Consider the following 144,179-nt stretch of genomic DNA (forward strand, 5'->3'; position numbering starts at 1 on the left):
CTATGTGGGTGTACATTTCTCCACATGGAAACGTAGTAAAGGTTCATATGGTGCTACCAACCGGTTTGGTTAGACATATATTTTCAAATCTCCACAAGGGGGCGGCAAGCGAGAGAAACCAGTTATAACTTGGGTGCACACAACCCAACCAAAAAGTTATATAATAATAAATTACGAAATTTATAGAAGCTCTCCCATATTAGTATTATCCACCAGAGGCTAAATTGCCCAAATACATCTAATAATGAAAGTTTAAAAAATTATTGTTTGTCATATAGGGACTAGTCGTCCTTTATTGTTTGACGAGCGAAGTATTTAAAATCAGAGGAATGTGAGAAGAAAAGAAATTGTGAATAAAGATTTAAAAACAATTAGCAGATGTGTCCATTTATTTGATCGTTATATGTGCTATTTTATCCACACAGTCATGAACCCAAAATTGGGGCTAAGGGGGTCATTCTGACCCGATCGTACGCTGCAGTTTATCGCAGTGATCGGATCAGAACTGCGCATGCACCGGCGCCGCAGTGCGCCTGCGCATGGCCGCCCCGTCACTGTGCTGTGCTACGAGGCGGCCGATGGGCGGGGGGACGGAACGGCGGCGTTTGGCCACCGTTTCGTGGGCGTGGTCCAGCCAATGCAGGCGTGGCTGGACCAAGCAGGGGGTAGGCTGCAGCGGCTGCGTGACGTCACACGCAGCTGCTGCAGGCCGGGTAGCGACGAGTAGCTCCCGGCCAACACGCTAAAGCTGCGCTGGCCGGGAGCTACTCCTGAAGTGCAAAAGCATCGCCGCTGTGCTGGGCGTCCCCCCGCATGTCTCTGTTCCTGATCGTAGCCCTGCAAAATTTTGCAGGGCTGCGATCAACTCGGAATGACCCACTAAATACGGTGCTCTATCAGCATAAATTCCATAGATCAAATTTATGATCACCCCTTGATCAGATAATTTGTGAAGTACAAGAGCTGGTCTTTCACAGTAAAAGAATGCTGCAATCCACTATATAAGATGATGGTACACAGTGTTTGTAACATGTGTATCCAAATTTTGCAATATTAGTTCAGTGCCTCTGACAGTCCGTTCAGCCACATTAAAGTGCTACAATGTAGAGACATAGCCACTATTTAGCAACCGCAGATGAATAGGCATGTATTTACTGTAATAGAGACAGTATGATTCCAACAACGGTGCACTGTTTTATATATATATATATATATATATATATATATATATAGTTTAAATGGTGGATTGCATATCAGCAAAAAATTATAAATATTAGTGATTAATGTGAATGTTTTGTGTAATCACAAGCGTTGGTATAGCTATAATAATATAGGAGAATGTGAATCACACAGCAGTACATAAGATTGGGACATTTTAATGCATCCACATAGTTGAAAGTAATGCACCTTGGTTACTAAGTCACCTTTATCGGGATTCGGTCAAGATCCCGCTGGACGGGATCCCGGCGGTCGAAATACCGACACCGGAATCCCGACCGCCACAATTCCGACATATTCTCCCTCCGTGGGTGTTCACGACACCCATAGAGGGAGAATAAAATAGTGTGCCGAGCGTGGCGAGCGAAGCGAGCCCGCAAGGGGCTGCGGTCCGCTTGCCACCCCTGTCGGGATTTTGTGGTCGGGATTCCGGCGTCGGTATTTCCAGCGGGATTTAGTACTGATCCCCCTTTATCACTTATATTAGTATAGTGGTGATATGGATCTTAAGAAGTTAAGTGTGTAATGATGCTATAGATGTTCCCTTAATATCTAAGAAACATCAATGCATGCCGTGCATCAGTAAGGTTCAACTGTATAAGAGTACTGTCATGCCGTGTACTGCGCAGTATCTTCAGTGGTGTCCAATTATCAGTGTAAGGTCACCACGAGCTGTCAGCATTGTAGACGTACTGACACATATTGTATAATGTCATACTGCATGTTATGAACATTTTATTGGGATTGCGCAATACCCACATTAATTGTATCACTGACCGCACACATGGAATCCTCTGTGTGCTTACTGATGAATGTGGTGTGCATGCAATAGTCCAGTGATCTGTGTGTGATCTTATATCTGCACTCATATGGTTATTACATGAATCACTGCTCCTTTCTGAGTATGGGCAGCTTATTGACCATGGTGGCAGATGGAACTGGACACAGTGAACAGGATGGCATTGGGCATGCACAGGCTAACCTGTGGTGGCTATCTTAGTAAAGGAGAATGCTTCAAGTTGTGAATCAAAATGGAGGAAGTACAATAGCACATTCCATATACCTACTGTACATTAATGAGGTAGTTGCTTTAATACATAAGTACCAAATTGAATACAGAAGACCAGAAGAAGTGATGTTTCTAAAGTCTCCCACAGTCCTTTCCAGGGAATTGCAGACATATTGTAGTTCTTTCAGTGGCAATGAAGAGACTGGTGTGAATTGCAGTCAGACAATGTGACAGTGATCCATATAATGAAAATAAGTGAGATCTACACTTCTACTGAATATGGAAATAGGGCCGGTGCTAGGGTGTTCGGCACCCCCCGGCAAACTTTAAAATTGCGCCCTCCCATATCCCACAAAGGGTCAGCATGCTCCAAAGGGATAGGGCATGGCCACACAATAGTACCCCCATTTAAAATTACTCCACACAGTACCACAATCTTATTCAACTTATACGTAATGCCCCACCCATAGTAGTAGCATCCTTCTAAATAATGCACCCACAGTAGTAGTAGCGTCCTTATAAATAATGCACCCACAGTAGTAGTAGCGTCCTTATAAATAATGCACCCACAGTAGTAGTAGCATCCTTATACGTAGTGCACCCCCCAGCAGTAGTAGCATCCTTATACGTAATGCCCCCCCAGTAGTAGACACGTCCTTATACGTAATGCCCCCCTAGTAGTAGTAGTGTCCTTATACGCAATGCCCCCCCAGTAGTAGTAGCATCTTTACATGTAATGCCCCCCCAGTAGTAGCGTCGTTATACGTAATGCCCTCCCCAGTAATAGTAGCATCCTTATATGTAATGCCCCCCCAGTAGTAGTAGCATCCTTACATGTAATGCCCCCCCAGTAGTAGCGTTATTATACGTAATGCCCTCCCCAGTATTAGTAGCATCCATAAATGTAATGCCACCCTAGTAGTAGCATCATTATACGCAATGCCCCTGCCAGTAGTAGCGTCATTAAACGTAATGCCCCCGCCAGTAGTAGCATCCATAATGCGCGCGCACACAGACACACCTCACACACACATACCCACCATACACAGACACACACACTCCAACCATACACACTCCCACCATACACACACATACATACATACATACATTTCTCTCTCACCCTCCACTTACCTAAGTCTGGCTGGTCAAAACTGTAATCTCCCTCTGTACAGCATCCTGGTCTATGTGGCTCCGCCCCCTTTCGGACCGTGTAGCTCCGCCCCATTTCTGTTCATGTAGCTCCGCCCCTTCCACCCCCTCCCCTGATCCGTACACAGCCACAGCGTTGTCACATAGGGGAGGGGTGGAGGCTTTGCATGTAGCCAGCGCCGCTGTCAGTGCCTGTCATACAGTGACAGGCACAGCAGCCGGCAGCAGCAGGGGGGACAGGACGGCGCAGCAGCACAGAAGGGATGCAGAGCAGGGACAGCGCCTCTCCGTCCCAGCGCCTCCCTGCACTGCATCCCTCCGCTGAGCGGGTAGCGCCGGGCCTGTATGGAATATAGGGGTAGATGTACTAAGCAGTGAAAAGAGTGGAGAAGTGAGCCAGTGGAGAAGTTGCCCATGGCAACCAATCAGCATTGAAGTAACATTTATAATTTGCATTCTATAAAATTACACAGATCAGCTGATTGGTTGCCATGGGCAACTTCTCCACTGGCTCACTTCTCCAGTCTTTTCACTGCTAAGTACATTTCCCCAATTGTGTAGTACCAGCTGGCCCTTAACCAAGACACACTATATACTGAATAAAATATTTTGAATAAAACTTTTTTAAGATAACAATATAATCACATAAAATATTGTGCACAAATTATTCAATGTATCCACATTTAAATATAATTATCTTTCTGTATTCCTGTGGGCCAGTCTGACCCTGCTCACTGCTTTATTAATGTATATGCTGGTTGAACAGTGGAGACACTCAGTTGTCACAGTCTATGTACACGCTGTGTCAGTCAAGTTTACAACAAGGTATCCTTATCCCGTTTATGGGGTATATTTACTAAAATTCGTATTTTTCCGAATGAGGTTAAAGTTCAAACACGAATGACATCGAAAGTGTAAAATTGCAACTTTTAGAATTTTTTATGACTAATTTACTATGCTGTCGTATTCTGCATGTTCGTATTTTCCGATGTCGATGTCATTCGTATTTTTTGGCAGTGTTTTACGGGAGTGAATTGTAAAACACTGCCGACATTAACACAATGAATCTCGGCCGGATCTGTGAGATCCGTGCTGGGCTTCATTGTGCACCATTCGTAAAAAACAAAACATTGTTAAAAATCCCCCCAAAAAAATGCGTGGGGTCCCCCCTCCTAAACAAAACCAGCCTCGGGCTCTTTGAGCCGGTCCTGGTTGACAAAATATAGGAAAAAAAATGACAGGGGTTCCCCAATATTTAATCAACCAGCACCGGCTCTTCACCTGGTCCTGGTTCCAAAAATACGGGGGACAAAAAGCGTAGGGGTCCCCCATATTTTTGAAACCAGCACCGGGCTCCACTAGCCAGGTACATAATGCCACAGCCGGGGGACACTTTTATATTGGTCCCTGCGGCCCTGGCATTACATACCCAACTAGTCACCCCTGGCCCGGGGTACCCTGGAGGAGTGGGAACCCCTTAAATCAAGGGGTCCCCTCCCCTCCAGTCACCCAAGGGCCAGGGGTGAAGCCCGAGGCTGTCCCCCCAATCCAAGGGCAGCGGACGGGGGGCTGATTGCCTTTTTGGCAAAATGTGAATATTGTTTTTAGTAGCAGTACTACAAGTCCCAGCAAGCCTCCCCCGCAAGCTGGTACTTGGAGAACCACAAGTACCAGCATGCGGAGGAAAACCGGGCCCGCTGGTACCTGTAGTACTACTACTAAAAAAATACCCCAATAAAAACAGGAGACACACACCTTGAAAGTAAAAGTTTATTACATACATCCACACCTCCAAACATACATACTTACCTATGTTCACACGAGGGTCGGTCCTCTTCTCCATGTAGAATCCATGGGGTACCTGTGGGAAAAATTATACTCACATAATGCAGTGTAGATCGGTCCTCTTCTGTTCTTTTTGTAATCCACGTACTTTGCAAAATAAAAAAATGGACACCCGACCATGCACTGAAAAGGGCCCCATGTTTTCACATGGGATTCCTTTCCCCGACTGCCAGGAACCCCCCCTGACTTCTGTCTAAGAGGGTTCCTTCTGCCAATCAGGGAGCGCCACGTCGTGGCACCCTCCTGATTGGCTGTGTGCTCCTGTAGTGTCTGTCAGGCAGCACACGGCACAGATACAATGTAGTGCCTATGCGCTCCATTGTAACCAATGGTGGGAACTTTGTGGTCAGCGGTGAGGTTACTTTCGGTCAACCGCTGACCGCAAAGTTCCCACTATTGGTTACAATGGAGCGCATAGGCGCTACATGTATCTGTGCCGTGTGCTGCCTGACAGACACTACAGGAGCACACAGCCAATCAGGAGGGTGCCACGACGTGGTGCTCCCTGATTGGCTGAAGGAACCCTCTTAGACAGAAGTCAGGGGGGGTTCCTGGCAGTCGGGGAAAGGGGTCCCATGTGAAAACATGGGGCCCCTTTCAGTGCATGGTCGGGTGTCCATTTTTTTATTTTGCAAAGTACGTGGATTACAAAAAGAACAGAAGAGGACCGATCTACACTGGATTATGTGAGTATAATTTTTCCCACGGGTACCCCATGGATTCTACATGGAGAAGAGGACCGACCCTCGTGTGAACATAGGTAAGTATGTATGTTTGGAGGTGTGGATGTGTGTAATAAACTTTTACTTTCAAGGTGTGTGTCTCCTGTTTTTATTGGGGTATTTTTTTAGTAGTAGTACTACAGGTACCAGCGGGCCCGGTTTTCCTCCGCATGCTGGTACTTGTGGTTCTCCAAGCACCAGCTTGCGGGGGAGGCTTGCTGGGACTTGTAGTACTGCTACTAAAAACAATATTCACATTTTGCCAAAAAGGCAATCAGCCCCCCATCCGCCGCCCTTGGATGGGGGGACAGCCTCGGGCTTCACCCCTGGCCCTTGGGTGGCTGGAGGGGAGGGGACCCCTTGATTTAAGGGGTTCCCACTCCTCCAGGGTACCCCGGCCTGGGGTGACTAGTTGGGTATGTAATGCCAGGGCCGCAGGGACCAATATAAAAGTGTCCCCCGGCTGTGGCATTATGTACCTGGCTAGTGGAGCCCGGTGCTGGTTTCAAAAATACGGGGGACCCCTACGCTTTTTGTTCCCCGTATTTTTGGAACCAGGACCAGGCGCAGAGCCCGGTGCTGGTTGATTAAATATGGGGGAACCCCTGACATTTTTTTTCCCATATTTTTTCAACCAGGACCGGCTCAAAGAGCCCGAGGCTGGTTTTGCTTAGGAGGGGGGACCCTACGCATTTTTTTTTCAACAAATTTAACACTTTCCCACCCCTTCCCACTGATAAACATGCACGGATCTCATGGATCCGTGCATGCCTATCAGAACACGGTAAAAAAAAGCAGGTCTGTTTTATTTTAGCACTTTTTTACGATTTGTATTTTTTCACGGCAGTGTTTGGCTATTGCCGGCAGTGTTTGTGATTTTCACTTTTTAGTAAATTACCGAGTTCAACCAAATTACAGGCGTAGTTGACCGATGGTGTATTCATTCGTAATTTTTGTCTTTGAGTTCCAAAAAAATACGAATGCCCTCATCACTGTCGTGATTTGAGTTTAGTAAATTCCCGAGATGACACTTTGAAGAAAAAACACCATCTCGGTCAAAATCGGGAGCTTAGTAAATTTCCCTATATGTGTGGGATGGAGTGGGCGATTTCATAAAAACAAAGGTGGTGAGGGTTGGGTGCACACCAACCACTACCAACAAGTGGAGCGTTCTGCTCTTACCAGCCACAGTGTAGCTTGTCCACGCTCCCCAGCATGGGGGGCATCCGGTTCTCAGCGGCCATAATGTGTCCCACTGCCAGTGTCGGACTGGGGCATGAAGCATTCCGCCCACCGGTGGAATGCTGTTGTAGGGGCCGATGCTTAAGGGTGTGGCCAGGCTCCAGTGGGAGCGTGGCCAGCCACCACAGAGGTTTGGCTAACCTTTACAGAGTACATGTTCTGTGCCCCTTGGTAAATGTATAATAAACCAAATTCTTGTGAAGTATCATGTAAAATATGTATAATGTGCACTAGGATAGAGTCTGGAACCTAATCTCTAGAGGAGGAGGAGGGGCCACAGACAGTGGGGCCCACCAGTGGTTTCCCCTGTTCCCTTGTGGGCCAGTCCGACCCTGCCCACTGCAGATAGACTGTGACAACTGAGTAACTCCGCTACTGAACATTGATTCTATTTAATATTTATCCAATTAATTCACGGTGATACTAAACATTATTTCTTCAGGTATAAGTACAGAAAATAGGATTTTAATTACCTACCGATAAATCCTTTTCTCGTAGTCCGTAGAGAATACTGGGAATCCATTTACTACCATGGGGTATAGACGGGTTCACTAGGAGCTATGGGCACTTTAAGAATTTGATAGTGTGTGCTGGCACCTCCCTCTATGCCCCTCCTACCAGACTCAGTCTAGGAAACTGTGCCTGAGGAGACGGACATACTTTGAGAGAAGGATATAACTGGATAGTGGTGAGATTCTGAACCAGCACACAAACAAGAGGAAAGCCATGCTAACTGTCAAAGTCAGAAAAATATCTCTATACACACTGCCATATTTGCACCTCATTCTGGTCCGCGCTGCGCATGCGTGCGCTCTCCCGTGCGTGCGCATACTCACAGTCGCGGGCACCCGCAGGCGCACGGTATGCGTATTTACAGTAGAGTTTGTGTGATCGTAGCGTGCGACTCAATCGTTACATATTTTCAGTAATAATGTATTTTGTAGATCATGGTCCCTTTGATAGATTCTGAAAGTTTAGTTAACATAGCATGTTCCTGAACAGAGAGATCCCTCTTTGTATTGTACGAAGGGTCTAACAGGGGTCATACAGTGGTGTTTGGTACCCATCGGAAGAGTATTTAAATAGCAATATTCCGGTGTTGGTTTGGAGCGGATTAATCGCTCGTGCGAATAGTTATGGACATAAGAAGTTTATGTCCATTTACTATTATTTGTTCTTATTTAGTCATGCGGCGGGAAACTCAGTATCCCACCCACCTGAACAGTTGGAAACAGTCACAACCCACCTGTATGAATCAACCTATGACCTTTTGTTATAATGCGAAGCCGAATCCCTGTGTCCAATGAACAATGAGATTGTAGGGACCATTGAATTGTATTGTGTGTGGGACATAAATAGGCAGGCCGACCATATCCAGCTCACTCTCTTCAACGGTTCTCATTGCTGATAATCGGGAGCTGGATATCGAGGCGCATGCGATCGTTTCCCCTTGTGCGTAAGTGTTTCTCCGCAATCATATTGTCTTGATGTTATTGTGAGCCATTTCTCTCTCTCTCTCTCTCTCTCTCTCTCTCTCTCTCTCTCTCTTCTATTTCTCCCGTATTTTTCCCTTAATTGTATTGTATTGTATTTCCTGTGTAGTTATCTGGTTAGTTAGTCTATGTTATATTGTAGTGTATGCTTTGTACTGTGATTCTTTTGCAAGTATAATAGTCATAATACATATAATAGGTTTTGGACCCTAAGCCCAGGTATCTGTGTATTTCTTATAGTGTTAAGTATTCCCTGAGCGTCGGTGACGCTCAAGCAGCTTTGTAGTTAATCAGGTTACACCAGGTTGCACTTACACTCTGTCACCACACTAAGGTTTACTGTATATTTCGTTGTTAAAGGTATAGATATAAAGGTTTAACGTTATAAGCGTCTGCACCGCTGGTGATCTCCTCGTGGTCCCGAGCGTCCGCTACGCTATAGCGAATCATTACGTTAGTCGGCAGCCAATAGCGTGCCTGCCTGTGATCTCTGGGCCGTAAGCGAACGTGACGCTTGAGCGTCTCGACTACGGTTGAGCGATCGTTACGCAACTTGCGTACCCTTACGGTACTTCTTACGTAGATAGCGTACAGTGTTCTTAGACCTCTTAAAGTGTTTTATATACGATAAATATTTAGCTTTATCAATTGCGGGCTCGTCCAGTCCTTCACATATCTGCACTAGGTAGATCAGCAGACATTATCCCTCAGCAAAGGGCGGGAGGTTGTATCCCTCGTAGTGCTGACGGGATAAGCGTCTGCTTCGCTTAGGTAAAGGGTGCTGAAGGAATCCGGGAACCGGAGGTAAGAGCAAAACGCTAGTGTCTTTTAAAACTGTTTATTTTTCTATCTTGCGTACACACGCACACATATATATCTGCATTCCTTTTTCATTTGTGTATTTTCGTATATCACTCTCCTGTCTGCCAGTTTTATAGTTGATAAAAATGCTAAAAGAGATTTGCTGTTATTTCATAATTTAAGAATAGAGGTAATAAAGTTAAAATATAGACAAACACACAGTTTTGCCTGGGAGATAAGGCGAAGTCAGTGTGGTGTGTGGTAGATGATCAAGGATCATCTACATTGATAAAAGTATAAATTGTGTTACGGTGGACCTTTGCTTTGCGTGCACGTGTCCCTAACAAAGACTTGCGTACGCAATCCAAAGGCCGATGCACGCAGCGTATATTACGCAACGGAGCGTCCGGTTACGCCCACGTAGCTCAAGTCACGATAAGTTGATTTTTTTTAACGCAAAGCGATAAATAACGCAAAGCGGTAAATAACGCGAGGCGAGAAATAACGCAAGTCTATTTTTGGGTGTCCGAAATTTAAATTAACAGATCCTGCTCCTAATTGGTAACACATCTGGTCTAAAGAAAAATTTCTGCGCAGAAATAGAAATAGAAACAAAAGTGTACATGTGATGAGTGAGTGTTTTTGTATTACATAAGTTTATATAACTTGGAGGTTGAACCAAAAGAAATCACCGAGTACTCGTGAGGAACATACGTGTAAGTGACATGCACGGTGGCTAGGGAGGCATCCTTAGTTAAACATACAATTTGAGCATTAGAGTATAGCGGACCAGGAGGTCGTATAAAACAAGACCAGGAGGTAAGACCAGGAGGTCGTATAGAACAAGACCAGGAGGTCATAGTAGACCAGCAGGTCCAGGTACAGTAAACAAGGAAGTCCGCTATACAGTCCACAGGCACAACACCGAAAAGGGTTGGTGCAACACCCATATAGGCCATACAAGCTCTCGCTGAAGGAATTTGCAGCCGCAATTTTCGATTCCATTGGTCTTTCCGTACATAAGCTTAGTTGCTTGTGTGCTGAACGATTGGACCGCACGTAATTGTGTACAGTAGTTAGTAATCTGACCTAGTACCATTAGAGTAAAGGGGTCACAAACGCTATTTGTACATTCTAACGTGATTTGTGTAATTTTTTATTTTTTCAAAAAGGGAAGTTCGCTGGTCACTCAGGAACTATCTGACAACCCCACCTTTACTGGAAAGGGTAGTGCTCTTCGGATCACACTCGCATTTTTCAAGTAAACAAAGGTTAATAGGTGCCCTGGGTCGAGTGCGCCAGCACCATATCGGTGTGATCAGGTCGCATTGGTCGGCGTGGGCGAGCGAGTGGGGTGCTCGGTAAACTTCACCGTCTGCCTATCGTGAATATTTTGGTTTTCTGTAAGGGTTCGCTGAAGACCCTGATATAGAGATCAGAGGTAGAGCAAGCAACACCTGCAGATTATGGGGGCCAGTTGTTCAGGAAGGGGGCGATCAACCTCGGTTCGGGTTGACTCTGTAAACCGACCAGTAGGATCGGCCAGATACGTAATGTGTGAGAAATATGGAAGTCACACAGAGGTTTTATGTGATGAATGGGAGAGAATGACGGTACATGACGGGGAGAAATTCCCAAGAATAGGTAGCTTCAGCCCAGAAGTGTTACAAAATTTAAGGAGGAGGATATGTCTCATAAAATCAGCAAAGAGACGAATCAAGCATTATGATTATTTGCAGTTGTGGCAACAGGAAGGTGAGATACAGAGAGGTTTGGCTCAGGCGGCGGGATCTGGGTCGGTCAGGAAACTGATAGCCACGGCCCCACCGCCACCATATATAGCGGGAGAGGAGTTGATTGCGGAGAAAGACGCACTAAGGTGTAACACACAATCACTTAGTAACCATGTAAATGTTAAAGATAATGTTGAACCATTAACCCATGCAAGTATTAACCCGTGCAAGTTGTACCCTGTTTTGAACTTTCCTCAGGAGTGTGATCAAGAAGACGATTCGGCAACAATTTCAGCGCTCTCTCTAGCGGCCACCATATCGGAAACCACAGTAGGAACTGCTCCACCCCCGAGATTAGTAACAAAGGCCCCTAGCGGAGGGATAGGTGAGGTCGTGTCAACGGGTAAGTACGGCACCATACATTATGCTGAAACAATTTCACCACAGGCTGTAGAATCTACACAGAATGAGGTTGTTAGAGTAAATCCTGTTAAGGTAATAGTAGTTCCCAATGGGAAAACAGACACGTCAGGAGCCACACCCGTTAGGAACATTGCCATGTATTGCCCGTTTACCCGAATGGAATTGAGGACCATAGTGTCTGAATTCCCTGACCCTAGAAAAGATTTAGTTGCTAGCCAAAAATACATCAGGGACCTAGGAAACACTTTAGAGCCCAATAATAAAGATTGGCAGATATTGCTAAGAGCTTGTTTACCCTCCAATGTCGACGCAGCTCAATTCTTAGTTGACTGTGGATTAGATCAGGATGTACCTCTTACAGATGTGTACAACAAAGATAACGTAAAAAGGATAAATTTACAGTTAAAGGAGTATTTCCCAGCCGTTGTTAAATGGAACAAAATATTCTCCATTAAACAAAAGGAGTCAGAAACGGCAGCAGAATATTTTCACCGGGCACTATTAGAAATGGCAAAGTACACTGGTATAGAGGACATTAAGACCAATGCAAACCATCAAGAAGTAGCAGTATCTGTACTAATGGATGGTTTAAAGGAAGCATTAAAGGCAAGGGTACAGACCACGCAACCATGTTGGCGAGGTCTGTCAGTGGCCACTTTGAGAGAGGCTGCTATTGATCACGACCGGAACATCACCAGACACAGGGAGTCACAAGGTGATAAGTTAATGTCAGTAAGTATACAGGCCCTGACCACAAAGCAGCCTGTGGTAATATCACCAAACCCTGTGGGTAAGTCAACTGTGGTAACATGTTATTTTTGTCACAAACAGGGACACTTTGCACGAGACTGTAGATCAAGAAATCGACAAAAGTCTTACCAACCCCCTAGACAACGACACGACACACGACATTGGGATCAGGGTCCACAGAGACGGAGTTATGAGCCACATACAGGGGAAACAAAAAGATATCCCCCGAACAGAGACTGGCATGCCTCTGGTAGTTCCCAGCTATCTCCCTCACAAGTAGTTGCTGCCAGCGGGATTCAGGGAGGTCACCATACCCAATAGGGGTGTGGCCATACCTGTAATCTGCAGCCAGTAAAATTGATTGCAAGCCTTGGAAGTGAACCCGAAATTGCAATTAATGTAGCTGGTAAATCATTAAACTTTCTTGTAGACACAGGGGCGGCCAAGTCAGTGATAAATTCGACAGTGGGCATGAGAACCACTGGTAGGACAATTCCAGCCATGGGAGTAACAGGAGTAGTCCAGCACTACCCTGTTAGCAAACCAGCCGAGATTACAATAGGGCCTTTGCATACCAAGCATTCCTTTTTGCTGGCTGCATCGGCACCAACTAATCTCCTGGGAAGAGACTTACTGTGTAAAATGGGGTGCGTCATTTATTGTACTCCTGAAGGTGTATTCTTGGACATACCTGAGAATCACGCTCAGGAAGTGCGAGACATGTTAGACTCCCCATCAAAATTAATGTCGCATACCATTATGACAAATAGGAATCCATCCCAAGTAGAAGAGATGACATCTCAGATACCAGAGTCACTTTGGACAAAAGACGGACAGGACACTGGATTAATGGCAAACGTAGCTCCAGTAGTTGTACAAGTAAAAGATGGTAGGATAGCTCCAAAAATCCCACAGTACCCTCTGAAGCCAGAGGTGGAGTTAGGAGTTTACCCAGTAATAGAGCGCTTGCTACAACAGGGCATTCTGGTAAGAACGTCCAGCACTGCCAATAGTCCCATCTTCCCTGTTAAAAAGAGTGGGGGGAGGGGTTACAGACTAGTGCAGGATCTAAGGGGGATTAACAAAATAGTTGAGAGTCAGTTCCCCGTAGTGCCAAATCCAGCTGTCATCCTAATGCAAATCCCTCCCACTGCCAAATTTTTCACTGTCATTGACCTCTGCTCCGCTTTCTTTTCGGTACCTCTGCACCCTGACAGCCAATATTTATTCGCATTCACATACAGAGGAGTCCAATACACGTGGACTCGATTACCCCAAGGTTTCATAGATAGTCCAAGTATATTTTCTCTGGCTTTGCATGATTGTTTACAGTCTTTCCAACCAGAGAGTGGATCAGTATTGATACAGTATGTGGACGATTTACTGCTGTGTTCAGATTCACTGGAAGCATCCCTGAAGGATACGAAACAGCTCCTGTTTCATCTTTCAGACACAGGACACAAGGTTTCCAAAGACAAGTTACAATTATGCCAAACTAAGGTAAAATATTTGGGACACTGTCTAACACAAGGACTGAGACACCTGACCGCTGATAGAATCCAAGCAATTAGAGACATGACTCTGCCACAAACCCAGCAACAGATCAGAACGTTTTTAGGAATGTGTGGGTATTGCCGTAATTGGATCCCAGGGTTTTCCATTTTAGCGTTACCTTTGCAGGAAATGGTCTCCTCAAACAAACCTGATAGGATTTCGCATACAGACGAGTCCGAAACAGCATTTGAGAGACTTAAACAGTGCCTAACGCAGGCACCAGCACTAGGTATGCCAGACTATGGGAAACCCTTTGAACTATACGGAACAGAAAGTGCTGGTTGCGCGGCAGGCGTACTAACCCAAAAGCACGGTGATGCCAGCAGGCCAGTAGCATATTACAGCGCAGGCCAGTAGCATATTACAGCAGGCCAGTAGCATAATATGCTCAGCTAGACACGGTAGCGCGATCCCTCCCCACATGCTTGCGAAGCGTTGCTGCGATAGCATTGCTAGTGACAAAAAGCGAAGATGTCGTGCTAGGCCACAACCTCACAATCCATACGCCACATGCAGTGTCAGCCTTATTGAATTCTGCCCAAACCAGACACGTATCATCAGCGAGGTTTACAAGATGGGAATTGGCCCTAATGGCCCCCGTAAACATCACCATAAGGAGATGCAGTGCATTAAATCCTGCAACATATCTCCCAGGTGTGCCTGGTCAGGCACAAAGGGTGGAAGGTGAGAGTGATGGGGAAGGAGGATTTAATACAAAGGAAGATACACATGATTGTATGGAATATTTGACCCAAAATTTTACCGCAAGGCCTGACATCAGTGACAACCCACTGGAAGATGCAGAACTTACGTTCTACACGGACGGTAGTTGTCATAGACAGTCAGACTCGGGAGACTTGTGTACTGGATACGCAGTCGTAGATGACCAAGGCACCATAGAAGCGGAACCGCTAGGCCCACCTCACTCAGCCCAGGTTGCTGAACTGGTCGCCCTAACCAGAGCATGTGAATTGGCTAAGGGCAAATCAGCCAATATCTACACCGATTCTAGATACGCCTTCGGGGTAGTTCATGATTTCGGAGCCCTATGGCGCCTCAGAAATTTCATGACGGCAGCTGGTACACCGGTAGCGCATGCAGCTCACATAAAAAGGCTTCTAACAGCGATACAGGAACCCGACAGAGTGGCTGTTATCAAATGTAAAGCACATACATATATAGCCAGGACCCAGTATCGCTTGGTAACAGCCGAGCAGACGAAGCAGCTAAGTTAGCAGCTGCTACCCCCAGACAGACAGACACCACACAACTGATGGTATTTAATACCATCAACACACAGAAGTTGTGTGAGATGCAAAATTTGTGTTCCACACAGGAGAAGGCAGTCTGGAAGGCAAAGGGATATGGCCAGGAGTCCTCAGGACTCTGGACGGATGGACAAGGTAAACCGGTGGCCCCCAGAACATACCTTCCATGTTTGGCTGAGGCAGCTCACGGGCTGACTCATCTAGGCAAGGAAGGGATGTGCAAGTTGGTAAGAGCATATTGGTGCGCCCCAGGATTCTCCTCTCATGCGAGTAAAAGAGCCATGTCGTGCCTTACCTGTTTGAGAAAGAATATTGGAAAGGCAATACCTACAGAACCATCCCATATCCCACCTGCCGGCGGCCCTTTCCAGGTAATACAGATTGACTTCATTCAATTACCCCCTTGTCGAAATTTGAAATATGGCCCTCATTCCGAGTTGTTCGCTCGTTCTTTTTCATCGCATCGCAGTGAAAATCCGCTTAGTACGCATGCGCAAAGTTCGCACTGCGACTGCGCCAAGTAACTTTACTATGAAGAAAGTTTTTTTACTCACGGCGTTTTCTTCGCTCCGGCGATCGTAATGTGATTGACAGGAAATGGGTGTTACTGGGCGGAAACACGGCGTTTCATGGGCGTGTGGCTGAAAACGCTACCGTTTCCGGAAAAAACGCAGGAGTGGCTGGAGAAACGGTGGGAGTGCCTGGGCGAACGCTGGGTGTGTTTGTGACGTCAACCAGGAACGACAAGCACTGAACTGATCGCACAGGCAGAGTAAGTCTGGAGCTACTCTGAAACTGCTAAGTAGTTAGTAATCGCAATATTGCGCATACATCGGTCGCAATTTTAAGAAGCTAAGATTCACTCCCAGTAGGCGGCGGCTTAGTGTGTGTAACTCTGCTAAATTCGCCTTGCGACCGATCAACTCGGAATGAGGGCCTATGTACTTGTTTGTATAGATGTTTTCTCAAATTGGGTCGAAGCATTTCCAGCGGCCACAAATACCGCTATGTTTACTGCTAAGAAAATTGTGCAGGAATTTGTATGTAGATATGGTATCCCTAGAATTATCGAAAGTGATAGGGGTACCCATTTTACAGGTGATGTCTTTCAAGGAATGTGTAAATTGATGGGAATTGATAGCAAGCTGCACACTCCGTACCGTCCACAGGCGAGTGCGAAAGTGGAAAGAGTGAACAGCACTATTAAAAATAAACTGAGTAAAGTGATGGCAGAGACAGGATTGACATGGCCAGAAGCTTTACCCATGGTACTGTACAGCATCAGAACCACTCCCAGGTCCCCTCTTAATCTGTCTCCCTTTGAAATCTTGTTTGGTCGACAACCGCATGTTATGATTAACCCTCAGGATGATTTGAAGTGTAACAATGAAGTAACTGTAAAATACTTGATTAACATGAGTAAACAGTTAAGGAATCAAAATGATAATCTGAAGTTGGTGATTCCTGACTTACCAGATAGTAATTGTCATGACATTGAACCTGGAGATTATGTGATGATACGGAATTTTCTACGCTCAGGTTGCTTTATTGACAGATGGGAAGGACCATACCAGGTCTTATTGACTAGCACTACAGCATTGAAGGTTGCTGAGAGAGAGACTTGGGTTCATTCATCCCACTGCAAGAAGGTTGCTGATCCAGAGAAGTCCCGTGATAAGGAACAGACGGTAGAGGTTGTATCACTGGAGTGTCTGTTCCAGGAGGACTGAGGCGGCACCTGAGCCGTGAAAATCTCAAGACCAAGAGCTGTTGTCGACTCCCCACTCCCTTTTATTGTTTTTCTCCACTTCCCATCCCCTCTCCCTAAAATTTATTTTTCCCCCTTTTCATTCTTCTCCGTTTCCTCCTATAAGATGGACTTGCCCCAAGAGACTGTGATCCGGATTTTCCTGTTAACCATGATGTTGACCAGAGCAGTCTGTTCCGGCGAGAGTACCATGGAGGTCGAGAGAGGTTCTGGAATGGGTTCTGATGATAAAGATGGAGGCGTAGTTTTCCAAGATCAACCTAACCAACAAGCAAAGGCGAGTATCAGAAAACGATCCGATAGCATTGACCATAGAAGAAATTGCGACGGATTGTTAGCTGAAGAAAACTGTATCTGTAGGCTCTGTAACAATGTCATTGAGGATGGGTGCATTAAGAAATGCCAATCCAGTTTTAATATTCATATGGACCGGCATCCATTGAGTGACTATCACTCCTTAGTGGGTAATGTGTTAAACAAAACAGATTGTTGGGTATGCTCTCAAGTACCTCAGGGTCATAGCAAATCAGGGCTAGTACCATTTCCTTTAACGATAGAGGAGGTACTTGAGTTAAATGGTGGGAGACCGGTGGACCGGAGGTTTAATATCTCCAGCCCTCCTAGTTTGAAGCTCCACCAATACCATGTGGATAGGTCCCTATTATGTTTCAACATCTCCAATCCCCGAAAGCCGGGAAATTGGGAGGTGTCATGGAGTAACCACACCATGACCTTTTCGCATAGAGCAGATAGAATGCCTACAGATACAGAGCTTGTACGCCACATAGCCAGTAGAGGAAAATCTTTCCGGTATAGGTATACCTTAGGAAATAGGATTACTAGAGTTGGAGAGGTATCACCAGGATACTGTGCACATATCGTACAACCTGATACGTGTACTAAGCAGATGGAAGAATTAGGGTTAGGAGATTTTACATGGAAGGTGTGTAATATGGTTATGTCCTACTCCGTCCCATATGTTCTCCCCGATGATGCTTATTTCATATGCGGGAGAAAGGCGTACAAGTGGCTTGCCCCAAACTCTGAAGGATTGTGTTATATTGGAAAAGTACTGCCTGAAGTAATGACTGTATCACATGACAAAATGAAAGACATACACCGTGGTGCCCAAGCTCCTTATACTCACACCCATTACGAGCACGTTGTTAAAAGGCACCTGATAGAGAAGACAGAGCATCCGGCCTCTGATCTGATAAGTGAATCCACCGGGATTCAATTCTTAATCGCGTTAGATTTCACCCGCACCGCTAGAGGAGTGCTGAATTATAAATACATATCGGCGCTCGCAAATTTGTTAGATAATATCACTGAAATGTATGATGACACGTTTAGGTATACTGGAAGAGAACTTCAGGCTTACAAAACAGAACTGGTACAGCATAGAATGGTTCTCAATTACCTCACAGCAGTGACAGGCGGATATTGTGTCACACTGGCAACACAATACGGCGTGAAATGTTGCACATATATTACGAATAGCACCGAGGATCCGGTCGAGGTCATAGACCAAAAGATGGACGATATTCTCCAATTGAAGTGGGAATTTCGCAGGAGACACAATCTCACTCTTGCTGCTGTAGGTATTGAGCTGACTGGTTGGGTGTCATGGTTGAACCCGCGAAATTGGTTTTCTGGTTTAGGAGACTGGGCTCAAGGAGTCATAATGGATGTTGGGAAGTTTCTCCTATGTATCTTAGGTGTTGTCATATCGATTGGGTTGATATTTAGATGCGGTCAGGCTTTAATGAAGTGCAATCATCGTACTAGGGTAATGAGTTTAAGGAGTGAGGAAACTGTAATTAACCTGGACTTGATTTATGACCCAAATGTAGAAACAATGATGTGATGAAAATGCGATTTCTACGGTCCGTTTCTTTCACCTGTTTTTCCGTTTCCTCCAAGGTAACAAGACCCACTTGGACGAGGAATTTGATGAGCCGATATACAGACAACAGAGGGATTAAAGAAGAAGTTTGACAACCTGATACACAGATTTTTGATGAACTATGCCATGGATCCCCAGTTTCCCTAGAAATTTTAAAATTACGCTAGCCCAACACTTTTGTAAATCTATGGACATTGACAGCTTTGCTCGCACCTTATGAGCAAAAGCACAAAGAAGACTGCAATCAACAGACACCAAACAAGACCTCAATCGACGAATGTTCATTTACCTGACATAGAATACCACCGCATTTACCGTAATTATGTCTTTTCCTCATTTCTACAACCCTCAGGTAATGACACACATAGTCGATAGGGAATACAGGCACAGATATCAGCAATCACATATTCCCCCATTCATGTATCATCAACTAAAATGTGCACCCCCATTTTTGTTGCAACCACAGCCGAAAAGAGCTCGGTAAAGTTTGACAGCCCATCCACAGACCCGTACCACGGGATAAGAAGGAATTCAAATGTATACTTCGCAATGCCTCGAAGCTTGATTTAAAACACGTACGGCACGATGATACATGACCCCCCAAACATGGATCCATACACATATTCTTCTGCTATCTCACTAGGTTATACCCTCTTCACACCTACTCCTCTCTCCTCCCCTACCCAACCATGGAAATATACTAACCCCTGACATATATTTTTCTCATTTTGAATGTTTTTAGGAAGTGGCAGTTATTGTTGACTGCCAAAGGGTGGACTGTCAAAGTCAGAAAAATATCTCTATACACACTGCCATATTTGCACCTCATTCTGGTCCGCGCTGCGCATGCGTGCGCTCTCCCGTGCGTGCGCATACTCACAGTCGCGGGCACCCGCAGGCGCACGGTATGCGTATTTACGGTAGAGTTTGTGTGATCGTAGCCTGCGACTCAATCGTTACATATTTTCAGTAATAATGTATTTTTTAGATCATGGTCCCTTTGATAGATTCTGAAAGTTTAGTTAACATAGCATGTTCCTGAACAGAGAGATCCCTCTTTGTATTGTACGAAGGGTCTAACAGGGGTCATACAGTGGTGTTTGGTACCCATCGGAAGAGTATTTAAATAGCAATATTCCGGTGTTGGTTTGGAGCGGATTAATCGCTCGTGCGAATAGTTATGGACATAAGAAGTTTATGTCCATTTACTATTATTTGTTCTTATTTAGTCATGCGGCGGGAAACTCAGTATCCCACCCACCTGAACAGTTGGAAACAGTCACAACCCACCTGTATGAATCAACCTATGACCTTTTGTTATAATGCGAAGCCGAATCCCTGTGTCCAATGAACAATGAGATTGTAGGGACCATTGAATTGTATTGTGTGTGGGACATAAATAGGCAGGCCGACCATATCCAGCTCACTCTCTTCAACGGTTCTCATTGCTGATAATCGGGAGCTGGATATCGAGGCGCATGCGATCGTTTCCCCTTGTGCGTAAGTGTTTCTCCGCAATCATATTGTCTTGATGTTATTGTGAGCCATTTCTCTCTCTCTCTCTCTCTCTCTCTTCTATTTCTCCCGTATTTTTCCCTTAATTGTATTGTATTGTATTTCCTGTGTAGTTATCTGGTTAGTTAGTCTATGTTATATTGTAGTGTATGCTTTGTACTGTGATTCTTTTGCAAGTATAATAGTCATAATACATATAATAGGTTTTGGACCCTAAGCCCAGGTATCTGTGTATTTCTTATAGTGTTAAGTATTCCCTGAGCGTCGGTGACGCTCAAGCAGCTTTGTAGGTAATCAGGTTACACCAGGTTGCACTTACACTCTGTCACCACACTAAGGTTTACTGTATATTTCGTTGTTAAAGGTATAGATATAAAGGTTTAACGTTATAAGCGTCTGCACCGCTGGTGATCTCCTCGTGGTCCCGAGCGTCCGCTACGCTATAGCGAATCATTACGTTAGTCGGCAGCCAATAGCGTGCCTGCCTGTGATCTCTGGGCCGTAAGCGAACGTGACGCTTGAGCGTCTCGACTACGGTTGAGCGATCGTTACGCAACTTGCGTACCCTTACGGTACTTCTTACGTAGATAGCGTACAGTGTTCTTAGACCTCTTAAAGTGTTTTATATACGATAAATATTTAGCTTTATCATAACCCAACTTGAAAACAGGAACAGCAACAGCTGAACCAACAATACTTACCCAAGTAACAGTGCAGAAAATACGAAGCACTGTGCGGGCGCCCAGTATCCTCTATGGACTACGAGAAAATTATTTACTGGTAGGTAATTAAAATCCTATTTTCTCTTACGTCCTAGAGGATACTGGGAAACCATTTAGTACCATGGGGATGTACCAAAGCTCCCAAACTGGGTGGGAGAGTGCCGAGGTTCCTGCAAAACGGATTGACCAAACTGAAGGTCCTCAGAGGCCAAAGTATTGAAGTTATAGAACTTAGCAAATGAGTTGGAACCTGACCAAGTAGCTGCTCGGCAGAGCTGTAAAGCCGAGACACCTCAGGCAGCCGCCCAGGAAGAACCCACCGACCTAGCAGAGTGGGCCTGTACAGATTTTGGAACCGGCAATCCTGCCATGGAATAAGCATGCTGGATAGTGAGCCTGATCCAGCGCACAATGGACTGCTTTGAAGCAGGACATCCAATCTTATTGAGATCATAAAGGACAAACAGTGAGTCCAGTTTTCTGTGATGAGCTGTTCGCTTAACTTACACTTTCAAAGCCCTCACAACATCCAAAGACTTTGAAGTAGCAGAGGTGTTGGTAACAATCGGAACTGCAATAGGTTGGTTGATGTGAAACGTAGACACCACCTTTGGAAGAAATTGCTGATGAGTTCTGAGTTCAGCTCTGTCTTCATGAAAAATTAAATAGGGGATCTTGTGAGACAACGCAGCCAGCTCCGACACACGTCTTGCTGAAGCCAAGGCCAACAGTGTGACGGTCTTCCACGTAAGATATTTTACGTCTACCTCCTGTAACGGTTCAAACCAGTCCGATTGGAGGAACTGCAGCACCAAATTTGAGATCCCAAGGTGCCATGGGAGGCACAAAGGGAGGTTGGATGTGCAGAACACCTTTCAAGAATGTCTGGACCTCAGATAGAGAAGCCAATTGTTTCTGAAAGAAAATGGACTCCGGAGGAGATGCACGTACCTATCAGTCAGCGTCTGTGTCCACTGCAGAGGGAAAATGGCGCTGGTGAGCTGCTGGATCCGCTCATAGTGAAGCCCCGTCCCCTCCATGGCGAGCGGGCTTCACGCTTTTTTTATACTGGCTGAGGTAAATAAGTGCTTTGAATGGAGTCAGATCCGTTTTAAGTCTGTGTTTGCCAGTGTGGGTACTGTGTACAGTGTACTGAGACTCAGTTCACCCCCTCAGAAGCGGTGCGTCTGCACTGTGTACTGAGTCTGGAGATACAGTCCGCCGCGGTTAGAAGCCGTGCATCTCCGTACCTGCATGCCACCATAATGGCTGGCGACCCGCTAACCGGGACACCGGCTTAGTACTCTCCACTCTTCACACTGGCTCTGTTAGGGTTGGCAGCATGCTGCGGGAATGTACGCTCGCCGTGGAGGGACTTGCGAATAGTTTCCCCAGGAACTAGAGTCCTGTCAGCGGGGAACGGGACCATTAACCCTTCAATAGGTTGGGCCGTCCCCCCTTCCTAAGTCCCACGAAGCAGGCAGGCTGGTGCCATCCAGTCCTGCCTGAAAATAACAAACAGATAAAATAAATGCAGAAAACTCTTGAGGAGCTTCCATAAGCGTGACCGGCTCCTCCGGGCACATTTTCTAAACTGAGGCTGGTAGGAGAGACATAGAGGGAGGAGACAGCACAAACTATCAAATTCTTAAAGTGCCCATGGCTCCTAGTGGACCTATCTATACCCCATGGTACTAAATGGATTCCCAGTATCCAATAGGATGTAAGAGAAAGATACTTATATTTAAATATGGATACATTGAATAATGTGTGCATGATATGTTATGTGATTATATTGTCATCTTAAAAAAGTTTTTAAAAAAATATTTTATTCAGTATATAGTGTGTCTCGGTTAAGCGCCAGCTGGTACTACACTATGGCCCTCATTCCGAGTTGTTCGCTCGGTAAAAATCTTCGCATCGCAGCGATTTTCCGCTTAATGCGCATGCGCAATGTCCGCACTGCGACTGCGCCAAGTAAATTTGCTATGCACTTAGTAATTTTACTCACGGCTTTTTCATCGTTCTGGCGATCGTAATGTGATTGACAGGAAATGGGTGTTACTGGGCGGAAACAGGCCGTTTTATGGGCGTGTGGGAAAAAACGCTACCGTTTCCGGAAAAAACGCAGGAGTGGCCGGAGAAACGGAGGAGTGTCTGGGCGAACGCTGGGAGTGTTTGTGACGTCAAACCTGGAACGACAAGCACTGAACTGATCGCAGATGCCGAGTAAGTCTGAAGCTACTCAGAAACTGCTACGAGGTGTGTAATCGCAATATTGCGAATACTTCGTTCGCAATTTTAAGATGCTAAGATTCACTCCCAGTAGGCGGCGGCTTAGCGTGAGCAACTCTGCTAAAATCGCCTTGCGAGCGAACAACTCGGAATGACCTCCTATATTCTTTTGGCACTAGAGACTGGCAAATTTCTCTCCAGACGGCTGCTGACTATAGACACTACCTGACACCAATCCACACAGCGCCACCGAACACTGGTTTTTGTTCTACTGACTATGGGCCTTCTTCAGTTGCAAAATTTAAAAATCACAAATCAGCCGATTATCGCACGACTGCGCAATGCGGTCACAGGCCCAGCAAAGTACGATCATATTTTGATTGACAGGAAGTGACCATTTGTGGGTGTTAACATGGCATTTGTGACGAGTGGTTGGAAAAACGCAGGTGGATCGTGCCGGTTTTTGGAGGGCATGTATCTGATGTCAGTTGCAATGGATTGTGACTAAAAACATGGCACCGCTGCGACTGCATCTCATTATTCTGAGTAGCCTTGTGTCAACCGCACCTGTCTATGGTACTCGATATCTGCGTGTGCATCGCAATTAACATCATGTTAATATTACATATATACAGTATGTGTATATTGTGTCATTATATCTTGTCAATATACAATAAAATTCAATGAATATGTTGTTAGTGATTTAGTTAAGGGCTCCCATAAAAAAGTCAGCATGTACTGGAGAGGAGGTGAAAAAGTCACAGAATTAAAAAAGACAAAGACTAAATTGATATTCGAGTCAGGCTCCCTAAGACCAAAAGGTGTGAACATAGACATTGAATTGATCGCCATCCTTAAACGCTCCAAAACATATGTATTATTTATTCATTATCTACATATTTTTATTCACATTTATTTTATACAAAATAACCCCCTTTTTATCCAACACACCTCACATAATTGAACAACAGTTAACATGTGCTTGCCGCTTCTCAGATAGAATCCGGGGAGGCACTTGCGTTTTTAAAAGGAAATTAAATAAAGGGTTTTTTTTTGCACATTCTCAATAAATATGGACTCAGTCACCTATGGAGTATCCTTGATGACGTGCATAACCAGCATGAATTGCATTGGTTACCGGGAAATCTGATACACCGCCAATCGGAAGCTGCGTCAATGCACTACCAGTTGTAGTAGAGGACGGAGAACACTGCCACTTGGGAAAGAGATAGCTGCCATTGCTCGGAGACTCAGGCATGAGTAGGGACAGGTAGTTAGTATTCTCTACTATCGTGCAGGAAACATTACTCTGCCGGCACCCGTACCATCCAACTCCGCTGTTTATTTCCCACAGATTCTACAAATCTATAAAATATTGTATCTTGAGTCAATTTTTATTTATTTTGCTTTTCAGCATAGCACACATATATGATATTTTAATATTTAATTCACAAGCACTACATGTATATTTATAATCCCATAAAAAAATTTTTTGTTTAGAGCCATTCCTGACTCAGGTTCCTTAGCAAGCACAGCAAAGTTGTAATGCCACTTATGTTTAGTAGAACAGATTACTGTGCTGTATTTTATACTCTTCCCTCTTGCCTCACTGTGATTTGTCAGTGTTAAAGTCAAATAATTATGAAGATACTTCCTTTTGTGATGATATTCAGCATATAGAATTTATTATCAAAGAGGGAACCACGCCCAATATTCTGCGCAGAGGAGCGTGGACCAAGACAGGGTTCATCAATGAGCCCCATGCCTTCAGAGCATGGAACGTACATATTTATACCTTAACATTATACAATTATTCATAACTTGTTTACAAACAAGGCGTACATAAAGATAAAATAAGAGAGATACATTGTTTGTTGGACAAAAAGGGGAAATGCCAAATAAGGTCAGATTAGCTGACTGTAGAGAGTGGTTTTATCCAGATGATGGCAGACTTGTCCATGAATCTTAAATATCCTATACATAACAAGTAGGTTCTCTAATAGGCTTTGTTGTCATAAAGGTCATTCTTGTTCATAATAACGTGTTGTCGTCCAAAGTGTAGGTCCAGCAGATATTCCATATTATGTCCTTCTTGTTCTGCCACAAAGTCTTGTACAATATCATTAAGCCCTAGTTATCTACATAAAAGCCTTGATACTAGCCACGTACACACCTAATCAAGTGATGTTCAAGGGTTGAGGGAAAAAATTACCCTGTGCATATTAACTGTATATTAAAATAAGACACTGGTTAAGGGAACATAGAATATCAAGAATCATAGCGCAATTAATGAGACAATACAGGATATTTGATTTAACTTCAACATGCCACTGTTTTGTTGACTCTTTAAACAGCAATTTTTTAATAAATCAAATATATATTTGATTTATTAAAAAATTGCTGTATATATATATATATATATATATATATATATATATATATTCATTCTCTTGATGCAATTGCTGGCTAAGCCATTGAGTATCGATGTGAAAAAGTCTCCACTCTCCCGAAAACTGTTAGACTTGGAAATAAAAGAGGTAGCGACAGAGTTTTGTTTCCTCAACCTAGAGTCAGGCTGAGGCTTTTCTTACTACGTGTCCTATTATGTGTAGTTATTTTGCAAAAGTGTGTAAGCACCTGGTAGGGTATGTTTCTGTCAGTGTGATAATGCATGGGCTACTGCAGTGTAAGTAACCGGGGTCATCATCATAAGTTTCATTTTTGGCTTCCTTTGGGGTGTTAGTATTTTGCCACAATGTTGACTAAAGGCCGGCAGACATTTGATGCTTACATAGATTATGAAAATTATAAGAATTATCATCATGACATAATGTAACATTTGATATAGACACTTAGAAATACCAGCTCCCATCCATCCAAAGGATCCCAATCAGTTGATTGGTTCATGTGTTCCTGTACATTTTGTAGTACTTTAACCTTCTGTTCAATGGGATTATAGTTGTCAGAAATATTGAAACAACACAATCCTTTAAATTGTTCACAACCACTACCTGCTCTAATGTCTCTCAATTCTTCATTAATGAGTGTGATGGCAGTGCTTGTAGTATTGATAGGTTTAGCTAGTCCATAAAAGTTAAACTTCCTAGATCTATCACAAGTCTACATAACACAATGGAATATAAGGAAGGGTATGATTTTATAGTAATTTAATTGTAAATCATTTTATTTCAGCTCTATAACCACAAGATATAAATACTGTAGATATTTTTTTTTATAAGTGTGTCTCAATTGATAGGTGATATATTTCTTCTTCTGCTCAAGTACACATTCATCAGTATCTTATGAAAAACATCATTTAGTACATATTCCTAGCATTGCTCATTATATTTTCATATGCCATGGTCTGTGCGGGGAACATCTTGAATCATTTTGGTCCATGGTAGAACAGTCAGTGATGAGGAGACACTCAGATGAAGCCAGTGCATCACCAGCGAAACGCGTTATTCAGGGAATGATCTGGAGATTGTGATCCATTGTCCAACAAAGATACCAATTACACCAAATCAGGACAACACTCATTGCTAGTTGTCTTCTCCACAATCATCTTCATCACTGTCAGATATGCAGAACAAACTGCAGCCAATTCTGTATCAATCATTTTAAACCACAGAAACACAGGGAGGTGCACAACAGGAAGGAGAAAGAAACAAGCTGGAAATATAAAAACAAAACTGTCCAAAAATATATTGTTTAAAATTTGGAAAAGTTTTTGCTTGCTGGTAAGATCCTGAGACTGCCGCTGTGCATGATACATTGGCTTCCCATGCTTTACATCAGGTGAAAGTAACTGACTCTGCAGCAGGCCAGCAGCTGCCTCCGTTATGTACATGCTGAGAGGCTGCTGGCATGTATGAGGAGCAGCTCCTCTCAGGCTGTTCACTTTTCACGTGGTAGGGCTTTACTCAGTGAGAGCATGGTAGTGCCGGCACCGTCTTGTGTTTTCACTTCACACAATAACTCCCCTGCAGCAGCGAGGAAAGTGTCTATAGCTGTATGCAGTTAGTGGGCAGGCGGATGGCATCTTGTTGGATATAATAACGTATGGGTCATGCTCTATGACCAGCATGAGTGCAGGGGGCGGGGCAGATGTGATGCATTATTGAGGCTGTGCTGTCTGTCTATGGAGGAGGGGGGTGCTGTCTGTCTGTGGGGGGAGGGGGATGCTGGGGTGGGAATGATGGTGGCTGTGCTGCCTGTCTATGGAGGGGTTGGGGTGTGGGTTGCTGGGCACTCTGCAGTCCCATGGAAAGGCTGCAGTCCCAGTGTGTGTGTCGGGGGGGGGGGGGGTTGGGGGGGTTCAGAGTGTGTGGTGTGTAGACAGTCTGCAGTCAGAGTGTGTATGTGTGTGTATACTACAGTCTGAGTATACTGTATGTGTACAAAGACAAGGTTGCAGGTGCACAATTCAAACATTACCAATTTATTAATAATAATCATTGCAATAAAATTTTGTATTTTAAGCGAGGTTCTTCGCATAGTTATGGCCATAAGTAACGGCTTGCCCACCGCGTCCAGGTGACCTCATTAGTCGGGCAAGTCCCTAACATTTTGGGGGGTACAAATCTAGGGTGCGGGACCCCCCAAAATGAAGCAGCCGAGTGACCCCAGGGCAACACAAAAGTGAAAAAATATAAAGTGAAAAAGTGAAAATAGATTAGTGAGAGAGGCTGCTGAAAACAGCAGGGGTAAATTAGTGAGAGATAATGAAGGGGAGATAAAGTAGTGAGAGGTAAAGTAGTGAAAAGTGAAGGTAGGAAATGAATTACATTGAAACAAAACACACGATAGGGATGAAAGTAAATATGAAAATAAGTGTTAATCTGTGTTGCTCCTGAGGCAAAACAGCCACAACAGTCCAGGGGGACCCACACCCCGGAAATGCACCCCCATCTGATAATCCAATATACATTTGTGCAGGACTCACCTTGCTCTGCATGCAGTCTAAGAAATGTCAGGAACCTAATTAAAACCAATATATAGGACAGGTGGGCGTGGGTGCTACCACCAGGAGAAGGGGTCTCTGGCCTTCTATTGTGTACAGTATGTAAATACACAGCATTAGGTATACAGGGGAGGGGTCCTGGGGTGCACACCGGTAATGAGAGGTGCGGCCCAGCGGAGACCTTTCAGTAGAACTGCATACAAAGAAAAAGGTTGCAGGTGCACTGCTTCATTTTGGGGGGTCCCGCACCCTAGATTTGTACCCCCCAAAATGTTAGGGACTTGCCCAACTAATGAGGTCACCTGGACGCGGTGGGCAAGCCATTACTTATGGCCATAACTATGCGAAGAACCTCGCTTAAAATGCAAAATTTTATTGCAATGATTATTATTAATAAATTGGTAGTGTTTGAATTGTGCACCTGCAGCCTTGTCTTTGTATGCAGTTCTACTGAAAGGTCTCCGCAGGGTCGCACCTCTCATTACCGGTGTGCACCCCAGGACCCCTCCCCTGTATACTGTATGTGGTAGGGAAGGGAGCAGACTGCAGTCCGTTTTGGCAATACACCTACTGTAAAATGTCTTACATTATACATTACAATAATATGTGAGAGGCATGTGGGTGGTAATCATATATATATATATATATATATATATATATTCTAAAAAACCAAATGAGAGAGGCGCCTCCTAGTGCAGTACAGACAGTATAATCAACCTCCACCAAGAGCACCCTAAAGTAGGAGGTGTACCGTATTAAATGGTCTCATAACCACCTTCAATGCAGCGTTTTTAGAAATCCAGATGTTCCCCTGCTTCTGACAGTAGGCTCCTGGATGTAATGGTCACACAGGTGTAATTACCAGGCTTCATGCAGCAGCAGCAGCATCTCGTGTAGTCTGAGGGGGCGGAGCTTGTGAGTGACAGGATAACAAACAAGAGAAAGACAAAATAACCTTGTGTGGAAGCACTCATTAATTGGATATAGAAAAGAATGTGAAAGAAGTATATGGTTGAGGAGGTGACCCCTTAGAGTCCTACCTCAAAAAGGATTAAAAATTAGCTTTTATTGATTATCTTATTAAAATTCGCTTGGGTGAACAAAAAGTGAATAATAGTATAACAATTGATTTTATCTAGATTGCCGTTGTACCAAATATGGTTCTAGATATAACAGGTGAAAATGTAGATGTAGATATAATTATGGTATAATTATTTGAAAGAAACAGTATATATGGGTCACAGACCAATCGGAATATCTAGTAAGCTTTGAGAAAACAAGAAGAGAGGATAAGATAGGATTTTCCTGATAGGAAAAAGGCCCACAGCACCTAGTATTCCCTGGAGGTCTCCCATCCACGTACTGACCAGGCCAAACCTGCTTAGCTTCCAAGATCGGACGTGATCGGGCGCATTCAGGATAGTATGGCCGTGGGCCAATTGTATCAGGAATTTAAGTATTTGTTGGGTTACTTTGAAAATTAAATAATCCACTAAGGAGTTCCAATCAATAGGACTGGTGTGATAATTGCTTAATGACTGTGGATAAATAAATAAATAAATAAATTGAAACCTGAAGGGTTGGGGGTTGCCACTTTGAGAGTGTCCACTGTAAATAGGCAATGAACTTTGATTGGGTTGCACAAACTTGATGACAAACGTTCTCTTTTCTCTAATTAGAGATAATTACAAATGATCATGCAATTCCTAATTGGTGGTAACCGTGGGTACTGGATTTGTCAAGTCCCACAACATAAAGGTATAAGTGTCCTTTTTTAATACTGACACGGTTAATAAAATTTCTAACTCCTGTGTGAGTTTTGCATCCTGTAAGCTTGCTGAAATAAATACAAAGTGGCAAACATTAAATGCGAACAGCAAAAATTGTTGCCTTTGTCCCCATGTGGGAATAATGATTGCAATGTTGGTATTGGCAACTTACAATTTAAATCCTTATGAAAAAATACGTAAAAAATGAAAAAAATGAAAAAATAATAATGAAAAAGAATTGAAAAAGATGGAAAAAATTAGAAAAATGAGAAGGTATAAATGAAAGTCTTATTTTTCCATGTGCTTACAATGTTATTCCTTAATTAGAAATTAATAGGTTCATTCCTAAATATACATGTGGAGCAGGCATTTAGAGTAATTAGACCCAAATTAAAGGTCTTTAGCGCTACTGAAGTACAGATGTAGCATATACAGTACATATGGAGCAGGCATTAGAGTAATTAGACCAAATTGAAAGTCTGTAGCGCGGTCAGCTTCGTTTAGCAGGTTACACCGATCGGCTGCCGGGACACTCACATCTCCGGAAGCGGTAACTGTATATGCTACATTTGTACTTCAGTAGCGCTACAGACTTTCAATTTGGTCTAATTACTCTAATGCCTGCTCCATATGTACTGTATATGCTACATCTGTACTTCAGTAGCGCTAAAGACCTTTAATTTGGGTCTAATTACTCTAAATGCCTGCTCCACATGTATATTTAGGAATGAACCTATTAATTTCTAATTAAGGAATAACATTGTAAGCACATGGAAAAATAAGACTTTCATTTATACCTTCTCATTTTTCTAATTTTTTCCATCTTTTTCAATTCTTTTTCATTATTATTTTTTCATTTTTTTCATTTTTTACGTATTTTTTCATAAGGATTTAAATTGTAAGTTGCCAATACCAACATTGCAATCATTATTCCCACATGGGGACAAAGGCAACAATTTTTGCTGTTCGCATTTAATGTTTGCCACTTTGTATTTATTTCAGCAAGCTTACAGGATGCAAAACTCACACAGGAGTTAGAAATTTTATTAACCGTGTCAGTATTAAAAAAGGACACTTATACCTTTATGTTGTGGGACTTGACAAATCCAGTACCCACGGTTACCACTAGAGATGAGCGCCGGAAATTTTTCGGGTTTTGTGTTTTGGTTTTGGGTTCGGTTCCGCGGCCGTGTTTTGGGTTCGACCGCGTTTTGGCAAAACCTCACCGAATTTTTTTTGTCGGATTCGGGTGTGTTTTGGATTCGGGTGTTTTTTTCAAAAAACCCTAAAAAACAGCTTAAATCATAGAATTTGGGGGTAATTTTGATCCCAAAGTATTATTAACCTCAAAAAACATAATTTACACTCATTTTCAGCCTATTCTGAACACATCACACCTCACAATATTATTTTTAGTCCTAAAATTTGCACCGAGGTCGCTGTGTGAGTAAGATAAGCGACCCTAGTGGCCGACACAAACACCGGGCCCATCTAGGAGTGGCACTGCAGTGTCACGCAGGATGTCCCTTCCAAAAAACCCTCCCCAAACAGCACATGACGCAAAGAAAAAAAGAGGCGCAATGAGGTAGCTGTGTGAGTAAGATTAGCGACCCTAGTGGCCGACACAAACACCGGGCCCATCTAGGAGTGGCACTGCAGTGTCACGCAGGATGTCCCTTCCAAAAAACCCTCCCCAAACAGCACATGACGCAAAGAAAAAAAGAGGCGCAATGAGGTAGCTGACTGTGTGAGAAAGATAAGCGACCCTAGTGGCCGACACAAACACCGGGCCCATCTAGGAGTGGCACTGCAGTGTCACGCAGGATGTCCCTTCCAAAAAACCCTCCCCAAACAGCACATGACGCAAAGAAAAAAAGAGGCGCAATGAGGTAGCTGACTGTGTGAGAAAGATAAGCGACCCTAGTGGCCGACACAAACACCGGGCCCATCTAGGAGTGGCACTGCAGTGTCACGCAGGATGTCCCTTCCAAAAAACCCTCCCCAAACAGCACATGACGCAAAGAAAAAAAGAGGCGCAATGAGGTAGCTGACTGTGTGAGAAAGATAAGCGACCCTAGTGGCCGACACAAACACCGGGCCCATCTAGGAGTGGCACTGCAGTGTCACGCAGGATGTCCCTTCCAAAAAACCCTCCCCAAACAGCACATGACGCAAAGAAAAAAAGAGGCGCAATGAGGTAGCTGTGTGAGAAAGATAAGCGACCCTAGTGGCCGACACAAACACCGGGCCCATCTAGGAGTGGCACTGCAGTGTCACGCAGGATGTCCCTTCCAAAAAACCCTCCCCAAACAGCACATGACGCAAAGAAAAAAAGAGGCGCAATGAGGTAGCTGTGTGAGTAAGATTAGCGACCCTAGTGGCCGACACAAACACCGGGCCCATCTAGGAGTGGCACTGCAGTGTCACGCAGGATGGCCCTTCCAAAAAACCCTCCCCAAACAGCACATGACGCAAAGAAAAAAAGAGGCGCAATGAGGTAGCTGACTGTGTGAGTAAGATTAGCGACCCTAGTGGCCGACACAAACACCGGGCACATCTAGGAGTGGCACTGCAGTGTCACGCAGGATGTCCCTTCCAAAAAACCCTCCCCAAACAGCACATGACGCAAAGAAAAAAAGAGGCGCAATGAGGTAGCTGTGTGAGTAAGATTAGCGACCCTAGTGGCCGACACAAACACCGGGCCCATCTAGGAGTGGCACTGCAGTGTCACGCAGGATGTCCCTTCCAAAAAACCCTCCCCAATCAGCACATGATGCAAAGAAAAAGAAAAGAAAAAAGAGGTGCAAGATGGAATTATCCTTGGGCCCTCCCACCCACCCTTATGTTGTATAAACAAAACAGGACATGCACACTTTAACCAACCCATCATTTCAGTGACATGGTCTGCCACACGACTGTGACTGATATGACGGGTTGGTTTGGACCCCCCCCAAAAAAGAAGCAATTAATCTCTCCTTGCACAAACTGGCTCTACAGAGGCAAGATGTCCACCTCATCTTCACCCTCCGATATATCACCGTGTACATCCCCCTCCTCACAGATTATCAATTCGTCCCCACTGGAATCCACCATCTCAGCTCCCTGTGTACTTTGTGGAGGCAATTGCTGCTGGTCAATGTCTCCGCGGAGGAATTGATTATAATTCATTTTAATGAACATCATCTTCTCCACATTTTCTGGATGTAACCTCGTACGCCGATTGCTGACAAGGTGAGCGGCGGCACTAAACACTCTTTCGGAGTACACACTTGTGGGAGGGCAACTTAGGTAGAATAAAGCCAGTTTGTGCAAGGGCCTCCAAATTGCCTCTTTTTCCTGCCAGTATAAGTACGGACTGTGTGACGTGCCTACTTGGATGCGGTCACTCATATAATCCTCCACCATTCTATCAATGTTGAGAGAATCATATGCAGTGACAGTAGACGACATGTCCGTAATCGTTGTCAGGTCCTTCAGTCCGGACCAGATGTCAGCATCAGCAGTCGCTCCAGACTGCCCTGCATCACCGCCAGCGGGTGGGCTCGGAATTCTGAGCCTTTTCCTCGCACCCCCAGTTGCGGGAGAATGTGAAGGAGGAGATGTTGACAGGTCGCGTTCCGCTTGACTTGACAATTTTGTCACCAGGAGGTCTTTCAACCCCAGCAGACCTGTGTCTGCCGGAAAGAGAGATCCAAGGTAGGCTTTAAATCTAGGATCGAGCACGGTGGCCAAAATGTAGTGCTCTGATTTCAACAGATTGACCACCCGTGAATCCTTGTTAAGCAAATTAAGGGCTGCATCCACAAGTCCCACATGCCTAGCGGAATCGCTCCGTGTTAGCTCCTTCTTCAATGCCTCCAGCTTCTTCTGCAAAAGCCTGATGAGGGGAATGACCTGACTCAGGCTGGCAGTGTCTGAACTGACTTCACGTGTGGCAAGTTCAAAGGGCATCAGAACCTTGCACAACGTTGAAATCATTCTCCACTGCACTTGAGACAGGTGCATTCCATCTCCTATATCGTGCTCAATTGTATAGGCTTGAATGGCCTTTTGCTGCTCCTCCAACCTCTGAAGCATATAGAGGGTTGAATTCCACCTCGTTACCACTTCTTGCTTCAGATGATGGCAGGGCAGGTTCAGTAGTTTTTGGTGGTGCTCCAGTCTTCTGTACGTGGTGCCTGTACGCCGAAAGTGTCCCGCAATTTTTCTGGCCACCGACAGCATCTCTTGCACGCCCCTGTCGTTTTTTAAAAAATTCTGCACCACCAAATTCAAGGTATGTGCAAAACATGGGACGTGCTGGAATTTGCCCATATTTAATGCACACACAATATTGCTGGCGTTGTCCGATGCCACAAATCCACAGGAGAGTCCAATTGGGGTAAGCCATTCCGCGATGATCTTCCTCAGTTGCCGTAAGAGGTTTTCAGCTGTGTGCGTATTCTGGAAAGCGGTGATACAAAGCGTAGCCTGCCTAGGAAAGAGTTGGCGTTTGCGAGATGCTGCTACTGGTGCCGCCGCTGCTGTTCTTGCGGCGGGAGTCCATACATCTACCCAGTGGGCTGTCACAGTCATATAGTCCTGACCCTGCCCTGCTCCACTTGTCCACATGTCCGTGGTTAAGTGGACATTGGGTACAACTGCATTTTTTAGGACACTGGTGAGTCTTTTTCTGACGTCCGTGTACATTCTCGGTATCGCCTGCCTAGAGAAGTGGAACCTAGATGGTATTTGGTAACGGGGGCACACTGCCTCAATAAATTGTCTAGTTCCCTGTGAACTAACGGCGGATACCGGACGCACGTCTAACACCAACATAGTTGTCAAGGACTCAGTTATCCGCTTTGCAGTAGGATGACTGCTGTGATATTTCATCTTCCTCGCAAAGGACTGTTGAACAGTCAATTGCTTACTGGAAGTAGTACAAGTGGGCTTACGACTTCCCCTCTGGGATGACCATCGACTCCCAGCGGCAACAACAGCAGCGCCAGCAGCAGTAGGCGTTACACGCAAGGATGCATCGGAGGAATCCCAGGCAGGAGAGGACTCGTCAGACTTGCCAGTGACATGGCCTGCAGGACTATTGGCATTCCTGGGGAAGGAGGAAATTGACACTGAGGGAGTTGGTGGGGTGGTTTGCGTGAGCTTGGTTACAAGAGGAAGGGATTTACTGGTCAGTGGACTGCTTCCGCTGTCACCCAAAGTTTTTGAACTTGTCACTGACTTATTATGAATGCGCTGCAGGTGACGTATAAGGGAGGATGTTCCGAGGTGGTTAACGTCCTTACCCCTACTTATTACAGCTTGACAAAGGGAACACACGGCTTGACACCTGTTGTCCGCATTTCTGGTGAAATACCTCCACACCGAAGAGCTGATTTTTTTGGTATTTTCACCTGGCATGTCAACGGCCATATTCCTCCCACGGACAACAGGTGTCTCCCCGGGTGCCTGACTTAAACAAACCACCTCACCATCAGAATCCTCCTGGTCAATTTCCTCCCCAGCGCCAGCAACACCCATATCCTCCTCATCCTGGTGTACTTCAACACTGACATCTTCAATCTGACTATCAGGAACTGGACTGCGGGTGCTCCTTCCAGCACTTGCAGGGGGCATGCAAATAGTGGAAGGCGCATGCTCTTCACGTCCAGTGTTGGGAAGGTCAGGCATCGCAAACGACACAATTGGACTCTCCTTGTGGATTTGGGATTTCAAAGAACGCACAGTTCTTTGCGGTGCTTTTGCCAGCTTGAGTCTTTTCAGTTTTCTAGCGAGAGGCTGAGTGCTTCCATCCTCATGTGAAGCTGGACCACTAGCCATGAACATAGGCCAGGGCCTCAGCCGTTCCTTGCCACTCCGTGTGGTAAATGGCATATTGGCAAGTTTACGCTTCTCCTCCGACAATTTTATTTTAGGTTTTGGAGTCCTTTTTTTTCTGATATTTGGTGTTTTGGATTTGACATGCTCTGTACTATGACATTGGGCATCGGCCTTGGCAGACGACGTTGCTGGCATTTCATCGTCTCGGCCATGACTAGTGGCAGCAGCTTCAGCACGAGGTGGAAGTGGATCTTGATCTTTCCCTAATTTTGGAACCTCAACTTTTTTGTTCTCCATATTTTATAGGCAGAACTAAAAGGCACCTCAGGTAAACAATGGAGATGGATGGATTGGATACTAGTATACAATTATGGACGGACTGCCACGGTTAGGTGGTATAAAAAAACCACGGTTAGGTGGTATATATTATAATAATAATACAATTATGGATGGACGGACTGCCTGCCGACTGCCGACACAGAGGTAGCCACAGCCGTGAACTACCGCACTGTACACTGGTTGATAAAGAGATAGTAGTATACTCGTAACAACTAGTATGACACTATGACGACGGTATAAAGAATGAAAAAAAAACCACGGTTAGGTGGTATATATTATAATAATAATACAATTATGGATGGACGGACTGCCTGCCGACTGCCGACACAGAGGTAGCCACAGCCGTGAACTACCGCACTGTACACTGGTTGATAAAGAGATAGTAGTATACTCGTAACAACTAGTATGACACTATGACGACGGTATAAAGAAAGAAAAAAAAATACCACAGTTAGGTGGTATATATTATAATAATAATACAATTATGGATGGACGGACTGCCTGCCGACTGCCGACACAGAGGTAGCCACAGCCGTGAACTACCGCACTGTACACTGGTTGATAAAGAGATAGTAGTATACTCGTAACAACTAGTATGACACTATGACGACGGTATAAAGAATGAAAAAAAAACCACGGTTAGGTGGTATATATTATAATAATAATACAATTATGGATGGACGGACTGCCTGCCGACTGCCGACACAGAGGTAGCCACAGCCGTGAACTACCGCACTGTACACTGGTTGATAAAGAGATAGTAGTATACTCGTAACAACTAGTATGACACTATGACGACGGTATAAAGAATGAAAAAAAAACCACGGTTAGGTGGTATATATTATAATAATAATACAATTATGGATGGACGGACTGCCTGCCGACTGCCGACACAGAGGTAGCCACAGCCGTGAACTACCGCACTGTACACTGGTTGATAAAGAGATAGTAGTATACTCGTAACAACTAGTATGACACTATGACGACGGTATAAAGAATGAAAAAAAAACCACGGTTAGGTGGTATATATTATAATAATAATACAATTATGGATGGACGGACTGCCTGCCGACTGCCGACACAGAGGTAGCCACAGCCGTGAACTACCGCACTGTACACTGGTTGATAAAGAGATAGTAGTATACTCGTAACAACTAGTATGACACTATGACGACGGTATAAAGAATGAAAAAAAAACCACGGTTAGGTGGTATATATTATAATAATAATACAATTATGGATGGACGGACTGCCTGCCGACTGCCGACACAGAGGTAGCCACAGCCGTGAACTACCGCACTGTACACTGGTTGATAAAGAGATAGTAGTATACTCGTAACAACTAGTATGACACTATGACGACGGTATAAAGAAAGAAAAAAAAATACCACGGTTAGGTGGTATATATTGTAATACAATTATGGATGGACGGACTGCCTGCCGAGTTCCGACTGCCGACACAGAGGTAGCCACAGCCGTGAACTACCGCACTGTACTGTGTCTGCTGCTAATATAGACTGGTTGATAAAGAGATAGTATACAATACATACAACAATATACTACTATACTGGTGGTCAGGCACTGGTCACCACTAGTCACACTGGCAGTGGCACTCCTGCAGCAAAAGTGTGCACTGTTTAATTTTAAATTAATATAATATTATGTACTCCTGGGGGCTCCTGCTATAACAACCTGCAGTGCTCCCCAGTCTCCCCCACAATTATTATAAGCTTTGCCTTTTATACATTGATGTGCAGCACACTGGGCTGAGCTGAGTGCACACAGACTGAGTCACACTGTGTGACTGGCTGCTGCTGTGTATCGTTTTTTTTCAGGCAGAGAACGGATATAGCAGAGAACGGATATATTATATTAAAATAAATAAAAGTTAACTAACAACAACTGCACTGGTCACTGTGGTAAACTCTGTCTGACTCTGCACAATCTCTCTCTCTCTTCTAATCTAATTTCTAATGGAGAGGACGCCAGCCACGTCCTCTCCCTATCAATCTCAATGCACGTGTGAAAATGGCGGCGACGCGCGGCTCCTTATATAGAATCCGAGTCTCGCGAGAATCCGACAGCGTCATGATGACGTTCGGGCGCGCTCGGGTTAACCGAGCAAGGCGGGAGGATCCGAGTCTGCTCGGACCCGTGAAAAAAACATGAAGTTCGTGCGGGTTCGGTTTCAGAGAAACCGAACCCGCTCATCTCTAGTTACCACCAATTAGGAATTGCATGATCATTTGTAATTATCTCTAATTAGAGAAAAGAGAACGTTTGTCATCAAGTTTGTGCAACCCAATCAAAGTTCATTGCCTATTTACAGTGGACACTCTCAAAGTGGCAACCCCCAACCCTTCAGGTTTCAATTTATTTATTTATTTATTTATCCACAGTCATTAAGCAATTATCACACCAGTCCTATTGATTGGAACTCCTTAGTGGATTATTTAATTTTCAAAGTAACCCAACAAATACTTAAATTCCTGATACAATTGGCCCACGGCCATACTATCCTGAATGCGCCCGATCACGTCCGATCTTGGAAGCTAAGCAGGTTTGGCCTGGTCAGTACGTGGATGGGAGACCTCCAGGGAATACTAGGTGCTGTGGGCCTTTTTCCTATCAGGAAAATCCTATCTTATCCTCTCTTCTTGTTTTCTCAAAGCTTACTAGATATTCCGATTGGTCTGTGACCCATATATACTGTTTCTTTCAAATAATTATACCATAATTATATCTACATCTACATTTTCACCTGTTATATCTAGAACCATATTTGGTACAACGGCAATCTAGATAAAATCAATTGTTATACTATTATTCACTTTTTGTTCACCCAAGCGAATTTTAATAAGATAATCAATAAAAGCTAATTTTTAATCCTTTTTGAGGTAGGACTCTAAGGGGTCACCTCCTCAACCATATACTTCTTTCACATTCTTTTCTATATCCAATTAATGAGTGCTTCCACACAAGGTTATTTTGTCTTTCTCTTGTTTGTTGTCTGTAGGTTAACTACAAAATCCATGGGAGCACCGCCAAAGTTTAGTACTATTTACAATGTAAAATAATAGTCAGTATTTTGGTACATACATTCATTTTTTCGTACAATCTCAAACACTTAATTGTAAAGCTGGTGCAGATCCACAACTTTGTTCTTTCGAGTGACAGGATAAGTCAGGACCCCGGAGAAGGAGAGACTGGGCGGTGTGGTGGCCGCATCTCTCCCCCAGTCTCTCCTTCTCCGGGGTCCTGACTGATCCTGTCACTCACAAGCTCCGCCCCCTCAGACTACACGAGGAGCTGCTGCTGCTGCATGAAGCCTGGTAATTACATCTGTGTGACCATTACATCCAGGAGCCTACTGTCAGAAGCGGGGAACATATGGATTTCTAAAAACGCTGCATTGAAGGTGGTTATGAGACCACTTAATACGGTACACCTCCTACTTTAGGGTGCTCTTGGTGGAGGTTGATTATACTGTCTGTACTGCACTAGGAGGCGCCTCTCTCATTTTGTTTTTTAGAATTTATTAAAGATCTGTCTGAACAGCGGGTCGTGTGGAGAACAGGCTGCCACCCCGGAAAACATAGGGGAAGTGCTCTGAACAAATTAAGAGCTAATATAAACTGTATGAACTTTTAGAGGAAGGTCTTTTGCACCAACTATCACCCTTCTAACTGCCCATATATATATATATATATATATAAAGGTAGGATGACGATACCTAGCGACCACTGGTGTTAGTTTAGTAAAAATATATAATAAAAAAACTTATTTCATTTTAAAATATAACATTATAGTTTTATTACAGATAAAAGTTACATAAAACGACATAAAAAAGGCTAGAAAGATAAACAGAAAGATCATCTTTGAATGAAACGTGTCGGTAACCCCTCACTGTGACCTCCAGCACCTTGAAAGATAAGATACATCTCCATTCTTATACTTGTACAATTCTTTTTTCCAGATATAGGGGGTAATTCCAAGTTGATCGCAGCATCAAATTTGTTAGCAGTTGGGTAAAACCATGTGCAGTGCAGGTGGGACAGATATAACATGTGCAGAAAGAGTAAGATTTGGGTGGGTTATAGTGTTTCTGTGCAGGGTAAATACTGGCTGCTTTATTTTTACACTGCAATTTAGATTTCAGTTTGAACACACCACACCCAAATCTAATTCTCTCTGCAAATGTTACATCTGCCTCCCCTGCAGTGCAAATGGTTTTGCCCAACTGCTAACAAATTTGATGCTGCAAATCAACTTGGAATTACCCCCATAGTGCGTTTTATGGTCTGTTTATCTTTCTAGCCTTTTTTAATGTATTTTTATGTAACTTTTATCTGTAATAAAACTATAACGAGCTGGTACATCGAGGCCGCAGATTCTGGAGGCCAATTAGTTTGATTAGGTCTATATGGAAGCGTAGACCTCGTACGGAGAGGAAGCAGAAGCGGAGGCAAAGAGCTGGCATTAGATTGAGACTGCGCCTATGCCCCTACAGACCTGCTCTCCCTAGTGTTTGCTTCGCAAATGTGAGGTCTCTTCCAAATAAGTTAGATGAGATCCGGGCAATAATGGCCAGTCAGTTTTTTATTAATTCTTGTTCTCTTATGATATTTACAGAGACTTGGCTGAATTACTTTATGTTGGACACTGCGGTACAGCTTGCGGACAGAACATTATTTAGATCAGATAGGACATTGGATTCTGGTAAATCCAAAGGGGGAGGTGTTTGTGTGTACGTGAACGATAGTTGGTGTTCCGATGCACTTCTTATTGATACCTTTTGTTCAGCTAATATAGAATATGCTATTGTTAGATGTCGTCCTTTCTACCTGCCAAGAGAATTCTCAGTAGTAATTGTGGTTGTTGTCTATATCCCTCCAGATGCTCATGTCGTATCCGCTTTAGGATGTCTGTATACTGCCATAACTAAATTAGAATCTAAATATGTCGATGGCGTAGTTTTAGTGGCAGGTGACTTTAATCAGGCTAGATTGAAGACTATCCTCCCTAAATATTACCAGTATGTGAAAACTCCTACTAAGGGGGAAAATGTATTAGATCATGTGTATTGTAACATCAAGGAGCCTTTTTCATGCTTTAGGCATGCTAATATTGGTCATTCGGATCATATTTCCTTGTATTTGGTGCCATTATACAGACCCTTAGTCCGACGTTTTAAACCTGAGAGTAAAATTGTTACAATATGGCCACAGGGCGCCATGACTAGACTCCAAGATATTTTGGAATTTACGGATTGGGGCTTGTTTGTTATAGAATCCCAGGAGGAGGAGAATGATAACTTGGTAAATGTAGACTATCTTGCCTCTATGGTATTAGGCTACATTAACTGTTGCATCGAGAGTGTAACTGTTAAAAAACATGTGAAACTCTTTGCCAACAATAAACCTTGGATTAATAGCACGGTGAGATCATTATTAGCAGCAAGGGATAGAGCTTTTAAATCCAATGATCCAGTCGCTTTTAGGGTTGCCAGATCAAACTTAAAACAAGGAATTTGTGATGCAAAAAAGGCATTCTCTATCATGCTTGAAACTAAATTCAAAAATTACAGGGATGCGAGATGTGGAAGGGAATTCAGGACATTACTGACCGTAAGGCAAATAAAAGTTATTTAAAACAACCAGTAGATCCCACGTTTGGCGAAACGTTGAATATTTTCTATTCACGTTTTGACAAGGAAGCTGACCTCCCTCGCACATGTGTGGTTAATGAAGGTAACGGAGAGCCACCGGTGCTAGATGAGTTGTCCGTTAGTAAATGTTTTGCTGCTACCAATCCCAGTAAAGCCTCTAAATGTTTTGCTGCTACCAATCCCAGTAAAGCCTCAGGTCCCGATGGAATCCCAAAGAGTGTTATTAAAAATTGCTCAGAACAATTAGCAGGTATTTTTACCATAATTTTTAATCTCTCCCTAGCACAGTGTATTGTTCCTAAAAATTTTAAATCAACAGTATTCACTCCCATCCCGAAAAATTGTAAAATTAATACCAATGAGCCAAACGATTTTAGACCAATTGCCCTTACATCATTAATAATGAAGTCATTCGAAAAACTGGTTATTAGACAGGGTCTGGGACGCAGGGTCGACAACAAAAAGGTCGACACACCTTAGGTCGACACCAATTGGTCGACACACCTTATGTCGACATTGACAAAAGGTCGACATGAACAAGGTCGACATGGAAAAAGGTCGACATGAGTTTTTTATGTTTTTTTGGTGTCGTTTTCTTCGTAGAGTGACCGGGAACCCCAATTAGTGCACCGCGTCCCCTCGCATGGCACGCTTTGCTCGCCATGCTTCAGGCATGGTGCCTTCGCTCCGCTACCGATTCGCTCGGCACACTTTACCGTTCCAATCGTAGTCTACGTAGATCATTAAGTATGAAAAGGTTCGAAAAAAGAAAAATAAATAAAAAACTCATGTCGACCTTTTTCCATGACGACCTTGTTCATGTCGACCTTTTGTCCATGTCGACCTAAGGTGTGTCGACCAATTGGCGTCGACCTAAGGTGTGTCAACCTTTTTGTTGTCGACCTGGAGTCCGGATACCATTAGACATCTAAAGGGCTTTATACCAGCTACCCTTGATCAGTTTCAATTTGCATATAGGGCAAATAGATCTACTGACGACGCAGCCCTTACCTTATTTCATCATGTGCTTACTCATCTAGAAAACAGGGATTCTTCAGTAAGAATTTTATTCGTAGATTATAGTTCGGCTTTTAACACCGTCATTCCTACTTCTTTAATTACTAAATTGACTCAACTAGGTGTGGATAGTTTTGTCTGCAGGTGGATCTTTGACTTTTTAACTAATAGGCCTCAGGCAGTTAAGGTCAATAACAAAATCACAAATGAGGTAATGATTAGTACAGGAGTGCCACAGGTATGTGTGCTGAGTCCATTTCTTTATTCCTTGTTTACCTATGACTGTGTCTCTATTTCGAACACGGTGCATATACTTAAATTTGCAGATGATATTGCTATCGTAGGCCTCATTATTGGAAATAATGACTCTGAATTTATATCCAAAGTATGTAGGCTGGAGAAATGGAGTCAAGATAATCATCTGATTCTTAACGTTACAAAGACAAAAGAGATGATCTTAGATTTTAGGACAACAAATCGGTATACTTACAGTCCTTTGGTCTTGGACAAGCAAGAGGTGGAGTTAGTTACATCTTTTAAATTTTTGGGTATGATCATATCTAATGACTTGTCATGGTATTATCATATTGACAATGTCATAAAGAGCCCAACAACGGTTATATTTTCTTAGAAAAATGCGTTTAGCAGGAATATCTGAGCCAATTTTAGTTAATTTTTATTCTTGTATTATTGAAAGCGTGCTTACATATGGTATTTCTGTCTGGTATGGAAACTGTAAGGTAGCAGAGCGTGAATCACTTGACAGAATTGTTAAAACTGCCGGAAGAATAGTTGGTTTATCATTGCCAAATATCCAATCCATTTATGAAAAGAGGCTCCTTAAGAAGGCCAGGAGTATATTGAATGACGTAACCCACCCCAATTATGGGGTATTTACCCTGCTTCCTTCTAATTTACGTTGTAGATCTTTGTTGTGTAAGACCAGTCGGTTGAGGCACAGTTTTTTCCCTAGGGCAATTAATATGCTTAATGGTTTAGGGGGTAGATAGGAGCGTAGTACCTGCTTATGTGTCTGTCTGTGTTCCTACGGCTTTTATAAATATCTTAAAAAGATTTTATGGTGTTTTACTGGTGTTGTACTTGTGAATTCTGTCTCACTCATATGGAAATCTCATTGTTTGTTCATACGTGAATATTTAATGATAATAAATTCAATTCAATTCAATAATGTTATATTTTAAAATGAAATAAGGTTTTTATTATACATTTTCACTATACTAACACCAGTGGTCGCTAGGTACCCTCATCATACCTTCCCATAGCAATTTTCTAGCTGCTTACCAATGCTATCTATTTGAGGGTTAGCTGACGCCCTATACCATAGGGGGTGTTGAACAATTTTATAAAAAAAATTAAAAAAATAATATAGTAAGGAGTGCATTACATGTGGCGCTGAAATTCACTATTTGTCACGATATATATATATATATATACATACAGTATATATATATATATATATATATATATTTAGATATATAATGTTGCACATACGCGGAAACATCCCCCCCAAATCCTGCATTTGCTGCTGCATATCTGCCGGTTTTATAGCATTATGCCTTTGATAAATCACCACCTAAAACAAACATGTACAGTACACTGATTTGGTGATATTTCCAAATAACTACTTCTGTCCATGTACTGCATGTGGTGAGATTTGATATCAGCTACATACTGTGTACCAAAATTTTTAGTTTAGTTTAGTTTAGATATTGATAATTAATATTGGGGTAGGTGGACATTCTAGTAAGCACTAGAATTACTAGAACAAAGGACTGCACATTCTCAAGAATTAAAGATAATCAACAATTTTTGTATAAAATTTTTACTATCCCGTGTGATCTTGAAAATGAATGATACAGATTGTTTCTGTAGTTACAGGGAGGGGGTAATAAGAAGCAGAATGAGCAGGAGCAGATAGCACGGGCTTTTTATAATGCTGTTAGTTGTTGTAGGTCTCTGGGATGAATCAGTTGTAGGGGGAACTGCAGCCTTTGGATTCCCATTGCAAAGACTTTCAGAGCAGTGTAAACTAGTGGCTACTGAGATTTGTAACCAGCCTGAACTAATTATAAAACCTTTACCGATGAATTTAGCACATTGTTTTGCATACAACGGAAAGGAAATGTAACCTGAAAAAAACAGAAGGAATAGAATGAATATTAGTTATTGTATGAGTGTTAAGGTACCTGTAAATGTATTTGGCTAATACTTGATTTAACCATTAAGCTTGCATTAACATTAACAAATTAACTGGCACGGGCACATGAGATGCGACTGATGAGAGAGGGGCTTTCTCTGACATGATCGCATCCCAAGCGTCTGTGCACCCCCGCTGCATCCCCTCCATTTAAAATAGGAAATCAGCTCTGCACAAGCGCAAAACTGATTTCTTTCTGCCTTTTACAGCCTCTCCAGTGCTGGATTAAAGGGTGGGCAACAGGTGCATTTGCCCCAGGGTCCCCACACTTAGGGCCCCCCCACACAGTCCCCACAAATAGTATAATAACAGAGTGCAGAACAGCATTTTGTTGCATGCATTCCAGGTCTCGTCTGTGGCGCATTCATTCCTCATCTGCTCCCCAGCAGCAGCCACGGCAGCCAGGTTGCGGAAGGTAGAGTGTCACGTGATGCCATCTCAGATATTAGTTTGCTACACAGTAGAAACGCCATAGAGGGGAGAATCCAGACATAATGGGAGGCCAACAGGACCTGGTAGGAGAACGCTGGGGGAGCATTGTGTAAATATGTCTCAGTTACAGAAGGATGGAGGTTGCAGCAAGAACAGGAGAGTGATGACTGAGAATAATTTTTCAAATCACATACAACCTGCTATTTATTTAGCACATGGTTTGAAATGTATTCGTACAAACAGGGGCGTAGCCAGAACTTTGTGGGCCCCATAGCAACATTTTGAAGGGGCCCCCATCCCAATGCTTCTAGAGAGACACTTCTCTACAGCAGTTGTTAATTGTATGCCCTATAGTTAGAGATGTGTGGCGGCACTTTTCGTGTTTTGGTTTTGGATCTGGATTCCCACTCGTGCTTTGGATCTGGATTGGTTTTGCCAAAACCACCCTTTCGGGTTTTGGATCTGGATGATTTTTGAAAAAAACATAGAAACAGCTAAACTCACAGAATTTGGGGGTAATTTTGATCCTACTGTATTATTAACCTCAATAACATTTCCACTCATTTGCAGTCTATTCTCACACCTCACCAGGCTTAGACTGGCCCCCAGGGGTACAGTTGAAATCACCGGTGGGCCCAATGCCTGGGGGCCCACCTCCTGCTATTGTGCACTTGAATTATACATTATACATATGTTACCTTATACTGGACTATGGTTTATTTTCTACAGTGCATTGCTGTTATTAATCTGTTATTAATCTGATACATTATCATGAATGCAGATTACTGTATACTGTATATTTATGAAGGGGCCCAGACATTGCAATCTCTAATGGTTAGTCAAACTAATGAGGTGGCAGACCACACCCCCTCTGCAGACTGGCCACACCCCTAAACATGGGCCCCTACCACTCCAATCCCCTGGTGGGCCCTACATGCCCCAGTCCGACACTGCACCTCACAATATTGTTTTTAGGTTAAAAGGTTGCACCGATGAAGCGGGATGACTTTGCTAAGCGACACAAATGTGCAGCACAAACACCTGGCCCATCTAGGAGTGGCACTGCAGTGTCAGACAAGATAGCAGATTTAAAAAATAGGCCCAAAAAAGCACATCATGCAAAGAAGAAAAAGAGGTGCAATGAGGTACAGATGTGTCCTCAAACATCGTTGCTCATAGCGCACTATTTAGGATCCTGAGTCGCAAGTTTTAAATAACATTATGGCATGCGTTGTGTCCCACGCTATGTAATACACAGTTTAACCGCTGGGTGGCGAATGCTCCACGTTAAGACTACAGTGCTGAATACAATGCTGTGGCAATAGGCAGTGATCTGTGAGAGGCTGGCCAATCATGTTCTTCCCTTTATAAAAATGTCCCATTCTATAAAATACTGTTCAATGGGGGTTACTCTGAGCCGTTCACACGTCGCAGTTTGTCACAGCGGTGCGAACGGGTTACAACTGCGCATGCGTGGTGAACCCATTGCCCACGCGCGTCATTGCCCGGCGACTGCGGTCACGGGCAGTGACGTGGCCAGTGGACAAAACGATAGCAGTGGCAATCGCAAGGACTGACAGGCGGGAGGTGTTCCGGGGTGTCAACTGACCATTTTCCAGGCATGGTGAGGTGAACGCAGGCGTGTCCATGCGTTTGGATGGTGGATCCGTCGCACAGGGTAAGTAAGTCTGACCTTGGTCTTGTTTTGCAGGAAACTTTTTTTAGCATTAATATGACTTCCAGATGGTCTCCATTGCTGTGCCGCCACACTGGCGGATTCAGTCCCATTTTTTTTAAACGCAAATCAGACAAAACACATCACATATACACCAGGGGTGCTTACTCTTACCATAATTGGCTGTGGTCTAATGACTACAGTGTCCACCCACAATGCGGCTTCGATACTCAGTGGGACGCACAATTATTTTTTTTATTTTTTTTTAATTCAATAAAGTTATTTGGTGTGTCGCTTCTTCCCTTTATATAAAAAGTCCCTTTCTACAAAATACAATGCCATGCTGCCGCCCTGTTCATTCAATTCATTTTGTCGTTACACTGTGTACTAAATCCTGGATTTTATTAGCATTAACAGCTTTATTATCTCGGAAAGAATCTGAGGTTTAGTTGCTATCAAACGGACAGAAATATGTAATGCACTGTGCCACTGGGTCCGTGTATTATTAATATGACTTCCAGATGGTCTCCATTACTGTGCCACCACGCTTGGCTGATTCAGTCCGACTTTTAAAAAAAAAAGCAAATCAGACAAAACTCATCACATATACACCAGGGGTGCTTACTCTTACCACGTTTGGCTGTGGCCTAATGAATACAGAGTCTGCCTATAATGTGTGTACCCCCTGGTTTGATACCCAGTGGGGCGCACCATTATTTATTTTCTTGATATATTTATTTATTATTTTTTAATTAAATAAAGTTATTTGGTGTGTTGCTATTTCCCTTTATATAAATAAAGTCCCCTTCTACAAAATACAATGTCACGCTGCCGCCCTGTTTACTCAATTCATTTTGCTGTTACATTGTGTAGTAAATCCTGGATTTTATTAGCATAAACAGCTTTATTATCTCAGAAAGAATCTGAGGTTTAGTTGCTATTAAATGGACAGAAATATGTAATGCACTGTGCCACTGGGTCCGTATCTCATTAATATGACTTCCAGATGGTATCCATTGCTGTGCCACCACGCTTGGCGGATTCAATCTGACTTTTTTTTTAAAACAGCAAATCAGACAAAACACATCACATATACACGAGAGGTGCTTACTCTAACTACCGTTGGCTGAGGCCTAATGAATACAGTGTCTGCCCGCAAACTGTGCACTCCTGGGTTCAATACCCAGCGGGGCGCACAATTATTATTATTATTTTTATGTATTTATTTATAATTCAATATTTGGTGTGTCGCTTCTTCCCTTTACATCTGAAAAAAATAAAATACTCTTCTACAGTATTCTATGCCATGGTATGATGAGGCACTATTTACACTGTATTGTTCACAGTCTTGGCAGCTCCCTACACTACAGTATGCAACTCAATGCAGGCTTCTGCGCCTCCCCCCATTTATCACTCATTAGTATTCATTCCCACTGAGGTCACTGTATGTCTGTACCAAAGCACCTCCCTCAACCATGCTGCCACCCGTTCACGCTAGCTATTCATTTTGTCGCAACATTGTGTACTAAATCCTGAATTTTATTAGCATAAACAACTTTATTATCTCAGAAAGATTTTTTGGTTTCTTTGCTATCAAATGGACAGAAATATGTAATGCACTGTACCACTGGGTCCCTATCTCATTAATATGACTTCCAGATAGTCTCCATTGCTGTGCCGCCACGCTTCTTGGAATTGTCGAAATCGGGTCTAAAAACTATCGGATTTTGTATCGGATCATTTTGTAGTTACATCATTTTGGATTTTATTAGCATAAACAGCTTTAATATCTCAGAAAGCATTCCAGGTTAACTTGCTTACAAATATGACAAAGGATGACCTTCTCTTCCAAATTATGATACCGGTGCATTTGCATTGTGGTCAACCATAGCAGGGCAGACCCACCGGCAATGCACAGAATGGCAATTAGCAGTTTTGTGTAAGGCAGGGGTGGCCAAACAGTCGATCGCGATTGACTGGTCGATCACGGACATGCAACCAGTCGATCGCAATCCGCTGCCCATCCACCCAAAGCCGCGTCTCTCCTGCCTGCTGCCCTGCCCCTCAGTCTGGTCTCCGGCAGTGACAGTGGAGTGTGTAGCTCAAATCAGGCGCTGGTTTGTTAGCCAGACAGAGCTCGCGGACCAGTGCCTGATTTGAGATATACACGCTGTCGTCACCGCCGGAGACCAGACTGAGGGGCAGGGTGGCAGGCAGGAGAGGCGCGCACTGCACTCTCCACACAGCACAGTGAGCACTACTATGGGGGCATATCTGGCACTGTGGGCACATGGCACAGTGGGGGCATATCTGGCAATGTGGGGCATATGTGGCACTGTGGGGTCATATCTGGCACTGTGGTGGCATATCTGGCACTGTGGGCACATGACACTGTGGGGGCATATCTAATCTGGCACTGTTGGGGCATATCTGGCACTGTGGGGGCATATCTGGCACTGTGGGCACATGGCACTCTGGGGGCATATCTGGCACTGTGGGGCATATCTGGCACTGTGGGCACATGGCACTGTGGGGGCATATCTGTAATCTGGCACTGTGGGGGCATATCTAGCACTGTGGGCACATGGCACTGTGGGGGCATATCTGTATCTGGCACTGTAGGGTCATATCTGGCACTGTGTGGGCATATCTGGCACTGTGGGCACATGGCACTGTAGGGGCATATCTGTATCTGGCACTGTGGAGGCATATCTGGCACTGTGGGGGCATATCTGGCACTGTGGGCACACAGCACTGTGGGGGCATATCTGTATCTGGCTCTTTGGGGGCATATCTGGCACTGTGGGCACATGGCACTGTGGGGGCATATGTGTATCTGGCACTGTGGGGGCATATGTGCTTGAGGTTTTTACCTGTGGGGGCCAATGTGTTATTTCATGCGAGACAGTCATTACACTCTGTGCGGCAAGGCTACGTCCCTTTTTTGTTATACCATTCCCACTTTTTGTTATACCACACCCACTTTTTCGGTATGCCACACCCCTTTTTTGCACACGCACCTGCGGCGTGCGCTATTATTCCTCCTGGGTAGATCACAAAAGCTTTTTAGCTTTCAAAGTAGATCGCCGACTCCAAAAGTCTGGCCACCCCTGGTGTAAGGTGTCAGCCACTAAGAGCTCACACAAATGAGTCTTCCTTTTTGAAAATGGGAATCACAGACTTGCTGGCACTGCATACAAAGCTGCCACACACTTTACAGACACACCTCATACTGTATAAAGCCACTTTGTAGACACAAGTAGCTATACATTCTGTGATTCTGCATCTAACAGTGTAGACTTGCTACTCGGATCGTCTCTTCGGCTGTATCACCCATACAAACCCTTGAGTGGTACTTCCGTATAAGTCCAGTCCAGAGGTGCAGCTGTATAAGTCCAGTGGCACTGCCGTATAAGTCCAGTCCAGTGGTGCAGCTGTATAAGTTCAGGGGTACTGCCGTATAAGTCCACCAATATTGTGCGTGCATTACATCTGGGCAAATTCCAGCACGTCCCATGTTTTGCAAATACAATTAATTTGGTGGTGCATAATTTTTAAAAAAATTACAGGGGCGTGCAGGAGATGCTGTTGGTGGCCTGAAAAATTGCAGGCCACTTTCGACATTCAGCCACTGCGTGCCACTCCTAGATGGGCCAGGTGTTTGTGCCGCACATTGAGCTACCTCATTGCACCTCTTTTTCTTCTTTGCATGATGAGCTGTTTGGGGCCTAGTTTTTAAAAGTGCCATCCTGTCTGCCACTGCAGTGTCACTCCTAGATGGGCCAGGTGTTTGTGCCGCACACTTGTGTCGCTTAGCTTAGCCATCCAGCAACCTCGGTGCACCTCTTTTCTTCTTTGCATCATGTGCTGTTTGGAGCCTAGTTTCTAGAAGTGCCATCCTGTCTGCCACTGCAGTGTCACTCCTAGATGGGCCAGGTGTTTGTGCCGCACACTTGTGTCGCTTAGCTTAGCCATCCAGCAACCTCGGTGCACCTCTTTTCTTCTTTGCATCATGTGCTGTTTGGAGCCTAGTTTCTAGAAGTGCCATCCTGTCTGCAACTGCAGTGTCACTCCTAGATGGGCCAGGTGTTTGTTCCACACACTTGTGTTACAAGTCATACAGCCACCTCGGTGCAACCGTTTAGCCTAAAAACAATATTGTGAGTAGAGATGAGCGGGTTCGGTTCCTCTGAATCCGAACCCGCCCGAACTTCATGTTTTTTTACACGGGTCCGAGCGACTCGGATCTTCCCGCCTTGCTCGGTTAACCCGAGCGCGCCCGAACGTCATCATCACGCTGTCGGATTCTCGCGAGGCTCGGATTCTATCGCGAGACTCGGATTCTATATAAGGAGCCGCGCGTCGCCGCCATTTTCACACGTGCATTGAGATTGATAGGGAGAGGACGTGGCTGGCGTCCTCTCCGTTTAGAAATAGATAGGAGAGTGAGAGTGAGACACTTCATTTACTGGAGCTTAGGAGGAGTACTCAGAGAGTGCAGAATTTTGCTGATAGTAGTTAGTTAGTTATACTAGTGACTGACCAGTGAGACCACCAGTGCAGTTTTATTATTATTTAATATAATCCATTCTCTGCCTGAAAAAAACAATACACTGTGACTCAGTCACATACCATATCTGTGCTCAGCCCAGTGTGCTGCATCATCTATGTATAATATCTGACTGTGCTCACACAGCTTAATTGTGGGGGAGACTGGGGAGCAGTTATAGGTTATAGCAGGAGCCAGGAGTACATATTAAACAGTGCACACTTTTGCTGCCAGAGTGCCACTGCCAGTGTGACTGACCAGTGACCTGACCACACTGACCACCAGTATATTGTGATTGTCTGCCTGAAAAAGTTAAACACTCGTCGTGTGACTTGTGTGGTGTTTTTTTATTCTATAAAAAACTCATTCTGCTGACAGACAGTGTCCAGCAGGTCCGTCATTATATAATATATACCTGTCCGGCTGCAGTAGTGATATATATATATTTTTTATATCATTATTTATCATCCAGTCTATACTAGCAGCAGACACAGTACGGTAGTTCACGGCTGTAGCTACCTCTGTGTCGGCACTCGGCAGTCCATCCATAATTGTATACCACCTACCCGTGGTTTTTTTTTTCTTTCTTCTTTATACATACTACATCTCATTATCATCTAGTCTATATTAGCAGCAGACACAGTACAGTACGGTAGTCCACGGCTGTAGCTATCTCTGTGTCGGCACTCGGCAGTCCATCCATAATTGTATACCACCTACCCGTGGTTTTTTTTTCTTTCTTCTTTATACATACTACATCTCATTATCAACCAGTCTATATTAGCAGCAGACACAGTACGGTAGTTCACAGCTGTAGCTACCTCTGTGTCGGCACTCGGCAGTCCATCCATAATTGTATACCACCTACCCGTGGTTTTTTTTTTCTTTCTTCTTTATACATACTACATCTCATTATCAACCAGTCTATATTAGCAGCAGACACAGTACGGTAGTTGACGGCTGTAGCTACCTCTGTGTCGGCACTCGGCAGTCCATCCATAATTGTATACCACCTACCCGTGGTTTTTTTTTCTTTCTTCTTTATACATACTACATCTCATTATCAACCAGTCTATATTAGCAGCAGACACAGTACAGTACGGTAGTCCACGGCTGTAGCTACCTCTGTGTCGGCACTCGGCAGTCCATCCATAATTGTATACCACCTACCCGTGGTTTTTTCTTTCTTTCTTCTTTATACATACTACATCTCATTATCAACCAGTCTATATTAGCAGCAGACACAGTACGGTAGTCCACGGCTGTAGCTACCTCTGTGTCGGCACTCGGCAGTCCATCCATAATTGTATACCACCTACCCGTGGTTTTTTTTTCTTTCTTCTTTATACATACTACATCTCATTATCAACCAGTCTATATTAGCAGCAGACATAGTACGGTAGTTCACGGCTGTAGCTACCTCTGTGTCGGCACTCGGCAGTCCATCCATAATTGTATACCACCTACCCGTGGTTTTTTTTTCTTTCTTCTTTATACATACTACATCTCATTATCATCCAGTCTATATTAGCAGCAGACACAGTACAGTACGGTAGTCCACGGCTGTAGCTATCTCTGTGTCGGCACTCGGCAGTCCATCCATAATTGTATACCACCTACCCGTGGTTTTTTTTTTCTTTCTTCTTTATACATACTACATCTCATTATCAACCAGTCTATATTAGCAGCAGACACAGTACAGTACGGTAGTCCACGGCTGTAGCTACCTCTGTGTCGGCACTCGGCAGTCCATCCATAATTGTATACCACCTACCCGTGGTTTTTTTTTTCTTTCTTCTTTATACATACTACATCTCATTATCAACCAGTCTATATTAGCAGCAGACACAGTACGGTAGTCCACGGCTGTAGCTACCTCTGTGTCGGCACTCGGCAGTCCATCCATAATTGTATACCACCTACCCGTGGTTTTTTTTTCTTTCTTCTTTATACATACTACATCTCATTATCAACCAGTCTATATTAGCAGCAGACACAGTACGGTAGTTCACGGCTGTAGCTACCTCTGTGTCGGCACTCGGCAGTCCATCCATAATTGTATACCACCTACCCGTGGTTTTTTTTTTCTTTCTTCTTTATACATACTACATCTCATTATCATCCAGTCTATATTAGCAGCAGACACAGTACAGTACGGTAGTCCATGGCTGTAGCTATCTCTGTGTCGGCACTCGGCAGTCCATCCATAATTGTATACCATCTACCCGTGGTTTTATCTTTCTTTCTTCTTTATACATACTACATCTCATTATCAACCAGTCTATATTAGCAGCAGACACAGTACAGTACGGTAGTCCACGGCTGTAGCTACCTCTGTGTCGGCACTCGGCAGTCCATCCATAATTGTATACCACCTACCCGTGGTTTTTTTTTTCTTTCTTCTTTATACATACTACATCTCATTATCAACCAGTCTATATTAGCAGCAGACACAGTACGGTAGTTCACGGCTGTAGCTACCTCTGTGTCGGCACTCGGCAGTCCATCCATAATTGTATACCACCTACCCGTGTTTTTTTTTTCTTTCTTCTTTATACATACTACATCTCATTATCAACCAGTCTATATTAGCAGCAGACACAGTACGGTAGTTCACGGCTGTAGCTACCTCTGTGTCGGCACTCGGCAGTCCATCCATAATTGTATACCACCTACCCGTGGTTTTTTTTTCTTTCTTCTTTATACATACTACATCTCATTATCATCCAGTCTAAATTAGCAGCAGACACAGTACAGTACGGTAGTCCACGGCTGTAGCTATCTCTGTGTCGGCACTCGGCAGTCCATCCATAATTGTATACCACCTACCCGTGGTTTTTTTTTCTTTCTTCTTTATACATACTACATCTCATTATCAACCAGTCTATATTAGCAGCAGACACAGTACAGTACGGTAGTCCACGGCTGTAGCTACCTCTGTGTCGGCACTCGGCAGTCCATCCATAATTGTATACCACCTACCCGTGGTTTTTTCTTTCTTTCTTCTTTATACATACTACATCTCATTATCAACCAGTCTATATTAGCAGCAGACACAGTACGGTAGTCCACGGCTGTAGCTACCTCTGTGTCGGCACTCGGCAGTCCATCCATAATTGTATACCACCTACCCGTGTTTTTTTTTTCTTTCTTCTTTATACATACTACATCTCATTATCAACCAGTCTATATTAGCAGCAGACATAGTACGGTAGTTCACGGCTGTAGCTACCTCTGTGTCGGCACTCGGCAGTCCATCCATAATTGTATACCACCTACCCGTGGTTTTTTTTTCTTTCTTCTTTATACATACTACATCTCATTATCATCCAGTCTATATTAGCAGCAGACACAGTACAGTACGGTAGTCCACGGCTGTAGCTATCTCTGTGTCGGCACTCGGCAGTCCATCCATAATTGTATACCACCTACCCGTGGTTTTTTTTTTCTTTCTTCTTTATACATACTACATCTCATTATCAACCAGTCTATATTAGCAGCAGACACAGTACAGTACGGTAGTCCACGGCTGTAGCTACCTCTGTGTCGGCACTCGGCAGTCCATCCATAATTGTATACCACCTACCCGTGGTTTTTTTTTTCTTTCTTCTTTATACATACTACATCTCATTATCAACCAGTCTATATTAGCAGCAGACACAGTACGGTAGTCCACGGCTGTAGCTACCTCTGTGTCGGCACTCGGCAGTCCATCCATAATTGTATACCACCTACCCGTGGTTTTTTTTTCTTTCTTCTTTATACATACTACATCTCATTATCAACCAGTCTATTTTAGCAGCAGACACAGTACGGTAGTTCACGGCTGTAGCTACCTCTGTGTCGGCACTCGGCAGTCCATCCATAATTGTATACCACCTACCCATGGTTTTTTTTTCTTTCTTCTTTATACATACTACATCTCATTATCATCCAGTCTATATTAGCAGCAGACACAGTACAGTACGGTAGTCCATGGCTGTAGCTATCTCTGTGTCGGCACTCGGCAGTCCATCCATAATTGTATACCATCTACCCGTGGTTTTTTCTTTCTTTCTTCTTTATACATACTACATCTCATTATCAACCAGTCTATATTAGCAGCAGACACAGTACAGTACGGTAGTCCACGGCTGTAGCTACCTCTGTGTCGGCACTCGGCAGTCCATCCATAATTGTATACCACCTACCCGTGGTTTTTTTTTTCTTTCTTCTTTATACATACTACATCTCATTATCAACCAGTCTATATTAGCAGCAGACACAGTACGGTAGTTCACGGCTGTAGCTACCTCTGTGTCGGCACTCGGCAGTCCATCCATAATTGTATACCACCTACCCGTGGTTTTTTTTTTCTTTCTTCTTTATACATACTACATCTCATTATCAACCAGTCTATATTAGCAGCAGACACAGTACGGTAGTTCACGGCTGTAGCTACCTCTGTGTCGGCACTCGGCAGTCCATCCATAATTGTATACCACCTACCCGTGGTTTTTTTTTTCTTTCTTCTTTATACATACTACATCTCATTATCATCCAGTCTAAATTAGCAGCAGACACAGTACAGTACGGTAGTCCACGGCTGTAGCTATCTCTGTGTCGGCACTCGGCAGTCCATCCATAATTGTATACCACCTACCCGTGGTTTTTTTTTCTTTCTTCTTTATACATACTACATCTCATTATCAACCAGTCTATATTAGCAGCAGACACAGTACGGTAGTTCACGGCTGTAGCTACCTCTGTGTCGGCACTCGGCAGTCCATCCATAATTGTATACCACCTACCCGTGGTTTTTTTTTTCTTTCTTCTTTATACATACTACATCTCATTATCAACCTGTCTATATTAGCAGCAGACACAGTACAGTACGGTAGTCCACGGCTGTAGCTACCTCTGTGTCGGCACTCGGCAGTCCATCCATAATTGTATACCACCTACCCGTGGTTTTTTTTTTCTTTCTTCTTTATACATACTACATCTCATTATCATCCAGTCTATATTAGCAGCAGACACAGTAAAGTACGGTAGTCCACGGCTGTAGCTATCTCTGTGTCGGCACTCGGCAGTCCATCCATAATTGTATACCACCAACCCGTGGTTTTTTTTTTCTTTCTTCTTTATACATACTACATCTCATTATCAACCAGTCTATATTAGCAGCAGACACAGTACAGTACGGTAGTCCACGGCTGTAGCTACCTCTGTGTCGGCACTCGGCAGTCCATCCATAATTGTATACTAGTATCCATCCATCTCCATTGTTTACCTGAGGTGCCTTTTAGTTGTGCCTATTAAAATATGGAGAACAAAAATGTTGAGGTTCCAAAATTAGGGAAAGATCAAGATCCACTTCCACCTCGTGCTGAAGCTGCTGCCACTAGTCATGGCCGAGACGATGAAATGCCAGCAACGTCGTCTGCCAAGGCCGATGCCCAATGTCATAGTACAGAGCATGTCAAATCCAAAACACCAAATATCAGTAAAAAAAGGACTCCAAAACCTAAAATAAAATTGTCGGAGGAGAAGCGTAAACTTGCCAATATGCCATTTACCACACGGAGTGGCAAGGAACGGCTGAGGCCCTGGCCTATGTTCATGGCTAGTGGTTCAGCTTCACATGAGGATGGAAGCACTCAGCCTCTCGCTAGAAAACTGAAAAGACTCAAGCTGGCAAAAGCACCGCAAAGAACTGTGCGTTCTTCGAAATCCCAAATCCACAAGGAGAGTCCAATTGTGTCGGTTGCGATGCCTGACCTTCCCAACACTGGACGTGAAGAGCATGCGCCTTCCACCATTTGCACGCCCCCTGCAAGTGCTGGAAGGAGCACCCGCAGTCCAGTTCCTGATAGTCAGATTGAAGATGTCAGTGTTGAAGTACACCAGGATGAGGAGGATATGGGTGTTGCTGGCGCTGGGGAGGAAATTGACCAGGAGGATTCTGATGGTGAGGTGGTTTGTTTAAGTCAGGCACCCGGGGAGACACCTGTTGTCCGTGGGAGGAATATGGCCACTGACATGCCTGGTGAAAATACCAAAAAAATCAGCTCTTCGGTGTGGAAGTATTTCAACAGAAATGCGGACAACAGGTGTCAAGCCGTGTGTTGCCTTTGTCAAGCTGTAATAAGTAGGGGTAAGGACGTTAACCACCTCGGAACATCCTCCCTTATACGTCACCTGCAGCGCATTCATAATAAGTCAGTGACAAGTTCAAAAACTTTGGGCGACAGCGGAAGCAGTCCACTGACCAGTAAATCCCTTCCTCTTGTAACCAAGCTCACGCAAACCACCCCACCAACTCCCTCAGTGTCAATTTCCTCCTTCCCCAGGAATGCCAATAGTCCTGCAGGCCATGTCACTGGCAATTCTGACGAGTCCTCTCCTGCCTGGGATTCCTCCGATGCATCCTTGCGTGTAACGCCTACTGCTGCTGGCGCTGCTGTTGTTGCTGCTGGGAGTCGATGGTCATCCCAGAGGGGAAGTCGTAAGCCCACTTGTACTACTTCCAGTAAGCAATTGACTGTTCAACAGTCCTTTGCGAGGAAGATGAAATATCACAGCAGTCATCCTACTGCAAAGCGGATAACTGAGGCCTTGGCATCCTGGGTGGTGAGAAACGTGGTTCCGGTATCCATCATTACTGCAGAGCCAACTAGAGACTTGTTGGAGGTACTGTGTCCCCGGTACCAAATACCATCTAGGTTCCATTTCTCTAGGCAGGCGATACCGAAAATGTACACAGACCTCAGAAAAAGAGTCACCAGTGTCCTAAAAAATGCAGCTGTACCCAATGTCCACTTAACCACGGACATGTGGACAAGTGGAGCAGGGCAGGGTCAGGACTATATGACTGTGACAGCCCACTGGGTAGATGTATGGACTCCCGCCGCAAGAACAGCAGTGGCGGCACCAGTAGCAGCATCTCGCAAACGCCAACTCTTTCCTAGGCAGGCTACGCTTTGTATCACCGGTTTCCAGAATACGCACACAGCTGAAAACCTCTTACGGCAACTGAGGAAGATCATCGCGGAATGGCTTACCCCAATTGGACTCTCCTGTGGATTTGTGGCATCGGACAACGCCAGCAATATTGTGTGTGCATTAAATATGGGCAAATTCCAGCACGTCCCATGTTTTGCACATACCTTGAATTTGGTGGTGCAGAATTTTTTAAAAAACGACAGGGGCGTGCAAGAGATGCTGTCGGTGGCCAGAAGAATTGCGGGACACTTTCGGCGTACAGGCACCACGTACAGAAGACTGGAGCACCACCAAAAACTACTGAACCTGCCCTGCCATCATCTGAAGCAAGAAGTGGTAACGAGGTGGAATTCAACCCTCTATATGCTTCAGAGGTTGGAGGAGCAGCAAAAGGCCATTCAAGCCTATACAATTGAGCACGATATAGGAGGTGGAATGCACCTGTCTCAAGCGCAGTGGAGAATGATTTCAACATTGTGCAAGGTTCTGATGCCCTTTGAACTTGCCACACGTGAAGTCAGTTCAGACACTGCCAGCCTGAGTCAGGTCATTCCCCTCATCAGGCTTTTGCAGAAGAAGCTGGAGACATTGAAGGAGGAGCTAACACGGAGCGATTCCGCTAGGCATGTGGGACTTGTGGATGGAGCCCTTAATTCGCTTAACAAGGATTCACGGGTGGTCAATCTGTTGAAATCAGAGCACTACATTTTGGCCACCGTGCTCGATTCTAGATTTAAAGCCTACCTTGGATCTCTCTTTCCGGCAGACACAAGTCTGCTGGGGTTGAAAGACCTGCTGGTGAGAAAATTGTCAAGTCAAGCGGAACGCGACCTATCAACATCTCCTCCTTCACATTCTCCCGCAACTGGGGGTGCGAGGAAAAGGCTCAGAATTCCGAGCCCACCCGCTGGCGGTGATGCAGGGCAGTCTGGAGCGACTGCTGATGCTGACATCTGGTCCGGACTGAAGGACCTGACAACGATTACGGACATGTCGTCTACTGTCACTGCATATGATTCTCTCAACATTGAAAGAATGGTGGAGGATTATATGAGTGACCGCATCCAAGTAGGCACGTCACACAGTCCGTACTTATACTGGCAGGAAAAAGAGGCAATTTGGAGGCCCTTGCACAAACTGGCTTTATTCTACCTAAGTTGCCCTCCCACAAGTGTGTACTCCGAAAGAGTGTTTAGTGCCGCCGCTCACCTTGTCAGCAATCGGCGTACGAGGTTACATCCAGAAAGTGTGGAGAAGATGATGTTCATTAAAATTAATTATAATCAATTCCTCCGCGGAGACATTGACCAGCAGCAATTGCCTCCAAAAAGTACACAGGGAGCTGAGATGGTGGATTCCAGTGGGGACGAATTGATAATCTGTGAGGAGGGGGATGTACACGGTGATATATCGGAGGATGATGATGAGGTGGACATCTTGCCTCTGTAGAGCCAGTTTGTGCAAGGAGAGATTAATTGCTTCTTTTTTGGTGGGGGTCCAAACCAACCCGTCATATCAGTCACAGTCGTGTGGCAGACCCTGTCACTGAAATGATGGGTTGGTTAAAGTGTGCATGTCCTGTTTATACAACATAAGGGTGGGTGGGAGGGCCCAAGGACAATTCCATCTTGCACCTCTTTTTTCTTTAATTTTTCTTTGCGTCATGTGCTGTTTGGGGAGTGTTTTTTGGAAGGGCCATCCTGCGTGACACTGCAGTGCCACTCCTAGATGGGCCCGGTGTTTGTGTCGGCCACTAGGGTCGCTTATCTTACTCACACAGCTACCTCATTGCGCCTCTTTTTTTCTTTGCGTCATGTGCTGTTTGGGGAGTGTTTTTTGGAAGGGACATCCTGCGTGACACTGCAGTGCCACTCCTAGATGGGCCCGGTGTTTGTGTCGGCCACTAGGGTCGCTTATCTTACTCACACAGCTACCTCATTGCGCCTCTTTTTTTCTTTGCGTCATGTGCTGTTTGTGGAGGGTTTTTTGGAAGGGACATCCTGCGTGACACTGCAGTGCCACTCCTAGATGGGCCCGGTGTTTGTGTCGGCCACTAGGGTCGCTTATCTTACTCACACAGCTACCTCATTGCGCCTCTTTTTTTTCTTTGCGTCATGTGCTGTTTGGGGAGGGTTTTTTGGAAGGGACATCCTGCGTGACACTGCAGTGCCACTCCTAGATGGGCCCGGTGTTTGTGTCGGCCACTAGGGTCGCTTATCTTACTCACACAGCTACCTCATTGCGCCTCTTTTTTTCTTTGCGTCATGTGCTGTTTGGGGAGGGTTTTTTGGAAGGGACATCCTGCGTGACACTGCAGTGCCACTCCTAGATGGGCCAGGTGTTTGTGTCGGCCACTAGGGTCGCTTATCTTACTCACACAGCTACCTCATTGCGCCTCTTTTTTTCTTTGCGTCATGTGCTGTTTGGGGAGGGTTTTTTGGAAGGGACATCCTGCGTGACACTGCAGTGCCACTCCTAGATGGGCCCGGTGTTTGTGTCGGCCACTAGGGTCGCTTATCTTACTCACACAGCTACCTCATTGCGCCTCTTTTTTTCTTTGCGTCATGTGCTGTTTGGGGAGGGTTTTTTGGAAGGGACATCCTGCGTGACACTGCAGTGCCACTCCTAGATGGGCCCGGTGTTTGTGTCGGCCACTAGGGTCGCTTATCTTACTCACACAGCTACCTCATTGCGCCTCTTTTTTTCTTTGCGTCATGTGCTGTTTGGGGAGGGTTTTTTGGAAGGGACATCCTGCGTGACACTGCAGTGCCACTCCTAGATGGGCCCGGTGTTTGTGTCGGCCACTAGGGTCGCTTATCTTACTCACACAGCTACCTCATTGCGCCTCTTTTTTTCTTTGCGTCATGTGCTGTTTGGGGAGGGTTTTTTGGAAGGGACATCCTGCGTGACACTGCAGTGCCACTCCAAGATGGGCCCGGTGTTTGTGTCGGCCACTAGGGTCGCTTATCTTACTCACACAGCTACCTCATTGCGCCTCTTTTTTTCTTTGCGTCATGTGCTGTTTGGGGAGGGTTTTTTGGAAGGGACATCCTGCGTGACACTGCAGTGCCACTCCTAGATGGGCCAGGTGTTTGTGTCGGCCACTAGGGTCGCTTATCTTACTCACACAGCTACCTCATTGCGCCTCTTTTTTTCTTTGCGTCATGTGCTGTTTGGGGAGGGTTTTTTGGAAGGGACATCCTGCGTGACACTGCAGTGCCACTCCTAGATGGGCCCGGTGTTTGTGTCGGCCACTAGGGTCGCTTATCTTACTCACACAGCTACCTCATTGCGCCTCTTTTTTTCTTTGCGTCATGTGCTGTTTGGGGAGGGTTTTTTGGAAGGGACATCCTGCGTGACACTGCAGTGCCACTCCTAGATGGGCCCGGTGTTTGTGTCGGCCACTAGGGTCGCTTATCTTACTCACACAGCTACCTCATTGCGCCTCTTTTTTTCTTTGCGTCATGTGCTGTTTGGGGAGGGTTTTTTGGAAGGGACATCCTGCGTGACACTGCAGTGCCACTCCTAGATGGGCCCGGTGTTTGTGTCGGCCACTAGGGTCGCTTATCTTACTCACACAGCTACCTCATTGCGCCTCTTTTTTTCTTTGCGTCATGTGCTGTTTGGGGAGGGTTTTTTGGAAGGGACATCCTGCGTGACACTGCAGTGCCACTCCTAGATGGGCCCGGTGTTTGTGTCGGCCACTAGGGTCGCTTATCTTACTCACACAGCTACCTCATTGTGCCTCTTTTTTTCTTTGCGTCATGTGCTATTTGGGGAGGGTTTTTTGGAAGGGACATCCTGCGTGACACTGCAGTGCCACTCCTAGATGGGCCCGGTGTTTGTGTCGGCCACTAGGGTCGCTTATCTTACTCACACAGCTACCTCATTGCGCCTCTTTTTTTCTTTGCGTCATGTGCTGTTTGGGGAGGGTTTTTTGGAAGGGACATCCTGCGTGACACTGCAGTGCCACTCCTAGATGGGCCAGGTGTTTGTGTCGGCCACTAGGGTCGCTTAGCTTAGTCATCCAGCGACCTCGGTGCAAATTTTCGGACTAAAAATAATATTGTGAGGTGTGAGGTATTCAGAATAGACTGAAAATGAGTGGAAATGATGGTTTTTGAGGTTAATAATACTTTGGGATCAAAATGACCCCCAAATTCTATGATTTAAGCTGTTTTTTAGGTTTTTTGGAAAAAAACACCCGAATCCAAAACACACCCGAATCCGACAAAAAAAATTCGGTGAGGTTTTGCCAAAACGCGGTCGAACCCAAAACACGGCCGCGGAACCGAACCCAAAACCAAAACACAAAACCCGAAAAATTTCCGGCGCTCATCTCTAATTGTGAGGTGTTCAGAATAGACTGTAAATGAGTGGAATGAATGTTATTGAGGTCAATAATACAGTAGGATCAAAATTACCCCCAAATTCTGTGATTTTAGCTGTTTTTGTGTTTTTTTCAAAAATCATACAGATCCAAAACCAAAATCAAAACCCGAAGGGGTGGTTTTTGGCAAAACCAATCCAGATCCAAAACACGAGCGGAGATCCAGATCCAAAACCAAAACACGAAAAGTGCCCGCCGCACATCTCTAATATATATATATATATACACAGTTGTGCTCATAAGTTTACATACCCTAGCAGAATTTGTGATTTTCTGGCCATTTGTCAGAGAATATGAATGATAACTCACAAACTTTTCTTTCACTCATGGTTAGTGGTTGGGTGAAGCCATTTATTGTCAAACAACTGTGTTTACTCTTTTTAAATCATAATGACAACAGAAACTACCCAAATGACCCTGATCAAAAGTTTACATGCCCTAGAGATTTTGGCCTGATAACATGCACACAAGTTGACACAAACGAGCAGACAAGAAACCTCCAAAAGGAATCCGCAGCTAATCTTTAATTTATCATCAAGTCCACTTTCTCCTGACACCATAGGGGTATTAAGTAAGGGTCTTTCGTATGTACCCACTCATACCCCTGATGAGATACAGTGGAAGATTGACAACCACCGGCTATTGCGCAATCTGAAACTTAAGGAATGTTATGGAAAGAATCCAAGAACAGCAGATACCATTGGTGACCATGCTGCACCAAACATATTGAAAAGAATCAAACCCAAGTCAAGTTTTGATCCCATTTCTCCCAATTCTTCTATTAAGACTTTTCACAGGATGGTAGAGGGGTCTCTTTCAGAATATCGGGGCAAGACCTACCCCAATCTATCAAAAGGTGAGCATCAGGCGTTAAGGGACTTACAGGCCAGAGATGATGTGGTTATTCGTGGAGCAGACAAAGGAGGGGCCATCGTGGTGATGGATAAAGATAAGTACTTGGATGAATGCACAAGACTGTTAAGTTACACTTTGACTTATGCCAGGTTACCTAGGGATCCGACACAACAGTTCCAGAAGGAACTCGATAATATACTGACGGAGGCGACCCGAGAGGGCATCATTTCTATAGCTGAATATCGAGCTCTGTCCAAGCCCCATCCTGTTGTACCACTATTTTACGTCATCCCAAAGATACACAAGGATGAGCATAACCCCCCTGGCAGACCGATCATTTTGGCCAGGGGGTCGTTATGTGAATCCATATCCATCTATTTAGATTCCTTCTTGCAGCCCTGTATCCAGAAGACCCAGACGCACCTCAAGGACACTTCAGCCCTCTTAAGGATATTTGAGGGTTTGAAAACAGTACCAGAGGGGACTATATTAGCCACCATCGATGTGTCTAGTCTTTATACGTGTATTCCCCACGATATGGGAATACAAGCGGTTAAGATGCTTATAACCAATAATGTGCTGTATAAAGGGCCAGATATAGATTTTTTTCTAAGGTTGTTACGGTTTACTTTGACACATAATTATTTCATTCATGATAATCATTTCTACATCCAATTGACGGGTTGTGCGATGGGGTCCTGTCTTGCCCCATCGTTTGCCAACTCATTCATGTGGGGTGTAGATAAGGATCTGTTTTTGAGTCATCCATCCATCACGCAGCATTTGGTCCTATATACACGTTATATAGATGACCTATTGGTCTTCCAGTCAGGTTTACAATCATATCTTGAGAAAATTATCAGTATACATAATGATTCATCCAGTCCAGTGAAGCTCACCATGACAATGGATGAGCATCAAGTTCATTTTTTAGATATGCACATATCTATAGTTGATAATAAGATCACCACATCCCTATACACTAACAATACGGATCAAAATACTTTGTTAAGATATGACAGTTTTTACCCCAGAGCCACGATCAATGGGCTACCATATTCACAAATGCTCAGGGTCTGCAGAATTAACAGCGACACAGATGTCCGGGATCAGCAATTAGATGAAATGATCCTCAAATTCAAAGATCGAGGTTATCCCAATGGCCTGTTACAACAGGCTCGTGATAAGGCCACAAGGATGCCCAGAAGTGAACTCCTGAAGATTCAGGATATTAATGAAAAAGGGAAAAGATTTCCCTGGGTAAATCAGTACAACACCTCCAGTAGGCACACGGGCAAAAAAGCCAAAGAGTTATGGCCCATTATTAAGACGGATCCTGAGTTATGGATGTTCAAGGACACAAAATTCATGCCCAGCTACACACGTAGCAGAAACATCCGAACCCCCCCCGAACTTCACCCATTTTACACGGTTCAGAGGCAGAATCGAATCTTCCCGCCTTGCTCGGTTAACCTGAGCGCGCCCAAACGTCATCATCCCGCTGTCAGATTTTCGAGAGATTCGTATTCTATATAAGGACCCGCGCGTCGCCGCCATTTTCACTCGTGCTTTGGAGATGATAGCGAGAGGACGTGGCTGGCTTCTCTCAGTTTCTGTGTTCAGTGTGCAGCAAATATCTGTGCTCAGTGTGCTGCAAATATCTGTGCTCAGTGTGCTGAAAATATCTACGTTCTCTGCCTGAAAAACGCTCCATATCTGTGCTGCATTGTAGTATATAGTAGGAGGACAGTGCAGAATTTTGCTGTGACCACCAGTCAGAGGCGTATCTAGGGTAGGGCGAGTGGGGCACGTGCCCTGGGTGCCTTTGCAGGCCCAGGAGAAGGGGAGCGCCGCCGGCATCCAGGGCATCATGCCCCACTCGCCCCCGTTAACCCTAAATGTGAGGGGAGGAGAGAGCGCAGCGTCTCTCCCTCCCCTCACTGCCGCTGGGAGCACTAGCAGCGCTGCCAGCAGCGCTGCCATGTCCGGTCTCCGGCGCTAGCCAATCAGAGCTTGTGGACCGGCTCCTGATTGGCTGCTGGTCCGCGAGCTCTGATTGGCTAGCGAACCGGCGCCAGACAGCCGCCGGAGACCTGGAGCGGCGAGGGGTAGGAGAGGCGCTGCGCTGCGCTCTCCTCCCCTCACAACAAGAACGAAGCCAGCGGCCGGTGAGGTGAGTGACGGGGGGGGGTGTCCGGTGGCACGGGGGGGCAAGTATCTGGCCCCAAGTGGGGCATGTATCTGGCACTGTGGGGCATGTAACTGGCACTGAGTGGGGCAATGTAACTGGCACTGAGTGGGGCAATGTAACTGGCACTGTGGGGCATTGTATCCGGCACTGTGGGGCAATGTATCCGGCACCGTGGGGCAATGTATCCGGCACCGTGGGGCATGTATCCGGCACCGTGGCGCATGTATCCGGCACTGTGGGGCATGTATCCGGCACTGTGGGGCAATGTAACTGGCACTGTGGGGCAATGTAACTGGCACTGTGGGGCAATGTATCTGGCACTGAGTGGGGCATGTATCCGGCACCGTGGGGCATGTATCCGGCACTGTGGGGCAATGTAACTGGCACTGTGGGGCAATGTATCTGGCACTGAGTGGGGCATGTATCCGGCACTGTGGGGCAATGTAACTGGCACTGTGGGGCAATGTAACTGGCACTGTGAGGCAATGTATCTGGCACTGAGTGGGGCATGTATCAGGCACTGTAGGGCATGTATCCGGCACTGTGGGGCATGTATCCGGCACTGTGGGGCATGTATCCGGCACTGTGGGGCAATGTAACTGGCACTGTGGGGCAATGTAACTGGCACTGTGGGGCAATGTATCTGGCACTGAGTGGGGCATGTATCCGGCACCGTGGGGCATGTATCCGGCACTGTGGGGCATGTATCCGGCACTGTGGGGCAATGTAACTGACACTGTGGGCCATTTTCAGTGGCCACACCCCTTCTGGAGCGTAGCCACACCCCTTCTGGTGTGTGACCACTCCCATTTTTTCGGCACTTGCACATGCTTCTTTTTATGTGTTTTTTTTTTTTTTTTTGGGGGGGGCGCCATTTTCCATCTTGCCCTGGGCTCTGAAAACCCTAGTTACGCCTCTGCCACCAGTATATATATAGCAGTACGGTACAGTAGTCCACTGCTCTACCTCTGTGTCGTCAAGTATACTATGCATCCATACATGTGCTGCATTTTAGTAATGTGCAGTATATAGTAGAGATGAGCGGGTTCGGTTCCTCGGAATCCGAACCCGCCCGAACTTCATGTTTTTTTTCACGGGTCCGAGCGACTCGGATCTTCCCGCCTTGCTCGGTTAACCCGAGCGCACCGAACGTCATCATGACGCTGTTGGATTCTCGCGAGGCTCGGATTCTATCGCGAGACTCGGATTCTATATAAGGAGCCGCGCGTCGCCGCCATTTTCACACGTGCATTGAGATTGATAGGGAGAGGACGTGGCTGGCGTCCTCTCCATTTAGATTAGAAGAGAGAGAGTGAGATTGATTTGAGACAGAGACACTTGATTTACTGGAGCTTAGGAGTACTGTAGAGAGTGCAGAGTTTAGTAGTGACTGACCACAGTGACCACCAGACAGTGCAGTTTTATTTAATATAATCCGTTCTCTGCCTGAAAAAAACGATACACAGTGACTCAGTCACATACCATATCTGTGTGCACTGCTCAGCCCAGTGTGCTGCATCATCTATGTATATATCTGACTGTGCTCACACAGCTTATAATTGTGGGGGAGACTGGGGAGCAGTGCCAGTTATAGGTTATAGCAGGAGCCAGGAGTACATATTATTAAAATTAAACAGTGCACACTTTTGCTGCAGGAGTGCCACTGCCAGTGTGACTGACCAGTGACCTGACCACACTGACCACCAGTATAGTTAGTAGTATACTATATTGTGATTGCCTGAAAAAGTTAAACACTCGTCGTGTGACTTGTGTGGTGTTTTTTTTTTTATTCTATAAAAAACTCATTCTGCTGACAGACAGTGTCCAGCAGGTCCGTCATTATATAATATATACCTGTCCGGCTGCAGTAGTGATATATATATATTTTTTATATCATTATTTATCATCCAGTCGCAGCAGACACAGTACGGTAGTTCACGGCTGTAGCTACCTCTGTGTCGGCACTCGGCAGTCCATCCATAATTGTATACCACCTACCCGTGGTTTTTTTTTCTTTCTTCTTTATACATACATACTACATCTCTTTATCAACCAGTCTATATTAGCAGCAGACACAGTACAGTAGTCCACGGCTGTAGCTACCTCTGTGTCGGCACTCGGCAGTCCATCCATAATTGTATACCACCTACCCGTGGTTTTTTTTTTCTTTCTTCTTTATACATACATACTACATCTCTTTATCAACCAGTCTATATTAGCAGCAGACACAGTACAGTACGGTAGTCCACGGCTGTAGCTACCTCTGTGTCGGCACTCGGCAGTCCGTCCATAATTGTATACCACCTACCCGTGGTTTTTTTTTCTTTCTTCTTTATACATACATACTACATCTCTTTATCAACCAGTCTATATTAGCAGCAGACACAGTACAGTAGTCCACGGCTGTAGCTACCTCTGTGTCGGCACTCGGCAGTCCATCCATAATTGTATACCACCTACCCGTGGTTTTTTTTTCTTTCTTCTTTATACATACATACTACATCTCTTTATCAACCAGTCTATATTAGCAGCAGACACAGTACAGTACGGTAGTCCACGGCTGTAGCTACCTCTGTGTCGGCACTCGGCAGTCCGTCCATAATTGTATACCACCTACCCGTGGTTTTTTTTTCTTTCTTCTTTATACATACATACTACATCTCTTTATCAACCAGTCTATATTAGCAGCAGACACAGTACAGTAGTCCACGGCTGTAGCTACCTCTGTGTCGGCACTCGGCAGTCCATCCATAATTGTATACCACCTACCCGTGGTTTTTTTTTCTTTCTTCTTTATACATACTACATCTCATTATCATCCAGTCTATATTAGCAGCAGACACAGTACAGTACAATAGTCCACGGCTGTAGCTACCTCTGTGTCGGCACTCGGCAGTCCATCCATAATTGTATACTAGTATCCATCCATCTCCATTGTTTACCTGAGGTGCCTTTTAGTTGTGCCTATTAAAATATGGAGAACAAAAATGTTGAGGTTCCAAAATTAGGGAAAGATCAAGATCCACTTCCACCTCGTGCTGAAGCTGCTGCCACTAGTCATGGCCGAGACGATGAAATGCCAGCAACGTCGTCTGCCAAGGCCGATGCCCAATGTCATAGTACAGAGCATGTCAAATCCAAAACACCAAATATCAGTAAAAAAAGGACTCCAAAACCTAAAATAAAATTGTCGGAGGAGAAGCGTAAACTTGCCAATATGCCATTTACCACACGGAGTGGCAAGGAACGGCTGAGGCCCTGGCCTATGTTCATGGCTAGTGGTTCAGCTTCACATGAGGATGGAAGCACTCAGCCTCTCGCTAGAAAACTGAAAAGACTCAAGCTGGCAAAAGGACCGCAAAGAACTGTGCGTTCTTCGAAATCCCAAATCCACAAGGAGAGTCCAATTGTGTCGGTTGCGATGCCTGACCTTCCCAACACTGGACGTGAAGAGCATGCGCCTTCCACCATTTGCACGCCCCCTGCAAGTGCTGGAAGGAGCACCCGCAGTCCAGTTCCTGATAGTCAGATTGAAGATGTCAGTGTTGAAGTACACCAGGATGAGGAGGATATGGGTGTTGCTGGCGCTGGGGAGGAAATTGACCAGGAGGATTCTGATGGTGAGGTGGTTTGTTTAAGTCAGGCACCCGGGGAGACACCTGTTGTCCGTGGGAGGAATATGGCCGTTGACATGCCTGGTGAAAATACCCAAAAAATCAGCTCTTCGGTGTGGAAGTATTTCACCAGAAATGCGGACAACATTTGTCAAGCCGTGTGTTCCCTTTGTCAAGCTGTAATAAGTAGGGGTAAGGACGTTAACCACCTCGGAACATCCTCCCTTATACGTCACCTGCAGCGCATTCATAATAAGTCAGTGACAAGTTCAAAAACTTTGGGCGACAGCGGAAGCAGTCCACTGACCAGTAAATCCCTTCCTCTTGTAACCAAGCTCACGCAAACCACCCCAACAACTCCCTCAGTGTCAATTTCCTCCTTCCCCAGGAATGCCAATAGTCCTGCAGGCCATGTCACTGGCAATTCTGACGAGTCCTCTCCTGCCTGGGATTCCTCCGATGCATCCTTGCGTGTAACGCCTACTGCTGCTGGCGCTGCTGTTGTTGCTGCTGGGAGTCGATGGTCATCCCAGAGGGGAAGTCGTAAGCCCACTTGTACTACTTCCAGTAAGCAATTGACTGTCCAACAGTCCTTTGCGAGGAAGATGAAATATCACAGCAGTCATCCTGCTGCAAAGCGGATAACTGAGGCCTTGACAACTATGTTGGTGTTAGACGTGCGTCCGGTATCCGCCGTTAGTTCACAGGGAACTAGACAATTTATTGAGGCAGTGTGAACCCGTTACCAAATACCATCTAGGTTCCACTTCTGTAGGCAGGCGATACCGAGAATGTACACGGACGTCAGAAAAAGACTCACCAGTGTCCTAAAAAATGCAGTTGTACCCAATGTCCACTTAACCACGGACATGTGGACAAGTGGAGCAGGGCAGGGTCAGGACTATATGACTGTGACAGCCCACTGGGTAGATGTATGGACTCCCGCCGCAAGAACAGCAGCGGCGGCACCAGTAGCAGCATCTCGCAAACGCCAACTCTTTCCTAGGCAGGCTACGCTTTGTATCACCGCTTTCCAGAATACGCACACAGCTAAAAACCTCTTACGGCAACTGAGGAAGATCATCGCAGAATGGCTTACCCCAATTGGACTCTCCCTTGGATTTGTGGCATCGGACAACGCCAGCAATATTGTGTGTGCATTAAATATGGGCAAATTCCAGCACGTCCCATGTTTTGCACATACCTTGAATTTGGTGGTGCAGAATTTTTTAAAAAACGACAGGGGCGTGCAAGAGATGCTGTCGGTGGCCAGAAGAATTGCGGGACACTTTCGGCGTACAGGCACCACGTACAGAAGACTGGAGCACCACCAAAAACTACTGAACCTGCCCTGCCATCATCTGAAGCAAGAAGTGGTAACGAGGTGGAATTCAACCCTCTATATGCTTCAGAGGTTGGAGGAGCAGCAAAAGGCCATTCAAGCCTATACAATTGAGCACGATATAGGAGGTGGAATGCACCTGTCTCAAGTGCAGTGGAGAATGATTTCAACGTTGTGCAAGGTTCTGATGCCCTTTGAACTTGCCACACGTGAAGTCAGTTCAGACACTGCCAGCCTGAGTCAGGTCATTCCCCTCATCAGGCTTTTGCAGAAGAAGCTGGAGACATTGAAGGAGGAGCTAACACGGAGCGATTCCGCTAGGCATGTGGGACTTGTGGATGGAGCCCTTAATTAAGCTTAACAAGGATTCACGGGTGGTCAATCTGTTGAAATCAGAGCACTACATTTTGGCCACCGTGCTCGATCCTAGATTTAAAACCTACCTTGGATCTCTCTTTCCGGCAGACACAAGTCTGCTGGGGTTGAAAGACCTGCTGGTGACAAAATTGTCAAGTCAAGCGGAACGCGACCTGTCAACATCTCCTCCTTCACATTCTCCCGCAACTGGGGGTGCGAGGAAAAGACTCAGAATTCCGAGCCCACCCGCTGGCGGTGATGCAGGGCAGTCTGGAGCGACTGCTGATGCTGACATCTGGTCCGGACTGAAGGACCTGACAACGATTACGGACATGTCGTCTACTGTCACTGCATATGATTCTCTCAACATTGAAAGAATGGTGGAGGATTATATGAGTGACCGCATCCAAGTAGGCACGTCACACAGTCCGTACTTATACTGGCAGGAAAAAGAGGCAATTTGGAGGCCCTTGCACAAACTGGCTTTATTCTACCTAAGTTGCCCTCCCACAAGTGTGTACTCCGAAAGAGTGTTTAGTGCCGCCGCTCACCTTGTCAGCAATCGGCGTACGAGGTTACATCCAGAAAATGTGGAGAAGATGATGTTCATTAAAATGAATTATAATCAATTCCTCCGCGGAGACATTGACCAGCAGCAATTGCCTCCACAAAGTACACAGGGAGCTGAGATGGTGGATTCCAGTGAGGACGAATTGATAATCTGTGAGGAGGGGGATGTACACGGTGATATATCGGAGGATGATGATGAGGTGGACATCTTGCCTCTGTAGAGCCAGTTTGTGCAAGGAGAGATTAATTGCTTCTTTTTTGGGGGGGGTCCAAACCAACCCGTCATATCAGTCACAGTCGTGTGGCAGACCCTGTCACTGAAATGATGGGTTGGTTAAAGTGTGCATGTCCTGTTTATACAACATAAGGGTGGGTGGGAGGGCCCAAGGACAATTCCATCTTGCACCTCTTTTTTCTTTTATTTTTCTTTGCGTCATGTGCTGTTTGGGGAGGGTTTTTTGGAAGGGCCATCCTGCGTGACACTGCAGTGCCACTCCTAGATGGGCCCGGTGTTTGTGTCGGCCACTAGGGTCGCTTATCTTACTCACACAGTCAGCTACCTCATTGCGCCTCTTTTTTTCTTTGCGTCATGTGCTGTTTGGGGAGGGTTTTTTGGAAGGGCCATCCTGCGTGACACTGCAGTGCCACTCCTAGATGGGCCCGGTGTTTGTGTCGGCCACTAGGGTCGCTTATCTTACTCACACAGTCAGCTACCTCATTGCGCCTCTTTTTTTCTTTGCGTCATGTGCTGTTTGGGGAGGGTTTTTTGGAAGGGCCATCCTGCGTGACACTGCAGTGACACTCCTAGATGGGCCCGGTGTTTGTGTCGGCCATTAGGGTCGCTTATCTTACTCACACAGTCAGCTACCTCATTGCGCCTCTTTTTTTCTTTGCGTCATGTGCTGTTTGGGGAGGGTTTTTTGGAAGGGCCATCCTGCGTGACACTGCAGTGCCACTCCTAGATGGGCCCGGTGTTTGTGTCGGCCACTAGGGTCGCTTATCTTACTCACACAGTCAGCTACCTCATTGCGCCTCTTTTTTTCTTTGCGTCATGTGCTGTTTGGGGAGGGTTTTTTGGAAGGGACATCCTGCGTGACACTGCAGTGCCACTCCTAGATGGGCCCGGTGTTTGTGTCGGCCACTAGGGTCGCTTATCTTACTCACACAGCTACCTCATTGCGCCTCTTTTTTTCTTTGCGTCATGTGCTGTTTGGGGAGGGTTTTTTGGAAGGGACATCCTGCGTGACACTGCAGTGCCACTCCTAGATGGGCCCGGTGTTTGTGTCGGCCACTAGGGTCGCTTATCTTACTCACACAGCGACCTCGGTGCAAATTTTAGGACTAAAAATAATATTGTGAGGTGTGAGGTATTCAGAATAGACTGAAAATGAGTGTAAATTATGGTTTTTGAGGTTAATAATACTTTGGGATCAAAATGACCCCCAAATTCTATGATTTAAGCTGTTTTTTAGGGTTTTTTGAAAAAAACACCCGAATCCAAAACACACCCGAATCCGACAAAAAAAATTCGGTGAGGTTTTGCCAAAACGCGGTCGAACCCAAAACACGGCCGCGGAACCGAACCCAAAACCAAAACACAAAACCCGAAAAATTTCCGGCGCTCATCTCTAGTATATAGTAGGAGGACAGTGCAGAATTTTGCTGGCCACCAGTATATATATAGCAGTACGGTACAGCAGTCCACTGCTCTATCTCTGTGTTGTCAAGTATACTATGCATCCATATATGTGCTGCATTTTAGTTGTGCGCAGTATATTGTAGGAGGACAGTGCAGAATTTTGCTGACCACCAGTATATATATAGCAGTACGGTACAGTAGTCCATTGCTCTACCTCTGTGTCATCAAGTATACTACAAAAGTTCAGTAAAATGACCCAATAATCAAAATTAAAAGCGTCTGATGAGAAGCGTAAACTTGCCAATATGCCATTTACGACACGGAGTGGCAAGGAACGGCTGAGGCCCTGGCCTATGTTCATGGCTAGTGGTTCAGATTCACATGAGGATGGAAGCACTCATCCTCTCGCTAGAAAACTGCAGTGCCACTCCTAGATGGGCCAGGTGTTTATGTCAGCCACTTGGGTCGCTTAGCTTAACCATCCAGCGACCTTGGTGCACCTCTTTTTTTCTTTGCATCATGTGCTGTTTGGGGACTATCTTTTAAATCTGCCATCCTGTCTGACACTGCAGTGCCACTCCTAGATGGGCCAGGTGTTTGTGTCGGCCACTTGGGTCGCTTAGCTTAGCCATCCAGCGACCTCGGTGCAAATTTTAGGACTAAAAATAATATTGTGAGGTGTGAGGTGTTCAGAATAGACTGGAAATGAGTGGAAATTATGGTTATTGAGGTTAATAATACTATGGGATCAAAATGACCCCCAAATTCTATGATTTAAGCTGTTTTTGAGGGGTTTTTGTAAAAACACACCTGAATCCGACAAAAAATTTTCAGGGAGGTTTTGCCAAAACGCGTCCGAATCCAAAACACGGCCGCGGAACCGAATCCAAAGCCAAAACACAAAACCAGAAAAATTTCCGGTGCACATCACTAATATGTTTACTTCTACACCTCAGAGCTATTTTTTTTTTCACATTACAGCTTTATAAATAAATCCATATCCTTTTATTGTCCTTCTCTCTACTATTTTTATTGTAGGTAATTGATAAATGGTTTATGATTCTGTTATTTCATTATCAACATTTTTCCTGATGAGATCCACTCATTACCTCCCAGTCAGTATACCTACCATGGGATCCCGGCAGCAGAATGCCGGCAGGAGGAAGGTATGAAAGGGGGGTTGCGAGCGCAACAAGCCCCTTGTGGGCTCAGTGGCTCTGTGCATTCGCCACAGGTTCTATTCCCACTCTATGGGTGTCGTGGACACCCAAGAGTGGGAATAGTCCTTATTGGTCGTCATGCCAACTGTCGGGATTTCGAGTGTACGGGATGCAGGGGTCGGTATTGTGACCAGCAGTCTCCTTACCGCCGGTCACATAACTACGTCCCCTCCCAACAGGGTCAGTTAGGCTATACTCCCCAGCGGGGAAGATTCACAGTGGGCTGATGTGCACCCTGGGCCTGTTTTGTTTGGTGACATGTGAGGGGTGGTGCTGCCGCCATGGTTAAACGGTATACCTCTGGCGCTGACCATGTGAGGCCACTTCTACAAAATTTTCCAGGGCCACTTTCAGGTCCCAATCTGCCCCTGCCACCCAACACCCAGCACCTAAAGTAATGGCTTATCTGTAAATGTGATCTATGTCTATTTAAAGTTATTATATACAGGCTCAACTGAAATTGTTTACTTTTGCTGAACTATGGGGTCTATTTACTAAGCCTTAGATGGAGAAAGTACAGAGAGATAAGGTACCAGCCAACCAGATCCTGTCATTTTTCAAACCCAGCCTGTGACAAGGTAGTAAGGAGCTGATTGGCTGGGACTTTATCTCTGTCCACTTTATCTCCAACCAAGGGGTATATGCAATTGCGGTCGAATTCCCGAAATTGTCGAATTTCGGGAATTTTTCGCCAAAAAAAAAAAATCGTCAATGCAATTCAGTGCTTTCCGTCAAAAAAACGGACTTTCAAAATTCGACTTTTTGAAATTCGACTTTTGTCAAATTCGACTTTTCTGCAATGATACAAGTGCTGCAATTCGACCAAAGTGTATTCAATTGAAGTTTGGAAATTCGACAACAGTGCTTTTAGACAGTAAATTCGTCATTTTCAATCCGCCACACTTTGGTGGGTGAAACTAATAAAAAAAAATTAAAACATTTTTTTTTGTGTTTTTTTTTATTGATAATAGCATATCCATTTAAATTAGAATGGATCAGGTACTTGGTTTGTCTTTTTTGGAGGCACAAGTATTTTTTATATATTTTTATAAAAAAAAATATATATATATATATATTTTTTTTTATTTTTTTTTTGTAGATGGAATGGTAAAATTCAGAAAAAAAATGGCGTGGGGTCCCCCCTCCATAGCATAACCAGCCTCGGGCTCTTCGAGCTGGTCCTGGTTCTAAAAATGCGGGGGGGGGAAATTGACAGGGGATCCCCCGTATTTTTAAAACCAGCACCGGGCTCTGCGCCTGGTGCTGGTGCAAAAAATACGGGGGACAAAAAGAGTAGGGGTCCCCCATATTTTTTACACCAGCATCGGGCTCCACTAGCTGGACAGATAATGCCACAGCCGGGGGTCACTTTTATACAGTGCCAAGCGGCCGTGGCATTAAATATCCAACTAGTCACCCCTGGCCGGGGTACCCTGGGGGAGTGAGGACACCTTCAATCAAGGGGTCCCCCCCAGCCACCCAAGGGCCAGGGGTGAAGCCCGAGGCTGTCCCCCCCATCCAAGGGCTGCGGATGGGGGGCTGATAGCCTTGAGAATAATGACCTGAATATTGTTTTTCCCAGTAGTACTACAAGTCCCAGCAAGCCTCCCCCGCAAGCTGGCACTTGGAGAACCACAAGTACCAGCATGCGGGAGAAAAACGGGCCCGCTGGTACCTGTAGTACTACTGGGAAAAAAATACCCAAATAAAAACAGGAGACACACACCTTGATAGTAAAACTTTATTGCACACCTGCCGACACATACATACTTACCTATGTTGACACGAAGCAGTCGGTCCTCTTCTCCAAGTAGAATCCACGGATACCTGAAAATAAAAGATAATTATACTCACCTGATCCAGGGTCCAGAGATAAATCCACGTCCAGAGTATAATCCACGTACTTGGCAAAAAAAAAAAAACGAACACCCGACCAACGGACTGAAAGGGGTCCCATGTTGACACATGAGACCCCTTTCCCCGAATGCAGAGACCTCTCCGTGACAGCTGTCACTGAAAGGTCTCTTCAGCCAATCAGCGAGTGCAACGTCCTTGCACTCTGCTGATTGGCTCTGCGCGTCTGAGCTCAGACAGCGCATCGCACAGCTCCCTCCATTATATTCAATGGTGGGAACTTTGCGGTTAGCGGTGGGGTCACCCGCCGGTCAGCGGCTGACCGCGGGTTACCCCCCCCGCTGACGGCAAAGTTCCCACCATTGAAAGTAATGGAGGGAGCTGTGCGATGCGCTGTCTGAGCTCAGACAGCGCACAGCCAATCAGGTGAGCGCCACGTAGTAGCGCTTCCTGATTGGCTGAAGGGACCTCAGTGACAGGAGTCACGTGGGGTCCCGGCACATTCGGGGAAAGGGGTCTCATGTGTCAACATGGGACCCCTTTCAGTCCGGCATGGTCGGGTGTTCGTTTTGGTTTTTTTTTGGCAAGTACGTGGATTATACTCTGGACGTGGATTTATCTCTGGACACTGGCAGGTGAGTATAATTTATTTCACAGGTACCCTTGGATCGTCGGAGACTGTGGCAGTCGGCGTGTCGACATAGGTAAGTATGTGTGTGTCGGCAGTGTGTAATAAAGTTGTACTTGTCACTGTGTCTGTGTCCTGTTTTTATTTGGGTATTTTTTTCCCAGTAGTACTACAGGTACCAGCGGGCCCGTTTTTCTCCCGCATGCTGGTACTTGTGGTTCTCCAATTACCAGCTTGCGGGGGAGGCTTGCTGGGACTTGTAGTACTACTGGAAAAAACAATATTCAGTCATTATTCTCAAGGCTATCAGCCCCCCATCCGCAGCCCTTGGATGGGGGGGTCAGCCTCGGGCTTCACCCCTGGCCCTTGGGTGGCTGGGGGGGGACCCCTTGATTAAAGGGGTCCCCACTCCCCCAGGGTACCCCGGCCAGGGGTGACTAGTTGGATATTTAATGCCACGGCCGCAGGGCACTGTATAAAAGTGACCCCCGGCTGTGGCATTATCTGTCCAGCTAGCGGAGCCCGATGCTGGTGTAAAAAATATGGGGGACCCCTACTCTTTTTGTCCCCCGTATTTTTTGCACCAGCACCAGGCGCAGAGCCCGGTGCTGGTTTTAAAAATACGGGGGATCCCCTGTCAATTTTTTCCCTGGATTTTTAAAACCAGGACCGGCTCGAAGAGCCCGAGGCTGGTTATGCTTTGGAGGGGGGACCCCACGCCATTTTTTTCTGGGTTTTTCCCATTTTTCCCCGTTTTTTTAAATCGCGGCAAAATCCGGCAAATCGGCCGTTATTCGCCCGCGGGACTGTCGAATCCGTTTTTCATTGAATATGGTGAATTCCGGCAGCCACCTGCCGAAATTCACCTGTCGAATTGTGTCGAATTAAAAAATGGCGATAATTTGCTGCGATTCGCCGCTAATTGCATATACCCCCAAGGCTTGGTAAACAGACCCCTAAATCTAAAAAATGTTGCCCCTAATCAAAATTAGTTTGACTCTGGCTTTAAACTCCACCGTAGGTATTACACATAAAGGACATATATAGTGGCAGATGCTCAATTAGCTTAGTGATAGCATTCAGGTGCTTGAAAGGGAGGGGTATTTCTAAGCAGGAAAAAAACACATTTTGTTTCCCCCAGCACCCTGAATGATAGCAGTAAGCAGATTTAAATCCCATACAATATCTTAGAATTCAGAGATCTTGGGGGGTCTTTCCGAGTTGTTCGCTCGTTGCCGATTTTCGCAACGGAGCGATAAAGGCAAAAATGCGCATGGTACGCAGTGCGCATGCGGTTAGTATTTTAGCACAAAATTTAGTAGATTTACTCACGTCCGAACAACGATTTTTCATCGTTGAAGTGATCGGAGTGTGATTGATAGAAAGTGGGTGTTTCTGGGCGGAAACTGGCAGTTTTCTGGGAGTGTGCGGAAAAACACAGGCGTGTCAGGGAAAAACGCCGGAGTGTCTGGAGAAACGAGGGAGTGGCTGGCCGAATGCTGGGCGTGTGTGTGACGTCAAACCAGGAACGAAACGGCCTGAGCTGATCGCAATCTGTGAGTAGGTCTGGAGCTACTCAGAAACTGCTAAGAAATTTCTATTCGCAATTCTGCTAATCTTTCGTTCGCTATTCTGCTAAACTAAGATACACTCACAGAGGGCGGTGGCCTAGCGTGTGCAATGCTGCTAAAATCTGCTAGCGAGCAAACAACTCGGAATGACCCCCTTGGTTACATATATCTGCGCAAATGTATGTATAAGCCCCCAAGCCGTGTCAGGGCCTCTCTGTATATATTGGGGGTCCCTAGCGCTATATCTAGGTGCAGGGTGTCAGGAATCAACTTACTGCAGCTGCATCTGTCCGCCGGTGCGGTCTCCGTCTGGGGCTCCTATGTCTCGCTGCCACTGGTCACCTTGTCGCTAAATGTCATCCTGGGCCTAAGGACACTCCTGTTGTCAGCAGGCGTGCATGCACGCCGCGTTCCAGCCGGGCCGCGGCATGGGCGCCGCCATGACAGTTCCCATCAGCTCCTTCGCATCGGCCAATCCGGAGCTTTGCCGCACCTCTCCATTCACTCCCAGCCAATACCTGCAGACCGGGGGTATATCAGGAGCAGCAGGGTGAGTCAGTCCTTGCCTTAGACTTCGTGTCATTCCTCTGACCTGTGTCACTGGCTCCGTTCTCCAGTTCCTCTGAGTTCCTACTCTGCCTTCCAGTCTGATCCTGCATTGCCGTGGAACCACAAGCACCAGCAACCTGGGTGCTTGTGATTAAGCCTCTTCAGTTCCTCTGTGAGTCTACTCTACATTCCAGTCTGGTCCTGTACTGCTGTGGAACTACAAGCACCAGCAACCCGGGTACCTGTGATCAAGCTTCATACCTTTACCAGCTACAGTGTGCTGCAGCCCTCTGCAGTAGAAACTTTCCTCCAGGTGCATCTCGCTATCTACACCTGTTCATCAGCCTGCAAGCTGCCAGTGTTATTCAACCTGCACTGAGGATTTCAACACTTGTCTCCTGCAACTGTTACCTGGCTTGCTATTCTCACCATCATTCCTGCTGTGTTCCATGATCCAGGAACCATCAGTTTCCACACCGATACATCGATCCCCCTGATCGATTGTTACATACAGTACCATACAGACTATGCCATAAGATTTTCAACTTCTTTACTACTCATTCATTATTGCATCTCCTATGTTACCATCAAGTATTCCTGCTGCCATACTACCTGTTAAAACTGTTTAATAAACAACTTAGCGCACATGCGCAGGAATCCTATCCGGCCTCCTCGTTTTCTCCATCCTATCTCCACTGACCCACTAGCGCCCCCTCCGGGAACACAAACTAGACAGAACCTGATACAGGGTGTGCCACCCCAAAAATCAGCATAAGCCAGAAGGCCCAGGTCAGCATACCAGTGAAAAAACTATAATGTTAATAGATTAGTGTTAAGAAGCCGAAGCAATAGAGAAAGTGATACAAAAATGAGATTTAATTAAAATAAGAAACAGTGGTAAAGAAATCAGTATGTGATAAGTGTTATTAGAGTGTAAGGGTATGCCACACTAAAGCCATTCAGCTAAGCCAGTCAGGGGCACCATACAGTGGCAGAAGTACCGGAGGCAATGGAGTCGGTTGCCGCCGGGCTCCAGCGGTGAAGGGGACACCTTCTCCATTGCCTGTGGTGCACTTCCATCACTGTGCACCAGCAACTTCCACTGTATGAGCAAAGGGGATGTGGGGTTTGCTAGCGCCCGTCCCGACCGACACCTCAGCTGCGTGCTGATGGGCTCTCTCCTGCTGACTCCCATGCTGCCTGGCTCCCACCCCGATACCGCGGCTGGCCGGCTCCCACCCACTGACACTCCAGCTCCCGTCCCGACACCGCGGCTGCCCGGCTTGCTTCCGCAGACACACAGGCTCCCGCTGACACCGCGGCTGCCCGGCTCCCTCCCGCAGACACACAGGCTCCCGCTGACACCGCGGCTGCCCGGTTCCCTCCCGCAGACACACAGGTTCCCGCTGACACCGCGGCTGTCCGGCTACCTTCCACGGAACCAGCTAACTCCCCTCCACTGTCCAGGAGCTACTGCAATGTGGGGAGAAACTGGTGAGAAGAAGGGACTGACGACTGGTGGGTCGGGACAATGGCTGTGTGCATGTAAATGTATGTGTGTGTGCGTGTGTGTGTGTGTGTGTGCGTGCGCATTTGTACAGTACATATGTGGCTGTGTGGGTATATGTATATATGTGATTGGGGTGTGTATGTGTGTTTATGTGTCTATGTATTTATGTGTGTGTGCGTGTGTGTATGGCTGTGGGCTGTGTGTATATATGGATGCTGTACGTGTCTTTGTATACATGTGTGTGTATATGTGGCTGTGTTGGGGGGGGGGGGGCACCATCATCTATTACACCTCCGGGCGTCTACTATAAACTTACGCCCCTGGCACCATACCCCACACCTCCACAACACATAAATGGCCTGGTATTAGGTTGCACGCGAAAGCGGATGCAGGAGGGTCTACTGGCAGTCAGCTGTCTCTAGGCTGTGTGTAAACTTACAAACTCCTTCCCCTGTATGCATCTGTGCAGCTGAATCATTGTCATCGCCTGCAGACTCATTCAAAGATAAATAGGTGGATAGAAAAGTGTAACTTACCTATACTCATACTGCCACTTGCTTCATAACAGGTAATAGAGTTTTCTGGACAACTCACCTTTTCCGCTACTTCTTCAGAGCATTGTGCTGCATTGGTGCTGAAGCAGGAGTAACACATCAGGTCATTTCCTGAGCTGTTCAGGCCTGGAGGGGATTACAGATGATCATGTCAAGCACAGCGGCCGATTATCGAACTACTGCGCATGCGTAGTATGCATCACAATGTGCGTGCGCAATGGACAGCAGCGATGATTCAGTGCAAAAATTTAATTTGCACGGCATACGCATGGTGATTGACAGGAAGAGGCTGTTTGTGGGTGTTAACTGGCCATTTACTGGGTGTGTCCGGAACAACGCAGGCGTTCCCAAGCATTTTATTGGAGGGTGTGTGACGTCAGCTCCGGCCCTGATCATCCTGATTTCTTCACACTGGAGGAGTAAGTATTGAGCTACGAACAGACTGCACACACTGCACAGAATGGAAAAAACATTGGGGGTAATTCAGACCTGAACGCTAGGGTGCGTTTTTTGCATCTTTGCGATCAGGTAGTCGTCGCCTACAGGGGGAGGGGGAAATCGCTGTGCAAGGGTGCGATCGGAAGTGTTGGAGAGCTGCACAAACTAATTTTGTACAGTCTCTCTGTGCAGCCCAGGACTTACTCAGCCGCTGCGATGATCAGGGCTGGAGCTGACCTCAGAAACCCTTCCTCCAAATGCCTGGTCCCTCTTGCGTTTTCCCGGACACTTCTTGCCACCCACAAACAGTTGGCACCCACAAACGCCCTCTTCCTGTCAATCTTCTTGTATTCAATGGTGCGTTCGAATTTGTCGCACCATCCCGACGCTGACCAGCGATCCCCGTCACTGCGGACCGTCGCGTTTGCCCATTGCGGTGCACATGCATGCGCAGTTTAGTGAAAACGCACAGCAGCGTTCAGGTCTGAATCGGCTCCATTGGATTGTGAGTGTGATGCGAACGGTTTTGCAGCTGTCCGCTGACTGAGGGGAAATTTCACACAGCGTACACATGCAATCGCACACTTGCACGGGGTGAATTTTCACTGCCCCTGGGCGACGACTATCTGATCGCAGGACTGTGTAATTTGCAGCACAGCAATCAGGTCTGAATTACCCCCATAGTCATTTAGCAAACTGATATATGTTTTATGATTGTTTTTCTTATCTATAACTTTTGGATGCTTCTGACTTGGGAGAAAAGATTAAAAGAAAGTAACTTTGCACCTGGAACAAACCATCTAGAAAATGAATGCAGGGGTGCGAATAAGTTTATTATATTTGCATGCAGGGTAAACACTGGCTGATTTTGCATGTAGCACACAAATGATTGGCAGCTTTATTTTTACACGCAAATTATAACAGCATTTGGGAACGCCCCCACCACATCTGCATCTCTCTGCACATGTTACATCTCCCTCACCTATGGTGCAGCATGGTTTTGTCAAGGTGCAAGGTTACTTGCTATGTTCTTTTTTCCTTCCAACGCAGGGGAGTTATCCAATCAACTGCGCTACTTTTTCATCAGAAAAAAACAGGCAATCATCACGATTTTAGCCTGATTGTCACTATTAGGCTATCCAACTATAGCCAGTTTTTTCAGCCAAAAAAATTACCCATTTTCAGGTGATAACATATGGGATCCGAGATGTTCCCGATCCCATGTGTTATCACTGCTCTGAGGGCTGGTTATCTGGGATTACGCTTTGCGTGCTTGAGTCACATGAAGCATAATCTCCAATGCTGAGTATCGGGGTTAATTGGATACCTCCCGGCGAATCCATTAACTGCGATTAAGTAGTAGTAGTAGTAATAATAATAATAATAAGGAAATGAATTTTTTTGTGAATGTCCTTCTCAAATCTAGTGTCACTAAAATAAACAAATTATCCTGTTTGCAGAATTTAATACAGAGTTTGATAACTGTGATATACTGTATATACAGGTTGAGTATCCCATATCCAAATATTCAGAAATACGGAATATTCAGAAATACGGAATTTTTGGAGGAAAGTTAGTTAGTGAAACCTTTGTTTTCTGATGGCTCAATGTACACAAACTTTGTTTAATACACAAAGTTATTAAAAATATTGTATTAAATGACCTTCAGGCTGTGTGTATAAGGTGTATATGAGACATAAATGCATTCTGTGCTTAGACGTGGGTCCCATAGCCATGATATCTCATGGTATGCAATTATTCCAAAATATGGAAAAATCCGATATCCAAAATACTTCTGGTCCCAAGCGTTTTGGATAAGGGATACTCAACCTGTATATATATTTGTAATATAATGGTAAAATTACTATGTGGAGTAAAAAATGTGACAATTAAGAATAAAAATAGCTTTAGATGAAAAAAACTACTTTTCAAATGTAAAAGAAAGATAATAGTATCTACGAGATGCATGCAGTGGTATTGCTATACGAGAGCTTCTGCACTCCGGCGCAGTCTGATAGGTGCATCCCCGTGATCCATCTGCAGCCTTGTACTGACCAATATACTGTATAATGCAGCCTTATAAGAGGCTGAAATAAAAAATAAAAAGCTTCACACACGATATGCAAATGAAATAATGAAACACAACCGATGTGGGTTTGCTGAGCCCTCTAGTGTCATGGTAGTCAGTAAGAGACCAAGAGCAGCTCATCATGGGGGTGGTCTTCCATAGGTGGGGGGGGGGGGGGGAGGGGGCATTTGAGAATGTTACTTAACGTATCTTATTTTTTTTGTCACTGTGTTGAGTCATAATCAATTTGGCTACATAGATAAACAATGACGAACATTTGGAGTCAGGGGCACAACTAGAAATTGTTTATTCATATCAAAATTTTGTAAATTCCCCCATGTATCACCCATTGCTATAGAGATCACATATACAATTGACACAAGTCAGGCTCTGACAACTAAACGGTCCATAGCAGCTGAACTACCCCCTATTATTGTAATTACATTAATCCTGGATCAGCTTAGGTTGATGTGAACTTTTCCTCTCACAATAGTTTTTTCATCTTAGAGATCAATGCTCTTCCTGATAGAGTCCATAAAATGATCTCTGTACCTTGCAGACAATGATGGGTGAGTGCTTGAATGAACACAAGCTAATATAATCTTCTAGACAGTCAGAGATTGAATGAATGTCAGTATTATCTATTGGGCTGCTGATTGGAGCTGTGCTCTTTTCCCAATACACTGATACCGCTTTCACATCGCAAATGCCGGATCCCACCCGCTAAGAGAAACGTGTCCTTACCGGGTGGGATCCGGCATTTGGTCTCCTTTGATGGCTTTCCGACCCGGCAATATACCGGGTCGGTTGCCATAGCAGCGGGGGGGGGGGCGCAGCAGGGGCGGGGGTGGAGGCGGCGCTGGGAGATGAGCTCATCTCTTGCGCCGCCTCTCCCTATGCTGTGAATGAGAACCGTGTCGCATCGACGCGGCTCCCATTCACACTGCGCCTGACCCGGTATTCAACCCGGGTATAATCCTTCTTTTATACCGGGTTGAATTACCGGGTCAGGCGACCTGCTAATTCGCCGAAAGTGCTTTCACATCGCACACTGACCCGTGTCGACACGGCAATATGCCGTATCGATACCGGGTTATTTGTGCGATGTGAAAAGGGTATGATATAGACTGGTCTTCCTTGCGGGGGGGGGAGGGGGGTGGTCAAGGGCTCTAGTTGTCTATACCCTAAAAAATGCTAAACTAATATAGAAAAAAAAGTACAGAAGTCTATTAGTGGTCTAAATAAAAATATTTGGGGTACTTAAATTGTGTTCAGTGGTGTAGAGAGACGGGGGGAGCACGTACTCTTTACCCGGGCTGTTGAAAGATCCTGGGTCCCGCTCCCTCCGCCATCTGTCCATCTGTCTACCCTGAGGCAGTCAGTCCTCTCTCCCTGCGTGTTATGTGTGCAGTGTCGGACTGGGGCATGTAGGGCCCACCTGGGAAATGCAGTGGTAGGGGACCATGTTTAGGGGTGTGGCCAGTCTGCAGAGGGGGTGTGGGCTGCCACCTCATTGGTTTGACTAACCATTAGAGAGTGCAACATCTGGGCCTCTTCATAAATATGTACAGTAAATTCATCTGCTGCATGCATGATAATGTACCAGATTAATAACAGATTAATAACAGCAATGCACTGTAGAAAATACACCATAGTCCAGTATAAGGTTACATATGTATAATGTATAATTCAAGTGCACAGGCTGGAACCTGATCCTTAGAGCAGGAGGTGGGCCCACAGGCAGGAGGGCCCACCTGTGGTTTCCCCTGTACCCCTGTGTGCCAGTCCAAGGCTGTATGTGTGGGTGGGATGGGGGGTATGATTGTACCTGTGCCGCTCATGGTAGCCGTCACCGGTGCCCCTTGTGAGGAGGCCGCGGCCACTTAGCGGTGCACATATTATATACTTTTTATTATTTTTGAACAAGGGGTGTGTGGCCACACCTCCCATGTTGGCCACGCCCCCTCTCATTACCAGGGCCTGACAGAGTGGTCGCTGCCCCTGATTGTGTCAAATGGCTGTTATATGCACTTTACAAAAAAAGTGTAAAAATTATAGAAAGCTAGTGTTTGTCAGCAAAATAAGTGCTCAAATTAAATTAGGTTTACATAAATATGGGTATAAGTATACAGTATATTTAAGTCACTTTCAAAAATCTTAAAAAAAAAAAGATAATTCCCACCTGCAAGTCTGAAACACTTATCCTACTCATAAATCACCCCAATATACCTGTCCCATACCTTGTACCGCAATTTCCATAATTTTTCATATTTTTTCCCCAAAGATAAAGTAATTATTGGCCAGATAAAATTACTAAAAACTTCTAAGTCTTTCAATGGCGTGGCATGCGCAGCGAGTTAACAACGGGCTTGTTGCGCTCACACACACACCCTCCACCGGCATTCCACTGCTGGGATCCCGGCGGAGGTATGCTGAGCCCGCCAGTCACGCATACCCAACCCGTCATGATGGTCCTGATTTTTTTAACAATAGTACAAATAGAACCTTCTCTCTTTCTGTTTTCAGTGCATCATATTCTCCTTGAGGTTTTATGGTATTGTCGTCTGAAACACAACTCTGTTCCTTTATAGGATTCCTTTTCGGCTCAGTAAATAAGTTTTCAGTCCCATAATCTGCTCATAGTGGGCTGATTCTGAGTCACAAGCAAGCTGTATATAGTTGTGGGCAGCTGTGGAAGCCTGATTAAATACCATATGCTGATGTGAGAATCCAGAGGGCCAATGCAGAGGTTCATGCATGTGCAAGTAGAAAGCCATGCTGCCCATTGATTTTATGCCACCCATCACTATTAATATTGCATTAGCCCCATGCTGGTGCAAGAGATCCTTAGAAACAGGCTTCCCTTCCCAGTATGCACCACTTAGGACTGCATGGAGCTTAACATATTTACCCACGACGCTCTCATTACAACCAAACTAGACAGGTTGGTTCCTTGCACTTGTCCAATTCAGAATAGGTCGGAGACATGCAAAAATGCATACATTCATATCGGCGCATGAGCTGTATGTAGAAATCGCTGTTTGATCCCATGCATGGAGATCCATTGGACTCAGAATCAGGCTCTGTATCCTTCAGCATTCTCTTTAGTTAATTGATAACTTGAATAAGATATACTGTACATCCAGTTTCTCTATTGCATCCTACTTTTTCCCAATTAAGCATCTAGTATATATTCTCATCAGACCTCACTGGTTAATTTGACTTTAGCAAGGCAATCTATAGTGAGATTTGTAAGCTCAGATGGGGTGGTAATCATGTGACCGGCGGTTGGGAGACCGATGGTCACATGACCTCCTCCGGCATCCCGAACCCCTCACTATCCCGATGGTCGGCATGCCGACCAACAGGGACTATTTTCACTCGTGGGTGTCCACGACACCCATAAAGTGGGAATAGAAAGCCACCGAGCCCGCAAGAGGCTTGCTGCACTCGCCCCTCCCCGCCGGGATCCCGGCGCCGGTATGCTGACCGGCGGTCAGCCATACTACACCCCTCAGATGATGTCAATGTCACCTCTGGATCCAGTTCTCATGTTGATCTTGCTTGGTGGTGTAGGCAGCTTCTATTCACTGCATCTGGTACAACTTACCAGTGATATTTCCTCTACAAGATTGTGACTCCCTTTTGTCACTCAGCAGCTGTCACCCTTGAATATTATAATATGGCCATCTTGTCCACTAAACAAGATTTTGTTTTACCACTTAAACATCAGACAGCACCTTGGACAGCTCCACTATCATTAAATAAGAAAATAGTATTAATTTACAGTACTTGCACTGAAACAATGATAACCACCATTTTCAGTATTATAATCTGTCTTGTCTATCACCATCCTAGCAAGTGCTTCCATGTGTCTCAGTTTATCTTGTTTGATGCAAAATATTTCACTGACAATACAGCATAGTACTTAAATTGGCCTTACACTATCTGTCCGTCATCTAACTACAGTAGTTGGCTGGTTGGAATAAAAGTCTATTGGTGTATGGGAGCAATGAGAACCAACCTGAGATGGCATACAGCACACAAATCTCTTCACAAGCGGCTGTTTACATGGCAACTTGTGCAGCAGAGGGATCTTTTTAGATCCCTCCACGCTGTGTCCTCCCTGCCTTGTGCTCATAACATACTCAGTGGGGATGGAGGGTCTGTATTGCTGGGTCCAGGAACTCTTTGTACTGTGTGAGCTGGCAGCATCTCCCGGTGCCCTCTTTTCACTTCATGTGGTGCCCAGATCACCTGTCCAGTGCTCCTGACTTATCAAATACTCACTTAGTCCCTCCTTAGTCCGGAGCCCAGACAGTAGGAAACATTTAGCACTTTGACCACTATGGGGTCACATATTGATAGTGGAGGGCTACAAAAACCATCACCGGTAGTGGAGGGATGTGGGGTCCATGATCGGAAGTGAAGGGCTGCAGAGATCAAGACTGGTGATGGAGGAAGAGAATGCTGCGGTTGACAATTACAAGCTGAAAAGAGATATATACTATATATATAGCATTGCAGCAGCAGCCGGCACTCATATAAACTAATCAGCCTGCTCCAGTGCCCAAACAGAAAAAAACATAAAGTCCACAGGTATTTGGCACTCGGAGACAACAAATAGTGAAAAAGAGAAATTTTATCCACAAGTCATCGTTTCGGGGTTTCCCCCTGTTTGCTGTCCTGACGACGGGGGAAACCCCGAAACGATATAGAGCCTCTGAAATGTGTGTCTACACAAAGATCAAACATCACTTCGTTTTTTTAATATGTTCACACAATATGTATAGTATTAACATATGTATAGGATTCACAATGATTGATTTTAGGCTGTATTATTATTATAATTGGGGGTGTTTGTTTTGTTATTTATTTACAGGGCCCATGGTGCAGCTGCGGCTTCAGCAGCATCACCATGGCAACCTGGGCAGCCCCTGGTGTAGTGACCCGGCGGACGTCACGTCCGGATGGGACGTCACATCCGGGACCGGAAGCGGGACACGGACGCCGGGAGCGCACGTTGGGAGGCAGCAGAACAATCTGGAGACCTGTAAGTGTGTCTATTTAAGCACTGTTTGTTTCACAGATATTGATGTGTGTGTGTCCTGATGACGGGGGGCAGTACCCCGAAACGTTGAATAAATCACCGCATTTGATTCACTAATTCTGCAGTCTGGGAGTGCCTCTATACATTGCTTGTTGCATATATATATATATATATATATATATATATATATTGCAATAGGGGAAAGCTTATCGGCGCTTAACCGCGATACCGAGTTATACTAGGATGTAGACCAGAGTAGTATGAATAAAAGAGTTCCCCTTATTCAGACACTCCCTTAGATATATATGGGCGTCCGCTATACCTTAAAGAGAGAAGCGTTGGTAAAGTGCTTCATGTACAGAGTAAAAAATAGAAGGGAATAAGGTAATTTTCAGCGACCAATGGTGTCCTATAATTTGGCGGAGACTCAGTAAAAAAAAATTTTTTATATAAAAAATTAAAAATTTAATATACTGTAATTATCACCAACATAAAAATAAAAGCGAGTGGCCCTATACTAGGAGCCAGCAATTAAATGAGAAATCAATGTAACTAATTAAAAAGGTGTATAAAAAGTGCATACAATTAATAAAGGACAGGAGAATACATCCCTAACAATAAAAAATTGGAAGTAAGATCAACATAAAAAAAGTATGAAAAAATGGTTCTTAGCTTTTTTGAGAGGATATATATCGTAACACCCAACGCGTTTCGTCCTCTTAGGACTTCATCAAGGGGTCTTATATATATATACTGTATGTCTCCAAAGAGCAACTTTTCGGAAGTTATAATTAAGCTGGTGAGGCTTGGTGAATGCCTCAGATATACTCATTGAACTCAATACTTAATTATCACGCCTCATATTTTCAAATTATGAATAGGCCCCTAAAAGTGAAAACTGAGGTGCATATTTTTTCCCTTATATTGCATGAAAATTCCGGAATGCTATTTATTAAGCCCTAGCTCATTCTACTTATCAAATCCTAGCACTACTGCTGATTATTGCCGAGAGTCACTAGTGGCAGCCATACATGTATCTGGTGATAACTAGCTATTGTGTATTTAGGGGGACAGATGTGGTACAAATACCGCCGCTTAATTTCCCCCACAAAACCACTCAGAAATTGTCTTTTTTATTACTTATAAAAGTAAAAAAGTATTTTTAATAATATATAAACTATTTTATGTCAAATATATATATATCTAGGCGGTGTTTTGCACCCCCTTACCCCTCCCACCTCGTGTCCGTAGGACCCCATTATAAAATAACTTTCCATCCCCCACTGGCAATAGACCCTCTTCATCCCAGGTTGCAGCGACTGCGTGTGATGTCACGCAGCCCCCGTGCCCCCCCCCCCAATGGTCCGGACACGCCTGCGTTGTCCGGTCCGCACCCCGTCAACGGCGTTCTAACGCCATTGGCATGCCCCCTCCTGCCCCCCGACCGGCTCTGACTGTCAATCAGGCAGAGGTGATCGCAGCCCAGAGATGCTGTTAGCATCTTACTGGGCTCCTGGGTTGCGCACACGCAGTGCGCCGTTTGCGCGAGCGCACTCCACATAAAGATTCAGACTGTGATCGCTGCCGCAGCAGTGATCCATTCTGAATTAGGCCCTTAATCATCACTTCTTTGTGAAGCACTTATGCTGGTATGGCTGAATATATTCACTGCAGGTGAGTGCTCATCTTAATGGCTATTCCTTAAATGAAAGCCGGACCCTTACATTTCAAAAAAGTGATACAGTAACTCAATTATTATTAAATTAGCAGACAAGGGAGGGGGGACAGTAATCCAAGGAAAGAATGAGATATGGCTTGGAATATAGTATGTTTTATACAGTGGCGTCACAAGGGGGGTGTGGCCCGCTCCCGGGTGTCACCTGCCGAGTGGTGACTCCAAATGCCGACAGGAGCCGAGTGCTGCACTGTTATATTATTTGCAGCACTCAGCTCCTGTCACTGTGAAGGAGCCAGCACTGCAGGGAAATCACCCCTGGGAGGCAGCCCCCACCTCCCACACCCCCCAGGGGGGGAAAAAATTGAGTGTCGGGATGTGAAGCCCCGCCCCCTCTGCAAAGACCCGCCCCCTTTTGTGTCTTCAATGGTCTAAAAATGGGTGCCACCCGCAAAGCCCCGCCCCTCTATTTAAGCCCCACCCATTCCCATGAAGCCTCACCTCTTTTTCCTTGCTGCCGCACCGTGTGTTACAGAGGTGAGTGACGCCTCTGGTTTTATATACAGAGGGCCTTATTCAGCTTCAGTTGCAGTTCTGCAATTGTAACAGAACTGCAACTGCCGAGAATCACACAGCAAGAGCCACCCAGCACGCCCAGCACAGAACAAGTCGCCCACCAATGCATTTGCAATTCTGCGATTGCAGCCGCAGAATTAATCGCAAAAATCGAGCATCATCGACAGTTGCGGATGACCCTGGGCTACTCAGAATAATGAGAATGTAGTCGCACCGGGCGCCATATTGCAGCAATTGCAGCTGACGTCAGATGCACGCCCCGGAAACGGCCATGACATCCCTGCATTTTCTACACCATGTGTATGCCCATGAACGCCCGCCGCCTGTCAACCAGCCTGTGATCGCTTCCCGGCAAGATGCGACCGCAGATGAATCGCAAATTGCGGCCCGCACACGCGCAATGCATCCACAGCACATGTGCAGTCGTCTGATAATCAGGCAATTTGTGATTTTGCAAAATGGCAACTGAGGCTGAATAAGGCCCAAAGTGCAAAGAAATTTTGCTAATTAGATAAGAATATTTGACATCTTTTAGAAATAATGTTCTGCAAACAGGTTATTCATTCATTTAAATCAGTGACTTCACAGAAATGTTACAGCATCACTATGCAATTCTTTTGTATACACCATTTTTTATTTTCTGTTGATGCTTTGTCTAACCTGGTGGTTGGGTAGGTGTTGCGATGACGTCAGAGATATTAGCATTACACTTTGATGAGTTACATTCAACTTTATGGGCTCCAACAATCAATCCCTCGATACTGACATTAAAAGAATGGTTCATAGATGATGAAGAACTTATTCCACAACCCTTCAGTCTCCAGGTCTCTGTCCGAGTACCTGTAGGGAGACACATATAACATACAATGAAGTCATTTCTTGGAATTAGTCTTGACCAGTGATTTAAAGTTTTATTGCTACAGAATTAATTGCAAATTATTCATCCTTTAACATAAATGAATCTAACTTTCCATTACTTTGGTGTTTGATTTGTATTCCAAGGGGCCTATTTATTAACATTATTTTTACTAAAATAATGTGAAAAAGGGTGTTTTCTGTTTTCACACCCTTTTCACATTATTTTAGTATCATATGACTGTATTAAAGGGCATTTGGAGCAGTTTACAGGTTGAGTATCCCTTATCCAAAATGCTTGGGACCAGAGGTATTTTGGATATGGGATTTTTCCGTATTTTGGAGATTTTAGATACCATAATGAGATATGGTGATGGGACCTAAATCTAAGCACACAATTAATTTATATTTCATATACACCTTATACACACAGCCTGAAGGTCATTTAATACAATATTATTAATAACTTTGTGTATTAAACAAAGTTTGTGTACATTGGCCCTCATTCCGAGTTGTTCGCTCGCAAGCTGCTTTTAGCAGCATTGCACACGCTAAGCCGCCGCCCTCTGGGAGCAGTGGCGGAACAAGCAAGCGGTGGGCCCAGGTGCAACAAAATGCTTTGGGCCCCCCCCCCATCCCATCCAAGTCCACCCCATGGGCAGTGCGCGCCGTAGGCGCAAAAATACATAGTGGCGTGGCTTCGTGGGGAAGGGGTGTGTCCACAAAATAATACCAATTCATAAAACGGTGCACAGTAGTCTCCATTCTTCAAATTACGCCGCACAGTAGCACCACTACACCAGGTAGAGACCCTTTTACTCCTTACAGCGAACAGATTCCCCTTTTTACACATAACGGCAGACAGCGTGCACTTTTTACACATAACGGCAGACAGCGTGCCCTCGTTACACATAGCGGCAGACAGCATACACTTTTTACACAATGGCAGACAGCGTGCCCTCGTTACACATGGCGGCAGACAGCGTGCCCTCGTTACACATAACGGCAGACAGCGTGCACTTTTTACACATTACGGCAGACAGCGTCCCCATTTTACACATTACGGCAGACAGCGTCCCCATTTTACACATTACGGCAGACACCATACACTTTTACACATAACGGCAGATAGCGTGCCCTTTTTACACATTACGGCAGGCAGATTCTACCTTTTTACACTTAGCGGCAGGCAGATTCCCCATTTTTATACATAGCGACAGGCAGATTCCCCATTTTTATACATAGCGGCAGGCAGATTCCCCATTTTTACATTGCGGCAGGCAGATTCCCCATTTTTACATTGCGGCAGGCAGATTCCCCATTTTTACATTGCGGCAGGCAGATTCCCCATTTTTACATTGCGGCAGGCAGATTCCCCATTTTTATACATAGCGGCAGGCAGATTCCCCATTTTTATACATAGCGGCAGGCAGTCCCCCCTTTTTACACATTGCGGCAGGCAGTCCCAACAAATAAAAAAAGAAAGAGAAAGAAAGAAAGAAAGAAAGAAAGAAAGAAAGAAAGAAAGAAAGAAAGAAAGAAAGAAAGAAAGAAAGATTATACTTACCCTCTCTGTTGGCTCAGGCTCCTCGGTGCAGCTTCCCGGGCAGTAGAGAAGAAGGAGGAGGAAGGTGAAGGAGGGAGCCGCAGCAGCGCTGTGTTACTGGTGGAGGCGCTGCTGCTGCTGCCCCTCTGCTTCCCTATAGGCTGTTCTCAGAGACAGCCTATAGTGAAGCAGAGGAGCAGCAGCAGCAGCGCCTCCACCAGTAACAAAGCGCTGCTGCGGCTCTCTCCTTCACTGAGAGACTGTCACTGTGACCTGTTTGTATATGAGGGAGGGAGGGACGGACCCTCCTCCCTCCTTCGTGTGCGGATGACGGGCGGGTCACGGGAGCGCTGGTGTGCGGCTGCGGCATGACATACAATGAGTCATTGTGACTCATTCATGTAATGCCGGCCGGCGGCTGTGGGCCCTTGAGTCCGGCGGGGCCCCAGTGCAATGCACTGCCTGCCCCGCCAGTAGTTCTGTCCCTGTCTGGGAGTGTATCTTAGCTTATCAAAATTGCGAACGAAAGATTCTCAAAATTGCGAATAGAAATTTCTTTGCAGTTTCTGAGTAGCTCGAGACTTACTCAGCCATTGCGATCAGTTCAGTCAGTTTTGTTCCTGGTTTGACGTCACAAACACACCCAGCGTTCACCCAGACACTCCTCCGTTTCTCCAGCCACTCCCGCGTTTTCCCCAGAAACGGTAGCGTTTTTTCACACACTCCCATAAAACGGCCAGTTTCCGCCCAGAAACACCCACTTCCTGTCAATCACATTACGATTACCAGAACGAAGAAAAAACCTCGTAATGCCGTGAGTAAAATACCTAACTGCATAGCAAATTTACATGGCGCAGTCGCACTGCGGACATTGCACATGCGCATTAGCGACTAATCTCTCCATTGCGAAAAAAAATAACGAGCGAACAACTCGGAATGACCACCATTGAGCCATCAAAAAACAAAGGTTTCACTATCTCACTCTCACTCAAAAAAGTCCGTATTTCGGAATATTCCAAACTTCAGAATATTTGGATATGGGATACACAACCTGTAATTCACTTTTTTTTTTAGTAACCCACATCGCATTCCCCATACTTACAATGGGAAATGTGATGTGGCCAAATGTACTAAAAAAAATGTGAAAAAATACCGCAGTGTGCCTTGTGATAATCTCGCCATCTCAGGCTGGCGAGTTCACAGGGCAGCACTGCGATGTGCACCCTTTTGCCCACAAAAGCTGATCAGTGTAAAAAAAAATAGGATTTTAATACCTACCGGTAAATCCTTTTCTCTTAGTCTGTAGAGGATGCAGGGGATGCTTCAAGAACCATGGGGTATAGACGGGATCCGCAGGAGACATGGGCACACTATAAGACTTTGAATGGGTGTGAACTGGCTCCTCCCTCTATGCCCCTCCCCCAGACTCCAGTTATAGGAACTGTGCCCAGGGAGACGGACATTTCGAGGAAAAGGATTTATTTAATTATTTTAAAACTAAGGTGAGATACATACCAGCTCACACCTCAAACACGCCGTACAACATGGCATTCAACAACAACGCATGCAATGGCATGACCAACAACAGTCACAGATTGACTGAACTCAATGCAACATGAGCGTAACTATAACCAAACTGCAGATACAGCCCGCACTGGGACGGGCGCCCAGCATCCTCTACGGACTAAGAGAAAAGGATTTACCGGTAGGTATTAAAATCCTTTTTTCTCATACGTCCTAGAGGATGCTGGGGATGCTTCAAGAACCATGGGGTTTATACAAAAGCTCTAGAATAGGCGGGAGAGTGTGGATAACTCTGCAGCACGATTGACCAAACAAGAGGTCCTCCTCAGCCAGGGTATCAAACTTGTAAAACTTTGCAAAGGTGTTTGATCCCAACCAAGTAGCAGCTCGGCAAAGTTGTAACACCGAGACCCCTCGGGCAGCCGCCCAGGATGTGCCCCCCTTTCTGGCAGAATGGGCTTTCACCGATTTCTGTAACGGCAATCCAGCTGTAGAATGAGCCTGCTGAATCGTATTACAGATCCAGCGCGCAATAGTCTGCTTAGAAGCAGGAGCCCCAATCTTGTTGGGAGCCCATAGGACAAACAGAGCCTCTGTTTTCCTAATCTGAGCCATTCTGGCAACATAGATCTTCAAAGCTCTGACCACATCGAGTGACTTCGATTCCTACCAGGCGTCATTAGCCACTGGTACCACAATAGGCTGGTTCATGTGAAATGATGAAACCACTTTTGGCAGAAATTGCTGACGAGTTCTCAACTCCGCTCAATCAGCACGAAAGATTAAATAGGGGCTTTTGTGAGACAAAGCCGCCAACTCAGGCACCCGCCTTGCGGACGCCAAGGCCAACAACATGACTACTTTCCAAGTAAGGAATTTTAACTCAACCTTACGCAAAGGTTCAAACCAATGCGATTGCAAGAACTGCAATACCACATTAAGATCCCACGGTGCCACAGGAGGCACAAATGGAGGTTGGATGTGTAGCACGCCTTTCACGAAGGTCTGAACTTCTGGAAGGGAGGCCAATTCTTTCTGAAAAAAAATCGACAAGGCCGAAATCTATACTTTAATGGAGCCTAACTTTAGGCCCGCATCCACACCTGCTTGCAAAAAATGGAGCAAACGCCCCAGCTGAAATTCTTCCGTAGGAGCCTTCTTGGATTGACACCAAGACACATATTTCCTCCAAATTTGGTGGTAATGCTTCACCGTTACTTCTTTTCTAGCCTGAAGAAGTGTGGAAAAAAATAGAAAAAACTATGCGCTCAGGTGAATAGCACTGCACTAGGTTGTCAGCAGCCTCTTGAAGAAGGGAATTGCCAATCCCTTAAAACGAAAACTATAAAACAAATAACAAGTGGCGCTAGACAACCAGAATATGATAAAACATTTATTTTCTAAAATGCATATAGAAATTACAACAACCTCCCGGGGGTAATATCTTAAAACATCACAATGTCTAAATAAGCACTAAATAAGCCTAATTAGTAGCATATAATTGGTATATCATTAACACCTGGAAGTTGAACAGCCTTTTGTGGATTATATGTGTGCACACTGATAGATGATGGAACGAAAGTCACTAGCAACTGTGTTCTAATAGCCAGTTGCAAAAAACATAAGTTCATAAGAATGGATAGCTGTTGCAAAAAAGAAACACATGTATGTTATTAACTGTATGCACACAGTTACCACTGGGCAGGAGCTCCTTCAATCTCTGCTCCCTGGTGTTATCCCACAGTCCAGATGGAGACACTCGCCAGAACCTCAGTGGGCAATCTGGAAGCCGCGCCGTGCGGGGTGTCTAAAAGCGATGTCCTAGCCCAGTCCACACCGACTCCGGTACCTCCGTACTTTGCAAACGGGGGCTAATAGCTGGTAAATCCGGAGTTAAATAGGGATAGCGTTCCTGGTGTGTATGACCCACAGTGAGCCTTTCCTCTATTGGGCGGGCGTCCGACAGGGGCTCCGTTCACCGGTCTGCGCTGGACTTGGAGGGGCGGCACTCGTAGCTTCCACCGTTCAGCTTAGAATGTGCGGTCTGGCTGCAAAGGTGAAAAGATGCAGTGCAGGTTAAATCGCTGTTTAGGTGTAAAGCTTCCCGTAGCTTTGGGGTGTAAATCCTTGTAGTAGGAAGCCTGTGTCCTTAACGCGTTTCAACGCCAGCAGGGCGTCTTTTTCGAAAGGCAGGTGTGAAGTGTGGGAATGACTTCACTGGGAATACCCTTTCGGGCTAGGATTTGGCGTTCAACCGCCACGCCGTCAAATGCAGCTACGGTAAGTCTTGATACATGCACGGCCCCTGTTGCAACAGGTCCTCCCGAAGAGGAAGAGCCCAGGGATCTTCTATGAGCAACTCCTGAAGATCTGGATACCAGGCCCTTCTTGGCCAATCCGGAACAATGAGTATCGCCTGAAGCCTTGTTCTTCTTATAATCTTTATCACCTTTGGAATGAGTGGAAGTGGAGGGAACACATATACCGATGGAAAAAACCCACGGTGCCACTAGGGCGTCCACCGCTATCGCTTGAATGTCCCTTGACCTGGAACAATATCTCTGAAGTTTCTTGTTGAGGAGAGACGCCATCATGTCTACTTGAGGAATTTCCCAACGGCTTGTTACTTCTGCAAAGACCTCTTGATGAAGACCCCACTCTCCTGGATGAAGATCGTGTCTGCTGAGGAAGTCTGCTTCCCAGTTGTCCACTCCTGGAATGAAGACTGCTGACAGAGTGCTGGCATGTCTTTCCGCCCGGCGAAGAATCTTCGTGGCCTCGGCCATCACCGCTCTGCTCCTTGTTCCGCCCTGGCGGTTTATGTACGTTGTCTGACTGAATCAAGACAGGCAGACCTCGAAGAAGATGTTCTGCTTGCAGAATGCCGTTGTAAATGGCCCTTAATTCCAGAATGTTTATGTGCAGACAAGCTTCCTGGCTTGACCACTTTCCCTGAAAATTTCTTCCCTGTGTGGCTGCTCCCCAGCCTCGGAGGCTTGCATCTGTGGTCACCAGGATCCAATCTTGAATCCTGAACCTGCGTCCTTCCAGAAGGTGAGAACTGTGCAGCCACCACAAAAGGGAGATTCTGGTCCTGGAAGACAGGATTATTTTCCGGTGCATGTCCAGGTGAGACCCGGACCACTTGTCCAACAGGCCCCACTGAAACCCCCAGGCATGGAACCTGCCATACGGAATGGCCTCGTAGGCCGCCACCATCTTCCCCAGCAACCGAGTGCATTGAAGGACTGACACCTTTGCTGGTTTCAGAATCTGTTTTACCATGTTTTGTATTTTCAGAGCCTTTTCCACTGGAAGAAAAACTCTCTGTAATTTTGTATCCAGAATCATACCCATGAACGACAGCTGTGTCGTCGGATCCAACTGAGATTTTGGCAAATGTAGGAGCCAACCATGTTGTTGCAGAATCGTCAGTGAAAGGGCAACATTTTTCAGCAATTGCTCCTTGGATCTCGCCTTTATGAGGAGATCGTCCAGGTACGGGATAATTGTGATTCCCTGCTTGCGCAGGAGAACCATCTTTACCGCCATCACCTTGGTGAAAATCCTCGGAGCCGTGGACAGACCAAATGGCAACGTCTGAAATTGGTAATGACAATACAGAACAGCAAACCTCAGGTAAGCCTGATGTGGAGAATATATGGGGACGTGTAAGTAGGCATCCTTTATGTCGACCGACACCATAAAATCCCCCTCCTCCAGACTGGAGATCACTGCTCGGAGAGATTCCATCTTGAATTTGAATTTTTTTAGAAAGAAATTGAGGGATTTTAGGTTCAGAATCGTTCTGACTGAGCCATCCGGCTTTGTTACCACAAACAGGCTCTAATAAAAGCCTTCCCCCTGTTGTGACGGGGGTACCGTGACAATTACCTGATTTTGACACAACTTTAGTATCGCAGCACATACTACCTCCCTTTCTGTAAGAGAAGCTGGCAAGGCCGATTTGAAAAATCTGTGAGGGGGCACGTCTTGAAACTGTAATCTGTATCCTTGGGTAACTATTTCTACTATCCAAGCATCCAGGTGCGAGTGCACCCAGACCTGACTGAATAGTCTGAGACGTGCCCCCACCGGTGCAGACTCCCGCAGAGGAGCCCCAGCGTCATGCGGGGGATTTGGTAGAAGCCGGAGAGGACTTCTGCTCTTGGGAACTTTCCACAGCCTGTGACCTTTTTCCCTTTCCTCTTCCTCTCGCAGCAAGGAAGGAGGACCCTCGTCCTTTTTTTAATTTATTGGGCCGAAAGGACTGCATCTGATTGTGAGGCGTTTTCTTCTGTTGTGCAGGAACATAAGGTAAAAATGACGACATACCCGCGGTAGCCGTAGACACCAGGTCAGTGAGGCCGTCACCAAACAGGACACTACCGTTAAACGGTAACGACTCCATCGCCTTCTTAGAGTCAGCATCAGCATTCCATTGATGAATCCACAATGCTCTCCTTGCTGAGACAGCCATGGCATTGGCCCTTGATCCCAAAAGGCCAATATCCCTTATAGCTTCTTTTAAATATGCTGCAGCGTCTCTAATATGACCCAGAGTCAAAAGCACGCTATCCCTGTCTAGGGAATCTATCTCAGATGACAAGTTATCTGCCCACTTTTCAATAGCGCTACTCACCCATGCCGAAGCAACGGCAGGCCTGAGTAGCGACCCTGTAGGGATATAAATGGATTTTAGTGTATTTTCCTGCTTACGATCCGCAGGATCTTTTAGGGCTGCCATGTCAGGAGACGGAAGTGCCACCTTTTTGGATAGACGCGATAAAGCTTTGTCTACCATGGGGGTTGACTCCCACTTTTCACTGTCCCCAAACAGTAACGGATATGCCACTGGAATTCTTTTGGGAACCTGCATCTTCTTGTTAGGATTTTCCCAAGACTTTTCAAAAAGCGCGTTCAGTTCATGAGAGGGAGGAAACGTTACCTCAGGTTTCTTTCCTTTATACATACAGACCCTAGTATCAGGGACAGCAGGGTCCTCAGTTATATGCAACACTTCTTTTATTGCCACAATCATGTACTGAATGCTCTTAGCCAGTTTCGGATTTAATCTGGCATCACTATAGTCGACACTGGAATCAGAGTCCGTGTCGGTATCTGTATCAGCTATCTGGGTAAATGCACGTTTCTGTGACCCCGAAGGGGTCTGAACTTGTGACAAAGCATCCTCCATGGATTTCCTCCATGTCTGGTTCTTAGACTCAGATCTATCAAATCTCTTAGTCAACCGAGTCACATTTGCCTTTAAAACACTCAACATATTTACCCAATCATCCGTCGGCGTTGCCGACACGGTCACTCTCACAGTATTTTCTGTCCCCACTCCAGCCTCCTCCTGGGAAGAGCACTCAGCCTCAGACATGTCGACACACATGTACCGACACCCACAACCACACTGGGGCTATAGGAGACAGACCCACAACAAAGCCTGTAAGAGAGACACAGAGGGAGTTCTGCCAGCTCACAACCCAACGCCTATCCCGGTACTGAAGCGAGTAAAAAGACTGCCCAGACCTGTTAGCGCTTAATATATAAATGTGATATCGCTATAAGGTGGGTTCGTACCTGAGGTTCGGTCATCTTCGACCGTATCCACTCTTCAACGATGTCGAGGCCAGCGACTATTCTTTCCGTCACCTGTGTGGCTGGGACAGAGGGACCAGGAGAACCCCGGAAGGACAACCCAAACACAATATACTCAAGGACCACTACACATGGGGACAGTGACAACCATTTATTGCACTGAAAATATCAGTCACCGCTACAGCTCAATTCTCACTTGGAGCAATTGCATATATTAAACATCCTCACAATACCCTATTGCTTTCCCTGTCTACAGCAGTAATCGCAACTTAAGTATCTGACAAGATATGACAATAACTTAGTCAAACAATCAATCATTGTTACATACAATAGTAATCAGTTGAACTGTAACGATATTTTGAGGTAAGAAATGTTTGGGCAGTAACGTGGAAGCACTTCTTAGACTGTCCACAAGAGGGCATTATACGCCGGGCACTAATGTTCCGTTCCTGCGCCCCAGTGGGCGTTAGGTAAGTATTCATAGAAAGGTGTGCACAACTAACTGTTGGTAATACAACACAGCAGCAATGGCTAACGGTATCCACGGAAAAGGTAAGTCACCGAGGGTGACTCTACTCCTAAGCAAAATATCGCCCCAGGCAGACGGGCACGCTGTAGACGCTGGTGGCTTTCTACACAGATTGACTTTCAAGGGAGCTCACATAGAAACAGCTCATGCAGGGTGTCACTGTAAGGGCCAGGTATAATGGAGGCTGAGGGGAGCTTTTAGACTGTAGCGTCTCTGGGTAGGGGCATCCCCCTTTTCACCCAGTATATTTCATTACAATTGGACCCCACTAAATGTAGGTTTTCAGGGGTAAAAGTGGCTCAGGGGTGGATACCCCGGTTTAGTGATCTCCTTCCATAAGATTGCGGCAGTGTCTTCTCTTCTTTATCCACACGGCGGTGCTTCCTGTCTGCACCCGCCGCGGCTCTTGTACAGCAGCCTCGGACACCAGGTCTGCTCCCCCCTGCGTGCAGCGGCAGCCGGCGATGCCTTCCCGGCTGGTCGCGGCTTCTCTCCGCGGCTCCGGTCACTCACTGGCGGTCGCTGGCGGCTCTCCTCTCTCTTTCTCTCTGCGTCAGCTGGGGCGGGCGGCGTCCAGCTCTCCTGCGGCTCTCACCTCTACACACGGCCGTCCTCTCTCTAGGCTGCCATGAAGCGGCCGCGTGCCCGGCCTCTCTCTCTCTCCTCGTCCTGGTCCCGCTGCACTCTGCCCTATCCCCCGGTTTCTCCTCCTCCTTGCTTTTTCCCGCTTCCTCCGTTCTCCAATCCCCATCCCCAGGGCTTCCCACTCTCCAAGTTCCGGGCAGTTGCTAGGTGACCACCAAGGGACTTTACTCTTAGTGTCCCTTTTTACAAAAGTCTCTCAGGCAGTTTTGGCTGCAAAAATGGGGGAAGTCAGTATGCCTTGGGGTCCCCAGACGTGGGTACCACATAAATAATTAGCACCAAATCACTTGTGCCCCCCCCCCCCCGTTTTGCACCCTGTTACTTGTACAGTAGTGTGGGAGGCCAGGCTCAGCGTCTCTGCAGCTTCTGTGAAGAGAAAATGGCGCTGGTCAGAACTGTGAGGGCTAAGCCACGCCCCCTTCATGGCACGCTTCAGTCCCGCTTAAATTTCATATTTATACTGGCGGGGGTCCCGTAACTAGTTTTTACTTCTGGCAGTGCTATTTGAGGGTCCTATGCTGCCCAGGGCGCCCCCCCTGAGCCCTGCACCCTGCAGTGCCGTACATATGTGGGAGCATGGCGCGCAGCGCAACCATTGCGCGGTACCTCAAACGCGTCACTGAAGTCTTCTGATCTTCCTAAACTCACCCGGCTTCTGTCTTCTGGCTCTGTGAGGGGGTTGACGGCGCGGCTCCGGGAACAAGCAGCTAGGCGCACCAAGTGATCAAACCCTCTGGAGCTAGTGGTATCCAGTAGCCTAAGAAGCAGAGTCCTGAAACTCACAGAAGTAGGTCTGCTCCTCTCCCCTCAGTCCCACGATGCAGGGAGCCTGTTGCCAGCAGGTCTCCCTGAAAATATTAAACCTAACTAAGTCTTTTTTCTGAGAAACTCTGGAGAGCTCCTCGGTGTGCATCCAGTCTCACTGGGCACAGAATCTAACTGGAGTCTGGAGGAAGGGCATAGAGGGAGGAGCCAGTTCACACCCATTCAAAATCTTATAGTGTGCCCATGTCTCCTGTGGATCCCGTCTATACCCCATGGTTCTTGATGCATCCCCAGCATCCTCTAGGACGTATGAGAAAAAAAAAAGAAACAAAACATTCTCACCTGTCCAGGGAGTCGGTGTCCGCTGCTCCGCTGAGCGCTGCCAGGCGCAGGGTCCCCATATGCTGCAATGTGACCCCGGTGCATTAAAGTGACGCTGCAAAATGGCAGCACACTTTACAGCACCGGGGGTTACAGTGCAGGAGAAGGTACCGGCGCCCGGCAGGCTCCTGAAGCAGCGCGGACCGGCTCCCTGGACAGGTGAGTAATATTATCCTGCTGGGGGGTGTCCACGGCGCGCGGGGGTAGTCGCGACAGGTGGGGGGGGCGACCGGGTGGCGGCGATAGCGGCTATGTCGGTGGGGGTGGTGCATGTGCAGCAGGACATCGGGGTATTTTTTACGAAAAATACCCCAATGATGCTGCGAAGAGGCATTGCAGGGACAAGCTCTGTTCCTGCATGAGATAATTGATACATCCCTGCAGTGTAATCAATTATCGCAGTGCGAGTTGAGGCGATTTTATCACCTGTCATCCGCATCCTGGATGCGGATGGTGATAAATAGGCCCCCAAGTGAGTTAAACCAAGCCAAACCTCACACTATAAATGCATGATTTCAAACCAAACTCCTGAGATTTACGCATGGAAAATATATAAACTGTTCTATGGGCCTAATTCAAGGTTGATTGCAAAACAACATTTTCCTCTAATTGGCAAAACCATGTGCACTGCAGGGGGGGCAGATATAACATGTGCAGAGAGAGTTAGATTTGGGTGGGGTGTGTTCAAACTGAAGTCCTAATTGCAGTGTAAAAATAAAGCAGCCAGTATTTACCCTGCACAGAAACAATATAACCCACCCAAATCTAACTCTCTCTGCAAATGATATATCTGCCCCACCTGCACTGCACATGGTTTTGCCCATTAGAGGAAAATGTTGTTTTGCAATCAATCTTGAATTAGGCCCTATGGGGGTCATTCCGAGTTGTTCGCACGTAGCAACATTTTGCTGCTCATGCGATCAACTAGATGCCACCTATGGGGGAGTGTATTTTAGCATAGCAAGGCTGCGATCACTTGTGCAGCCCTGCTATGCTAATAGAGTTTTGTGTAAAACAAGACCAGGGCTGCAGTTACTTACCCTGTGCAATGAATCCAGCGACAAAGTCCCCGGAATTGACGTCAAACACCCGCCCTCCAAACGCCTGGACACGCCTGCGTTTTCCCAAACACTCCCAGAAAATGTTCAGTTGACACCCATAAACGCCTTCTTCCTGTCAATCTCTTTGCGGTCGGCTGTTCGAATGGATTCATTGCTAGAACCATTGCACAGCAACGATGCTCTTTGTACCCGTACGACACGCGTGCGCATTGTGGCGCATACGCATGTGCAGCTCTGCCATTTTTTTAACTGATTGCTGCGCTGCAAACATCGGCAGCTAACGATCAACTCGGAATGACCCCCTATGTACAGTATTTAGTGGAACTGCATCGCATACAGACACTTTGTAGCTACAAGATGAGGTTTTTGGAGAAATCTTCCAGGTCGTAATGTAAAAAACCAAACAAAAAGTATCCATTACCTTTCTGTGACAAGCCCAGCCTACTCAGGCTTCCTCTAATAAAGGTGCGGTTCCCAATAAAACCCCCCAGTCATGAGTGGTCAGTGCATGTGTGCACCAGGGCTGCCATCATAAATTGTGGGGCCCAGGACTGACAAAAGAGACAGGGCCCCTCTGACCCCCCAAAAAAAGATTCTGCCGCACCGCTCCACCCCTATGTGATGTCATACATTGTGACGTTACATATCGGTGGAGTGTTGCAGACCTACAGGAACAGTTCACAGAGAGCTGATAAGCAGATAAGGCTTGTTTTAAGAAGTCCTCCCTGTTCATCAGTCCGCTGTTGATTCACAGCTTGGTGTAGCTCTCCAGGTTTTGGTGCGAGGAGCCAGGGGTGGGCCCCCCTCTCTGTAAGGGCAGGGATACCAGTCCCCACAGTCACCCCCTGATGGCTGCCCTGGTGTGCACTACACTTTATCTGTTTTACTCTGATACCCACTGGCCAGTGAGTTCTATGAGGGGCCCAGTACTCATCAGCATTGGAGTGATACATTCCATGGGGCACATAATGCATGAATAACAGACAAGTATGGTAGTTGATCCCTGCTCACATCTCCATAGTGTCACGATCCGGGTATCTGGACGCCATTATTTACCTTTCAGGTGTCTCCTAAGGCTATCCCAGCGTCCTAGGCCTGGTTCCCAGCTGTGATGCAAGCATCCATACGTCATATCTCATCTCTGCTGATCCGTGGATGTTGTTCCTCAATGCCCGGGTGACTGGCATGGCGTCACCTGCTGGCGGGGTCTCGGGCATCATCTCCATATTCCTGTTGCATATAGGATATGTGGCACTCCTCTCCTACTGCAGCCGCGGCCACCCATGTTGAAGTTTGAGACGCAAGTCGGCGTTCTCTTTGTCCACCGCCGCCATTACAGAGGAATCCCCATGTGGTGTATACAAACATCTTTCCCTCCACAGGCCGGCATGGGCGCAGCCATCTTGGTTTCAGTCACATGATCCTGACCTCCAATCCAAAGCTTTGCTGAAGCCTGCATAATTAAGTCATCCAATCCCTTTACACCTAAGGGTATAAAGGGACTGAGCCTGCACTAGGAAATCGTCAATGCTTTGGTTGTCAAACCTTGTTTCCAGTCTCTCTCTCCTGTGGTTGTTTTTCCAGGTTTCCAGCTCCTGTCTCCAGCTTCTATTAAGAGAACCGCACCAGCTTACCACCTTGCGGTGCAGCCTGACTCTGCAGTCCTCCGTGACTACTCCAGCTTCCAGCTACTATTCCATCTGCTTCCAGTGGTCAGCTTCCAGCAGGGTTCAGCATTTCTTAAAGTGCTGGTGCTTCCCCAGAGGATATCTACAATCACCGGTACCAGTATTTCAACGCTCTCTAGCTTCAATCTACCATTTGGCTGGTTCCATGCAGCATCCACTCCATGCATAGGCGTGCACACGGGGGGTGCCTGGTGCGCACAGGCACCCCCTAATGTTAGGCACCTCTCGCATGTCACGCCTGCTACGATCCGATCATCCCTGTCTGTGTACAGTAGCACACTGATAGCGATGATCGGATAACCTCCTGAGTCCTGCATCACCCGCTGCCCAGTCAGTCACCCCCTCCCGCTGCGCAGACGCCGGTCAGACTCCGTCACAGCTGAACTTTCAGCTTCTTCTTCGTGGTTGGGTGGCTGGCTGCACAGCCCAGCCCACCCACCGTAATGGTCCGACTGCCTCGCGGTGTGACGTCAGCACGTCACACCGCGCGCCCTCCCTCCCTCCCTTCCTCTCCGCCCGCCCTGCGCTGTCTCCCCGGCTCTCACCCGCGCTCAGTTCTAGTGGCAGCGAGTGTGTGTGCCCTGCCCTGCTACCCTTCCATTTTGGACAGCACACCACGCCAGGACTGTTTGGACAGTGGAGCTGAGCCCCTAGGACCGATGGAGCCTGGAGCCCCTAGTACCGATGGAGCCTGGAGGAGGTCAGAAGGTCAGGAGGACAGCAGTGGTCTCTCATCCTGCCTGAGCCCTCAGAATGTGAGTGAAGTCAAGTCTAGAATCACTCACTTACTGTGTCTGTGTGCACCAGGGATATGATAGGAGTTCAGGCCAGGCAGGGGGTGAGGGGGATAACATTATGACTAAAAAAATAAAGGGTTATTAATTATTGTTAATATAAATATATATATATATATATATATATATATATATAATTACCTGAGCCAAGCAATCAGTAGGTTACTGAGTACACCTTTAGGCTATAGTCTAAAGGTGCACTCAGTAGACTACTGATTGCTTGGCTCAGGTTATATATATATATATATCGTATGTAGGCCCCGGCACTGCAGCTGCTAGTTACTTGCTGTGGTGCCCTCCTTGTGGGTTTGCTGACCCACCATGATACAATCAACGAAAACAGGCGGCACTCACAGACTTGTATCGTGCATAAAAGCCACCCCTCCAGGTGAGCTATTTATTGAAAGTGCACTTTCAATAAATAGCTCACCCGGAGCGGTGGCTTTTATACACGTTACAAGTCTGTGAGTGCCGCCTGTTTTCGTTGAATATATATATATATATATTTATGTATACTGTGCTCACAATATCTATTCAAATAATTTGTCAACACGTTTTCAACGGTGAGAGATAAAATCTTTACACCCAGAAAATTATTTTTACCGCGACTTCTCTATGTGATACTGTAGTCCACCGGGTCACATACATCTACAAAAAATATAAATAGTGGAGGCGCTCCATAGTGCATTAAAAGATTTATTTGGTTAAAATATATATCAGGTACAAAGCTACAGATCACTTATAGCCTCCCGTACCATTACAATCTACTGTGTGGGCTGGTTACCACATTATTTTAATCAATAATACTCCACCAGGCAAAGCTACAGCTTCCTTCTGCTCCTGTTGGGATCCTGCCCCACACTACTTCGTCTCACAGATCCAGGAACCGATACGTGTCGGACCACCTCAGAGTGAGCTAACCGGAGCTGCGAGCCTGCTGTGGTGACATCAAGAAGCCACACACTAACGCGTTTCGTGGATCACTTCGTCAGGATCCCAACAGGAGCAGAACAGATGTCAGTGAGGTCCCAGGCTTACAGCTTATTAGGTTTAATAAACATCTGCCAGCCCTCACTGTACACTCTATTTAATCAAATTCCCTATATTATTTAGTTTGCATTGACTGCTAATATATGGTGCTAGGCATGCCCAGCAGGCGGTGCTAGGCACGCCACTCCAGTCGTGCACCCCCTAATAAAATGTGCTGCGCACGCCTATGACTCCATGCTAACACCTGACTGGTTCTAACCAGTACTCACAGCAGCTATTCCATCAACAGCGTACCAGCTTACAGTAAAACATCAGCTGGTGTGTTCCTAGGCTATCCCACTACTACAGACGGGTCTGGTAAGGACTTTCCATCTCAAGGACATAAAGAACTGTACCTTACTGCCAGAGCCCTGTGGCCATTGCCAACCTGTAGTATCTAGGAACTGTGATATATTATTGCTGATTGCATTATTCTTTTTACCACTGCTGTGAATCATGGAGCTTTCTGTAATAAATTATTATTGACTTTTACTCTGGTTGTCATGGTCACGCCTTCGGGCAAATCTTCTTACGTGTAACTTACATGTCAAGGGGTCTGATTCAACCTCCCATGTTCCACTACATCTCAGCCCCTACAACTGAGGCTTCCTCCTGTCAGCTCAGGCCCTCAGTTGTGACAGTAAGCACTGACCATATGAATCCAGCCGGAGACCAGGATCAAGCGGCTAGGCCGATGCAAGAACTGGCAGCCAGACTTGAACATCAGGAGGCTGCACAAGGCCACATCATCCGCTGTCTCCAGGATCTCTCTACACGGCTGGATGGGATCCAAACGACCCTCCGTGGATCAGGGGCGTCCGGTGTGTCCACCACAGTGACACCAGTTGTAACTCCACCCACCTTACCCATTTCTGCTCCACGTCTTCATCTTCCAACGCCAGCAAAATTTGATGGATTTCCAAGATTTTGCAGGGGATTTCTCAATCAATGTGAGATTCATTTTGAGCTACAACCTGGCAGTTTCCCCAGTGATCGCACTAAAATTGCCTATATTATTTCCCTCCTCAGCGGCTCAGCCCTCGATTGGGCATCACCTTTATGGGAGAAGTCCGACACCCTGTTGTCCTCCTATACTGACTTTGTAACGACATTTAGGCGTATCTTCGACGAGCCAGGCCGAGTAACTTCAGCTTCTTCTGAGATTCTCAGAATCAGCGCGTACTGGGGGACAGTACCTAATACAGATCAAGATCCTGGCGTCCGAACTGGCATGGAACGACGAAGCCCTGTATGCTGCATTCTGGCATGGCTTATCAGATCGCATCAAGGATGAATTAGCTACCAGAGACTTGCCTTCTAAGTTGGATGAGCTAATATCTTTATGTACGAAGGTTGATCTACGGAGAAAGAGCAACGAGCGGGGAAGGTCATCTATTCCAAAGTCTTCTGCTCCTCCTCTTCGTCAACCGTCTCCATCCAAAGATGAGCCCATGCAAATTGGTCGTTCTCGTCTATCTCCAGCTGAGCGTCGAAGACGTCTTTCCGAGTCCCTCTGTCTTTACTGTGCAGCTCCGTCTCATGCAATCAATGCCTGTCCCAAACGTCCGGGATACTTCAAGTCCTAGCTTGCCAAGGAGAGGGCCGGCTAGGAGTAATGCTCTCCTCTCCATCTCCTCAAGATTGTAATCTCCCAGTCTCGCTTCAAATTGCTCAACGTTATAGGAACGTCATTGCCCTCCTAGATTCCGGAGCAGCTGGGAATTTCATAACTGAAGCATATGTTAAACGGTGGTCCCTACCCACCGAGAGACTTCCCTTGTCCATTTCTTTGACTGCCGTGGATGGCAGTAAGATTTTTGATGCAGTTATTTCTCTAAGGACTCTACCAGTTCGTCTGAGAGTAGGAGTTCTTCATTCCGAATTTATTTCTTTTCTAGTGATTCCAAGATCCACACATCCAGTGGTTTTGGGCCTTCCATGGCTTCGTCTCCATAACCCATCAATTGACTGGATCAAATACTGGCATGGGGTCCCTCCTGTGCTGAGACCTGTTTGTCCAAAGTGCTTCCTGTTTGTTCTTCCTCCTCCAGGTCGTTTGATGTTCCACCTCCTCCATATCAAGATTACACGGACGTGTTCAGTAAAGCTTCTGCTGATATCCTCCCTACTCATAGGGAATGGGACTGTCCAATCGATCTCATCCCAGGGAAGGTTCCACCTCGAGGGCGAACTTATCCGTTGTCCATACCAGAGATGCATTCTATGGAAGAATACATTAAGGAGAATCTGGCGAAGGGTTTCATCCGACCTTCTTCTTCCCCAGCAGGTGCAGGTTTCTTCTTCGTTAAGAAGAAAGATGGTGGCCTGCGGCCATGCATCGATTACAGAGGCTTGAACGACATTACCGTCAAGAACCGATATCCTTTACCCTTGATTACAGAACTCTTCGATAGAGTTAGCGGAGCAACCATCTTTACAAAGTTGGATTTGAGGGGTGCTTACAATCTCATCCGGATCCGAGAGGGTAACGAGTGGAAGACCGCCTTTAACACCCATGATGGACATTATGAGTACCTCGTCATGCCCTTCGGATTAAGTAAGGCTCCAGCTGTCTTCCAGCATTTCGTGAATGAGATCTTTAGAGACATCCTCTATCGCCATGTCGTGGTTTATCTAGATCAGGGCTGGCCAAACCAGTCCTCGAGATCTACCAACAGTACACATTTTCCAGACCACCTAGCTGGTGCACAGGTGTAGTCATTACTAATTAAGATGTGCTGCATTCATTCCTAACTGACAATTCTACAGATCTCCAGGAGGCCTGGAAAACATGAACTGTTGGTAGATCTCGAGGACCGGTTTGGCCAGCCCTGATCTAGATGATATATTTATCTTTGCCAATAATCTAGAGGAACATCGTTTCTGGGTAAAGGAGGTTCTGTCTTGTCTCCGTGTCAATCATCTCTATTGCAAATTAGAGAAGTGTGTTTTTGAAGTCAAATCCATTCCATTTCTAGGCTACATTGTGTCCGGTTCCGGACTAGAGATGGATCCTGAGAAACTACAAGCAATCCAGAATTGTCCGATACCTTTAACCCTCAAAGGGGTCCAGAGGTTTTTAGGATTCGCCAATTACTACAGAAAGTTTATACGAGACTTTTCCACCATTGTGGCGCCTATCACTGCGTTGACCAAGAAGGGTGCTAATCCGTCCAAGTGGTCTGAAGAAGCTACGCAAGCTTTTCATCTATTAAAGCAACGGTTCATCTCTGCTCTGGATTTGAAACAGCCCAATATCGACTCTCCTTTCATCCTTGAGGTGGATGCCTCCTCTGTTGGAGTAGGGGCGGTTGTTAGGCGCCGGGGTCCGCTCGTCGGTGCGGCCCGGCGCCTAGCAACCAGGGACGCCGTGCGCGTACAGCCGCCGGCTCCCTGGCAACGCTAGACGCCGGGCGCACGGAGCCGCTCTGACCTTAGCAACGGGGACGCCACGTTCAGCCGCGTTCAGCCGCGTTCCCCGTTGCTGGGTCTGTCCTGATTACCTCATGGTGTGCTGGCCGTGCAGCATGCAAGCTGCACGGCATTTCAGTTGATTACCCTGTCTGGATTTTGATTGGAGGGTTCCTGAATAAAGGCACCCTCAGGACTCCTTACAGACGCCGGTGATAGCTTCCTGTTTGCCTGTGTCTGCTACAGAGAGTTTCCAGTCCTGCTCAATCCGGTTGTTCCTGTCCTCAGAGATCCTGTACTCGGGAGTTTGTCATCTGTTCCTGGAGTCTGACCGAGCACCTTTAACATCTTGTGGTGTTCGTGAGTCGCGGCTCAGCCGTGTGTTGCGGCTTGTCCGCTTACTGTTTATTATTTAGTTTACTTGTGTTCTGGAGCTTTTGCGGAGGATTCCGCTCCCACAGATCCACTCTGGTATCCAGCGGTGCTGGATAGGAGTAACGGATCAGGGGATCTTTGGTTGTCCTTTTCCCTGGCGGCTAGTCCGCACATACCTTTGGTTTAAGTTAGTTAGCTTGTAACCCCTGGCCTGGTTGCTTAGTCAGAGGGCCCCTTGTTATCACCCTGTCTCGGACTTCCCCTTGTCTCCCTTTAAGACCTGCGGGGGCATCGGGGTTGGGCAGACATAATCCGCCCTTCGAACGCGGCTGCCATGGGCTCAAGCAACCATAGTCTCGCAGGGGATTTCTGATAACACGGGCGAGACAACGGAGTTAGGGTGCCAGGGGTTACTAGGCTCTCCTGCTCCCACAACCAGCTTATTTTCCCTGTACTCAGACCTCTGTCATAAGATCTCCTCCGGTCTGGAGTACAGGAATCATAACATTATCACCGGCCAGACAAAAGAAAAATTTTTAATTAACAGGAGTTAATTTTTTCACTTATTCAGTTGGGAGATTTTGTCGGCCTCATGAATCCCGCCGGTATTGGGCCAAATCCTGGCCAGCTTCTAGTTAGTCAGATTCAAGAACTTACTCAGATGGTTCAGGATCTGTCCCTCCGGGTGAGGTCACAGGAAGATCTGTTACGGACTTCCCCGAGGGTCATCCCTGAACCAAAAATGCATCTGCCTGACCGTTTTTCTGGGGATAGAAAACAGTTTTTTAATTTTAAAGAGTCTTGTAAACTTTATTTTCGTTTAAGACCAGTCTCCTCAGGTACGGAGGCTCAGCGGGTTGGAATTATTATTTCTCTGCTTCAGGGGGATCCTCAGACCTGGGCTTTTGGTTTAAAGACAGACGATCCGGCCTTATCGTCTGTAGACGCCTTTTTAAAATCTTTAGGGCTATTGTATGACGACCCTGATAGAGAGGCGTCCGCTGAGAGTCAGTTGCGTGCTCTTAGACAGGGTAGGAATCCCGCAGAGAATTATTGTACGGAGTTTCGCCGTTGGTCGAACGACTGTGGATGGAATGACCCAGCTCTGCGCAGTCAGTTTCGCCTCGGCTTATCTGAATCTATAAAAGACAGTCTCCTTCAGTATCCCGCTCCTGAGACTCTCGATAAACTCATGGAGCTCTCTATTAAGATAGATCGTCGGCTCAGAGAGCGGAGGGCTGAAAAAGGGGCATCTGTCGGGTCTACTCCTTGTGTGCTTTCCATTCCTGTAGACATGGAGGAGCCTATGCAGATAGGTCTCTCCAAACTGTCTCCTGAAGAAAGAACCAGGAGGCAAAATTCTGGTCTTTGTTTATACTGTGGAGGTAAGGGACATTTTGCCCGTAGTTGTCCGAACAAATCGGGAAACTTCCTGACCAAGTGAATTGTGAGGGGGTTCACTTTGGTCTGCAGCTCATCTCCTCAAATAACTCACTGTTAGTTCCTGCTAAAGTTTCCTTTGGCAGCCTCTGTTCCTCGGTCTCTGCTTTTGTGGACAGTGGAGCTGCAGGGAACTTTATGGATTTAACATGGGCCAAGGCCTTAGGTATTCCTCAGTTAACCTTGGGTAGGTGTGTCACCATGCATGGTTTAGATGGGAGTCCCTTGTCCAATGGGGTTATTTCTCTAGGTACACCTCCTGTTTTACTCTCGGTGGGAGCCCTGCATTCTGAAAAGATTGAGTTTTTCCTTACTCATTGTCCAGCAGTTCCTGTGGTTCTGGGTCACCCTTGGCTGGCCTTTCATAATCCCATCATTGATTGGCAGTCGGGGGAGATCTTACAATGGGGTACCATCTGTAATAAAGAATGTATTACGCTTCCTATCCGAGTAGCTGCCGCCGTTCCTGCACCCATTCCTGAGGAATATCAGGATTTTGTTGACGTGTTTTCCAAGGGCAATGCGGATATTCTGCCTCCCCATAGGCCTTACGATTGTGCCATTGAGCTAATTCCTGGTGCCACGTTGCCTAAAGGAAGGTTATATGCATTGTCTGGTCCTGAAACTGTGGCCATGAATGAGTATGTGAAAGAAAGCCTTGGGAAAGGTTTTATCAGGCCATCTAAATCCCCTTTAAGTGCAGGTTTCTTCTTCGTAGAGAAGAAGGATGGTTCACTCAGACCCTGCATTGACTTTAGAGCTTTGAATAAAATCTCAGTAAAGAATACTTACCCTCTGCCGCTGATTTCTGTCCTCTTTGATCAGCTACGTTCGGCTGTGATTTTTTCTAAGATTGACCTTAGAGGAGCATATAACCTCATCAGAATCAAGTCAGGGGATGAGTGGAAAACGGCATTCAGTACTCAATCAGGCCACTATGAGTATCTGGTTATGCCATTCGGCCTGTCAAACGCTCCGGCAGTTTTCCAGGATCTCATTAATGATGTGCTCCGTAAATTTCTTGGAAGATTCGTTGTAGTCTACTTAGACGATATTTTGATATATTCTGACTCTGTAGAACAACATGTTACCCAGGTGCGTCAGGTGCTAAAGAAATTACGTGAAAATCACCTATATGCCAAACTGGAGAAGTGTGAATTTCATGTCACGGAGGTATCCTTTTTAGGGTACATTATTTCCCCTCGGGGATTCCGTATGGAACCAAAGAAGCTCCAAGCCATCCTTAGTTGGGCGCAACCCACCAACTTAAAAGCAATTCAGCGCTTTTTAGGGTTTGCGAACTACTATAGAAGATTTATTCACTCTTTCTCTGACCTAGTTGCTCCCATTGTGGCACTTACTAAGAAGGGAGCAGATCCTACCAATTGGTCATGTGAAGCTGAGTTATCTTTTCAGGCCTTGAAACAAGCCTTTGTCTCAGCCCCTGTCCTTAGACATCCCAACCCAGAATTGCCTTTCATTGTTGAGGTTGATGCCTCGGAGGTTGGAGTTGGGGCTATCCTTTCTCAGAAGGATCCAGATTCCCTTGAATTACATCCTTGTGCCTTTATGTCCAGGAAATTCTCATCTGCAGAATCCAACTACGATGTTGGTAACCGGGAATTGCTGGCTATTAAATGGGCTTTCGAGGAGTGGAGGCATTGGCTTGAAGGAGCGACCCATACCATTTCAGTTTTGACTGATCACAAAAATCTTCAATACATTGAATCTGCTAAACGACTGAATGCCCGGCAGGCTCGTTGGGCTTTATTTTTTACTCGTTTCAAATTCATTATCACCTTCAGGCCAGGTTCCAAGAATACTAAGGCAGATGCCCTGTCACGCAGTTTTCTTCCAGTTCAAGACAATAGTCCTGTTACTCCCATACTTCCGTCTTCAGTCATTCGGGCAGGCCTCACACAGGATGTATTTACCCAGTTAAAGCTGCTTCAACATCAAGCTCCTGGAAATACTCCTGCTGGTCGTCTTTTTGTCCCTGAGTTTTTGAGAGCTACTGTTTTGGCGGAGTTTCATGATAGCAAGGTTGCCGGGCATCCGGGAATCGCTAAGACTTTGGAATTAGTCTCCCGCTCAGTATGGTGGCCTGGTCTTTCCAAAGACATTAAAGAGTTTGTTTTTTCTTGTCAGGTCTGTGCACAGCATAAAGTTCCCCGTTCTTTGCCTATAGGTCAACTTATGCCCTTGAATGTTCCCCTTAGGCCATGGTCGCATATCTCCATGGATTTTGTGGTGGACCTCCCTCTGTCAGCCGGATGCCGAGTCATACGGGTGGTAGTGGACCGTTTTAGCAAAATGGCCCATTTCATTGCTCTTCCCCGATTGCCATCTGCCCAGGGATTGGCAGTCTTGTTCCTCCGCCATGTTTTCAGACTCCATGGCTTACCCACTGATATTGTTTCTGATAGGGGTCCACAATTCATTGCACAATTTTGGAAGTCTTTTTGTGCTTCGTTAAAGATGAAATTATCTTTAACGTCCGGTTATCATCCCCAATCCAATGGGCAGACTGAGCGAGTTAACCAATCTCTAAAACAATATTTGCGTTTGTACTCGGCCAAACTCCAAAATGACTGGTCTGAGTTTCTTCCTTTGGCGGAGTTTGCTTATAATAATGCCTGTCATTCCTCCACCAATGTGTCTCCATTTTTTGCAGTTTTTGGTTTTCACCCCAGAGCTAATTCATTTTTTCAACATTCCTCTGTCTCCTCTCTGGCTCTGACCTCTCATCTTAAACTTATTTGGAAAAAAGTGCACTTGGCTCTCAGAAAAGCAGCATTCCGGGAAAAAAGATTTTCTGACAGGCTCCGGCGGCCGTGCACTTTTAAAGTAGGAGACAGGGTGTGGTTGTCGACTCGCAACATTAAACTTCGACAAACCTCAGCCAGATTGGGTCCTAGATTTATTGGACCATTTCTCATTATCAAAAAAGTCAATCCAGTTGCTTTCCGGTTACGTTTACCAAAAACTTTACGGATCGGAAATACCTTCCATTGCTCATTACTGAAACCATGTTTCGTCCAGTAGATTTCCTCGTAAAATATCTCAGGGGAGATCACCAATAAATGTACAGGGTCAGCAGGAGTTCTTGGTGGAGAAGGTTCTCGATTCCAAGTTGTCCCGGGGTCGGCTTTATTTTTTGGTACATTGGAGAGGTTATGGGCCAGAGGAAAGGTCTTGGGTCCTGGATGAGGATCTTCATGCCCCGAGGCTCAAAAGGGCATTTTTTCGAGAATTTCCTCAGAAACCCGGCTTTAGGGGTTCCTTGACCCCTCCTCAAGGGGGGGGTACTGTTAGGCGCCGGGGTCCGCTCGTCGGTGCGGCCCGGCGCCTAGCAACCAGGGACGCCGTGCGCGTACAGCCGCCGGCTCCCTGGCAACGCTAGACGCCGGGCGCACGGAGCCGCTCTGACCTTAGCAACGGGGACGCCACGTTCAGCCGCGTTCCCCGTTGCTGGGTCTGTCCTGATTACCTCATGGTGTGCTGGCCGTGCAGCATGCAAGCTGCACGGCATTTCAGTTGATTACCCTGTCTGGATTTTGATTGGAGGGTTCCTGAATAAAGGCACCCTCAGGACTCCTTACAGACGCCGGTGATAGCTTCCTGTTTGCCTGTGTCTGCTACAGAGAGTTTCCAGTCCTGCTCAATCCGGTTGTTCCTGTCCTCAGAGATCCTGTACTCGGGAGTTTGTCATCTGTTCCTGGAGTCTGACCGAGCACCTTTAACATCTTGTGGTGTTCGTGAGTCGCGGCTCAGCCGTGTGTTGCGGCTTGTCCGCTTACTGTTTATTATTTAGTTTACTTGTGTTCTGGAGCTTTTGCGGAGGATTCCGCTCCCACAGATCCACTCTGGTATCCAGCGGTGCTGGATAGGAGTAACGGATCAGGGGATATTTGGTTGTCCTTTTCCCTGGCGGCTAGTCCGCACATACCTTTGGTTTAAGTTAGTTAGCTTGTAACCCCTGGCCTGGTTGCTTAGTCAGAGGGCCCCTTGTTATCACCCTGTCTCGGACTTCCCCTTGTCTCCCTTTAAGACCTGCGGGGGCATCGGGGTTGGGCAGACATAATCCGCCCTTCGAACGCGGCTGCCATGGGCTCAAGCAACCATAGTCTCGCAGGGGATTTCTGATAACACGGGCGAGACAACGGAGTTAGGGTGCCAGGGGTTACTAGGCTCTCCTGCTCCCACAACCAGCTTATTTTCCCTGTACTCAGACCTCTGCCATAAGATCTCCTCCGGTCTGGAGTACAGGAATCATAACAGCGGTGTTATCCCAGAGAGCTAAAGATGGTCATCTACATCCTTGCAGTTTCTTCTCCCGGAAGTTCTCCCCAGCTGAGCGCAACTGTGCCATTGGCGATCAGGAGTTGCTGGCTATCAAACTCGCTCTGGAGGAGTGGAGAGATCTGCTGGAGGGAGCTTCTCATTCAGTCACTATACTTACCGACCACAAGAATCTTTTATATTTAAAAGGCGCACAATGTCTTAATCCTCATCAGGCCAGATGGGCACTTTTCTTTTCTAGGTTCGACTTTAAACTCCAGTTCTGTCCGGGCTCTCAGAATCGCAAGGCCGATGCCCTTTCCCGCTCTTGGGAGCAAGAAAATTAGTCGGAGTCTTCTGACAAGCATCCTATAATCAATCCGTTGGCATTCTCCACGGTAAGGATGGACTCTACGCCCCCACCAGGGAAAAGTTTTGTGAAGCCGGTGTTAAGGAAGAAGCTCATGCATTGGGCCCATGCTTCCCGTTTCGCCGGACATACAGGCATTCAGAAAACCCTTGAGTTTATCTCTAGGTCTTATTGGTGGCCAACTCTGAAGAAGGACGTCATGGAGTTTATTGCATCTTGCCCAAAGTGTGCCCAACACAAAGTATCCCGCCAGTCGCCTGCGGGGGGCAACTGGTTCCACTATCTGTTCCCCGTCGACCGTGGACCCATTTGTCGATAGACTTTGTTACAGACCTGCCTATGTGCAACAAGTTTAACACCATCTGTGTGGTAGTTGACCGGTTCACCAAGATGGCACATTTCATTCCTCTCACGGGTCTTCCGTCAGCTTCCAAGTTGGCTCAAGTATTCATTCAAGAAATCTTCCGACTCCACGGTCTTCCTGAAGAGATCATCTCTGATAGAGGAGTACAATTTGTAGCCAAATTCTGGCAAAGTTTGTGTCAAGCCCTCCAAGTCAAATTAAAGTTTTCTACAGCTAACCATCCTCAGACCAATGAACTGAGAGGGTGAATCAGGACTTGGAGGCCTTCCTCCGCATCTATGTGTCTTCCTCTCAAGATGACTGGGTTCAACTCCTTCCTTGGGCCGAGTTCAGCCATAACAACCAATATCATTCCTCATCTTCTTCAACACCATTCTTCATCAACTATGGATTCCACCCTAAAGTTCCAGAATTCCAGCCGCTTCCAGCGACTTCTGTACCAGCAGTGGATATCACCTTACGCCAGTTTTCAAATAACTGGAAAAATGTGCGAGCGGCTCTGCTCAAAGCATCCTTTAGATACAAGAAGTTTGCAGATAAGAAGCGTAGAGCAGTTCCTGCTCTCAAAGTGGGTGATCGTGTGTGGTTGTCTACGAAGAATTTGAGGTTGAGAGTTCCCAGCATGAAATTTGCACCTCGTTACATTGGTCCTTTTTTAATTGAACAAGTCATCAATCCTTTTGCTTACAGACTCCAGTTACCCCCATTCTTGAAAATTCCTAGGACATTCCATGTTTCCCTTCTGAAACCACTGATTCTGAATCGATTTCATTCTGCACTACCTTCGGCTCCTAAAGTACAGACTCAACGGGGAGTTGAGTATGAAGTTGCCAAGATTCTGGATTCACGTTTCCGCTACCGTCAGTTGCAATATCTTATTGACTGGAAGGGCTATGGTCCTGAAGAGCGCTCTTGGACCAATACTTCAGATGTCCATGCTCCTGCTTTGGTCCGGAATTTCCACTCTAAATTTCCTCAGAAGCCTAAGAAGTGTCCTGGGGCCACTGCTAAAGGGGGGGGGGGGGTGTGTGCTGTCACGATCCGGGTATCTGGACGCCATTATTTACCTTTCAGGTGTCTCCAAAGGCTATCCCAGCGTCCTAGGCCTGGTTCCCAGCTGTGATGCAAGCATCCATACGTCATATCTCATCTCTGCTAATCCGTGGATGTTGTTCCTCAATGCCCGGGTGACTGGCATGGCGTCACCTGCCGGCGGGGTCTCGGGCATCATCTCCATATTCCTGTTGCATATAGGATATGTGGCACTCCTCTCCTACTGCAGCCACGGCCACCCATGTTGAAGTTTGAGACGCAAGTCGGCGTTCTCTATGTCCACCGCCGCCATTACAGAGGAATCCCCATGTGGTGTATACAAACATCTTTCCCTCCACAGGCCGGCATGGGCGCAGCCATCTTGGTTTCAGTCACATGATCCTGACCTCCAATCCAAAGCTTTGCTGAAGCCTGCATAATTAAGTCATCCAATCCCTTTACACCTAAGGGTATAAAGGGACTGAGCCTGCACTAGGAAATCGTCAGTGCTTTGGTTGTCAAACCTTGTTTCCAGTCTCTCCTGTGGTTGTTTTTCCAGGTTTCCAGCTCCTGTCTCCAGCTTCCATTAAGAGAACCGCACCAGCTTACCACCTTGCGGTGCAGCCTGACTCTGCAGTCCTCCGTGACTACTCCAGCTTCCAGCTACTATTCCATCTGCTTCCAGTGGTCAGCTTCCAGCAGCGTTCAGCATTTCTTAAAGTGCTGGTGCTTCACCAGAGGATATCTACAATCACCGGTACCAGTATTTCTACGCTCTCTAGCTTCAATCTACCATTTGGCTGGTTCCATCCAGCATCCACTCCATGCTAACACCTGACTGGTTCTAACCAGTACTCACAGCAGCTATTCCATCAACAGCGTACCAGCTTACAGTAAAACATCAGCTGGTGTGTTCCTAGGCTATCCCACTACTACAGACGGGTCTGGTAAGGACTTTCCATCTCAAGGACATAAAGAACTGTACCTTACTGCCCTGTGGCCATTGCCAACCTGTAGTATCCAGGAACTGTGATATATTATTGCTGATTGCATTATTCTTTTTACCACTGCTGTGAATCATGGAGCTTTCTGTAATAAATTATTATTGACTTTTACTCTGGTTGTCATGGTCACGCCTTCGGGCAAATCTTCTTACGTGTAACTTACATGTCAAGGGGTCTGATTCAACCTCCCAGGTTCCACTACATCTCAGCCCCTACAACTGAGGCTTCCTCCCGTCAGCTCAAACCCTCAGTTGTGACACATAGGTTGCAAGCAGATAATCAGGGAGACACATATCATGTACGATCGGAGCCGCGGCGGTTACCGTCCAGGTGTCTGGCGGGCAGCGGTGGTGCTGGGCTGCTGCGACGGTGAGGGAATGCTGTGGCGGGTCCGCTCATAGTAGCCGCAGGCTTGTAGGCACTAGGGAGCAGCTTCCGGAGAGGCCAGGGGGAGTTCTGGTGGTAAACACTAAAATGTGTCTGCTGCACAGGTGCAGCCATGTTGGAGACCAAGCTTGAACCTATTGCACAGGCTCATTCTGTCCAGCCAATCCAGGGAGATCTCTCTAAAAGGGAGCTGGTTCAGGTTATGAGTGCCAGTGCTTCAAGTTACTACTTAGGTGTAGGATCTCCAACCCTGTGCTCCCAGGTTACTTCGGTGCCTTGGTTACTCTCCAGCTTTGCTCTGCCTCAGTCTTTCTGATTGCAGCAGTCCCGCCGTCCCTAACCTGATACCATCTGAGAGGGGCGTACTCGGTAATCTTGATTCTTCAACGATCTTGGTCGTCGACAGTTACCGTGCTCTTCAGCCTCGTTATACAAGCAACAGCTCACCGTTAACAGTTCATTATCTTCAAGTGTTTGAGCTAGAGATGAGCGGGTTCGGTTCCTCGGAATCCAAAACCCCCCGAACTTCACCCATTTTACACGGTTCCGAGGTAGACTCGGATCCTCCCGCCTTGCTCGGTTAACCTGAGCGCGCCCGAACGTCATCATCCCGCTGTCGGATTCTCGCGAGATTCATATTCTATATAAGGAGCCGCGCGTCGCCGCCATTTTTCACTTGTGCATTGGAGATGATAGTGAGAGGACGTAGCTGGCGTTCTCTCAGTTTCTGTGTTCAGTGTGCTGCAAATATCTGTGCTCAGTGTGCTGCAAATATCTGTGCTCAGTGTGCTGAAAACATCTGTGCTCAATGTGCTGCAAATATCTACGTTCTCTGCCTGAAAAACGCTCCATATCTGTGCTTAGTGTGCTGCAAATATCTGTGCTTAGTGTGCTTTATTGTGGGGACTGGGAACCACCTGTATTATATAGTAGGAGGACAGTGCAGAGTTTTGCTGACCAGTGACCACCAGTATTATACGTTCTCTGCCTGAAAAACGCTCCATATCTGTGCTGCATTGTAGTATATGCATAATTTTGCTGACCAGTGACCACCAGTATATAATATAAAGCAGTACGGTACAGTAGGCCACTGCTCTACCTACCTCTGTGTCGTTGAGTATACTATCCATCCATACCTGTGGTGCATTTAAGTTGTGCGCAGTATATATATAGTAGTAGGACAGTGCATAATTTTGCTGACCACCAGTATATAATATATAGCAGTACGGTACAGTAGGCCACTTCTCTACCTACCTCTGTGTCGTCAAGTATACTATCCATCCATACCTGTGGTGCATTTAAGTTGTGCGCAGTATATATATAGTAGTAGGACAGTGCATAATTTTGCTGTCCACCAGTATATAATATATAGCAGTACGGTACAGTAGGCCACTGCTCTACCTACCTCTGTGTCGTCAAGTATACTATCCATCCATACCTGTGGTGCATTTAAGTTGTGCGCAGTATATATATAGTAGTAGGACAGTGCATAATTTTGCTGACCACCAGTATATAATATATAGCAGTACGGTACAGGAGGCCACTGCTCTACCTACCTCTGTGTCGTCAAGTATACTATCCATCCATACCTGTGGTGCATTTAAGTTGTGCGCAGTATATATAGTAGTAGGCCATTGCTATTGATATATTACTGGCATATAATTCCACACATTAAAAAATGGAGAACAAAAATGTGGAGGGTAAAATAGGGAAAGATCAAGATCCACTTCCACCTCGTGCTGAAGCTGCTGCCACTAGTCATGGCCGAGACGATGAAATGCCATCAACGTCGTCTGCTAAGGCCGATGCCCAATGTCATAGTAAAGAGCATGTACAATCCAAAAAACTAAAGTTCAGTAAAATGACCCAAAAATCTAAATTAAAAGCGTCTGAGGAGCAGTGTAAACTTGCCAATATGCCATTTACGACACGGAGTGTCAAGGAACGGCTGAGGCCCTGGCATATGTTCATGATTAGTGGTTCAGATTCACATGAGGATGGAAGCACTCATCCTCTCGCTAGAAAACTGCAGTGCCACTCCTAGATGGGCCAGGTGTTTGTGTCGGCCACTTGGGTCGCTTAGCTTAGCCATCCAGCGACCTTGGTGCACCTCTTTTTTTCTTTGCATCATGTGCTGTTTGGGGACTAATTTTTGAAGTGCCAGCCTGTCTGACACTGCAGTGCCACTCCTAGATGGGCCAGGTGTTTGTGTCGGCCACTTGGGTCGCTTAGCTTAGTCACACAGCGACCTCGGTGCAAATTTTAGGACTAAAAATAATATTGTGAGGTGTTCAGAATAGACTGGAAATGAGTGGAAATTATGGTTAAAGAGGTTAATAATACTATGGGATCAAAATGACCCCCAAATTCTATGATTTAAGCTGTTTTTGAGGGTTTTTGTAAAAAAAAACCTGAATCCAAAACACACCCGAATCCGACAAAAAATTTTCAGGGAGGTTTTGCCAAAACGTGTTCAAATCCAAAACACGGCCGCTGAACCGAATCCAAAAATCACAAAACCCGAAAAATGTCCGGTGCACATCTCTAGTTTGAGCTGCATAGGGGTATGGATGCCACACATGCACAGGCCAGGATAAGACTGGACAATGTAAGCTGTAGAGGGAGACTTTGGACAATGAAGCTTTAGAGGGAGAACCCCACAGGCTGGCACAAGATACAATACGTAGAAAGGGCCGGCCCGAGACTATTTCTATTTAGAAAGCAAGTACAATTTTTGGTGCCCTTTAATTGGATAAAGTTCCTAAAGGGACAGTGTGTGTCAAAGGCGCATGCCAAATAAAGGGGTGTGGTCTCACAAGAAAGGGGCAGGCCAGACAATTTTACCCCAATTTGCAGTGCCAGATATACATGGGAGTGGCCAGACAATCGGCAGTGCCAGATACACATATGCCCCCAGCAGTGCCAGATATACATATGCCCCCACAGTGCCAGATATGCATATGCCGCCACAGTGCCAGATACACATATGCCCCCACAGTACCAGATACACATATGCCCCCACAGTGCCAGATATGCACATACCCCCACAGTGCCAGATATACATATGCACCAAGTGCCAGATACACATGTGCCCCCAGTGCCAGATACACATGTGCCCCCAGCGACAGATACACCTGTGCCCACAGTACCAGATACACATATGCCCCCACAGTGCCAGATATGCACATACCCCCACAGTGCCAGATATACATATGCACCAAGTGCCAGATACACATGTGCCCCCAGTGCCAGATACACATGTGCCCCCAGCGACAGATACACATGTGCCCCCAGTGCCAGATACACATGTGTCCCCAGCGACAGATACACATGTGCCCACAGTATCAGATACACATATGCCCCCAGTACCAGATACACTTATGCCCCCAGTGCCAGATACACAAATGCCCCCAGCCCCAGCAGTGCTGCTTACCACTGCTCACCGCCGCCTTCCCCCACCGGTCTCCGCCACTGCTGAGTGGGTCTAGTTTCTGGTGTCAGGGAAGGCGCCGGTTCATGAGCCAATCAGGAGCAGCCGCGATGTCTGACACCTGCTACCCGGCGCCCTCCTCAGTGTGGCACCTTATTCAGCCGCGTTGCCCGAGTATGCATCAGGCCGGCTCTGTACATAGAGTTAATCCAGTTGGCATATAAAGGTGCATGATTGAGGGGCTCTGAGCATATAAAGGGCATGACTGAGGGGGCTCTGAGGCTGGTATGTAAAGGATCATGTCTGAGGGGGCTCTGAGGCTGGAATATAAAGGGCATGTCTAAGAGGGTCTGAGCCTATAAAGAGGCATGACTGAGGAGGCACTGAGCTTACAAAGGGCATGCCTGATGTGGCTCTAAGGCTGCCATATTTAACTGGCATAGCTGAGGGGGCTCTGAGCAAATAAAGGGGCAAGACTGAGTGGGCTGTGAGGCTGGCAAATAAAAGGGCATGACTGAGAAGAAAGTACTGTACCTGATGTGATTACTGCACTGGGAGAAATAAGGCTCTTTCCATACTTGATAGATTTCAGCAGTTTTGCAAAAACAACAGAGATTTACATTCATAAGAGGTAACTGAAACTTGTTTTACTAACATCATACCGATACATCAATTTTCCATCGATGTATTGATTCACCACAATGTTTCTGAAATTACTACCCAGGGGTTGGGTGGTGGTAGTGGGGGCAAACACTTCAGTCTATTTTGCTCTTATGCACATGGTTTGAATGTATGCCTCTGCTGAGGCTACAATATAAAGAGGCATAACTGAGATGGCTCTCCAGGCAATTAGTGAACAAGCTCTCCTGAGCGAAACGCGGATCACTCCCGGTTCCGGCGCTCCGAACTTCCATTCACGAGGATTGCGGACGCCAGCGTCTCACCGCATGGCTCCTCTCACCATTGATACACGGGATCATCTGGCTCCAACACTAGTGAGGGTCTCTCCCAGCGCTGCACCTTCTCCTAGAAATGTCCGGAGAAACGCATGTATGGTAATTACCGCCACTGCTGCAATCCCCCCCCTAACTACTATAATATATCACTACCTTTTACATTGTTACCCCTTGAGGTTAAAACCGAGATTTATATTTTTAATGCTCCATATGTCCTTACTCTGCTCTGGGAATGGATATCAGCTTCTTAGTGCCACATTCTGCTTCCACCTGAGATTTATAATGCATGTCCAATACTATACTCTGCTATGAGAATGGATATTAGCTTCTTAGTGCCACATTCTGCTGCCACCTGAGATTTATAATGCATGTCCAGTACTATACTCTGCTTTGAGAAAGGATATTAGCTTTTTAGTGCCACATTCTGCTGCCACCTGAGATATGTAATGCATGTCTATTACTATAGACTTCAGTAGAAATAGAACCTTGCAGTGTATGATACTTTTTGAATTTTTACATCATAACCAACTGTTCTTACACCATATTTTTGCTTTGGTAACCAAACGGAGATTACTTTTGGTTCCAGCGTTTTGGACTTTCGGTCACAAGGACCGCGGACACCGGCATCCCATCGCATGGTTCTGTGAATCTTATAGTGTATGAAATTTCTGAATGTTTTATAATTAACCTTTACACTACAGTACTGCTTTGTGGACAAACCGGAGACCACTTCCGGTTCCGGCATTCTGTACTTCTGGTCACGAGGACCACGGACACCGGTATTCCATGGCATGGTTCTCTCTACCAACTATACATAGACCAGTTGGTCTCATTAGAGATTTATATATCTATAGATAGACTTATTGGTCTCATTAGGGATTTATATATTTCTCTTATGTGCAGTGGCATAAGTTTGTCCCAGTCGCCCGGAGGCATGATAAATGTTGGTGCCCCCCTACATATACACACACATACCATATGTAGCTATCCGGCACTCAGGGTGAACAGTAGCAGTGTGCTCAGGTACCTTTCCCAATAGTAAATAGATACACATAAAAAGTGGACACACTCCAAGTCAGTCATTACAATAAAACAGACACCAGCATACCATTATAGTACACCTACAGTGCTCCCTCACCCGCCAGCAGGTCTCGATGGAGATGCTTTGGTGCAGCGGTGTGCCGATATAATTAGTGTTCACTCTAGGATTTTTTTAAGGCAGGGTGCTGATTACGGGGAGTGCACATTTTTCATTTGGGAGGGCAAATTTTTAAATTAGATGGGCAAACTTAGGTACATACTATAATGCTTGGTGCTCCCATTCCTTTAGGCCAAAACATGGACAGTGCGCGCCGAAGGCGTGCAGCAAAAATTTAGGGGCGTTGTTTCGTGGGGGAAGGGGCGTGGACACATAATAGTGGAAATTCACATTACACCACACAGTAGTGCACCTAATACACATTGTACCAGGTAGAACCTCCTATACACACTGCGACAGGTAGAGCACGTTCTACATATTCCGCCAGATAGAGCACGTTATACACATTGCACCAGGCAGAGCACTTAGACACACTGCACCAGGTAGAGAGCACTGAGGTACACTGCACCAGGTAGAGAGCACTGAGGCACACTGCACCAGGTAGAGAGCACTGAGGCACACTGCACCAGGTAGAGAGCACTGAGGCACACTGCACCAGGTAGAGAGCACTGAGGCACACTGCACCAGGTAGAGAGCACTGAGACACATTGCACCTGGTAGAGAGCACTGAGACACATTGCACCAGGTAGAGAGCACTGACACACATTGAACCAGGTAGAGAGCACTGAGGCACACTGCACCAGGTAGAGAGCACTGAGACACATTGCACCAGTTAGAGAGCGTCTGAGACACATTGCACCAGGTAGAGAGCACTGAGACACATTGAACCAGGTAGAGAGCATTGAGACACATTGCACCAGGTAGAGAGCACCGAGACACGCTGCACCAGATAGAGAGCACTGAGAAACACTGCACCAGGTAGAGGGCACTGAGATACACTGCACCAGGTAGAGAGCACTGAGACACATTGCACCAGGTAGAGAGCACCGAGACACATTGTACCAGGTAGAGAGCACTGACACACATTGAACCAGGTAGAGAGCACTGAGGCACACTGCACCAGGTAGAGAGCACTGAGACACATTGCACCAGGTAGAGAGCACTGAGACACATTGCACCAGGTAGAGAGCACTGAGACACATTGCACCAGGTAGAGAGCACTGAGACACATTGCACCAGGTAGAGAGCACTGAGATTGAAGTGTACAGCTGCAAGGTACTTACAAGGTTAATTTAGCCCAGGACACAGAGGGGGAGCGCTGATCACCGCCACACTTGCGGAGCTGCATTAAATATGGCGACCTGTTGATCCTCCCTGGCGTCTCCGAGTCCTTTTAAACATTCATACACAGGAGGGATGAGTTTCCCTCGGCGGGAGAGGCAAACCCAGCCCTCCTGTCACACCAGATCATGAGCAGACCTATAGTCTGCTCGCAGTGGAGGGGAGCTGCTGTCAGTCACTGTGTCAGCGCAAGGCTGAGACAGCGACGGCTGACAGCTACGGACAGGCGGGGTGGGCCGTGGGGGACTCTCATGTGTTGACCGGGCCCGGCGGCGCACAGCTGGGTCCGGCGGCATGGCAGGATCCGGCAGGCAGCAAACGGCGGGCAGCAGGGCACACAAAAACGGACAGGGCGGGATTCAGCTGTCTAAAAAAGGGGCAGGCCGCAGCGCCCTGTGAACGACACCTAGCGTGAACACTAGATATATATAAAAAAAACACACAAACGCCTCATTCACTTAAACACACACACTGCTTTCACTTAAAAACACACATGCCTCTTCCACACACAAACACACACCTCCTTCACTTAAAAACACACACGCCACTTTCACACACACACACACACACACACACACACACACACATACACACACACACACACATACCTCCTTCACTTTAAAACACACACGCCGCTTTCACACACACACACACACACACACACATGCCTCCTTCACTTAAAAACACACACACGCTGCTTTCACATACACACACATGCCTCCTTCACTTAAAAACACACACGCCGCTTTCACTTAAACACACACACACGCCACTTTCACTTAAACACACAATGCTGCTTTCACTTAAACACCCACACATGCCTTTCACTTACACACACACACACACACACACATGCCTTTCACTTAAACACACACGCCGCTTTCACTTAAACACACACAATGCCACTTTCACTTAAACACACACACACGCCACTTTCACTTAAACACACACACACGCCACTTTGTTAGGGTCTCCTGCTCTGTGCTGCCACGTCGTCATGGCAACCGGGAGACAAGTGCTAGCGGAGTAAGCTGAGCGTAGCTGATACTCCGGTTCGGGTCTTTTGCTGTACAGTGGTTACAGGCTCTGTGCACGGCAGGGGATCCGGTGCTGGTTTTTGTGCTCACAGTCTGTGAGGTCTGAGTGGGGCGTGGACAGCACCTGCTATATAAACCCTCTTCTCAGATTAGGCAGATGCTGCTGAATCTTTGTTGGTTAGTCAGTTCCTGAAAGCTAGCTAGTACTGTGTAAACTTTGTATTTGTTTGTTGCTTACTGCAAATAGGCCTTGGGATTTGGTATTACACTCTGCCAACCCAGACCTAGCAGTAAGACTGGAGTCAGTCGTTTAACCTGCTGGGGGGTTCTTTTGCTACTCTGTGAACCTAGCAAGTTTGCGGCTGTATTCTCAGACTTGCCTGCCAAAATCCTTTCTCACTGTGCAAGGTGTTCAGGTGTCCGTTTAGTTGGCAGTAAGCTGAACCAGTGCACTGCAAGTGAGGACTAGGATTGTGGAGACTCTCCTTGTGTCTATTATTCCATCTCTGACCAAGGAGTTTACTGCCACACCCGTTGGTAACCCTTTAGGGTTTTGCTGTTGCCCTTAGCAACAGCATTTCGGGTTCTCTACGTATTAAATCACTACATCTCGCTTCTTTCCATCTGAGCATTCCTAATACTAGGGAGACACCCAGTTTCTTAGCCTTTGGGCTTCTCTGTTCACTTTGTGTTTATTTTGTTATCCTATCACCTTCTGTGTATGTAATGTCATATTCCCCAGTCTGTCTGTGAGTTCATTTGTTTTGCATCCCTCACCGTTCAGACACCAGTACATTCCTGCTGGCACTGGTGTGCATAACACACTTTCACTTAAACACACACAATGCCGCTTTCACTTAAACACCCACACGTGCCTTTCACTTACACACACACACACACACACACACACACACAAACATTCCTTTCACTTACACACACACACACACACACACACACACACATATGCCTCTCACACACACACACACACACACATTCAGAATGGACACCCCTCCATATGTTTATAAGGTAGCGTGTACCCAGACCAGGTGTGTGCTCTGTACATAGTCCTGTAGAAATGCTCAAATGCCTCCTTTAATCCTTGCCTCTCACACACATGCCTCTTACTTACACACACACACACACACACACACACACACACACATGCCTCTCACTTACATACACATGCCTCTCACTTACACACACACACACACACACACACACACACATGCCTCTCACTTACACACACACATGCCTCTCACTTACATACACATGCCTCTCACTTACACACACACACACATGCCTCTCACACACACACACACACACACACACACATGCCTCTCACTTTCACACACACATACCACTCACTTACACACACACACACACACACACACACACACACACACACACACATGCTCTGGAGCTCCCCCTAGCTGCAGCCAGTGCCAGCTCTCTGTAAATACAGGAGGCAGCTTCTGTGTCACTGACACAGCTCCTCCATCTGCAATAGCAGCGAGCGATCATCAGGCAGCGGGAGACAGTGGAGGAGATGTGCCCCCATGTGGTCAGGAGCCTGGCAGCAGCCGACTCCACTGCCTCCCACAGTTCTGCCACTGCTTATGTACGATATGTTCTTCCACTCTGCATATGTTTTGCTCTATTGCTCAGCTCTGATAATTAACATAAGTGCCACATTCTTGCTGCTATTTGTGTTTCCACTGTTATATGCCCTGGTTGAAATTATCTTTCAAACTGTGCACACATTATTTTCTGGAACTCTCTCTCATCCTGTGGTGCTAAAATTCGAGCCCTGCAATGCTATAAGCAACAGGGCAGTTTTTTGCTATCTCACAGGACAGCAGAAGTGTTCATCTCTCTTTCTTCTGAATGGGTATTTATACCTAACCACTCTCTCATTTTCTCATTCGATGCTCAGGCAGATGACAAAAAAGCAGAAGTGGCTGGTATCCCAGACCCAATTCTCTGCCACTAACAGACTATGGTATATATTGTCCTGATAAGACATATTGGCATATATATTAAAGATTTCCTATAATATCTAAAGCAGAGGTAGCTGGTATCTTGGACTCAATTCTCGGCTACCAACAACAATGGTATCTATTGTCCTATGGGACTTATTGGCATAAACAACAAAGACCTGTTCTAACACTACAGTATTGCTTTAGAGGTATAACAGAGATATATCCAGATTTTCTGTGTACTCCCTTAGATTAAGAGTAACACCTAGGATCTCTTATATTCAACCTTGACTTTGGGCATCGCCAATGCTTTGTGGAAAAATATTCACCTACGGTCAAACCACACTGAGTATGCCCAACCACGTCTGATCTTGGAAGCAATACACTGTGGGGCCAGGTGAGTACCTGTTGGAGTGACCTACAGGGAATACCAGGTACCGTAGGTATTTTATTTAACACACGGCATTGGGCCTGATACAATTCTAGAACAATATCAGTATCACATGAGATTCAGTACATTGTTAGGATTTATTGAGCCTGGTGAAAATCCTCTTCTTTACAATCTTCCCCAATTTTAGAGGGGATGAACAATTCTTCAGTTTCACCGAAGAGGATTGGACAACTGAAATATATTTTCGCTTGAGGAGATATATTGCTATATGATATACTTGATGTGGATTTACCACTACTATATTATGATTTACTTTTAGAAGGATCTCAATAAAAGTTATATTTTACATAATGTTCTTCATTAATTCATTTTTCTTATACAGTACAAGTGTGCCCCAGGACAGACATATAGTCGCTTCTGTATTTTTTTGCATCTTTGCCAAGAATCAGTCCTTTATTGATGGCTCTCAGGCTGGCATATAAAGAGGCATGACCAGTGCCGTAACTAGACATTTTAGCGGCTTGTGCAAGACACAGCATTGCCCCCCCCCCCCCCCCCCCCCGATATATAAAAAAAGGTCAGTGCGCACCATGGGCACATGCCAAAAAAATAGGGGCATGGCTTCATGGGGAAGGGGTGTGACCACAAAATAATACCAATTCATATTACGCTGTACAGAAGTATCCATTATTCAAATTACGGCGCACAGTAGCGCCACTTACACACATTACGCCAAGAAGAGTCCCTTTTAAACATTACGCCAGGTAGAGCCCCTTTTACACATTACGCCAGGTAGAGCCCCCTTTTACACATTACACCAGGTAGAGCCCCTATCACACATTATGCCAGGTAGAGCCCCCTTTTACACATTACAGAAGGTAGAGCTCCAATTTACACATTATGGCAGGTAGAGTCCCCTTTTACATATTACGGCAGCAGAGTCCCTCTTTTTACACATTATGGCAGGCGAAGTCCCAATTTTTACACATTAGGCAGGCAGAGTCGCCCTTTTACACATTACGGCAGAAGAGTCCCCCTTATTACACATTACAGCAGGCAGAGTACCCCTTTTTACACAAGCATAGCGCACTCCTATATACCTGTATCACCTGTGTCAGTCAGCAACAATTTCCTTATAAATAAAGATTTTCTCTAGGGTAGAAATGTTTGGCCTGTATTGTTTCCATTTTTTATGGTATCCCTTTTATATAGCTCCAGCAGCCCCATTGTGAAACACACACACAGTTTCTCCTAGTCAGCCACAGCCGGGGATCAGCGTGGTTGCCCGGTAACAGCACAGCGGTGAGGAGGTCTAAAAGGCAGCAGCAGGCTCTGGCAGCTGCCGGCATTCTCTGACTGTCTCTCCTGCTGCCGGCAGCCCAGGTCTACTTACCATCAGCATCTGCCAGGATGGACAGCGGCGGCCTACTGTACTCGGAGCCAGCTCGCTACAACAGGTGACAAACATAGCAGCAGCTGCAGGTTGGCGGATCTCACTGGGGTCACAGGCAGAGCACAAGTCCCAGGGAGGAAGCTTTGCAGTAGGGCACTGCTCTTTTCTCTAACGTCCTAGTGGATGCTGGGGACTCCGTCAGGACCATGGGGAATAGCGGCTCCGCAGGAGACAGGGCACAAAAGCAAGCTTTTAGGATCACATGGTGTGTACTGGCTCCTCCCCCCATGACCCTCCTCCAAGCCTCAGTTAGGTTTTTGTGCCCGTCCGAGAAGGGTGCAATCTAGGTGGCTCTCTTAAAGAGTTGCTTAGAAAAAGTTTTTAGGTTCTTTATTTTCAGTGAGTCCTGCTGGCAACAGGCTCACTGCATCGAGGGACTTAGGGGAGAGAATTTCAACTCACCTGCGTGCAGGATGGATTGGATTCTTAGGCTACTGGACACCATTAGCTTCAGAGGGAGTCGGAACACAGGTCTCGCCCTGGGGTTCGTCCCGGAGCCGCGCCGCCGACCCCCTTGCAGATGCTGAAGATTGAAGAGGTCCGGAACCAGGCGGCAGAAGACTTTTCAGTCTTCCTCAGGTAGCGCACAGCACTGCAGCTGTGCGCCATTGTCTGTCAGCACACTTCCCACAGCGATCACGGAGGGTGCAGGGCGCGGGGGGGGGGCGCCCTGGCAGCAATGTAGAATACCTGTATGGCGAAAAATACATCACATATAGCCCTTGAGGCTATATGGATGTATTTAACCCCTGCCAGACTTCACAATCTCCGGAGAAGAAGCCCGCCGAAAAGGGGGCGGGGCCTATTCTCCTCAGCACACAGCGCCATTTTCCCTCACAGAAAGGCTGAGGGGAAGGCTCCCAGGCTCTCCCCTGCACTGCACTACAGAAACAGGGTTAAAACAGAGAGGGGGGGCACTGATTTGGCGATATACATATATATTAAATGCTATATGGGAGGAACACTTATATAAGGGTTGTCCCTGTATAATTATAGCATTTTGGTGTGTGCTGGCAAACTCTCCCTCTGTCTCCCCAAAGGGCTAGTGGGTCCTGTCCTCTATCAGAGCATTCCCTATGTGTGTGCTGTATGTCGGTACGTGTGTGTCGACATGTATGAGAAAAATGTTGGTGAGGAGGCGGAGCAAATTGCCTGTAATGGTGATGTCACTCTCTAGGGAGTCGACACCGGAATGGATGGCTTACTTATGGAATTACGTGATAATGTCAACACGCTGCAAGTGGGTTGACGACATGAGACGGCCGGCGAACAAATTAGTACCGGTCCAGGCGTCTCAGACACCGTCAGGGGCTTGTAAAAACGCCCATTTACCTCAGTCGGTCGACATAGACCCAGACACGGACACTGATTTCAGTGTCGACGGTGAAGAAACAAACGTATTTTCCTTTAGGGCCACACGTTAAGGGCAATGAAGGAGGTGTTACATATTTCTGATACTCCAAGTACCACAAAGAAGGGTATTATGTGTGAGGTGAAAAAACTACCTGTAGTTTTTCCTGAATCAGATAAATTAAATGAAGTGTGTGATGATGCGTGGGTTTCCCCGGATAGAAAATTATTGGCGGTATACCCTTTCCCGCCAGAAGTTAAGGCGCATTGGGAAACACCCCTCAGGGTGGATAAGGCGCTCACATGCTTATCAGAAAAATATCCTAAAAAGTATACACACACATGCTGGTGTTATACTGTGACCAGCGATCGCCTCAGCCTGGATGTGCAGAGCTGAGGTGGCTTGGTAGGATTCCCTGACTAAAAATATTGATACCCTTGACAGGGACAGTATTTTATTGACTATAGAGCATTTAAAGGATGCATTTCTATATATACGAGATGCGCAGAGGGATATTTGCACTCTGGCATCAAGAGTAAATGCGATGTCCATATCTGCAAGAAGATGTTTATGGACACGACAGTGGTCAGGGGATGCAGATTCCAAACGGCACAAAGATGTATTGCCGTATAAAAGGGGAGGAGTTATTTGGGGTCGGTCCATGGGACCTGGTGGCCACGGCAACTGCTGGAAGATCCACCGTTTTTTACCCTAAGTCACATCTCTGCAGAAAAAGACACCGTCTTTTCAGCCTCAGTCCTTTCGTCCCTATAAGATATCTGCCCAGGGATAGAGGAAAGGGAAGAAGACTGCAGCAGGCAGCCCATTCCCAGTAACAGAAGCCCTCCACCGCTTCTACTAAGTTCTCAGCATGACGCTGGGACCGTACAGGACCCCTGGATCCTACAAGTAGTATCAAAGGGGCACAGATTGGAATGTCGAGGCGTTTCCCCCCTCGCAGGTTCCTGTAGTCTGCTGTACCAATGTCCCCCTCCGACAGGGAGGCAGTATTGAAAACAATTCACAAGCTGTATTCCCAGCAGGTGATAATAAAATTACCCCTCCTACAACAAGGAAAGGGGTATTGTTCCACACTATAGGGTGGTACTGAAGCCAGAAGGCTAGGTGAGACCGATTCTAAATCTGAAAAATTTGAACACTTACAAGGGTTCAAATCCAGATGGAGTCACTCAGAGCAGTGATAGCGAACTGGGAACAAGGGGACTATATGGTGTCCCGGGACATCAGGGATGCTTACCTCCATGTCCCAAAATTTGCTTTTCTCACCAAGGGTACCTCAGGTTCGTGGTACAGAACTGTCACTATCAGTTTCAGACGATGCCGTTGGAGTGTCCAAGGCACCCCGGGTCTTTACCAAGGTAATGACCGAAATGAGGATTCGTCTTCAAAGAAAATGGACGACCTCCTGATAAGAACAAGGTCCAGAGAACAGTTGGAGGTCGGAGTAGCACTATCTCAAGTAGTTCTACGACAGCACGGGTGGATTCTAAATATTCCAAAACCGCAGTTGTTCCGACGACACGTCTGCTGGTCCTAGGGATGATTCTGGACACAGTCCAGGAAAAGGGTGTTTCTCCCAGAGGAGAAAGCCAGGGAGTTATCCGAGCTAATCGGGATCCTCCTAAAACCAGGAAAAGTGTCAGTGCATCATTGCACAAGAGTCCTGGTAAAAAATGGTGGCTTATTACGAAGCGCTTCCATTCGGCAGATTTCACGCAAGAACTCTTCAGTGGGATCTGCTGGACAAATGGTCCGGATCGCATCTTCAGATGCATCAGCGGATAACCCTATATCCAAGGACAAGGGTGTCTCTCCTGTGGTGATTACAGAGTGCTCATCTTCTAGAGGGCCGCAGATTCGGCATTCAGGATTGGATGCTGGTAACCACGGAGGCCAGCCTGAGAGGCTGGGGAGCAGTCACACAGGGAAAAAATTTCCAGGGAGTGTGATCAAGTCTGGAGAATTCTCTCCACATAAATATACTGGAGCTAAGAGCAAATTTGTAATGCTATAAGCTTAGCAAGGCCTCTGCTTCAAGGTCAGCCGGTATTGATCCAGTGGGATAACATCACGGCAGTCGCCCACGTAAACAGATAGGGCGGCATAAGAAGCAGGAGGGCAGTGGTCAAAACTGCAAGGATTTTTCGCTAGACGGAAAATCATGTGATAGCACTGTCAGCAGTGTTCATTCCGGGAGTGGACGACTGGGAAGCAGACTTCCTCAGCAGGCACGACCTCCACCCGGGAGAGTGGGAACTTCATCGGGAAGTTTTCCGCATGATTGTGAACCGTTGGGAAAGACCAAAGGTGGAAATGATGGCGTCCCGCCCGAACAAAAAACGGGACAGGTATTGCGCCAGGTCACGAGACCTTCAGGCGATAGCTGTGGACGTCCTGGTAACACCGTGGGTGTAACAGTCGGTGTATGTGTTCCCTCTTCTGCTTCTCATAACCAAGGTATTGAGAATTATAAGACGTAGAGGAGTAAGAACTATACTCGTGGCTCCGGATTGGCCAAGAGGGACTTGGTACCCGGAACTTCAAGAGATGCTCACAGAGGACTAATGGCCTCGGGAGCTAAGATGGGATTTGCTTTCAGCAAGAACCATGTCTGTTCCAAGAGGAACCGTGGCATCTGCCTCTAAGAAAGGACCTGCTCCAGCGGGGACCTTGTCTGTTCCAAGACTTACCGCGACTGCGTTTGACGGCATGGCGGTTGAACGCCGGATCCTAAGGGAAAAGGCATTCCGGAAGAGGTCATACCTACCCTGGTCAAAGCCAGGAAGGAGGTGACCGCACAACGTTATCACCACATGTGGTGAAAATATGTTGCGTGGGTGAGGCCAGGAAGGCCCCACGAAAAAATTTCAACTAGGTCGATTTCTGCACTTCCTGAAAACAGGAGTGTCTATGAGCCTCAAATTGGGGTCCATTAAGGTTCAAGTTTCGGCCCTGTAGATTTTCTTCCAGAAAAAATTGGCTTCAATTCCTGAAGTCCAGACGTTTGTCAAGGGAGTATTGCATATACAGCCCCTTGTGTGCCTCCAGTGGCACCGTGGGATCTCAACGTAGTGTTGGGATTCCTCAAATCATATTGGTTTGAACTGATCAAATCTGTGGATTTGAAATATCTTACATGGAAAGGGACCATGTTGTGGCCCTGGCCTCGGCCAGGCGATTGTCAGAATTGGGGGCTTTGTCTTAAAAAAAGCTCATATTTGTTTTTCCATTCGGACAGGGCAGAACTGCGGACTCGTCCCCAGTTTCTTCCTAAGGTGGTGTCAGCGTTTCGCCTGAAACAACATATTGTGGTGCCTGCGGCTACTAGGGACTTGGAGGACTCCAAGTTGCTAGACGTTGTCGGGGCCCTAAAAATATATATATATATATATATATATTTCCAGGACGGCTGGAGTCAGAAAGTCTGACTTGCTGTTTATATTGTATGCACCCCAAAAGATGGGTGCTCCTGCTTCTAAGCAGACTATTGCTCGTTGGATTTGTAGTACAATTCAGCTTGCACAGTCTGTGGCAGGCCTGCCACAGCCAAAATCTGTCAATGCCCATTCCACAAGGAAGGTGGGCTCATCTTGGGCGGATGCCCGAGGGGGTCTCGGCTTTAAAATTTTGCCGAGCAGCTACGTGGTCAGGGGGGAACACGTTTGTAAAATTCTACAAATTTGATACCCTGGCTGAGGAGGACCTGGAGTTCTCTCATTCGGTGCTGCAGAGTCACCCGCACTCTCCCGCCCGTTTGGGAGCTTTGGTATAATCCCCATGGTCCTGACGGAGTCCCCAGCATCCACTAGGACGTTAGAGAAAATAAGATTTTACTTACCGATAAATCTATTTCTCGTAGTCCGTAGTGGATGCTGGGCGCCCATCCCAAGTGCGGATTGTCTGCATTACTTGTACATAGTTATTGTTACAAAAATCGGGTTATTATTGTTGTGAGCCATCTTTTTTAGAGGCTACTTCATTGTTATCATACTGTTAACTGGGTTCAGATCACAAGTTGTACGGTGTGATTGGTGTGGCTGGTTTGGGTCTTACCCGGGATTCAAGATCCTTCCTTATTGTGTACGCTCGTCCGGGCACGGTACCTAACTGAGGCTTGGAGGAGGGTCATGGGGGGGAGGAGCCAGTACACACCATGTGATCCTAAAAGCTTGCTTTTGTGCCCTGTCTCCTGCGGAGCCGCTATTCCCCATGGTCCTGACGGAGTCCCCAGCATCCACTACGGACTACGAGAAATAGATTTATCGGTAAGTAAAATCTTATTTTCTCCATCATGCACCAGATCGCAGGTGGATGTGGACAGTTGCGCTGACACAGCAATTGCGCTGTTTGCAACGCACCATCCGGGGTGGAAGGTGCGTTGCACCTACTTATGGCCCTGGGCATGACTGAGGGTATCCAGCTGATAGGTCGACATACACTTGGTCAACAATCAATAGGTGAAAACCATATGGTCAACATACACATGGTAGACATTGACAAAAGGTCGACATTGACAAAATGTCTACATGACAATGGTCGAAACAGCAAAAAAGGTCAACATTACTTGTTTTAAATTGTTTTTATTTTTTCACCTTTTTCATACTTTGCCATCCACGTGGACTACAACTGGGAATAGTAACCTTTCCCGAAGCGAGGCGACTGAAGCGAGCCATGCAAGGGCATGCGGTACACTTATTGGGGGTCCATGTGCTTATACAAAGAAAACGACACCAAAAACACCTCAAAAAGTCATGTCGACTTTTTCATGTTTCAACCTCTTCCATGTTGCCTTTTGTTAATGTCGACCGAGGCACCATCAACCTAATGACTAGCAACTTGCTATACCACAACCTGACTGAGCGAGCTCTGGTCACATTAAGGACATGATTGAAGGAGCTGTGAGGTTGGCATTTAGGCATGACTGGGGGCCTCTGAGTGAATAAAGGGGCATTAATGAGGGGGCTCTGTGTTACATGTTATCAGGTGGGGTATTATTGTGTGGCATATTACAAGCATGGTCATTATCATGTGTCCAGTAGCAGATTTACCGCTATGTGATTAAAGAGGTCGCTTAAGGCCCAGCAGGTCCCAGGGCAGAGCCGGATTAAGGGGGGGGAGGGGGGGGGGGGGGGCAGGGAAAACGTACCCCCGGGCCCCCCTTTCCAAAAGGGCCCCCTGCCACACCAGAGATCGGATCTCTCTTCCGATCCAATCTGTGGTGCTGTAGAGATGTGCCCTGTGTTCCAGGGCACATTAGAGCGGCAGGGTGTAGGGTGTCTGCGTCCCCTGCTGAGTACAGTGGTGTCCGGCACTGGGGCAGTGTGTCTGTCCCCAGCGCCTGTCAGTAAGCTGCGGGTGTCCGGTGCAGGGACCAGGTGTTACCCTGCACCAGACTGAAAGTGGCGACGGGCAGCGGCGCTTCAAACTTGGCGCCGTTTTGGCAGCCAATCTGAAGCGCTAGCAGCAGGAGTTCAAATCCGGCGCCGTCCGCGAGCCAATCACGGCTCGCGTGGCGCTGGCCAATCAAAAGATGGCGTGGCGAGCCAATCGGTGCTCGCCGCGTCATAGGCCCCGCCCCCGGCATCTGAAGTTAGATGCCTGGCGGGAGCCGAAGATGACGACCGCGCGGAAGAGCGCAGAAGACACCGGGCGGGAGCCGAAGAGGGAGGCCGCGCTAAAGAGCAGTGAAGAGCCGGACGGAGGGAGAAGAGCTCCGGTGGCCGCTGAAGAGGCCGGAAGACGCCGTGCTCCTGATGGAAGGTGACCCGGACCAGGTGAGGTTGATCTCACCCCCCCATCCTTTCCTCCCTAGACCTACAGGGATCGGGCACTAGGCCCGTAGGTACAGTCAGGCCCTCCCGGCCTGTGGGTATGTAGTCGGGCCCTCTCGGCCCGTGGCCATTATGGTCTTAATCCGGCTCTGTCCCAGGGGCCTGCCAATAGGGCTGAATCTGGGCAGCCACGAGCCGGTGTTACTGGTGCCGACACCACACCACACTGCACTATTGAAGAAACTGAAAATAATCTACAACTCCCAGCAACACTTGCTGCTGTGAGCTCCCTACAGCAATGACTGCTGGGAGCTGTAGTTTATTTTCAGTTTGATTGCTGTAGTGCCGTGCACGTTGGGGCTTCACTTCCCAAACCACCAGTTCCCCCCTGCATCCTTTATGGCAGCCCTTTATACCAGAGCAAACATATATGTAAGCTACAAGATCTACTTCTCTCCCTCTCTCTGTATAATTCATCTCTCTCTATAACTCTCTCCTTCCCCACCTCTTCCTCTCTAACACGCTCCCTAACACTCCCTCTCTATAACTCTCTCCTTCATCTCCCCCTCTGTATAACACTCCCTTCTTAACCTCTCTCCACTTTATAACACTCTCCACTATTTTCTCTCTCCCGCTGTATGACATTCTCATTACTCCTCTCCACCCTCTATGTATAACACTCTCTCTTTCCTTCTCTCTCCCTCTATAACATTCTCTCCTTCTTCATTTTGCTGATTGGACTTCGACTTCTCCTGGAAGATCCCCACTGAGCGGACTGCTTGAGGTGCCGTATGGTGGCTGAGTGGTTTTTATTTGTTTATTTCATGTGGCTCCGCTACCACCTTTTGCATGAAAGGCGGCCTGCTTATTCAGAGCATTCCACTTGGGAGAATAATGGCAGATGAGGCTGTAACTGCAGCCCTCGCCTCAGAGCCGGCCCTAGGCATAGGCAAACTAGGCAAATGCTTAGGGCATTTGGTATGCCTGGGGGCACAAGCAGCTTCTGCTGATTAAAATTATATGCGGCATGCCTATATTCTGTGTGTGACTGCGGCTGTATCTGCATACGAAATGCTACGTTACAGTGTTAAACCTCATATAGTCTGAGGATTGTCCGTAACATAAACTATAACATCTTAACACTTAATTATAATAAATAAAGACACGGAGACTTGAATTTGGCAGAAATTGTTAGCTATTTATTTAAGTGAACCATTAACTGTAAATAATTAAACTAAAGTATGGTGGCCAGAAAGAACGGCTAAACAACCCTATCCCATAGATAACTATCTTATAAAAAAGAACTGACGTAAACCTTCCAACAAACAAATAGGTATCCGCTCAACCTCCATCCTGACTACCCACCCATGAAGGTGATGAGGCTGCCACCCGTGAAGGCGGTCCAGCAGATGTAAAACCAGTCAGCGAAGGAGAGCGCACCTAAAAATCAACAACCTAACGACCTCCAATCCACTCTTTAATACAACAAATGTTAACTTGCCGTTCTTTCCCGCCACAACCAAACCGTGACAACCCACAGCACGAAAATAGCCAACGCAACAACATAAAACAAACACCACCAGTAGGGAGGGAGGGTGGGACGACAAAAGCAGAAGAGGCTGACCCAGCCCCTTTCTCAGGCTTAAGAACCCATTCCACCTACCCCCAACATTCATTCCTATTGGCTAACAATAAAACTCCCATAATGCCTTACCATCCTGCCCCCAGACTAGCTGAGGTTTAACCCACTCCTCTCCTATTTTGTCAATTCGTTCTCCATTCCTGGAAATCACTGTAACGTAGCATTTCGTATGCAGATACAGTCACAGTCACACACAGAATATAGGCATGCCACATATCATTTTAATCAGCAGAAGCTGCTTGTGCATCCTAATGCAAATAAGATGCATGTTCATCAATAAAAGACACCTGACATTAGCAGAACTGCCAGCAGACTCACTCCAGGCATCTCCACCTGCGTGGCGTATTGAGGCAAGATGTATGAGGGCACATCTCTATACAAGCAGAGACAGAGGTCACAGTGTTAGCGGCCATGTGAGTGCTGTGTTGGGTGGTTTTATTGTGCAGTAGTGTTCGGCATATGTGTAAGGGGCATTAATGTGTGGTATTATGTGTATGAGTGCACTAATAATGTGCGGCATATGTGAAAAGGACATTATGTGTGTCATTATGTGTAAGGGCATTAATAATGTGTGGCATATGTGTAAGGGACATTATGTGTATAAGGACATTAATAAAGGTTGGCATATTGTGTAAGGCGAATTATGTTTATAAGGACATTAATAATGTGTGGAATATGTGTAAGGGGCATTACTGTGTGGTATTATGTGTATAAATGCATTACTAATGTGTGGCATTATGTGTATAAGGTGCTCTACTGTGTGGCGTAACGTATAGAAAGGACACTACTGTGTGGTCTAATGTGAATAAACAGCAATATGGTGTGGTGTGGTGTAATGTGAATAAGCAGCAATTCAGTGTGATGTAATGTGAATAAGGGACACTACTGTAAGGAGTAACGTATATGAGGTATAGTGGTACTACTGTGTGATGTACCATGAATAAGGGACAGTATTTCATGATAAAATGTGAAAAAAGTTGCAGTACTGTGTGGCGTAATTTGAATTGGGGGTACTATAGTGTGGCCATGCCCCTTCCCAGCAAGAACACAACACTTTTTGAATGTGCACACTGTTCCTTTTTAAAATATAGGGGGTAGGAACACCAAAATGAGGATTGCTATGGATGAGGGGCGAAGATGCTGGGAATGGGGTGCAGGGTCAGAGGCGGAACTAGTGGTGTTGCTAGGGGGCACCAACCAAAATATTGCCTAGGGTATCATATTGGCTAGGGCCGGCTCTGCCTCACCTTGCAAGACAGGGTTCCTCAACATGCACCAAGTGCAGGGGAGTCGCTGCCGCCATGGTTGCACAGTGAAGCTGGTGCTGATTGGCGAATCAGCCAGGAAACGCTCTCCTCCTGCTTGTTAACACAGAGCTAGCTCATTGCAGCAGGTACTGTGGGCCGTGAATAAGGGATACCGCTGTGTGGCATTCTGTGATTAAGGGACACTGCTATGTGGTGTAATGTGAGTAAGGGGCACTACTGTGTGGCGTAATTTGAATTGGGGGTACTATTGTGTGGTCTCACCTCTTCCCCACAAGGTCACAACCCTTTTTTGGGGGGATTTAGCATACACTGACTGACTTGGGGGGGATTGTTTGAGGTAGGGGGCCACAAATTGGTTTCTTGCTTAGGGCTCCATGAAGTCTAAATCTGCCTCTGTGTGTGTCATATGAGTTTTGGGCACATATGTGACATATAATATTATCTAAAATAAGTAAACAAGTAAAAATACATTTATTAGTTTAGTGTTTCTTAGAATAATATTTTCACAGAAAGGAACTCTTACCTAATTACCGGGGAGCAAACTGAAAAAACATTTTGGGACCCTCGGTTTAAATTCATTTTCTTAATGCGGCACTCTGAGATAAAAGCATTTGGATGCCCCTGGTCTAGACCATGTTATAACTTTTGTATATTTACCAGTATAATAAACATAGGTGTGCGCAGGACATTTTATTAGGGGGTGCACGATTAGAAAGGCATGTCTAACATCACTTAATGGGCGTGTCTAGCACCACCTATCAGGCGTGTCTACCACCACATATTGGCACTCAATGCAAACTAAATAATATAGAGGATTGATGCATAGATAGATAGATAGATAGATAGATAGATAGATAGATAGATAGATAGATAGATAGATAGATAGATAGATAGATAGATAGATAGATAGATAGATAGATTGTGCATGGGCCGGCACTCATCCCAACTGCTTTCACTTACCCCAGTGCCCTCTGATAAAAATTCTGTAGATTCCCAATAGACAGATAGATAGATAGATAGATAGATAGATAGATAGATAGATAGATAGATAGATACTGATAGATAGATATAAAATCTGTTTAATATATGTTAAATTTGTATATTTTATTACCATACATTATATCCTAATCTCTCGAAATATATATTGATATTGAATTTGAACTTGTCCTCCTCCAAGAGGAACGCTGTATTCTGTGGCATTGGCACATGATGAGGAGAGAGAGCGTGGGTGGGAGCATGAGCGGGCATGCACGCGGCATGACATAATCACGACACATCCCACAGGTTAGAGGAACTGGGAGTAGTATTACGTCAGTAATAGCGGAGTGGGTGGCAGTCGCAATGGGCGGGAGGAAATGAGCACACTTGCCGATCGCCGATACTGCAGCAGGTGTGTGTGAGGGGGGTGACAGACATTAGGGGGTGCCTGTGCGCACCAGGCACCCCCCCTGCGCATGCCTATGATAATAAATAATTATTTTTTCTTAATTGCGATATGTGAGAACTTACCTGCTGTCAAAGAGACACTAGTTCCTCTGCAAGAACTCGTTGCACTGCAGTTTGTAGTCCTAGTGCACGCCTCTTCCACAGCTTCATTACAGCTGTAACACTCAAAGCAAAAGAGACCTGCAACACAAGAGGTAATGCTTATGTTTTGTATGTTCTGTCTGTCGGCGTGAGTATGTTTTTACTGACATTATCAAAAATATTCCTGCTTGCCAAAATGTTTTACTAACACTGTATTTATGTAGATCTAAAAAATTAGCAAAATTAGTAGTTGTTAGGGCGGATGGGTGTAGGAGGGTTCAGTGATTAGCAAATGTTTATAACCCTAACCTAAAAAAACACACAGGCCCACTCCTGCTGACTGTTACCTCAGGAGCTACAGTATTACACTCCCCAACTAAGGGCCTAATTCAGACCTGATCGGCGCTGTGCGTTTTCACACAGCAGCCAATCAGGTCTGAACTGCGC

The 144,179-nt window shown here is 46.3% G+C and overlaps 1 protein-coding gene and 2 pseudogenes across 1 annotated transcript; 1 reads left to right on the forward strand and 2 right to left on the reverse strand.

Annotated features, from left to right (window-relative positions):
- Positions 1-29,634: 29,634 nt before the first annotated feature.
- LOC134968236 (5S ribosomal RNA) lies at positions 29,635-29,752 on the reverse strand (annotated as a pseudogene).
- An 8,996-nt stretch (positions 29,753-38,748) lies between these two features.
- LOC134968248 (5S ribosomal RNA) lies at positions 38,749-38,866 on the forward strand (annotated as a pseudogene).
- A 5,893-nt stretch (positions 38,867-44,759) lies between these two features.
- LOC134967027 (ly6/PLAUR domain-containing protein 5-like) lies at positions 44,760-105,721 on the reverse strand. Its single transcript, XM_063944019.1, has 4 exons — positions 105,411-105,721; positions 92,102-92,281; positions 81,617-81,760; positions 44,760-45,082 (listed from the first exon to the last, which is right to left on the reverse strand). The coding sequence occupies exons 1-4, from the start codon at positions 105,484-105,486 to the stop codon at positions 44,826-44,828; spliced, it is 657 nt and encodes a 218-aa protein (XP_063800089.1). The 5' UTR covers positions 105,487-105,721; the 3' UTR covers positions 44,760-44,825.
- Between the last annotated feature and the right edge of the window lie 38,458 nt (positions 105,722-144,179).

This window comes from Pseudophryne corroboree, chromosome 10, assembly GCF_028390025.1.
Source record: "Pseudophryne corroboree isolate aPseCor3 chromosome 10, aPseCor3.hap2, whole genome shotgun sequence".
Lineage (NCBI taxonomy): Eukaryota > Metazoa > Chordata > Amphibia > Anura > Myobatrachidae > Pseudophryne > Pseudophryne corroboree.

What these genes read in the sequence shown, in the direction of transcription:
- LOC134967027 (XM_063944019.1), bottom strand. Translation starts at nt 105,486, where the DNA reads ATGACGTATGGATGCTTGCATCACAGCTGGGAACCAGGCCTAGGACGC. An exon ending in AACACCTACCCAACCACCAG is followed by an intron (nt 81,761 to 92,101) that starts GTTAGACAAAGC and finishes AATCCCCTCCAG; the next exon opens with GCCTGAACAGCTCAGGAAAT. An exon ending in AAGTGGCAGTATGAGTATAG is followed by an intron (nt 45,083 to 81,616) that starts GTAAGTTACACT and finishes TGTTTTTTTCAG; the next exon opens with GTTACATTTCCTTTCCGTTG.